Genomic DNA, 119,268 nt, shown 5'->3' on the forward strand with positions numbered 1-119,268 from the left:
ATTAAAAATGTAACTCGCAATGTCAAAGGGTCACAAAATGCGACTAGATGCTCACGTGAGGGTAGCCTCGTGATATCTCTCAATATTGGCCACCATAAATGTTATATTTTTGTCATATATATATATATATAACTATAATAACTACAATTGACAAGTATGAGTGGTTTAGGTTCATTTCCCCATCCTTTGTGGGCCCAGTCAAGCAGCAGAAGGGCGCATTTTCCGATGGACTTTTAGCTGATGTTTACCCTGCAAGCTACTGGCAGAAAATTGTTGTTGTTATGTTGTGTTGTCATGTGTTGCTGCCTTGTCAAGTTGTTGTCTTTAGGTCTCTCTTTATGTAGTGTTGTATGTCCCTCTTGTTGTGATGTGTGTTTTGTCCCTTATATATATTGTTTGTTTGTTTTTAATCCCAGGGCCATTCCCTGCAGGAGGCCTTTTGCCTTTTGGTAGGGCAGTCATTGTAAATAAGAATTTGTTCTTAACTGACTTGCATAGTTAAATAAATACCAAAAATAACATAATAAAAACGTGGAAACAGCATGTGGAGGGCAATATGAAGTTTTAATTGATAACCACCTAATGGCATGAAAAAGTGTTTCCGCCCGGTCTCGAACCGGGGACCTTTCGCGTGTTAGGCGAACGTGATAACCACTACACTACGGAAACTAATTTAAGTAGCGACAAATTGCTGATTGTGACCACAACCCCACTACCCTTAATAGCCAGGTGAGATACTAGACCCTATAGAAATAGAACATATTGTAAGTATGACCAAAACATTTTTTATTAATAAAATGGTTAAACGCTAGTAAGGAAGGGCAAATGTCTGGCCTCTCCGTCGGGGAATTGAACACCAGTGTGACAGGCATGGATACAGACATGGTTGAGTGGACTGGCATTAAATCGGCCAGTTCCGAAGCCTTTCAGGTTACATTGATATTGAGGTGTAACCTACAAACAAAACCACAACTGAATATGATTACAATTTTGGCTACTATTGGAGGTTCGGTGTCGTTCAACAACTTTGATGACGTTCATCTGGGTCATATACGCTGGGAACAAAACAAGTCGAAACTGGGAGGGGCAACCTGAAGATTGCCCAATAAGAAACACATGTAAAACATTTTAAAATGTTTTATGTTATGTGCCCTGAACATGACCATGATATGCCTAATGATTTTTCTGAAAGCCCCCGACAACACTCGCCACTACACTTGGCCACAGCATTGCCTACTTAACTCACTCAATAGGTAAGAACATATTTATACTAACAAGCGATTATACAATGGGGCCGTGACTACGCGGATCATTTAGACAATCCTCACAATTGTTTATAAGCAGTGCTCTTCTGACGAAGGGATTGTGTTATCATATGTGAGCTACACAGCTAGCTAGATGAACTATACTTTTTTCTGGGCAAGATGGCGAACCGTCAGTACAGCTCTGTTTGTTTAGTACCAAAATGTAAAAAATAAAGTTTTAATTTGTTACATTTTACATAACTTTTTCTTATTCACCTGGGAAGTATGAAAAAACATTTTTACACCGCTTACTTTCTGAAAACAGTCAAATCGCGAATGATATCCATGGAAGGGCAACAGTCTGGTTTCAGTCAGGGAATTGAACCCCAGTGTGACAGGCATGGATACACTGACCACGATACTAAGGTTGAGGGGACTGGCAATGCATGGGTTATTCATATTGTGTGTTGGTTGTGGAACTTTGGTGTCCTAGGAATGTATTTATCTGTGTCTTTTCTATATGTCCAGGGCCGAATGTATGCACAGGCTTACCAGGGCTGAAACCCTTGGGCCCAGGCCTGTGGTGAGCCCCAATACTAAGCAAATGTAAAAAATGTTTTAACAAAAAGGAAATGTATACTGTATATATTATATGTAGTATATATTATGTCTTTTTCTTTTTTTTACTGCAACTGCCAACCACAGGAGGACTCAGGAGCCCACTCTCAATGAGTGTAGAGGGACCCTCATAGACGTCATCCTGACCAACTGGCCCTCCAAATACACCTCCGCTGTCTTCAACCAGGATCTCAGCGATCACTGCCTCATTGCCTGTATCCGCTACGGAGCCGCAGTCAAACGACCACCCCTCATCACTGTCAAACGCTCCCTAAAACACTTCTGTGAGCAGGCCTTTCTAATCGACCTGGCCCGGGTATCCTGGAAGGACATTGACCTCATCCCGTCAGTTGAGGATGCCTGGTCATTCTTTAAAAGTAACTTCCTCACCATTTTAGATAAGCATGCTCCGTTCAAAAAATGCAGAACTAAGAACAGATACAGCCCTTGGTTCACCCCAGACCTGACTGCCCTCGACCAGCACAAAAACATCCTGTGGCGGACTGCAATAGCATCGAATAGTCCCCGTGATATGCAACTGTTCAGGGAAGTCCGGAACCAATACACGCAGTCAGTCAGGAAAGCTAAGGCCAGCTTCTTCAGGCAGAAGTTTGCATCCTGTAGCTCCAACTCCAAAAAGTTCTGGGACACTGTGAAGTCCATGGAGAACAAGAGCACCTCCTCCCAGCTGCCCACTGCACTGAGGCTAGGTAACACGGTCACCACTGATAAATCCATGATTATCGAAAACTTCAATAAGCATTTCTCAACGGCTGGCCATGCCTTCCGCCTGGCTACTTCAACCTCGGCCAACAGCTCCACCCCCCCGCAGCTCCTCGCCCAAGCCTCTCCAGGTTCTCCTTTACCCAAATCCAGATAGCAGATGTTCTGAAAGAGCTGCAAAACCTGGACCCGTACAAATCAGCTGGGCTTGACAATCTGGACCCTCTATTTCTGAAACTATCTTCCACCATTGTCGCAACCCCTATTACCAGCCTGTTCAACCTCTCTTTCATCTCGTCTGAGATCCCCAAGGATTGGAAAGCTGCCGCAGTCATCCCCCTCTTCAAAGGGGGAGACACCCTGGACCCAAACTGTTACAGACCTATATCCATCCTGCCCTGCCTATCTAAGGTCTTCGAAAGCCAAGTCAACAAACAGGTCACTGACCATCTCGAATCCCACCGTACCTTCTCCGCTGTGCAATCTGGTTTCCGAGCCGGTCATGGGTGCACCTCAGCCACACTCAAGGTACTAAACGATATCATAACCGCCATCGATAAAAGACAGTACTGTGCAGCCGTCTTCATCGACCTTGCCAAGGCTTTCGACTCTGTCAATCACCATATTCTTATCGGCAGACTCAGTAGCCTCGGTTTTTCGGATGACTGCCTTGCCTGGTTCACCAATTACTTTGCAGACAGAGTTCAGTGTGTCAAATCGGAGGGCATGCTGTCCGGTCCTCTGGCAGTCTCTATGGGGGTGGCACAGGGTTCAATTCTCGGGCCGACTCTTTTTTCTGTGTATATCAATGATGTTGCTCTTGCTGCGGGAGATTCCCTGATCCACCTCTACGCAGACGACACCATTCTATATACTTTCGGCCCGTCTTTGGACACTGTGCTATCTAACCTCCAAACAAGCTTCAATGCCATACAACACTCCTTCCGTGGCCTCCAACTGCTCTTAAACGCTAGTAAAACCAAATGCATGCTTTTCAACCGGTCGCTGCCTGCACCCGCATGCCCGACTAGCATCACCACCCTGGATGGTTCCGACCTAGAATATGTGGACGTCTATAAGTACCTAGGTGTCTGGCTAGACTGCAAACTCTCCTTCCAGACTCATATCAAACATCTCCAATCGAAAATCAAATCAAGAGTCGGCTTTCTATTCCGCAACAAAGCCTCCTTCACTCACGCCGCCAAGCTTACCCTAGTAAAACTGACTATCCTACCGATCCTCGACTTCGGCGATGTCATCTACAAAATGGCTTCCAACACTCTACTCAGCAAACTGGATGCAGTCTATCACAGTGCCATCCGTTTTGTCACTAAAGCACCTTATACCACCCACCACTGCGACTTGTATGCTCTAGTCGGCTGGCCCTCGCTACATATTCGTCGCCAGACCCACTGGCTCCAGGTCATCTACAAGTCCATGCTAGGTAAAGCTCCGCCTTATCTCAGCTCACTGGTCACGATGGCAACACCCATCCGTAGCACGCGCTCCAGCAGGTGTATCTCACTGATCATCCCTAAAGCCAACACCTCATTTGGCCGCCTTTCGTTCCAGTACTCTGCTGCCTGTGACTGGAACGAATTGCAAAAATAGCTGAAGTTGGAGACTTTTATCTCCCTCACCAACTTCAAACATCAGCTATCTGAGCAGCTAACCGATCGCTGCAGCTGTACATAGTCTATTGGTAAATAGCCCACCCATTTTCACCTACCTCATCCCCATACTGTTTTTATTTATTTACTTTTCTGCTCTTTTGCACACCAATATCTCTACCTGTACATGACCATCTGATCATTTATCACTCCAGTGTTAATCTGCAAAATTGTAATTATTTGCCTACCTCCTCATGCCTTTTGCACACATTGTATATAGACCCCCCCTTTGTTTTCTACTGTGTTATTGACTTGTTAATTGTTTACTCCATGTGTAACTCTTTGTTGTATGCTCACACTGCTATGCTTTATCTTGGCCAGGTCGCAGTTGCAAATGAGAACTTGTTCTCAACTAGCCTACCTGGTTAAATAAAGGTGAAATAAAATAAAATAAAAAATAAAAAGTAGACAGCCTGCTGCTGTCTAATGCAGCTCTGCTAATCATCAGATGGGGTAGGAGAGGAGATAGGGGGCCCACATGGGTAACTGTGGGGCTCTGCCTTGATTAATACATGTTTGTAAAATAAACTGCATAATAAATACATGTAAATAAATGCGATGTCAATTGTGTGAGTTAGGGGCTGGGCAAAACTTCAGTCTTGTGAACAAGGTCTTCACATTTTTCATAGAGATAAGCAATTCATAGAGTACCCTTGGAAGGTTTTAAATGAAGTGTGAAGAATGACATCTTTGAGGGGCTCATTATCTGCATATTGTGTGTGTTTGTCACGGTGATGGTGTGGAAGAGGGAGGCGGTGGTTCAGGAACATGGCTACCATAGCATCCTACAGCAGTGAGTCCCACACACACACCTCAACACCTTCAAAGCACAGGGTACACACACCCACACTTGTCAACACCACATCATTGCCAAAGCCTTGCTACACTCTCTTTGGCCACATTAGATATTGATTTGAATCAGTTATCTATGTTTATTGACTTAAAGCATCTCAGACTTAACTCAGCACCCCCTCTCCTCCTCAGTGAGCACCGCTCTGACAGTGCTACCACCCCAAATGTTTTTTTTAACTGTGCAAGTCTGTTAAGGACAAATTCTTATTTACAATGACTGCCTACCCCAGCCAAACCCTAACCCGGACGTTGCTAGGCCAATTGTGCACCGTCCTATGAGTGTTCTCTGGAGGAGGTGACTGTGAAGGATGTGAGGATTCTGCCAAACATCGACTCCTCCTACCTGCCCATGATGCCAGACAGGATATGTGATGCTTGTCGACAACGTGTGGTATGACTGTGTGTGGGAGGGGGCTGTATACGGAAGTTTACATATACCTTAGCCAAATTCATTTAAACTCAGTTTTTCACAATTCCTGACATTTAATCCAAGTAAAAATTCTCTGTTTTAGGTCAATTAGGATCACCACTTTATTTTAAGAATGTGAAATGTCAGAATAATAGTAGAGAGAATTATTTATTTCAGCTTTCATTCCTTTCATCACATTCCCAGTAGGTCAGAAGTTTACATACTCAATTAGTATTTGGTAGCATTGCCTTTAAATTGTTTAACTTGGATCAAATGTTCCGGGTAGCCTTCCACAAGCTTCCCACAATAAGTTGGGTGAATTTTGGCCCATTCCTCCTGACAGAGCTGGTGTAACTGAGTCAGGTTTGTAGGCCTCCTTTTTCGCACACACTTTTTCAGTTCTGCCCACAAATTTTCTATAGGATTGAGGTCAGGGCTTTGTGATGGCCACTCCAATACCTTGACTTTGTTGTCCTTTAGCCAAATTGCCACAACTTTGGAAGTATGCTTGGGGTCATTGCCCATTTGGAAGACCCATTTGCGACCAAGCCTAACTTCCTGACTGATGTCTTGAGATGTTGCTTCAATATATCCACATAATTTTCTTTCCTCATGATGCCATCTATTTTGTGAAGTGCGCCAGTACCTCCTGCAACAAAGCACCCCCACAACATGATGCTGCCACCCCTGTGCTTCACGGTTGGGATGGTGGTCTTCGGCTTGCAAGCCTCCCCCTTTTCCTCCAAACATAACAATGGTCATTATGGCCAAACAGTTCTATTTTTGTTTCATCAGACCAGAGGACATTTAACTATAATTGACAAGTATGAGTGGTTTAGGTTCATTTCCCCATCCTTTGTGGGCCCAGTCAAGCAGCAGAAGGGCGCATTTTCCAATGTACTTTTAGCTGATGTTTACCCTGCAAGCTACTGGCAGAAAATTGTACAGTTGACTAAACATAATAATAAGTAGACCTAATGTACTTTTTTCTCCAACCCAACGTAGGCCTACCTAACAAAGTTAGAAAACATTATCCCTTTTTCACCATTGTTTGTAATAGTGTTTAATCGCAGTGACAGACATGATAGGATACATTGATTGATGAACCATGTCAAATTGTCTCGCTAATAACAGATCACATCACATATATGTACTGATCGATGGTCGGGGGGAGGATGTGCAGACTCCCAAGGAGCTCTTCAAACTACTCAAGAAGAGTGGATCAAGCATTAAGTTATTTTGGATTACAGATGTCACTAATTGCGGTGAAGCTGTGCCAAACAACTTCGCTGGAGTTAAAGGAACCATGAAACGTGTTTTATAAATACGTTTGATTGATTTATTGATTGATTGAGGTCACCTCCACAGTGGCAGGGAAAATAAAACAAAGTGAAGTGTCTTGCTTCTGTAGCAGACCAAGCAACCCCTGTTTCAGTGCTGTAGAAGTGAACTTCAATGAAGAACAACATAAGGAGAAAACCATCACTGAGGAACAGCAAGATGAAGCTGCAGCTGTGGCCAAGTCAATGCTGAAAGTCTAGGCAGTTTTGTCATTGTCAGCTATGAAGACCGCCCCTTTGTAGGCCAGGTGCTGAAGGTGATTGGGAGGAAGTGCAAATCACTTGCATGCAGGAGCATGGAGTGAGGAATGTTTTTGTCTGGCCCCCTGTGCCAGACATTACCTTCTACTATGAAGGAGATGTGAATTCAATGATCAGTGAACCCGAGCCCTTCAGCTCAAGAGCATCTCGGCTGTCTGACACAGACTGGGCTACTTTCATGTCACACTAGTGCAACAACATCAAACACACTGTTTTAAGAATCCAAGTTGTATTATTTTCAGCTTCAATGAGTTTGTGTTACAACTTTTTCTACAAAGTTATAATTTCTTTGTCTTTAATATTTGAATCTCATGAATTGTTTACACAAACTTTTTTAATTCTAATTTTTAATCTTGCACTGTACTGCACAAACTTAATCACATCTGTTTATGTTTTAATATTAGAAATATAAAAACTTTATTGTCCACGCAATGTGGAGATTAATGTTTTTAGAAGATATTGCACAAACATTTTACTTTTTCTTAAAATTGTAATGGAGAATAACACTTTTTTATGCATTTTATATTTTAATGTTTGAATATTAAATTACTGTATTTCAGTATCTTTAATATTCATTTATTACAATGATTCTTAATACTATTTTTAACATTGTTTGAAGAATTCATCATAATGCACAATTTTAATCCTGTTTTTAGAAGTTCATTGTTATGTTCATGATGAAATGTTTCTGTGTGATACTCATTTGAGTCACTTTTGTGGTATTTCACGAAGCATTAAAGGCATCGTTGTTGTTGAATAAGAAACCATGTTTACCTGTAATGTGTGTGTGTTTGATTAAGAGGGAAATAGAGAGAGATTTGTCTAAAACATTACACCTTAACAAAATACTCATGCGGTGTGACCGGCAATGATAATTCGGTACAACCAGTGTTATTTGAATTGTTTTTTTAAACATGAATATGTTATTGTTTTAAAAATGCAGAAAGAAGCTCAGTCTATAAGAGAAAACCATAACATTTTACAGAAATGAATTTTTCTCATTTATTTAACAAAAATTGTAGTTGACAGTCATTCAAAATGAGGGGTGGTCCAGTGAAAAGTGAAAAAACAAAGATACAGTATAATTTACATATATTTTTATTTAATGGTGGCACCGAATGACTTTTTAGGAGGTCAATTTAACAATAGCATAAAAAATGTGTTCTGCGACAAGCTCTGAAAGTGAAACGCTAATAAGGGTAGTGGGGTTGTGGTCACAATCATTATTTGTCGCTACTTAAATCAGTTTCCGTAGTGTAGTGGTTATCACGTTCGCCTCACACGCGAAAGGTCCCCGGTTCGAAACCGGGCGGAAACAATTTTTTTGACCAGTCGAATTATATTTATTACATTTTCAACAAAATCATTAGTGGAGCGAAGAGCTAGAAATGGCAGCTTTCACCGATGCGGCCAATTAAAAATGTAACTCGCAATGTCAAAGGGTCACAAAATGCGACTAGATGCTCACGTGAGGGTAGCCTCGTGATATCTCTCAATATTGGCCACCATAAATGTTATATTTTTGTCATATATATATATATAACTATAATAACTACAATTGACAAGTATGAGTGGTTTAGGTTCATTTCCCCATCCTTTGTGGGCCCAGTCAAGCAGCAGAAGGGCGCATTTTCCGATGGACTTTTAGCTGATGTTTACCCTGCAAGCTACTGGCAGAAAATTGTTGTTGTTATGTTGTGTTGTCATGTGTTGCTGCCTTGTCAAGTTGTTGTCTTTAGGTCTCTCTTTATGTAGTGTTGTATGTCCCTCTTGTTGTGATGTGTGTTTTGTCCCTTATATATATTGTTTGTTTGTTTTTAATCCCAGGGCCATTCCCTGCAGGAGGCCTTTTGCCTTTTGGTAGGGCAGTCATTGTAAATAAGAATTTGTTCTTAACTGACTTGCATAGTTAAATAAATACCAAAAATAACATAATAAAAACGTGGAAACAGCATGTGGAGGGCAATATGAAGTTTTAATTGATAACCACCTAATGGCATGAAAAAGTGTTTCCGCCCGGTCTCGAACCGGGGACCTTTCGCATGTTAGGCGAACAGGATAACCACTACACTACGGAAACTAATGTAAGTAGCGACAAATTGTTGATTGTGACCACAACCCCACTACCCTTAATAGCCAGGTGAGATACTAGACCCTATAGAAATAGAACATATTGTAAGTATGACCAAAACATTTTTTATAAATAAAATGGTTAAACGCTAGTAAGGAAGGGCAAATGTCTGGCCTCTCCGTCGGGGAATTGAACACCAGTGTGACAGGCATGGATACAGACATGGTTGAGTGGACTGGCATTAAATCGGCCAGTTCCGAAGCCTTTCAGGTTACATTGATATTGAGGTGTAACCTACAAACAAAACCACAACTGAATATGATTACAATTTTGGCTACTATTGCAGGTTCGGTGTCCTTCAACAACTTTGATGACGTTCATCTGGGTCATATACGCTGGGAACAAAACAAGTCGAAACTGGGAGGGACAACCTGAAGATTGCCCAATAAGAAACACATGCAAAACATTTTAAAATGTTTTATGTTATGTGCCCTGAACATGACCATGATATGCCTAATGATTTTTCTGAAAGTCCCCGACAACACTCGCCACTACACTTGGCCACAGCATTGCCTACTTAACTCACTCAATAGGTAAGAACATATTTATACTAACAAGCGATTATACAATGGGGCCGTGACTAAGCGGGTCATTTAGACAATCCTCACAATTGTTTATAAGCAGTGCTCTTCTGACGAAGGGATTGTGTTATCATATGTGAGCTACACAGCTAGCTAGATGAACTAGACTTTTTCTGGGCAAGATGGCGAACCGTCAGTACAGCTCTGTTTGTTTAGTACCAAAATGTAAAAAATAAAGTTTTAATTTGTTACATTTTACATAACTTTTCCTTATTCACCTGGGAAGTATGAAAAAACATTTTTGCTGCCTTGTCAAGTTGTTGTCTTTAGGTCTCTCTTTATGTAGTGTTGTATGTCCCTCTTGTTGTGATGTGTGTTTTGTCCCTTATATATATTGTTTGTTTGTTTTTAATCTCAGGGCCATTCCCTGCAGGAGGCCTTTTGCCTTTTGGTAGGGCAGTCATTGTAAATAAGAATTTGTTCTTAACTGACTTGCATAGTTAAATAAATACCAAAAATAACATAATAAAAACGTGGAAACAGCATGTGGAGGGCAATATGAAGTTTTAATTGATAACCACCTAATGGCATGAAAAAGTGTTTCCGCCCGGTCTCGAACCGGGGACCTTTCGCGTGTTAGGCGAACGTGATAACCACTACACTACGGAAACTAATGTAAGTAGCGACAAATTGTTGATTGTGACCACAACCCCACTACCCTTAATAGCCAGGTGAGATACTAGACCCTATAGAAATAGAACATATTGTAAGTATGACCAAAACATTTTTTATAAATAAAATGGTTAAACGCTAGTAAGGAAGGGCAAATGTCTGGCCTCTCCGTCGGGGAATTGAACACCAGTGTGACAGGCATGGATACAGACATGGTTGAGTGGACTGGCATTAAATCGGCCAGTTCCGAAGCCTTTCAGGTTACATTGATATTGAGGTGTAACCTACAAACAAAACCACAACTGAATATGATTACAATTTTGGCTACTATTGCAGGTTCGGTGTCCTTCAACAACTTTGATGACGTTCATCTGGGTCATATACGCTGGGAACAAAACAAGTCGAAACTGGGAGGGACAACCTGAAGATTGCCCAATAAGAAACACATGCAAAACATTTTAAAATGTTTTATGTTATGTGCCCTGAACATGACCATGATATGCCTAATGATTTTTCTGAAAGCCCCCGACAACACTCGCCACTACACTTGGCCACAGCATTGCCTACTTAACTCACTCAATAGGTAAGAACATATTTATACTAACAAGCGATTATACAATGGGGCCGTGACTAAGCGGGTCATTTAGACAATCCTCACAATTGTTTATAAGCAGTGCTCTTCTGACGAAGGGATTGTGTTATCATATGTGAGCTACACAGCTAGCTAGATGAACTAGACTTTTTCTGGGCAAGATGGCGAACCGTCAGTACAGCTCTGTTTGTTTAGTACCAAAATGTAAAAAATAAAGTTTTAATTTGTTACATTTTACATAACTTTTCCTTATTCACCTGGGAAGTATGAAAAAACATTTTTACACCGCTTACTTTCTGAAAACAGTCAAATCGCGAATGATATCCATGGAAGGGCAACAGTCTGGTTTCAGTCAGGGAATTGAACCCCAGTGTGACAGGCATGGATACACTGACCACGATACTAAGGTTGAGGGGACTGGCATTGCATGGGTTATTCGTATTATGTGTTGGTTGTGGAACTTTGGTGTCCTAGGAATGTATTTATCTGTGTCTTTTCTATATGTCCAGGGCCGAATGTATGCACAGGCTTACCAGGGCTGAAACCCTTGGGCCCAGGCCTGTGGTGAGCCCCAATACTAAGCAAATGTAAAAAATGTTTTAACAAAAAGGAAATGTATACTGTATATATTATATGTAGTATATATTATGTCTTTTTTTTTATTTACTGCAACTGCCAACCACAGGAGGACTCAGGAGCCCACTCTCAATGAGTGTAGAGGGCACCCTCATAGACGTCATCCTGACCAACTGGCCCTCCAAATACACCTCCGCTGTCTTCAACCAGGATCTCAGCGATCACCGCCTCATTGCCTGTATCCGCTACGGAGCCGCAGTCAAACGACCACCCCTCATCACTGTCAAACGCTCCCTAAAACACTTCTGTGAGCAGGCCTTTCTAATCGACCTGGCCCGGGTATCCTGGAAGGACATTGACCTCATCCCGTCAGTTGAGGATGCCTGGTCATTCTTGAAAAGTAACTTCCTCACCATTTTAGATAAGCATGCTCCGTTCAAAAAATGCAGAACTAAGAACAGATACAGCCCTTGGTTCACCCCAGACCTGACTGCCCTCGACCAGCACAAAAACATCCTGTGGCGGACTGCAATAGCATCGAATAGTCCCCGTGATATGCAACTGTTCAGGGAAGTCCGGAACCAATACACGCAGTCAGTCAGGAAAGCTAAGGCCAGCTTCTTCAGGCAGAAGTTTGCATCCTGTAGCTCCAACTCCAAAAAGTTCTGGGACACTGTGAAGTCCATGGAGAACAAGAGCACCTCCTCCCAGCTGCCCACTGCACTGAGGCTAGGTAACACGGTCACCACTGATAAATCCATGATTATCGAAAACTTCAATAAGCATTTCTCAACGGCTGGCCATGCCTTCCGCCTGGCTACTTCAACCTCGGCCAACAGCTCCGCCCCCCCCGCAGCTCCTCGCCCAAGCCTCTCCAGGTTCTCCTTTACCCAAATCCAGATAGCAGATGTTCTGAAAGAGCTGCAAAACCTGGACCCGTACAAATCAGCTGGGCTTGACAATCTGGACCCTCTATTTCTGAAACTATCTGCCACCATTGTCGCAACCCCTATTACCAGCCTGTTCAACCTCTCTTTCATCTCGTCTGAGATCCCCAAGGATTGGAAAGCTGCCGCAGTCATCCCCCTCTTCAAAGGGGGAGACACCCTGGACCCAAACTGTTACAGACCTATATCCATCCTGCCCTGCCTATCTAAGGTCTTCGAAAGCCAAGTCAACAAACAGGTCACTGACCATCTCGAATCCCACCGTACCTTCTCCGCTGTGCAATCTGGTTTCCGAGCCGGTCATGGGTGCACCTCAGCCACACTCAAGGTACTAAACGATATCATAACCGCCATCGATAAAAGACAGTACTGTGCAGCCGTCTTCATCGACCTTGCCAAGGCTTTCGACTCTGTCAATCACCATATTCTTATCGGCAGACTCAGTAGCCTCGGTTTTTCGGATGACTGCCTTGCCTGGTTCACCAATTACTTTGCAGACAGAGTTCAGTGTGTCAAATCGGAGGGCATGCTGTCCGGTCCTCTGGCAGTCTCTATGGGGGTGGCACAGGGTTCAATTCTCGGGCCGACTCTTTTCTCTGTGTATATCAATGATGTTGCTCTTGCTGCGGGCGATTCCCTGATCCACCTCTACGCAGACGACACCATTCTATATACTTTCGGCCCGTCTTTGGACACTGTGCTATCTAACCTCCAAACAAGCTTCAATGCCATACAACACTCCTTCCGTGGCCTCCAACTGCTCTTAAACGCTAGTAAAACCAAATGCATGCTTTTCAACCGGTCGCTGCCTGCACCCGCATGCCCGACTAGCATCACCACCCTGGATGGTTCCGACCTAGAATATGTGGACGTCTATAAGTACCTAGGTGTCTGGCTAGACTGCAAACTCTCCTTCCAGACTCATATCAAACATCTCCAATCGAAAATCAAATCAAGAGTCGGCTTTCTATTCCGCAACAAAGCCTCCTTCACTCACGCCGCCAAGCTTACCCTAGTAAAACTGACTATCCTACCGATCCTCGACTTCGGCGATGTCATCTACAAAATGGCTTCCAACACTCTACTCAGCAAACTGGATGCAGTCTATCACAGTGCCATCCGTTTTGTCACTAAAGCACCTTATACCACCCACCACTGCGACTTGTATGCTCTAGTCGGCTGGCCCTCGCTACATATTCGTCGCCAGACCCACTGGCTCCAGGTTATCTTCAAGTCCATGCTAGGTAAAGCTCCGCCTTATCTCAGCTCACTGGTCACGATGGCAACACCCATCCGTAGCACGCGCTCCAGCAGGTGTATCTCACTGATCATCCCTAAAGCCAACACCTCATTTGGCCGCCTTTCGTTCCAGTACTCTGCTGCCTGTGACTGGAACGAATTGCAAAAATCGCTGAAGTTGGAGACTTTTATCTCCCTCACCAACTTCAAACATCAGCTATCTGAGCAGCTAACCGATCGCTGCAGCTGTACATAGTCTTTTGGTAAATAGCCCACCCATTTTCACCTACCTCATCCCCATACTGTTTTTATTTATTTACTTTTCTGCTCTTTTGCACACCAATATCTCTACCTGTACATGACCATCTGATCATTTATCACTCCAGTGTTAATCTGCAAATTTGTAATTATTTGCCTACCTCCTCATGCCTTTTGCACACATTGTATATAGACCCCCCCCCTTTGTTTTCTACTGTGTTATTGACTTGTTAATTGTTTACTCCATGTGTAACTCTGTTGTATGCTCACACTGCTATGCTTTATCTTGGCCAGGTCGCAGTTGCAAATGAGAACTTGTTCTCAACTAGCCTACCTGGTTAAATAAAGGTGAAATAAAATAAAATAAAAAATAAAAAGTAGACAGCCTGCTGCTGTCTAATGCAGCTCTGCTAATCATCAGATGGGGTAGGAGAGGAGATAGGGGGCCCACATGGGTAACTGTGGGGCTCTGCCTTGATTAATACATGTTTGTAAAATAAACTGCATAATAAATACATGTAAATAAATGCGATGTCAATTGTGTGAGTTAGGGGCTGGGCAAAACTTCAGTCTTGTGAACAAGGTCTTCACATTTTTCATAGAGATAAGCAATTCATAGAGTACCCTTGGAAGGTTTTAAATGAAGTGTGAAGAATGACATCTTTGAGGGGCTCATTATCTGCATATTGTGTGTGTTTGTCACGGTGATGGTGTGGAAGAGGGAGGCGGTGGTTCAGGAACATGGCTACCATAGCATCCTACAGCAGTGAGTCCCCCACACACACACCTCAACACCTTCAAAGCACAGGGTACACACACCCACACTTGTCAACACCACATCATTGCCAAAGCCTTGCTACACTCTCTTTGGCCACATTAGATATTGATTTGAATCAGTTATCTATGTTTATTGACTTAAAGCATCTCAGACTTAACTCAGCACCCCCTCTCCTCCTCAGTGAGCACCGCTCTGACAGTGCTACCACCCCAAATGTTTTTTTTAACTGTGCAAGTCTGTTAAGGACAAATTCTTATTTACAATGACTGCCTACCCCAGCCAAACCCTAACCCGGACGTTGCTAGGCCAATTGTGCACCGTCCTATGAGTGTTCTCTGGAGGAGGTGACTGTGAAGGATGTGAGGATTCTGCCAAACATCGACTCCTCCTACCTGCCCATGATGCCAGACAGGATATGTGATGCTTGTCGACAACGTGTGGTATGACTGTGTGTGGGAGGGGGCTGTATACGGAAGTTTACATATACCTTAGCCAAATTCATTTAAACTCAGTTTTTCACAATTCCTGACATTTAATCCAAGTAAAAATTCTCTGTTTTAGGTCAATTAGGATCACCACTTTATTTTAAGAATGTGAAATGTCAGAATAATAGTAGAGAGAATTATTTATTTCAGCTTTCATTCCTTTCATCACATTCCCAGTAGGTCAGAAGTTTACATACTCAATTAGTATTTGGTAGCATTGCCTTTAAATTGTTTAACTTGGATCAAATGTTCCGGGTAGCCTTCCACAAGCTTCCCACAATAAGTTGGGTGAATTTTGGCCCATTCCTCCTGACAGAGCTGGTGTAACTGAGTCAGGTTTGTAGGCCTCCTTTTTCGCACACACTTTTTCAGTTCTGCCCACAAATTTTCTATAGGATTGAGGTCAGGGCTTTGTGATGGCCACTCCAATACCTTGACTTTGTTGTCCTTTAGCCAAATTGCCACAACTTTCGAAGTATGCTTGGGGTTATTGCCCATTTGGAAGACCCATTTGCGACCAAGCTTAACTTCCTGACTGATGTCTTGAGATGTTGCTTCAATATATCCACATAATTTTCTTTCCTCATGATGCCATCTATTTTGTGAAGTGCACCAGTACCTCCTGCAACAAAGCACCCCCACAACATGATGCTGCCACCCCTGTGCTTCACGGTTGGGATGGTGGTCTTCGGCTTGCAAGCCTCCCCCTTTTCCTCCAAACATAACAATGGTCATTATGGCCAAACAGTTCTATTTTTGTTTCATCAGACCAGAGGACATTTAACTATAATTGACAAGTATGAGTGGTTTAGGTTCATTTCCCCATCCTTTGTGGGCCCAGTCAAGCAGCAGAAGGGCGCATTTTCCAATGTACTTTTACATACTTCTACTGGCAGAAAATTGTACAGTTGACTAAACATAATAATAAGTAGAACTAATGTACTTTTTTCTCCAACCCAACGTAGGCCTACCTAACAAAGTTAGAAAACATTATCCCTTTTTCACCATTGTTTGTAATAGTGTTTAATCGCAGTGACAGACATGATAGGATACATTGATTGATGAACCATGTCAAATTGTCTCGCTAATAACAGATCACATCACATATATGTACTGATCGATGGTCCCGTCAGCCAAGACAGAAACAAGGAGAACATGTACCTACTCAGCACTCTGCGGGATATTTCCAGATTCAAACAAATCACCTGGAACCTTTCTGAAAAGTCCAGAAGGGGGCACCAAATGGTGTGATTGGGGCTGTGAAACGTTGTACAGACAAACACATTCAACGGGGGGAGGATGTGCAGACTCCCAAGGAGCTCTTCAAACTACTCAAGAAGAGTGGATCAAGCATTAAGTTCTTTTGGATTACAGATGTCACTAATTGCGGTGAAGCTGTGCCAAACAACTTCGCTGGAGTTAAAGGAACCATGAAACGTGTTTTATAAATACGTTTGATTGATTTATTGATTGATTGAGGTCACCTCCACAGTGGCAGGGAAAATAAAACAAAGTGAAGTGTCTTGCTTCTGTAGCAGACCAAGCAACCCCTGTTTCAGTGCTGTAGAAGTGAACTTCAATGAAGAACAACATAAGGAGAAAACCATCACTGAGGAACAGCAAGATGAAGCTGCAGCTGTGGCCAAGTCAACGCTGAAAGTCTAGGCAGTTTTGTCATTGTCAGCTATGAAGACCGCCCCTTTGTAGGCCAGGTGGTGAAGGTGATTGGGAGGAAGTGCAAATCAGGTGTCTGGCTAGACTGCAAACTCTCCTTCCAGACTCATATCAAACATCTCCAATCGAAAATAATTTTTAATTTTTAATTTATTTATTTATTTTACCTTTATTTAACCAGGTAGGCAAGTTGAGAACAAGTTCTCATTTACAATTGCGACCTGGCCAAGATAAAGCAAAGCAGTTCGACAGATAAAACGACACAGAGTTACACATGGAGTAAAAACAAACATACAGTCAATAATGCAGTATAAACAAGTCTATATACAATGTGAGCAAATGAGGTGAGAAGGGAGGTAAAGGCAAAAAAGGCCATGATGGCAAAGTAAATACAATATAGCAAGTAAAATACTGGAATGGTAGTTTTGCAATGGAAGAATGTGCAAAGTAGAAATAAAAATAATGGGGTGCAAAGGAGCAAAATAAATAAATAAATAAAAATTAAATACAGTTGGGAAAGAGGTAGTTGTTTGGGCTAAATTATAGGTGGTCTATGTACAGGTGCAGTAATCTGTGAGCTGCTCTGACAGTTGGTGCTTAAAGCTAGTGAGGGAGATAAGTGTTTCCAGTTTCAGAGATTTTTGTAGTTCGTTCCAGTCATTGGCAGCAGAGAACTGGAAGGAGAGGCGGCCAAAGAAAGAATTTGTTTTGGGGGTGACTAGAGAGATATACCTGCTGGAGCGTGTGCTACAGGTGGGAGATGCTATGGTGACCAGCGAGCTGAGATAAGGGGGGACTTTACCTAGCAGGGTCTTGTAGATGACATGGAGCCAGTGGGTTTGGCGACGAGTATGAAGCGAGGGCCAGCCAACGAGAGCGTACAGGTCGCAATGGTGGGTAGTATATGGGGCTTTGGTGATAAAACGGATTGCACTGTGATAGACTGCATCCAATTTGTTGAGTAGGGTATTGGAGGCTATTTTGTAAATGACATCGCCAAAGTCGAGGATTGGTAGGATGGTCAGTTTTACAAGGGTATGTTTGGCAGCATGAGTGAAGGATGCTTTGTTGCGAAATAGGAAGCCAATTCTAGATTTAACTTTGGATTGGAGATGTTTGATATGGGTCTGGAAGGAGAGTTTACAGTCTAACCAGACACCTAAGTATTTGTAGTTGTCCACGTATTCTAAGTCAGATCCGTCCAGAGTAGTGATGTTGGACAGGCGGGTAGGTGCAGGTAGCGATCGGTTGAAGAGCATGCATTTAGTTTTACTTGTATTTAAGAGCAATTGGAGGCCACGGAAGGAGAGTTGTATGGCATTGAAGCTTGCCTGGAGGGTTGTAAACACAGTGTCCAAAGAAGGGCCGGAAGTATACAGAATGGTGTCGTCTGCGTAGAGGTGGATCAGGGACTCACCAGCAGCAAGAGCGACCTCATTGATGTATACAGAGAAGAGAGTCGGTCCAAGAATTGAACCCTGTGGCACCCCCATAGAGACTGCCAGAGGTCCGGACAGCAGACCCTCCGATTTGACACACTGAACTCTATCAGAGAAGTAGTTGGTGAACCAGGCGAGGCAATCATTTGAGAAACCAAGGCTGTCGAGTCTGCCGATGAGGATATGGTGATTGACAGAGTCGAAAGCCTTGGCCAGATCAATGAATACGGCTGCACAGTAATGTTTCTTATCGATGGCGGTTAAGATGTCGTTTAGGACCTTGAGCGTGGCTGAGGTGCACCCATGACCAGCTCTGAAACCGGATTGCATAGCAGAGAAGGTATGGTGAGATTCGAAATGGTCGGTAATCTGTTTGTTGACTTGGCTTTCGAAGACCTTAGAAAGGCACGGTAGGATAGATATAGGTCTGTAGCAGTTTGGGTCAAGAGTGTCCCCCCCTTTGAAGAGGGGGATGACCACAGCTGCTTTCCAATCTTTGGCAATCTCAGACGACACGAAAGAGAGGTTGAACAGGCTAGTAATAGGGGTGGCAACAATTTCGGCAGATAATTTTAGAAAGAAAGGGTCCAGATTGTCTAGCCCGGCTGATTTGTAGGGGTCCAGATTTTGCAGCTCTTTCAGAACATCAGCTGAATGGATTTGGGAGAAGGAGAAATGGGGAAGGCTTGGGCGAGTTGCTGTTGGGGGTGCAGTGCTGTTGTCCGGGGTAGGAGTAGCCAGGTGGAAAGCATGGCCAGCCGTAGAAAAATGCTTATTGAAATTCTCAATTATGGTGGATTTATCAGTGGTGACAGTGTTTCCTATCTTCAGTGCAGTGGGCAGCTGGGAGGAGGTGTTCTTATTCTCCATGGACTTTACAGTGTCCCAGAACTTTTTTGAGTTAGTGTTGCAGGAAGCAAATTTCTGCTTGAAAAAGCTAGCCTTGGCTTTTCTAACTGCCTGTGTATAATGATTTCTAGCTTCCCTGAACAGCTGCATATCACGGGGGCTGTTCGATGCTAATGCAGAACGCCATAGGATGTTTTTGTGTTGGTTAAGGGCAGTCAGGTCTGGGGAGAACCAAGGGCTATATCTGTTCCTGGTTCTAAATTTCTTAAATGGGGCATGTTTATTTAAGATGGTTAGGAAGGCATTTAAAAAAAATATCCAGGCATCCTCTACTGACGGGATGAGATCAATATCCTTCCAGGATACCCCGGCCAGGTCGATTAGAAAGGCCTGCTCGCAGAAGTGTTTCAGGGAGCGTTTTACAGTGATGAGTGGAGGTCGTTTGACCGCTGACCCATTACGGATGCAGGCAATGAGGCAGTGATCGCTGAGATCTTGGTTGAAGACAGCAGAGGTGTATTTAGAGGGGAAGTTGGTTAGGATGATATCTATGAGGGTGCCCGTGTTTAAGGTTTTGGGGAGGTACCTGGTAGGTTCATTGATTATTTGTGTGAGATTGAGGGCATCAAGTTTAGATTGTAGGATGGCTGGGGTGTTAAGCATGTTCCAGTTTAGGTCGCCTAGCAGCACGAACTCTGAAGATAGATGGGGGGCAATCAGTTCACATATGGTGTCCAGAGCACAGCTGGGGGCAGAGGGTGGTCTATAGCAGGCGGCAACGGTGAGAGACTTGTTTTTAGAGAGGTGGATTTTTAAAAGTAGAAGTTCAAATTGTTTGGGTACAGACCTGGATAGTAGGACAGAACTCTGCAGGCTATCTTTGCAGTAGATTGCAACACCGCCCCCTTTGGCAGTTCTATCTTGTCTGAAAATGTTGTAGTTTGGAATTAAAATGTCTGAGTTTTTGGTGGTCTTCCTAAGCCAGGATTCAGACACAGCTAGAACATCCGGGTTGGCAGAGTGTGCTAAAGCAGTGAATAGAACAAACTTAGGGAGGAGGCTTCTAATGTTAACATGCATGAAACCAAGGCTATTACGGTTACAGAAGTCGTCAAAAGAGAGCGCCTGGGGAATAGGAGTGGAGCTAGGCACTGCAGGGCCTGGATTCACCTCTACATCGCCAGAGGAACATAGGAGGAGTAGAATAAGGGTACGGCTAAAAGCTATGAGAATTGGTCGTCTAGAACGTCTGGAACATAGAGTAAAAGGAGGTTTCTGGGGGCGATAAAATAGCATCAAGGTATAATGTACAGACAAATGTATGGTAGAATGTGAATACAGTGGAGGTAAACCTAGGTATTGAGTGATGAAGAGAGAGATATTGTCTCTAGAAACATCGTTGAAACCAGGAGATGTCATTGCATGTGTGGGTGGTGGAACTAATAGGTTCGATAAGGTATAGTGAGCAGGACTAGAGGCTCTACAGTGAAATAAGCCAATAAACACTAACCAGAACAGAAATGGACAAGACATATTGACATTAAGGAGAGGCATGCTTAGTCGAGTGATCAAAAGGGTCCGGTGAGTGGAGAGGTTGGTTGGTGATTTAGACAGCTAGCCAGGGCATCGGTAGCAAGCTAGCATAGGATGGAGGTCTATTGTTAGCCACCTCCTGCGCTCCGTCAGTAGATTAGTGGGGTTCCGTGTGGTAGAGGGGATCAATCCAAATCACACAACAACAACAAAAATAAAAAAACAATAGATATAGTTATAGAGGCCCAAGAAGAAAACATAATAATAATAATAAAAAAATAAATAAAAAATGTCCGATTGTCTATTCAGATAGCAGCCGGTAAGACAGCTAACGGTTAGCAGGCCGCAGATGGGCGTTCAGGTAACGTCGCGACGGAGGAGCCAGCCGAATAACTCCTTCGGTAGATAACGTCGGCAGTCCAGTTGTGAAGGCCCGGTGGGGCTCCGCGAAGGCAGCAAAACGGGTCCGGATAGGCGACTGCAGCCCAGGTGCGATTGATGGAACTCAGGAGTGATTGACGGAGCTTGCTAGCTCCGGAACAATTGATGTTTGCTCCGGAATCGACGAAGGCCGATAGTCACACGGATAGCAGCTAGCTAGCTGTGAGATCCGGGCATGAATGTCCAGAGAGCAGTCGAAATCCAGGGACATGGAGAGAAAAATTGGTCCGGTATGCTCCGCTCCGAGCCGCGCTGCGCCGTACAGAACTGGCGATAGACTTTCGAGCCAAAGGATAGCCGATGACCACAAACCGTGGTTAGCTGAACACCAACGACTTGCCAGTAAAGGAGCCAACTAGCTTCTGAACTAGCTTCTGGATTAGCTACTGGCTAGTTTCAGGCCAGCCTCCTGGAGTTTCTGGCTAGCTTCTTGGAGGATTACAGATCTGAGGTAAATAATACTTTTTTATAAATATACATTGGTGAGGCGGGTTGCAGGAGAGTGTTTTGAAGATGAGTTGATGGAAAATAAAAATAAAATGTATGTGAAAAAGTTGTAAATATATATATATATACAGGACACGACAAGACGAGGACAAAAGACGTCTGAACTGCTATGCCACCTTGGAGAAGATTGCCATCTTTGCAGTAGATTCAAGATTCAAAATCAAGAGTCGGCTTTCTATTCCGCAACAAAGCCTCCTTCACTCACGCCGCCAAGCTTACCCTAGTAAAACTGACTATCCTACCGATCCTCGACTTCGGCGATGTCATCTACAAAATGGCTTCCAACACTCTACTCAGCAAACTGGATGCAGTCTATCACAGTGCCATCCGTTTTGTCACTAAAGCACCTTATACCACCCACCACTGCGACTTGTATGCTCTAGTCGGCTGGCCCTCGCTACATATTCGTCGCCAGACCCACTGGCTCCAGGTTATCTACAAGTCCATGCTAGGTAAAGCTCCGCCTTATCTCAGCTCACTGGTCACGATGGCAGCACCCATCCGTAGCACGCGCTCCAGCAGGTGTATCTCACTGATCATCCCTAAAGCCAACACCTCATTTGGTCGTCTTTCGTTCCAGTACTCTGCTGCCTGTGACTGGAACGAATTGCAAAAATCGCTGAAGTTGGAGACTTTTATCTCCCTCACCAACTTCAAACATCAGCTATCTGAGCAGCTAACCGATCGCTGCAGCTGTACATAGTCTATTGGTAAATAGCCCACCCATTTTCACCTACCTCATCCCCATACTGTTTTTATTTATTTACTTTTCTGCTCTTTTGCACACTAATATCTCTACCTGTACATGACCATCTGATCATTCATCACTCCAGTGTTAATCTGCAAAATTGTAATTATTTGCCTACCTCCTCATGCCTTTTGCACACATTGTATATAGACTCCCCCTTTTGGTTTCTACTGTGTTATTGACTTGTTAATTGTTTACTCCATGTGTAACTCTTTGTTGTCTGCTCACACTGCTATGCTTTATCTTGGCCAGGTCGCAGTTGCAAATGAGAACTTGTTCTCAACTAGCCTACCTGGTTAAATAAAGGTGAAATAAAAATAAAATAAATAAATAAAATCACTTGCATGCAGGAGCATGGAGTGAGGAATGTTTTTGTCTGGCCCCCTGAGCCAGACATAACCTTCTACTATGAAGGAGATGTGAATTCAATGATCAGTGAACCCGAGCCCTTCAGCTCAAGAGCATCTCGGCTGTCTGACACAGACTGGGCTACTTTCATGTCACACTAGTGCAACAACATCAAACACACTGTTTTAAGAATCCAAGTTGTATTATTTTCAGCTTCAATGAGTTTGTGTTACAACTTTTTCTACAAAGTTATAATTTCTTTGTCTTTAATATTTGAATCTCATGAATTGTTTACACAAACTTTTTTAATTCTCATTTTTAATCTTGCACTGTACTGCACAAACTTAATCACATCTGTTTATGTTTTAATATTAGAAATATAAAAACTTTATTGTCCACGCAATGTGGAGATTAATGTTTTTAGAAGATATTGCACAAACATTTGACTTTTTCTTAAAATTGTAATGGAGAATAACACTTTTTTATGCATTTTATATTTTAATGTTTGAATATTAAATTACTGTATTTCAGTATCTTTAATATTCATTTATTACAATGATTCTTAATACTATTTTTAACATTGTTTGAAGAATTCATCATAATGCACAATTTTAATCCTGTTTTTAGAAGTTCATTGTTATGTTCATGATGAAATGTTTCTGTGTGATACTCATTTGAGTCACTTTTGTGATATTTCACGAAGCATTAAAGGCATCGTTGTTGTTGAATAAGAAACCATGTTTACCTGTAATGTGTGTGTGTTTGATTAAGAGGGAAATAGAGAGAGATCTGTCTAAAACATTACACCTTAACAAAATACTCATGCGGTGTGACCGGCAATGATAATTCGGTACAACCAGTGTTATTTGAATTGTTTTTTTAAACATGAATATGTTATTGTTTTAAAAATGCAGAAAGAAGCTCAGTCTATAAGAGAAAACCATAACATTTTACAGAAATGAATTTTTCTCATTTATTTAACAAAAATTGTAGTTGACAGTCATTCAAAATGAGGGGTGGTCCAGTGAAAAGTGAAAAAACAAAGATACAGTATAATTTACATATATTTTTATTTAATGGTGGCACCGAATGACTTTTTAGGAGGTCAATTTAACAATAGCATAAAAAATGTGTTCTGCGACAAGCTCTGAAAGTGAAACGCTATTAAGGGTAGTGGGGTTGTGGTCACAATCATTATTTGTCGCTACTTAAATCAGTTTCCGTAGTGTAGTGGTTATCACGTTCGCCTCACACGCGAAAGGTCCCCGGTTCGAAACCGGGCGGAAACAATTTTTTTGACCAGTCGAATTATATTTATTACATTTTCAACAAAATCATTAGTGATGTGAAGAGCTAGAAATGGCAGCTTTCACCGATGCGGCCAATTAAAAATGTAACTCGCAATGTCAAAGGGTCACAAAATGCGACTAGATGCTCACGTGAGGGTAGCCTCGTGATATCTCTCAATATTGGCCACCATAAATGTTATATTTTTGTCATATATATATATATATAACTATAATAACTACAATTGACAAGTATGAGTGGTTTAGGTTCATTTCCCCATCCTTTGTGGGCCCAGTCAAGCAGCAGAAGGGCGCATTTTCCGATGGACTTTTAGCTGATGTTTACCCTGCAAGCTACTGGCAGAAAATTGTTGTTGTTATGTTGTGTTGTCATGTGTTGCTGCCTTGTCAAGTTGTTGTCTTTAGGTCTCTCTTTATGTAGTGTTGTATGTCCCTCTTGTTGTGATGTGTGTTTTGTCCCTTATATATATTGTTTGTTTGTTTTTAATCCCAGGGCCATTCCCTGCAGGAGGCCTTTTGCCTTTTGGTAGGGCAGTCATTGTAAATAAGAATTTGTTCTTAACTGACTTGCATAGTTAAATAAATACAAAAAATAACATAATAAAAACGTGGAAACAGCATGTGGAGGGCAATATGAAGTTTTAATTGATAACCACCTAATGGCATGAAAAAGTGTTTCCGCCCGGTCTCGAACCGGGGACCTTTCGCGTGTTAGGCGAACATGATAACCAATACACTACGGAAACTAATTTAAGTAGCGACAAATTGTTGATTGTGACCACAATTGATTGTGACCACAACCCCACTACCCTTAATAGCCAGGTGAGATACTAGACCCTATAGAAATAGAACATATTGTAAGTATGACCAAAACATTTTTTTTAAATAAAATGGTTAAACGCTAGTAAGGAAGGGCAAATGTCTGGCCTCTCCGTCGGGGAATTGAACACCAACTTTGATGACGTTCATCTGGGTCATATACGCTGGGAACAAAACAAGTCGAAACTGGGAGGGACAACCTGAAGATTGCCCAATAAGAAACACATGCAAAACATTTTAAAATGTTTTATGTTATGTGCCCTGAACATGACCATGATATGCCTAATGATTTTTCTGAAAGCCCCCGACAACACTCGCCACTACACTTGGCCACAGCATTGCCTACTTAACTCACTCAATAGGTAAGAACATATTTATACTAACAAGCGATTATACAATGGGGCCGTGACTAAGCGGGTCATTTAGACAATCCTCACAATTGTTTATAAGCAGTGCTCTTCTGACGAAGGGATTGTGTTATCATATGTGAGCTACACAGCTAGCTAGATGAACTAGACTTTTTCTGGGCAAGATGGCGAACCGTCAGTACAGCTCTGTTTGTTTAGTACCAAAATGTAAAAAATAAAGTTTTAATTTGTTACATTTTACATAACTTTTCCTTATTCACCTGGGAAGTATGAAAAAACATTTTTGCTGCCTTGTCAAGTTGTTGTCTTTAGGTCTCTCTTTATGTAGTGTTGTATGTCCCTCTTGTTGTGATGTGTGTTTTGTCCCTTATATATATTGTTTGTTTGTTTTTAATCCCAGGGCCATTCCCTGCAGGAGGCCTTTTGCCTTTTGGTAGGGCAGTCATTGTAAATAAGAATTTGTTCTTAACTGTGCCAGACATTACCTTCTACTATGAAGGAGATGTGAATTCAATGATCAGTGAACCCGAGCCCTTCAGCTCAAGAGCATCTCGGCTGTCTGACACAGACTGGGCTACTTTCATGTCACACTAGTGCAACAACATCAAACACACTGTTTTAAGAATCCAAGTTGTATTATTTTCAGCTTCAATGAGTTTGTGTTACAACTTTTTCTACAAAGTTATAATTTCTTTGTCTTTAATATTTGAATCTCATGAATTGTTTACACAAACTTTTTTAATTCTCATTTTTAATCTTGCACTGTACTGCACAAACTTAATCACATCTGTTTATGTTTTAATATTAGAAATATAAAAACTTTATTGTCCACGCAATGTGGAGATTAATGTTTTTAGAAGATATTGCACAAACATTTGACTTTTTCTTAAAATTGTAATGGAGAATAACACTTTTTTATGCATTTTATATTTTAATGTTTGAATATTAAATTACTGTATTTCAGTATCTTTAATATTCATTTATTACAATGATTCTTAATACTATTTTTAACATTGTTTGAAGAATTCATCATAATGCACAATTTTAATCCTGTTTTTAGAAGTTCATTGTTATGTTCATGATGAAATGTTTCTGTGTGATACTCATTTGAGTCACTTTTGTGATATTTCACGAAGCATTAAAGGCATCGTTGTTGTTGAATAAGAAACCATGTTTACCTGTAATGTGTGTGTGTTTGATTAAGAGGGAAATAGAGAGAGATCTGTCTAAAACATTACACCTTAACAAAATACTCATGCGGTGTGACCGGCAATGATAATTCGGTACAACCAGTGTTATTTGAATTGTTTTTTTAAACATGAATATGTTATTGTTTTAAAAATGCAGAAAGAAGCTCAGTCTATAAGAGAAAACCATAACATTTTACAGAAATGAATTTTTCTCATTTATTTAACAAAAATTGTAGTTGACAGTCATTCAAAATGAGGGGTGGTCCAGTGAAAAGTGAAAAAACAAAGATACAGTATAATTTACATATATTTTTATTTAATGGTGGCACCGAATGACTTTTTAGGAGGTCAATTTAACAATAGCATAAAAAATGTGTTCTGCGACAAGCTCTGAAAGTGAAACGCTATTAAGGGTAGTGGGGTTGTGGTCACAATCATTATTTGTCGCTACTTAAATCAGTTTCCGTAGTGTAGTGGTTATCACGTTCGCCTCACACGCGAAAGGTCCCCGGTTCGAAACCGGGCGGAAACAATTTTTTTGACCAGTCGAATTATATTTATTACATTTTCAACAAAATCATTAGTGATGTGAAGAGCTAGAAATGGCAGCTTTCACCGATGCGGCCAATTAAAAATGTAACTCGCAATGTCAAAGGGTCACAAAATGCGACTAGATGCTCACGTGAGGGTAGCCTCGTGATATCTCTCAATATTGGCCACCATAAATGTTATATTTTTGTCATATATATATATATATAACTATAATAACTACAATTGACAAGTATGAGTGGTTTAGGTTCATTTCCCCATCCTTTGTGGGCCCAGTCAAGCAGCAGAAGGGCGCATTTTCCGATGGACTTTTAGCTGATGTTTACCCTGCAAGCTACTGGCAGAAAATTGTTGTTGTTATGTTGTGTTGTCATGTGTTGCTGCCTTGTCAAGTTGTTGTCTTTAGGTCTCTCTTTATGTAGTGTTGTATGTCCCTCTTGTTGTGATGTGTGTTTTGTCCCTTATATATATTGTTTGTTTGTTTTTAATCCCAGGGCCATTCCCTGCAGGAGGCCTTTTGCCTTTTGGTAGGGCAGTCATTGTAAATAAGAATTTGTTCTTAACTGACTTGCATAGTTAAATAAATACAAAAAATAACATAATAAAAACGTGGAAACAGCATGTGGAGGGCAATATGAAGTTTTAATTGATAACCACCTAATGGCATGAAAAAGTGTTTCCGCCCGGTCTCGAACCGGGGACCTTTCGCGTGTTAGGCGAACATGATAACCAATACACTACGGAAACTAATTTAAGTAGCGACAAATTGTTGATTGTGACCACAATTGATTGTGACCACAACCCCACTACCCTTAATAGCCAGGTGAGATACTAGACCCTATAGAAATAGAACATATTGTAAGTATGACCAAAACATTTTTTTAAATAAAATGGTTAAACGCTAGTAAGGAAGGGCAAATGTCTGGCCTCTCCGTCGGGGAATTGAACACCAACTTTGATGACGTTCATCTGGGTCATATACGCTGGGAACAAAACAAGTCGAAACTGGGAGGGACAACCTGAAGATTGCCCAATAAGAAACACATGCAAAACATTTTAAAATGTTTTATGTTATGTGCCCTGAACATGACCATGATATGCCTAATGATTTTTCTGAAAGCCCCCGACAACACTCGCCACTACACTTGGCCACAGCATTGCCTACTTAACTCACTCAATAGGTAAGAACATATTTATACTAACAAGCGATTATACAATGGGGCCGTGACTAAGCGGGTCATTTAGACAATCCTCACAATTGTTTATAAGCAGTGCTCTTCTGACGAAGGGATTGTGTTATCATATGTGAGCTACACAGCTAGCTAGATGAACTAGACTTTTTCTGGGCAAGATGGCGAACCGTCAGTACAGCTCTGTTTGTTTAGTACCAAAATGTAAAAAATAAAGTTTTAATTTGTTACATTTTACATAACTTTTCCTTATTCACCTGGGAAGTATGAAAAAACATTTTTGCTGCCTTGTCAAGTTGTTGTCTTTAGGTCTCTCTTTATGTAGTGTTGTATGTCCCTCTTGTTGTGATGTGTGTTTTGTCCCTTATATATATTGTTTGTTTGTTTTTAATCCCAGGGCCATTCCCTGCAGGAGGCCTTTTGCCTTTTGGTAGGGCAGTCATTGTAAATAAGAATTTGTTCTTAACTGTGCCAGACATTACCTTCTACTATGAAGGAGATGTGAATTCAATGATCAGTGAACCCGAGCCCTTCAGCTCAAGAGCATCTCGGCTGTCTGACACAGACTGGGCTACTTTCATGTCACACTAGTGCAACAACATCAAACACACTGTTTTAAGAATCCAAGTTGTATTATTTTCAGCTTCAATGAGTTTGTGTTACAACTTTTTCTACAAAGTTATAATTTCTTTGTCTTTAATATTTGAATCTCATGAATTGTTTACACAAACTTTTTTAATTCTCATTTTTAATCTTGCACTGTACTGCACAAACTTAATCACATCTGTTTATGTTTTAATATTAGAAATATAAAAACTTTATTGTCCACGCAATGTGGAGATTAATGTTTTTAGAAGATATTGCACAAACATTTGACTTTTTCTTAAAATTGTAATGGAGAATAACACTTTTTTATGCATTTTATATTTTAATGTTTGAATATTAAATTACTGTATTTCAGTATCTTTAATATTCATTTATTACAATGATTCTTAATACTATTTTTAACATTGTTTGAAGAATTCATCATAATGCACAATTTTAATCCTGTTTTTAGAAGTTCATTGTTATGTTCATGATGAAATGTTTCTGTGTGATACTCATTTGAGTCACTTTTGTGATATTTCACGAAGCATTAAAGGCATCGTTGTTGTTGAATAAGAAACCATGTTTACCTGTAATGTGTGTGTGTTTGATTAAGAGGGAAATAGAGAGAGATCTGTCTAAAACATTACACCTTAACAAAATACTCATGCGGTGTGACCGGCAATGATAATTCGGTACAACCAGTGTTATTTGAATTGTTTTTTTAAACATGAATATGTTATTGTTTTAAAAATGCAGAAAGAAGCTCAGTCTATAAGAGAAAACCATAACATTTTACAGAAATGAATTTTTCTCATTTATTTAACAAAAATTGTAGTTGACAGTCATTCAAAATGAGGGGTGGTCCAGTGAAAAGTGAAAAAACAAAGATACAGTATAATTTACATATATTTTTATTTAATGGTGGCACCGAATGACTTTTTAGGAGGTCAATTTAACAATAGCATAAAAAATGTGTTCTGCGACAAGCTCTGAAAGTGAAACGCTATTAAGGGTAGTGGGGTTGTGGTCACAATCATTATTTGTCGCTACTTAAATCAGTTTCCGTAGTGTAGTGGTTATCACGTTCGCCTCACACGCGAAAGGTCCCCGGTTCGAAACCGGGCGGAAACAATTTTTTTGACCAGTCGAATTATATTTATTACATTTTCAACAAAATCATTAGTGATGTGAAGAGCTAGAAATGGCAGCTTTCACCGATGCGGCCAATTAAAAATGTAACTCGCAATGTCAAAGGGTCACAAAATGCGACTAGATGCTCACGTGAGGGTAGCCTCGTGATATCTCTCAATATTGGCCACCATAAATGTTATATTTTTGTCATATATATATATATATAACTATAATAACTACAATTGACAAGTATGAGTGGTTTAGGTTCATTTCCCCATCCTTTGTGGGCCCAGTCAAGCAGCAGAAGGGCGCATTTTCCGATGGACTTTTAGCTGATGTTTACCCTGCAAGCTACTGGCAGAAAATTGTTGTTGTTATGTTGTGTTGTCATGTGTTGCTGCCTTGTCAAGTTGTTGTCTTTAGGTCTCTCTTTATGTAGTGTTGTATGTCCCTCTTGTTGTGATGTGTGTTTTGTCCCTTATATATATTGTTTGTTTGTTTTTAATCCCAGGGCCATTCCCTGCAGGAGGCCTTTTGCCTTTTGGTAGGGCAGTCATTGTAAATAAGAATTTGTTCTTAACTGACTTGCATAGTTAAATAAATACAAAAAATAACATAATAAAAACGTGGAAACAGCATGTGGAGGGCAATATGAAGTTTTAATTGATAACCACCTAATGGCATGAAAAAGTGTTTCCGCCCGGTCTCGAACCGGGGACCTTTCGCGTGTTAGGCGAACATGATAACCAATACACTACGGAAACTAATTTAAGTAGCGACAAATTGTTGATTGTGACCACAATTGATTGTGACCACAACCCCACTACCCTTAATAGCCAGGTGAGATACTAGACCCTATAGAAATAGAACATATTGTAAGTATGACCAAAACATTTTTTTTAAATAAAATGGTTAAACGCTAGTAAGGAAGGGCAAATGTCTGGCCTCTCCGTCGGGGAATTGAACACCAACTTTGATGACGTTCATCTGGGTCATATACGCTGGGAACAAAACAAGTCGAAACTGGGAGGGACAACCTGAAGATTGCCCAATAAGAAACACATGCAAAACATTTTAAAATGTTTTATGTTATGTGCCCTGAACATGACCATGATATGCCTAATGATTTTTCTGAAAGCCCCCGACAACACTCGCCACTACACTTGGCCACAGCATTGCCTACTTAACTCACTCAATAGGTAAGAACATATTTATACTAACAAGCGATTATACAATGGGGCCGTGACTAAGCGGGTCATTTAGACAATCCTCACAATTGTTTATAAGCAGTGCTCTTCTGACGAAGGGATTGTGTTATCATATGTGAGCTACACAGCTAGCTAGATGAACTAGACTTTTTCTGGGCAAGATGGCGAACCGTCAGTACAGCTCTGTTTGTTTAGTACCAAAATGTAAAAAATAAAGTTTTAATTTGTTACATTTTACATAACTTTTCCTTATTCACCTGGGAAGTATGAAAAAACATTTTTGCTGCCTTGTCAAGTTGTTGTCTTTAGGTCTCTCTTTATGTAGTGTTGTATGTCCCTCTTGTTGTGATGTGTGTTTTGTCCCTTATATATATTGTTTGTTTGTTTTTAATCCCAGGGCCATTCCCTGCAGGAGGCCTTTTGCCTTTTGGTAGGGCAGTCATTGTAAATAAGAATTTGTTCTTAACTGTGCCAGACATTACCTTCTACTATGAAGGAGATGTGAATTCAATGATCAGTGAACCCGAGCCCTTCAGCTCAAGAGCATCTCGGCTGTCTGACACAGACTGGGCTACTTTCATGTCACACTAGTGCAACAACATCAAACACACTGTTTTAAGAATCCAAGTTGTATTATTTTCAGCTTCAATGAGTTTGTGTTACAACTTTTTCTACAAAGTTATAATTTCTTTGTCTTTAATATTTGAATCTCATGAATTGTTTACACAAACTTTTTTAATTCTCATTTTTAATCTTGCACTGTACTGCACAAACTTAATCACATCTGTTTATGTTTTAATATTAGAAATATAAAAACTTTATTGTCCACGCAATGTGGAGATTAATGTTTTTAGAAGATATTGCACAAACATTTGACTTTTTCTTAAAATTGTAATGGAGAATAACACTTTTTTATGCATTTTATATTTTAATGTTTGAATATTAAATTACTGTATTTCAGTATCTTTAATATTCATTTATTACAATGATTCTTAATACTATTTTTAACATTGTTTGAAGAATTCATCATAATGCACAATTTTAATCCTGTTTTTAGAAGTTCATTGTTATGTTCATGATGAAATGTTTCTGTGTGATACTCATTTGAGTCACTTTTGTGATATTTCACGAAGCATTAAAGGCATCGTTGTTGTTGAATAAGAAACCATGTTTACCTGTAATGTGTGTGTGTTTGATTAAGAGGGAAATAGAGAGAGATCTGTCTAAAACATTACACCTTAACAAAATACTCATGCGGTGTGACCGGCAATGATAATTCGGTACAACCAGTGTTATTTGAATTGTTTTTTTAAACATGAATATGTTATTGTTTTAAAAATGCAGAAAGAAGCTCAGTCTATAAGAGAAAACCATAACATTTTACAGAAATGAATTTTTCTCATTTATTTAACAAAAATTGTAGTTGACAGTCATTCAAAATGAGGGGTGGTCCAGTGAAAAGTGAAAAAACAAAGATACAGTATAATTTACATATATTTTTATTTAATGGTGGCACCGAATGACTTTTTAGGAGGTCAATTTAACAATAGCATAAAAAATGTGTTCTGCGACAAGCTCTGAAAGTGAAACGCTATTAAGGGTAGTGGGGTTGTGGTCACAATCATTATTTGTCGCTACTTAAATCAGTTTCCGTAGTGTAGTGGTTATCACGTTCGCCTCACACGCGAAAGGTCCCCGGTTCGAAACCGGGCGGAAACAATTTTTTTGACCAGTCGAATTATATTTATTACATTTTCAACAAAATCATTAGTGATGTGAAGAGCTAGAAATGGCAGCTTTCACCGATGCGGCCAATTAAAAATGTAACTCGCAATGTCAAAGGGTCACAAAATGCGACTAGATGCTCACGTGAGGGTAGCCTCGTGATATCTCTCAATATTGGCCACCATAAATGTTATATTTTTGTCATATATATATATATATAACTATAATAACTACAATTGACAAGTATGAGTGGTTTAGGTTCATTTCCCCATCCTTTGTGGGCCCAGTCAAGCAGCAGAAGGGCGCATTTTCCGATGGACTTTTAGCTGATGTTTACCCTGCAAGCTACTGGCAGAAAATTGTTGTTGTTATGTTGTGTTGTCATGTGTTGCTGCCTTGTCAAGTTGTTGTCTTTAGGTCTCTCTTTATGTAGTGTTGTATGTCCCTCTTGTTGTGATGTGTGTTTTGTCCCTTATATATATTGTTTGTTTGTTTTTAATCCCAGGGCCATTCCCTGCAGGAGGCCTTTTGCCTTTTGGTAGGGCAGTCATTGTAAATAAGAATTTGTTCTTAACTGACTTGCATAGTTAAATAAATACAAAAAATAACATAATAAAAACGTGGAAACAGCATGTGGAGGGCAATATGAAGTTTTAATTGATAACCACCTAATGGCATGAAAAAGTGTTTCCGCCCGGTCTCGAACCGGGGACCTTTCGCGTGTTAGGCGAACGTGATAACCAATACACTACGGAAACTAATTTAAGTAGCGACAAATTGTTGATTGTGACCACAATTGATTGTGACCACAACCCCACTACCCTTAATAGCCAGGTGAGATACTAGACCCTATAGAAATAGAACATATTGTAAGTATGACCAAAACATTTTTTTAAATAAAATGGTTAAACGCTAGTAAGGAAGGGCAAATGTCTGGCCTCTCCGTCGGGGAATTGAACACCAACTTTGATGACGTTCATCTGGGTCATATACGCTGGGAACAAAACAAGTCGAAACTGGGAGGGACAACCTGAAGATTGCCCAATAAGAAACACATGCAAAACATTTTAAAATGTTTTATGTTATGTGCCCTGAACATGACCATGATATGCCTAATGATTTTTCTGAAAGCCCCCGACAACACTCGCCACTACACTTGGCCACAGCATTGCCTACTTAACTCACTCAATAGGTAAGAACATATTTATACTAACAAGCGATTATACAATGGGGCCGTGACTAAGCGGGTCATTTAGACAATCCTCACAATTGTTTATAAGCAGTGCTCTTCTGACGAAGGGATTGTGTTATCATATGTGAGCTACACAGCTAGCTAGATGAACTAGACTTTTTCTGGGCAAGATGGCGAACCGTCAGTACAGCTCTGTTTGTTTAGTACCAAAATGTAAAAAATAAAGTTTTAATTTGTTACATTTTACATAACTTTTCCTTATTCACCTGGGAAGTATGAAAAAACATTTTTGCTGCCTTGTCAAGTTGTTGTCTTTAGGTCTCTCTTTATGTAGTGTTGTATGTCCCTCTTGTTGTGATGTGTGTTTTGTCCCTTATATATATTGTTTGTTTGTTTTTAATCCCAGGGCCATTCCCTGCAGGAGGCCTTTTGCCTTTTGGTAGGGCAGTCATTGTAAATAAGAATTTGTTCTTAACTGTGCCAGACATTACCTTCTACTATGAAGGAGATGTGAATTCAATGATCAGTGAACCCGAGCCCTTCAGCTCAAGAGCATCTCGGCTGTCTGACACAGACTGGGCTACTTTCATGTCACACTAGTGCAACAACATCAAACACACTGTTTTAAGAATCCAAGTTGTATTATTTTCAGCTTCAATGAGTTTGTGTTACAACTTTTTCTACAAAGTTATAATTTCTTTGTCTTTAATATTTGAATCTCATGAATTGTTTACACAAACTTTTTTAATTCTCATTTTTAATCTTGCACTGTACTGCACAAACTTAATCACATCTGTTTATGTTTTAATATTAGAAATATAAAAACTTTATTGTCCACGCAATGTGGAGATTAATGTTTTTAGAAGATATTGCACAAACATTTGACTTTTTCTTAAAATTGTAATGGAGAATAACACTTTTTTATGCATTTTATATTTTAATGTTTGAATATTAAATTACTGTATTTCAGTATCTTTAATATTCATTTATTACAATGATTCTTAATACTATTTTTAACATTGTTTGAAGAATTCATCATAATGCACAATTTTAATCCTGTTTTTAGAAGTTCATTGTTATGTTCATGATGAAATGTTTCTGTGTGATACTCATTTGAGTCACTTTTGTGATATTTCACGAAGCATTAAAGGCATCGTTGTTGTTGAATAAGAAACCATGTTTACCTGTAATGTGTGTGTGTTTGATTAAGAGGGAAATAGAGAGAGATCTGTCTAAAACATTACACCTTAACAAAATACTCATGCGGTGTGACCGGCAATGATAATTCGGTACAACCAGTGTTATTTGAATTGTTTTTTTAAACATGAATATGTTATTGTTTTAAAAATGCAGAAAGAAGCTCAGTCTATAAGAGAAAACCATAACATTTTACAGAAATGAATTTTTCTCATTTATTTAACAAAAATTGTAGTTGACAGTCATTCAAAATGAGGGGTGGTCCAGTGAAAAGTGAAAAAACAAAGATACAGTATAATTTACATATATTTTTATTTAATGGTGGCACCGAATGACTTTTTAGGAGGTCAATTTAACAATAGCATAAAAAATGTGTTCTGCGACAAGCTCTGAAAGTGAAACGCTATTAAGGGTAGTGGGGTTGTGGTCACAATCATTATTTGTCGCTACTTAAATCAGTTTCCGTAGTGTAGTGGTTATCACGTTCGCCTCACACGCGAAAGGTCCCCGGTTCGAAACCGGGCGGAAACAATTTTTTTGACCAGTCGAATTATATTTATTACATTTTCAACAAAATCATTAGTGATGTGAAGAGCTAGAAATGGCAGCTTTCACCGATGCGGCCAATTAAAAATGTAACTCGCAATGTCAAAGGGTCACAAAATGCGACTAGATGCTCACGTGAGGGTAGCCTCGTGATATCTCTCAATATTGGCCACCATAAATGTTATATTTTTGTCATATATATATATATATAACTATAATAACTACAATTGACAAGTATGAGTGGTTTAGGTTCATTTCCCCATCCTTTGTGGGCCCAGTCAAGCAGCAGAAGGGCGCATTTTCCGATGGACTTTTAGCTGATGTTTACCCTGCAAGCTACTGGCAGAAAATTGTTGTTGTTATGTTGTGTTGTCATGTGTTGCTGCCTTGTCAAGTTGTTGTCTTTAGGTCTCTCTTTATGTAGTGTTGTATGTCCCTCTTGTTGTGATGTGTGTTTTGTCCCTTATATATATTGTTTGTTTGTTTTTAATCCCAGGGCCATTCCCTGCAGGAGGCCTTTTGCCTTTTGGTAGGGCAGTCATTGTAAATAAGAATTTGTTCTTAACTGACTTGCATAGTTAAATAAATACAAAAAATAACATAATAAAAACGTGGAAACAGCATGTGGAGGGCAATATGAAGTTTTAATTGATAACCACCTAATGGCATGAAAAAGTGTTTCCGCCCGGTCTCGAACCGGGGACCTTTCGCGTGTTAGGCGAACGTGATAACCACTACACTACGGAAACTAATTTAAGTAGCGACAAATTGTTGATTGTGACCACAATTGATTGTGACCACAACCCCACTACCCTTAATAGCCAGGTGAGATACTAGACCCTATAGAAATAGAACATATTGTAAGTATGACCAAAACATTTTTTTAAATAAAATGGTTAAACGCTAGTAAGGAAGGGCAAATGTCTGGCCTCTCCGTCGGGGAATTGAACACCAACTTTGATGACGTTCATCTGGGTCATATACGCTGGGAACAAAACAAGTCGAAACTGGGAGGGACAACCTGAAGATTGCCCAATAAGAAACACATGCAAAACATTTTAAAATGTTTTATGTTATGTGCCCTGAACATGACCATGATATGCCTAATGATTTTTCTGAAAGCCCCCGACAACACTCGCCACTACACTTGGCCACAGCATTGCCTACTTAACTCACTCAATAGGTAAGAACATATTTATACTAACAAGCGATTATACAATGGGGCCGTGACTAAGCGGGTCATTTAGACAATCCTCACAATTGTTTATAAGCAGTGCTCTTCTGACGAAGGGATTGTGTTATCATATGTGAGCTACACAGCTAGCTAGATGAACTAGACTTTTTCTGGGCAAGATGGCGAACCGTCAGTACAGCTCTGTTTGTTTAGTACCAAAATGTAAAAAATAAAGTTTTAATTTGTTACATTTTACATAACTTTTCCTTATTCACCTGGGAAGTATGAAAAAACATTTTTGCTGCCTTGTCAAGTTGTTGTCTTTAGGTCTCTCTTTATGTAGTGTTGTATGTCCCTCTTGTTGTGATGTGTGTTTTGTCCCTTATATATATTGTTTGTTTGTTTTTAATCCCAGGGCCATTCCCTGCAGGAGGCCTTTTGCCTTTTGGTAGGGCAGTCATTGTAAATAAGAATTTGTTCTTAACTGTGCCAGACATTACCTTCTACTATGAAGGAGATGTGAATTCAATGATCAGTGAACCCGAGCCCTTCAGCTCAAGAGCATCTCGGCTGTCTGACACAGACTGGGCTACTTTCATGTCACACTAGTGCAACAACATCAAACACACTGTTTTAAGAATCCAAGTTGTATTATTTTCAGCTTCAATGAGTTTGTGTTACAACTTTTTCTACAAAGTTATAATTTCTTTGTCTTTAATATTTGAATCTCATGAATTGTTTACACAAACTTTTTTAATTCTCATTTTTAATCTTGCACTGTACTGCACAAACTTAATCACATCTGTTTATGTTTTAATATTAGAAATATAAAAACTTTATTGTCCACGCAATGTGGAGATTAATGTTTTTAGAAGATATTGCACAAACATTTGACTTTTTCTTAAAATTGTAATGGAGAATAACACTTTTTTATGCATTTTATATTTTAATGTTTGAATATTAAATTACTGTATTTCAGTATCTTTAATATTCATTTATTACAATGATTCTTAATACTATTTTTAACATTGTTTGAAGAATTCATCATAATGCACAATTTTAATCCTGTTTTTAGAAGTTCATTGTTATGTTCATGATGAAATGTTTCTGTGTGATACTCATTTGAGTCACTTTTGTGATATTTCACGAAGCATTAAAGGCATCGTTGTTGTTGAATAAGAAACCATGTTTACCTGTAATGTGTGTGTGTTTGATTAAGAGGGAAATAGAGAGAGATCTGTCTAAAACATTACACCTTAACAAAATACTCATGCGGTGTGACCGGCAATGATAATTCGGTACAACCAGTGTTATTTGAATTGTTTTTTTAAACATGAATATGTTATTGTTTTAAAAATGCAGAAAGAAGCTCAGTCTATAAGAGAAAACCATAACATTTTACAGAAATGAATTTTTCTCATTTATTTAACAAAAATTGTAGTTGACAGTCATTCAAAATGAGGGGTGGTCCAGTGAAAAGTGAAAAAACAAAGATACAGTATAATTTACATATATTTTTATTTAATGGTGGCACCGAATGACTTTTTAGGAGGTCAATTTAACAATAGCATAAAAAATGTGTTCTGCGACAAGCTCTGAAAGTGAAACGCTATTAAGGGTAGTGGGGTTGTGGTCACAATCATTATTTGTCGCTACTTAAATCAGTTTCCGTAGTGTAGTGGTTATCACGTTCGCCTCACACGCGAAAGGTCCCCGGTTCGAAACCGGGCGGAAACAATTTTTTTGACCAGTCGAATTATATTTATTACATTTTCAACAAAATCATTAGTGATGTGAAGAGCTAGAAATGGCAGCTTTCACCGATGCGGCCAATTAAAAATGTAACTCGCAATGTCAAAGGGTCACAAAATGCGACTAGATGCTCACGTGAGGGTAGCCTCGTGATATCTCTCAATATTGGCCACCATAAATGTTATATTTTTGTCATATATATATATATATAACTATAATAACTACAATTGACAAGTATGAGTGGTTTAGGTTCATTTCCCCATCCTTTGTGGGCCCAGTCAAGCAGCAGAAGGGCGCATTTTCCGATGGACTTTTAGCTGATGTTTACCCTGCAAGCTACTGGCAGAAAATTGTTGTTGTTATGTTGTGTTGTCATGTGTTGCTGCCTTGTCAAGTTGTTGTCTTTAGGTCTCTCTTTATGTAGTGTTGTATGTCCCTCTTGTTGTGATGTGTGTTTTGTCCCTTATATATATTGTTTGTTTGTTTTTAATCCCAGGGCCATTCCCTGCAGGAGGCCTTTTGCCTTTTGGTAGGGCAGTCATTGTAAATAAGAATTTGTTCTTAACTGACTTGCATAGTTAAATAAATACAAAAAATAACATAATAAAAACGTGGAAACAGCATGTGGAGGGCAATATGAAGTTTTAATTGATAACCACCTAATGGCATGAAAAAGTGTTTCCGCCCGGTCTCGAACCGGGGACCTTTCGCGTGTTAGGCGAACGTGATAACCACTACACTACGGAAACTAATTTAAGTAGCGACAAATTGTTGATTGTGACCACAATTGATTGTGACCACAACCCCACTACCCTTAATAGCCAGGTGAGATACTAGACCCTATAGAAATAGAACATATTGTAAGTATGACCAAAACATTTTTTATAAATAAAATGGTTAAACGCTAGTAAGGAAGGGCAAATGTCTGGCCTCTCCGTCGGGGAATTGAACACCAACTTTGATGACGTTCATCTGGGTCATATACGCTGGGAACAAAACAAGTCGAAACTGGGAGGGACAACCTGAAGATTGCCCAATAAGAAACACATGCAAAACATTTTAAAATGTTTTATGTTATGTGCCCTGAACATGACCATGATATGCCTAATGATTTTTCTGAAAGCCCCCGACAACACTCGCCACTACACTTGGCCACAGCATTGCCTACTTAACTCACTCAATAGGTAAGAACATATTTATACTAACAAGCGATTATACAATGGGGCCGTGACTAAGCGGGTCATTTAGACAATCCTCACAATTGTTTATAAGCAGTGCTCTTCTGACGAAGGGATTGTGTTATCATATGTGAGCTACACAGCTAGCTAGATGAACTAGACTTTTTCTGGGCAAGATGGCGAACCGTCAGTACAGCTCTGTTTGTTTAGTACCAAAATGTAAAAAATAAAGTTTTAATTTGTTACATTTTACATAACTTTTCCTTATTCACCTGGGAAGTATGAAAAAACATTTTTGCTGCCTTGTCAAGTTGTTGTCTTTAGGTCTCTCTTTATGTAGTGTTGTATGTCCCTCTTGTTGTGATGTGTGTTTTGTCCCTTATATATATTGTTTGTTTGTTTTTAATCCCAGGGCCATTCCCTGCAGGAGGCCTTTTGCCTTTTGGTAGGGCAGTCATTGTAAATAAGAATTTGTTCTTAACTGTGCCAGACATTACCTTCTACTATGAAGGAGATGTGAATTCAATGATCAGTGAACCCGAGCCCTTCAGCTCAAGAGCATCTCGGCTGTCTGACACAGACTGGGCTACTTTCATGTCACACTAGTGCAACAACATCAAACACACTGTTTTAAGAATCCAAGTTGTATTATTTTCAGCTTCAATGAGTTTGTGTTACAACTTTTTCTACAAAGTTATAATTTCTTTGTCTTTAATATTTGAATCTCATGAATTGTTTACACAAACTTTTTTAATTCTCATTTTTAATCTTGCACTGTACTGCACAAACTTAATCACATCTGTTTATGTTTTAATATTAGAAATATAAAAACTTTATTGTCCACGCAATGTGGAGATTAATGTTTTTAGAAGATATTGCACAAACATTTGACTTTTTCTTAAAATTGTAATGGAGAATAACACTTTTTTATGCATTTTATATTTTAATGTTTGAATATTAAATTACTGTATTTCAGTATCTTTAATATTCATTTATTACAATGATTCTTAATACTATTTTTAACATTGTTTGAAGAATTCATCATAATGCACAATTTTAATCCTGTTTTTAGAAGTTCATTGTTATGTTCATGATGAAATGTTTCTGTGTGATACTCATTTGAGTCACTTTTGTGATATTTCACGAAGCATTAAAGGCATCGTTGTTGTTGAATAAGAAACCATGTTTACCTGTAATGTGTGTGTGTTTGATTAAGAGGGAAATAGAGAGAGATCTGTCTAAAACATTACACCTTAACAAAATACTCATGCGGTGTGACCGGCAATGATAATTCGGTACAACCAGTGTTATTTGAATTGTTTTTTTAAACATGAATATGTTATTGTTTTAAAAATGCAGAAAGAAGCTCAGTCTATAAGAGAAAACCATAACATTTTACAGAAATGAATTTTTCTCATTTATTTAACAAAAATTGTAGTTGACAGTCATTCAAAATGAGGGGTGGTCCAGTGAAAAGTGAAAAAACAAAGATACAGTATAATTTACATATATTTTTATTTAATGGTGGCACCGAATGACTTTTTAGGAGGTCAATTTAACAATAGCATAAAAAATGTGTTCTGCGACAAGCTCTGAAAGTGAAACGCTATTAAGGGTAGTGGGGTTGTGGTCACAATCATTATTTGTCGCTACTTAAATCAGTTTCCGTAGTGTAGTGGTTATCACGTTCGCCTCACACGCGAAAGGTCCCCGGTTCGAAACCGGGCGGAAACAATTTTTTTGACCAGTCGAATTATATTTATTACATTTTCAACAAAATCATTAGTGATGTGAAGAGCTAGAAATGGCAGCTTTCACCGATGCGGCCAATTAAAAATGTAACTCGCAATGTCAAAGGGTCACAAAATGCGACTAGATGCTCACGTGAGGGTAGCCTCGTGATATCTCTCAATATTGGCCACCATAAATGTTATATTTTTGTCATATATATATATATAACTATAATAACTACAATTGACAAGTATGAGTGGTTTAGGTTCATTTCCCCATCCTTTGTGGGCCCAGTCAAGCAGCAGAAGGGCGCATTTTCCGATGGACTTTTAGCTGATGTTTACCCTGCAAGCTACTGGCAGAAAATTGTTGTTGTTATGTTGTGTTGTCATGTGTTGCTGCCTTGTCAAGTTGTTGTCTTTAGGTCTCTCTTTATGTAGTGTTGTATGTCCCTCTTGTTGTGATGTGTGTTTTGTCCCTTATATATATTGTTTGTTTGTTTTTAATCCCAGGGCCATTCCCTGCAGGAGGCCTTTTGCCTTTTGGTAGGGCAGTCATTGTAAATAAGAATTTGTTCTTAACTGACTTGCATAGTTAAATAAATACAAAAAATAACATAATAAAAACGTGGAAACAGCATGTGGAGGGCAATATGAAGTTTTAATTGATAACCACCTAATGGCATGAAAAAGTGTTTCCGCCCGGTCTCGAACCGGGGACCTTTCGCGTGTTAGGCGAACGTGATAACCACTACACTACAGAAACTAATTTAAGTAGCGACAAATTGTTGATTGTGACCACAATTGATTGTGACCACAACCCCACTACCCTTAATAGCCAGGTGAGATACTAGACCCTATAGAAATAGAACATATTGTAAGTATGACCAAAACATTTTTTATAAATAAAATGGTTAAACGCTAGTAAGGAAGGGCAAATGTCTGGCCTCTCCATCGGGGAATTGAACACCAGTGTGACAGGCATGGATACAGACATGGTTGAGTGGACTGGCATTAAATCGGCCAGTTCCGAAGCCTTTCAGGTTACATTGATATTGAGGTGTAACCTACAAACAAAACCACAACTGAATATGATTACAATTTTGGCTACTATTGCAGGTTCGGTGTCCTTCAACAACTTTGATGACGTTCATCTGGGTCATATACGCTGGGAACAAAACAAGTCGAAACTGGGAGGGACAACCTGAAGATTGCCCAATAAGAAACACATGCAAAACATTTTAAAATGTTTTATGTTATGTGCCCTGAACATGACCATGATATGCCTAATGATTTTTCTGAAAGCCCCCGACAACACTCGCCACTACACTTGGCCACAGCATTGCCTACTTAACTCACTCAATAGGTAAGAACATATTTATACTAACAAGCGATTATACAATGGGGCCGTGACTAAGCGGGTCATTTAGACAATCCTCACAATTGTTTATAAGCAGTGCTCTTCTGACGAAGGGATTGTGTTATCATATGTGAGCTACACAGCTAGCTAGATGAACTAGACTTTTTCTGGGCAAGATGGCGAACCGTCAGTACAGCTCTGTTTGTTTAGTACCAAAATGTAAAAAATAAAGTTTTAATTTGTTACATTTTACATAACTTTTCCTTATTCACCTGGGAAGTATGAAAAAACATTTTTGCTGCCTTGTCAAGTTGTTGTCTTTAGGTCTCTCTTTATGTAGTGTTGTATGTCCCTCTTGTTGTGATGTGTGTTTTGTCCCTTATATATATTGTTTGTTTGTTTTTAATCCCAGGGCCATTCCCTGCAGGAGGCCTTTTGCCTTTTGGTAGGGCAGTCATTGTAAATAAGAATTTGTTCTTAACTGACTTGCATAGTTAAATAAATACAAAAAATAACATAATAAAAACGTGGAAACAGCATGTGGAGGGCAATATGAAGTTTTAATTGATAACCACCTAATGGCATGAAAAAGTGTTTCCGCCCGGTCTCGAACCGGGGACCTTTCGCGTGTTAGGCGAACGTGATAACCACTACACTACGGAAACTAATTTAAGTAGCGACAAATTGTTGATTGTGACCACAATTGATTGTGACCACAACCCCACTACCCTTAATAGCCAGGTGAGATACTAGACCCTATAGAAATAGAACATATTGTAAGTATGACCAAAACATTTTTTATAAATAAAATGGTTAAACGCTAGTAAGGAAGGGCAAATGTCTGGCCTCTCCGTCGGGGAATTGAACACCAGTGTGACAGGCATGGATACAGACATGGTTGAGTGGACTGGCATTAAATCGGCCAGTTCCGAAGCCTTTCAGGTTACATTGATATTGAGGTGTAACCTACAAACAAAACCACAACTGAATATGATTACAATTTTGGCTACTATTGCAGGTTCGGTGTCCTTCAACAACTTTGATGACGTTCATCTGGGTCATATACGCTGGGAACAAAACAAGTCGAAACTGGGAGGGACAACCTGAAGATTGCCCAATAAGAAACACATGCAAAACATTTTAAAATGTTTTATGTTATGTGCCCTGAACATGACCATGATATGCCTAATGATTTTTCTGAAAGCCCCCGACAACACTCGCCACTACACTTGGCCACAGCATTGCCTACTTAACTCACTCAATAGGTAAGAACATATTTATACTAACAAGCGATTATACAATGGGGCCGTGACTAAGCGGGTCATTTAGACAATCCTCACAATTGTTTATAAGCAGTGCTCTTCTGACGAAGGGATTGTGTTATCATATGTGAGCTACACAGCTAGCTAGATGAACTAGACTTTTTCTGGGCAAGATGGCGAACCGTCAGTACAGCTCTGTTTGTTTAGTACCAAAATGTAAAAAATAAAGTTTTAATTTGTTACATTTTACATAACTTTTCCTTATTCACCTGGGAAGTATGAAAAAACATTTTTGCTGCCTTGTCAAGTTGTTGTCTTTAGGTCTCTCTTTATGTAGTGTTGTATGTCCCTCTTGTTGTGATGTGTGTTTTGTCCCTTATATATATTGTTTGTTTGTTTTTAATCCCAGGGCCATTCCCTGCAGGAGGCCTTTTGCCTTTTGGTAGGGCAGTCATTGTAAATAAGAATTTGTTCTTAACTGTGCCAGACATTACCTTCTACTATGAAGGAGATGTGAATTCAATGATCAGTGAACCCGAGCCCTTCAGCTCAAGAGCATCTCGGCTGTCTGACACAGACTGGGCTACTTTCATGTCACACTAGTGCAACAACATCAAACACACTGTTTTAAGAATCCAAGTTGTATTATTTTCAGCTTCAATGAGTTTGTGTTACAACTTTTTCTACAAAGTTATAATTTCTTTGTCTTTAATATTTGAATCTCATGAATTGTTTACACAAACTTTTTTAATTCTTATTTTTAATCTTGCACTGTACTGCACAAACATAATCACATCTGTTTATGTTTTAATATTAGAAATATAAAAACTTTATTGTCCACGCAATGTGGAGATTAATGTTTTTAGAAGATATTGCACAAACATTTGACTTTTTCTTAAAATTGTAATGGAGAATAACACTTTTTTATGCATTTTATATTTTAATGTTTGAATATTAAATTACTGTATTTCAGTATCTTTAATATTCATTTATTACAATGATTCTTAATACTATTTTTAACATTGTTTGAAGAATTCATCATAATGCACAATTTTAATCCTGTTTTTAGAAGTTCATTGTTATGTTCATGATGAAATGTTTCTGTGTGATACTCATTTGAGTCACTTTTGTGATATTTCACGAAGCATTAAAGGCATCGTTGTTGTTGAATAAGAAACCATGTTTACCTGTAATGTGTGTGTGTTTGATTAAGAGGGAAATAGAGAGAGATCTGTCTAAAACATTACACCTTAACAAAATACTCATGCGGTGTGACCGGCAATGATAATTCGGTACAACCAGTGTTATTTGAATTGTTTTTTTAAACATGAATATGTTATTGTTTTAAAAATGCAGAAAGAAGCTCAGTCTATAAGAGAAAACCATAACATTTTACAGAAATGAATTTTTCTCATTTATTTAACAAAAATTGTAGTTGACAGTCATTCAAAATGAGGGGTGGTCCAGTGAAAAGTGAAAAAACAAAGATACAGTATAATTTACATATATTTTTATTTAATGGTGGCACCGAATGACTTTTTAGGAGGTCAATTTAACAATAGCATAAAAAATGTGTTCTGCGACAAGCTCTGAAAGTGAAACGCTATTAAGGGTAGTGGGGTTGTGGTCACAATCATTATTTGTCGCTACTTAAATCAGTTTCCGTAGTGTAGTGGTTATCACGTTCGCCTCACACGCGAAAGGTCCCCGGTTCGAAACCGGGCGGAAACAATTTTTTTGACCAGTCGAATTCTATTTATTACATTTTCAACAAAATCATTAGTGATGTGAAGAGCTAGAAATGGCAGCTTTCACCGATGCGGCCAATTAAAAATGTAACTCGCAATGTCAAAGGGTCACAAAATGCGACTAGATGCTCACGTGAGGGTAGCCTCGTGATATCTCTCAATATTGGCCACCATAAATGTTATATTTTTGTCATATATATATATATAACTATAATAACTACAATTGACAAGTATGAGTGGTTTAGGTTCATTTCCCCATCCTTTGTGGGCCCAGTCAAGCAGCAGAAGGGCGCATTTTCCGATGGACTTTTAGCTGATGTTTACCCTGCAAGCTACTGGCAGAAAATTGTTGTTGTTATGTTGTGTTGTCATGTGTTGCTGCCTTGTCAAGTTGTTGTCTTTAGGTCTCTCTTTATGTAGTGTTGTATGTCCCTCTTGTTGTGATGTGTGTTTTGTCCCTTATATATATTGTTTGTTTGTTTTTAATCCCAGGGCCATTCCCTGCAGGAGGCCTTTTGCCTTTTGGTAGGGCAGTCATTGTAAATAAGAATTTGTTCTTAACTGACTTGCATAGTTAAATAAATACAAAAAATAACATAATAAAAACGTGGAAACAGCATGTGGAGGGCAATATGAAGTTTTAATTGATAACCACCTAATGGCATGAAAAGTGATTCCGCCCGGTCTCGAACCGGGGACCTTTCGCGTGTTAGGCAAACGTGATAACCACTACACTACGGAAACTAATTTAAGTAGTGACAAATTGTTGATTGTGACCACAATTGATTGTGACCACAACCCCACTACCCTTAATAGCCAGGTGAGATACTAGACCCTATAGAAATAGAACATATTGTAAGTATGACCAAAACATTTTTTATAAATAAAATGGTTAAACGCTAGTAAGGAAGGGCAAATGTCTGGCCTCTCCGTCGGGGAATTGAACACCAGTGTGACAGGCATGGATACAGACATGGTTGAGTGGACTGGCATTAAATCGGCCAGTTCCGAAGCCTTTCAGGTTACATTGATATTGAGGTGTAACCTACAAACAAAACCACAACTGAATATGATTACAATTTTGGCTACTATTGCAGGTTCGGTGTCCTTCAACAACTTTGATGACGTTCATCTGGGTCATATACGCTGGGAACAAAACAAGTCGAAACTGGGAGGGACAACCTGAAGATTGCCCAATAAGAAACACATGCAAAACATTTTAAAATGTTTTATGTTATGTGCCCTGAACATGACCATGATATGCCTAATGATTTTTCTGAAAGCCCCCGACAACACTCGCCACTACACTTGGCCACAGCATTGCCTACTTAACTCACTCAATAGGTAAGAACATATTTATACTAACAAGCGATTATACAATGGGGCCGTGACTAAGCGGGTCATTTAGACAATCCTCACAATTGTTTATAAGCAGTGCTCTTCTGACGAAGGGATTGTGTTATCATATGTGAGCTACACAGCTAGCTAGATGAACTAGACTTTTTCTGGGCAAGATGGCGAACCGTCAGTACAGCTCTGTTTGTTTAGTACCAAAATGTAAAAAATAAAGTTTTAATTTGTTACATTTTACATAACTTTTCCTTATTCACCTGGGAAGTATGAAAAAACATTTTTGCTGCCTTGTCAAGTTGTTGTCTTTAGGTCTCTCTTTATGTAGTGTTGTATGTCCCTCTTGTTGTGATGTGTGTTTTGTCCCTTATATATATTGTTTGTTTGTTTTTAATCCCAGGGCCATTCCCTGCAGGAGGCCTTTTGCCTTTTGGTAGGGCAGTCATTGTAAATAAGAATTTGTTCTTAACTGACTTGCATAGTTAAATAAATACAAAAAATAACATAATAAAAACGTGGAAACAGCATGTGGAGGGCAATATGAAGTTTTAATTGATAACCACCTAATGGCATGAAAAGTGATTCCGCCCGGTCTCGAACCGGGGACCTTTCGCGTGTTAGGCAAACGTGATAACCACTACACTACGGAAACTAATTTAAGTAGTGACAAATTGTTGATTGTGACCACAATTGATTGTGACCACAACCCCACTACCCTTAATAGCCAGGTGAGATACTAGACCCTATAGAAATAGAACATATTGTAAGTATGACCAAAACATTTTTTATAAATAAAATGGTTAAACGCTAGTAAGGAAGGGCAAATGTCTGGCCTCTCCGTCGGGGAATTGAACACCAGTGTGACAGGCATGGATACAGACATGGTTGAGTGGACTGGCATTAAATCGGGCAGTTCCGAAGCCTTTCAGGTTACATTGATATTGAGGTGTAACCTACAAACAAAACCACAACTGAATATGATTACAATTTTGGCTACTATTGCAGGTTCGGTGTCCTTCAACAACTTTGATGACGTTCATCTGGGTCATATACGCTGGGAACAAAACAAGTCGAAACTGGGAGGGACAACCTGAAGATTGCCCAATAAGAAACACATGCAAAACATTTTAAAATGTTTTATGTTATGTGCCCTGAACATGACCATGATATGCCTAATGATTTTTCTGAAAGCCCCCGACAACACTCGCCACTACACTTGGCCACAGCATTGCCTACTTAACTCACTCAATAGGTAAGAACATATTTATACTAACAAGCGATTATACAATGGGGCCGTGACTAAGCGGGTCATTTAGACAATCCTCACAATTGTTTATAAGCAGTGCTCTTCTGACGAAGGGATTGTGTTATCATATGTGAGCTACACAGCTAGCTAGATGAACTAGACTTTTTCTGGGCAAGATGGCGAACCGTCAGTACAGCTCTGTTTGTTTAGTACCAAAATGTAAAAAATAAAGTTTTAATTTGTTACATTTTACATAACTTTTCCTTATTCACCTGGGAAGTATGAAAAAACATTTTTGCTGCCTTGTCAAGTTGTTGTCTTTAGGTCTCTCTTTATGTAGTGTTGTATGTCCCTCTTGTTGTGATGTGTGTTTTGTCCCTTATATATATTGTTTGTTTGTTTTTAATCCCAGGGCCATTCCCTGCAGGAGGCCTTTTGCCTTTTGGTAGGGCAGTCATTGTAAATAAGAATTTGTTCTTAACTGTGCCAGACATTACCTTCTACTATGAAGGAGATGTGAATTCAATGATCAGTGAACCCGAGCCCTTCAGCTCAAGAGCATCTCGGCTGTCTGACACAGACTGGGCTACTTTCATGTCACACTAGTGCAACAACATCAAACACACTGTTTTAAGAATCCAAGTTGTATTATTTTCAGCTTCAATGAGTTTGTGTTACAACTTTTTCTACAAAGTTATAATTTCTTTGTCTTTAATATTTGAATCTCATGAATTGTTTACACAAACTTTTTTAATTCTCATTTTTAATCTTGCACTGTACTGCACAAACTTAATCACATCTGTTTATGTTTTAATATTAGAAATATAAAAACTTTATTGTCCACGCAATGTGGAGATTAATGTTTTTAGAAGATATTGCACAAACATTTGACTTTTTCTTAAAATTGTAATGGAGAATAACACTTTTTTATGCATTTTATATTTTAATGTTTGAATATTAAATTACTGTATTTCAGTATCTTTAATATTCATTTATTACAATGATTCTTAATACTATTTTTAACATTGTTTGAAGAATTCATCATAATGCACAATTTTAATCCTGTTTTTAGAAGTTCATTGTTATGTTCATGATGAAATGTTTCTGTGTGATACTCATTTGAGTCACTTTTGTGATATTTCACGAAGCATTAAAGGCATCGTTGTTGTTGAATAAGAAACCATGTTTACCTGTAATGTGTGTGTGTTTGATTAAGAGGGAAATAGAGAGAGATCTGTCTAAAACATTACACCTTAACAAAATACTCATGCGGTGTGACCGGCAATGATAATTGGGTACAACCAGTGTTATTTGAATTGTTTTTTTAAACATGAATATGTTATTGTTTTAAAAATGCAGAAAGAAGCTCAGTCTATAAGAGAAAACCATAACATTTTACAGAAATGAATTTTTCTCATTTATTTAACAAAAATTGTAGTTGACAGTCATTCAAAATGAGGGGTGGTCCAGTGAAAAGTGAAAAAACAAAGATACAGTATAATTTACATATATTTTTATTTAATGGTGGCACCGAATGACTTTTTAGGAGGTCAATTTAACAATAGCATAAAAAATGTGTTCTGCGACAAGCTCTGAAAGTGAAACGCTATTAAGGGTAGTGGGGTTGTGGTCACAATCATTATTTGTCGCTACTTAAATCAGTTTCCGTAGTGTAGTGGTTATCACGTTCGCCTCACACGCGAAAGGTCCCCGGTTCGAAACCGGGCGAAACAATTTTTTTGACCAGTCGAATTATATTTATTACATTTTCAACAAAATCATTAGTGATGTGAAGAGCTAGAAATGGCAGCTTTCACCGATGCGGCCAATTAAAAATGTAACTCGCAATGTCAAAGGGTCACAAAATGCGACTAGATGCTCACGTGAGGGTAGCCTCGTGATATCTCTCAATATTGGCCACCATAAATGTTATATTTTTGTCATATATATATATATAACTATAATAACTACAATTGACAAGTATGAGTGGTTTAGGTTCATTTCCACATCCTTTGTGGGCCCAGTCAAGCAGCAGAAGGGCGCATTTTCCGATGGACTTTTAGCTGATGTTTACCCTGCAAGCTACTGGCAGAAAATTGTTGTTGTTATGTTGTGTTGTCATGTGTTGCTGCCTTGTCAAGTTGTTGTCTTTAGGTCTCTCTTTATGTAGTGTTGTATGTCCCTCTTGTTGTGATGTGTGTTTTGTCCCTTATATATATTGTTTGTTTGTTTTTAATCCCAGGGCCATTCCCTGCAGGAGGCCTTTTGCCTTTTGGTAGGGCAGTCATTGTAAATAAGAATTTGTTCTTAACTGTGCCAGACATTACCTTCTACTATGAAGGAGATGTGAATTCAATGATCAGTGAACCCGAGCCCTTCAGCTCAAGAGCATCTCGGCTGTCTGACACAGACTGGGCTACTTTCATGTCACACTAGTGCAACAACATCAAACACACTGTTTTAAGAATCCAAGTTGTATTATTTTCAGCTTCAATGAGTTTGTGTTACAACTTTTTCTACAAAGTTATAATTTCTTTGTCTTTAATATTTGAATCTCATGAATTGTTTACACAAACTTTTTTAATTCTTATTTTTAATCTTGCACTGTACTGCACAAACATAATCACATCTGTTTATGTTTTAATATTAGAAATATAAAAACTTTATTGTCCACGCAATGTGGAGATTAATGTTTTTAGAAGATATTGCACAAACATTTGACTTTTTCTTAAAATTGTAATGGAGAATAACACTTTTTTATGCATTTTATATTTTAATGTTTGAATATTAAATTACTGTATTTCAGTATCTTTAATATTCATTTATTACAATGATTCTTAATACTATTTTTAACATTGTTTGAAGAATTCATCATAATGCACAATTTTAATCCTGTTTTTAGAAGTTCATTGTTATGTTCATGATGAAATGTTTCTGTGTGATACTCATTTGAGTCACTTTTGTGATATTTCACGAAGCATTAAAGGCATCGTTGTTGTTGAATAAGAAACCATGTTTACCTGTAATGTGTGTGTGTTTGATTAAGAGGGAAATAGAGAGAGATCTGTCTAAAACATTACACCTTAACAAAATACTCATGCGGTGTGACCGGCAATGATAATTCGGTACAACCAGTGTTATTTGAATTGTTTTTTTAAACATGAATATGTTATTGTTTTAAAAATGCAGAAAGAAGCTCAGTCTATAAGAGAAAACCATAACATTTATCATTTATTTAACAAAAATTGTAGTTGACAGTCATTCAAAATGAGGGGTGGTCCAGTGAAAAGTGAAAAAACAAAGATACAGTATAATTTACATATATTTTTATTTAATGGTGGCACCGAATGACTTTTTAGGAGGTCAATTTAACAATAGCATAAAAAATGTGTTCTGCGACAAGCTCTGAAAGTGAAACGCTATTAAGGGTAGTGGGGTTGTGGTCACAATCATTATTTGTCGCTACTTAAATCAGTTTCCGTAGTGTAGTGGTTATCACGTTCGCCTCACACGCGAAAGGTCCCCGGTTCGAAACCGGGCGGAAACAATTTTTTTGACCAGTCGAATTATATTTATTACATTTTCAACAAAATCATTAGTGATGTGAAGAGCTAGAAATGGCAGCTTTCACCGATGCGGCCAATTAAAAATGTAACTCGCAATGTCAAAGGGTCACAAAATGCGACTAGATGCTCACGTGAGGGTAGCCTCGTGATATCTCTCAATATTGGCCACCATAAATGTTATATTTTTGTCATATATATATATATAACTATAATAACTACAATTGACAAGTATGAGTGGTTTAGGTTCATTTCCCCATCCTTTGTGGGCCCAGTCAAGCAGCAGAAGGGCGCATTTTCCGATGGACTTTTAGCTGATGTTTACCCTGCAAGCTACTGGCAGAAAATTGTTGTTGTTATGTTGTGTTGTCATGTGTTGCTGCCTTGTCAAGTTGTTGTCTTTAGGTCTCTCTTTATGTAGTGTTGTATGTCCCTCTTGTTGTGATGTGTGTTTTGTCCCTTATATATATTGTTTGTTTGTTTTTAATCCCAGGGCCATTCCCTGCAGGAGGCCTTTTGCCTTTTGGTAGGGCAGTCATTGTAAATAAGAATTTGTTCTTAACTGACTTGCATAGTTAAATAAATACAAAAAATAACATAATAAAAACGTGGAAACAGCATGTGGAGGGCAATATGAAGTTTTAATTGATAACCACCTAATGGCATGAAAAGTGTTTCCGCCCGGTCTCGAACCGGGGACCTTTCGCGTGTTAGGCAAACGTGATAACCACTACACTACGGAAACTAATTTAAGTAGTGACAAATTGTTGATTGTGACCACAATTGATTGTGACCACAACCCCACTACCCTTAATAGCCAGGTGAGATACTAGACCCTATAGAAATAGAACATATTGTAAGTATGACCAAAACATTTTTTATAAATAAAATGGTTAAACGCTAGTAAGGAAGGGCAAATGTCTGGCCTCTCCGTCGGGGAATTGAACACCAGTGTGACAGGCATGGATACAGACATGGTTGAGTGGACTGGCATTAAATCGGCCAGTTCCGAAGCCTTTCAGGTTACATTGATATTGAGGTGTAACCTACAAACAAAACCACAACTGAATATGATTACAATTTTGGCTACTATTGCAGGTTCGGTGTCCTTCAACAACTTTGATGACGTTCATCTGGGTCATATACGCTGGGAACAAAACAAGTCGAAACTGGGAGGGACAACCTGAAGATTGCCCAATAAGAAACACATGCAAAACATTTTAAAATGTTTTATGTTATGTGCCCTGAACATGACCATGATATGCCTAATGATTTTTCTGAAAGCCCCCGACAACACTCGCCACTACACTTGGCCACAGCATTGCCTACTTAACTCACTCAATAGGTAAGAACATATTTATACTAACAAGCGATTATACAATGGGGCCGTGACTAAGCGGGTCATTTAGACAATCCTCACAATTGTTTATAAGCAGTGCTCTTCTGACGAAGGGATTGTGTTATCATATGTGAGCTACACAGCTAGCTAGATGAACTAGACTTTTTCTGGGCAAGATGGCGAACCGTCAGTACAGCTCTGTTTGTTTAGTACCAAAATGTAAAAAATAAAGTTTTAATTTGTTACATTTTACATAACTTTTCCTTATTCACCTGGGAAGTATGAAAAAACATTTTTGCTGCCTTGTCAAGTTGTTGTCTTTAGGTCTCTCTTTATGTAGTGTTGTATGTCCCTCTTGTTGTGATGTGTGTTTTGTCCCTTATATATATTGTTTGTTTGTTTTTAATCCCAGGGCCATTCCCTGCAGGAGGCCTTTTGCCTTTTGGTAGGGCAGTCATTGTAAATAAGAATTTGTTCTTAACTGTGCCAGACATTACCTTCTACTATGAAGGAGATGTGAATTCAATGATCAGTGAACCCGAGCCCTTCAGCTCAAGAGCATCTCGGCTGTCTGACACAGACTGGGCTACTTTCATGTCACACTAGTGCAACAACATCAAACACACTGTTTTAAGAATCCAAGTTGTATTATTTTCAGCTTCAATGAGTTTGTGTTACAACTTTTTCTACAAAGTTATAATTTCTTTGTCTTTAATATTTGAATCTCATGAATTGTTTACACAAACTTTTTTAATTCTCATTTTTAATCTTGCACTGTACTGCACAAACTTAATCACATCTGTTTATGTTTTAATATTAGAAATATAAAAACTTTATTGTCCACGCAATGTGGAGATTAATGTTTTTAGAAGATATTGCACAAACATTTGACTTTTTCTTAAAATTGTAATGGAGAATAACACTTTTTTATGCATTTTATATTTTAATGTTTGAATATTAAATTACTGTATTTCAGTATCTTTAATATTCATTTATTACAATGATTCTTAATACTATTTTTAACATTGTTTGAAGAATTCATCATAATGCACAATTTTAATCCTGTTTTTAGAAGTTCATTGTTATGTTCATGATGAAATGTTTCTGTGTGATACTCATTTGAGTCACTTTTGTGATATTTCACGAAGCATTAAAGGCATCGTTGTTGTTGAATAAGAAACCATGTTTACCTGTAATGTGTGTGTGTTTGATTAAGAGGGAAATAGAGAGAGATCTGTCTAAAACATTACACCTTAACAAAATACTCATGCGGTGTGACCGGCAATGATAATTCGGTACAACCAGTGTTATTTGAATTGTTTTTTTAAACATGAATATGTTATTGTTTTAAAAATGCAGAAAGAAGCTCAGTCTATAAGAGAAAACCATAACATTTTACAGAAATGAATTTTTCTCATTTATTTAACAAAAATTGTAGTTGACAGTCATTCAAAATGAGGGGTGGTCCAGTGAAAAGTGAAAAAACAAAGATACAGTATAATTTACATATATTTTTATTTAATGGTGGCACCGAATGACTTTTTAGGAGGTCAATTTAACAATAGCATAAAAAATGTGTTCTGCGACAAGCTCTGAAAGTGAAACGCTATTAAGGGTAGTGGGGTTGTGGTCACAATCATTATTTGTCGCTACTTAAATCAGTTTCCGTAGTGTAGTGGTTATCACGTTCGCTTCACACGCGAAAGGTCCCCGGTTCGAAACCGGGCGGAAACAATTTTTTTGACCAGTCGAATTATATTTATTACATTTTCAACAAAATCATTAGTGATGTGAAGAGCTAGAAATGGCAGCTTTCACCGATGCGGCCAATTAAAAATGTAACTCGCAATGTCAAAGGGTCACAAAATGCGACTAGATGCTCACGTGAGGGTAGCCTCGTGATATCTCTCAATATTGGCCACCATAAATGTTATATTTTTGTCATATATATATATATATAACTATAATAACTACAATTGACAAGTATGAGTGGTTTAGGTTCATTTCCACATCCTTTGTGGGCCCAGTCAAGCAGCAGAAGGGCGCATTTTCCGATGGACTTTTAGCTGATGTTTACCCTGCAAGCTACTGGCAGAAAATTGTTGTTGTTATGTTGTGTTGTCATGTGTTGCTGCCTTGTCAAGTTGTTGTCTTTAGGTCTCTCTTTATGTAGTGTTGTATGTCCCTCTTGTTGTGATGTGTGTTTTGTCCCTTATATATATTGTTTGTTTGTTTTTAATCCCAGGGCCATTCCCTGCAGGAGGCCTTTTGCCTTTTGGTAGGGCAGTCATTGTAAATAAGAATTTGTTCTTAACTGTGCCAGACATTACCTTCTACTATGAAGGAGATGTGAATTCAATGATCAGTGAACCCGAGCCCTTCAGCTCAAGAGCATCTCGGCTGTCTGACACAGACTGGGCTACTTTCATGTCACACTAGTGCAACAACATCAAACACACTGTTTTAAGAATCCAAGTTGTATTATTTTCAGCTTCAATGAGTTTGTGTTACAACTTTTTCTACAAAGTTATAATTTCTTTGTCTTTAATATTTGAATCTCATGAATTGTTTACACAAACTTTTTTAATTCTTATTTTTAATCTTGCACTGTACTGCACAAACATAATCACATCTGTTTATGTTTTAATATTAGAAATATAAAAACTTTATTGTCCACGCAATGTGGAGATTAATGTTTTTAGAAGATATTGCACAAACATTTGACTTTTTCTTAAAATTGTAATGGAGAATAACACTTTTTTATGCATTTTATATTTTAATGTTTGAATATTAAATTACTGTATTTCAGTATCTTTAATATTCATTTATTACAATGATTCTTAATACTATTTTTAACATTGTTTGAAGAATTCATCATAATGCACAATTTTAATCCTGTTTTTAGAAGTTCATTGTTATGTTCATGATGAAATGTTTCTGTGTGATACTCATTTGAGTCACTTTTGTGATATTTCACGAAGCATTAAAGGCATCGTTGTTGTTGAATAAGAAACCATGTTTACCTGTAATGTGTGTGTGTTTGATTAAGAGGGAAATAGAGAGAGATCTGTCTAAAACATTACACCTTAACAAAATACTCATGCGGTGTGACCGGCAATGATAATTCGGTACAACCAGTGTTATTTGAATTGTTTTTTTAAACATGAATATGTTATTGTTTTAAAAATGCAGAAAGAAGCTCAGTCTATAAGAGAAAACCATAACATTTTACAGAAATGAATTTTTCTCATTTATTTAACAAAAATTGTAGTTGACAGTCATTCAAAATGAGGGGTGGTCCAGTGAAAAGTGAAAAAACAAAGATACAGTATAATTTACATATATTTTTATTTAATGGTGGCACCGAATGACTTTTTAGGAGGTCAATTTAACAATAGCATAAAAAATGTGTTCTGCGACAAGCTCTGAAAGTGAAACGCTATTAAGGGTAGTGGGGTTGTGGTCACAATCATTATTTGTCGCTACTTAAATCAGTTTCCGTAGTGTAGTGGTTATCACGTTCGCCTCACACGCGAAAGGTCCCCGGTTCGAAACCGGGCGGAAACAATTTTTTTGACCAGTCGAATTATATTTATTACATTTTCAACAAAATCATTAGTGATGTGAAGAGCTAGAAATGGCAGCTTTCACCGATGCGGCCAATTAAAAATGTAACTCGCAATGTCAAAGGGTCACAAAATGCGACTAGATGCTCACGTGAGGGTAGCCTCGTGATATCTCTCAATATTGGCCACCATAAATGTTATATTTTTGTCATATATATATATATATATAACTATAATAACTACAATTGACAAGTATGAGTGGTTTAGGTTCATTTCCCCATCCTTTGTGGGCCCAGTCAAGCAGCAGAAGGGCGCATTTTCCGATGGACTTTTAGCTGATGTTTACCCTGCAAGCTACTGGCAGAAAATTGTTGTTGTTATGTTGTGTTGTCATGTGTTGCTGCCTTGTCAAGTTGTTGTCTTTAGGTCTCTCTTTATGTAGTGTTGTATGTCCCTCTTGTTGTGATGTGTGTTTTGTCCCTTATATATATTGTTTGTTTGTTTTTAATCCCAGGGCCATTCCCTGCAGGAGGCCTTTTGCCTTTTGGTAGGGCAGTCATTGTAAATAAGAATTTGTTCTTAACTGACTTGCATAGTTAAATAAATACAAAAAATAACATAATAAAAACGTGGAAACAGCATGTGGAGGGCAATATGAAGTTTTAATTGATAACCACCTAATGGCATGAAAAGTGTTTCCGCCCGGTCTCGAACCGGGGACCTTTCGCGTGTTAGGCAAACGTGATAACCACTACACTACGGAAACTAATTTAAGTAGTGACAAATTGTTGATTGTGACCACAATTGATTGTGACCACAACCCCACTACCCTTAATAGCCAGGTGAGATACTAGACCCTATAGAAATAGAACATATTGTAAGTATGACCAAAACATTTTTTATAAATAAAATGGTTAAACGCTAGTAAGGAAGGGCAAATGTCTGGCCTCTCCGTCGGGGAATTGAACACCAGTGTGACAGGCATGGATACAGACATGGTTGAGTGGACTGGCATTAAATCGGCCAGTTCCGAAGCCTTTCAGGTTACATTGATATTGAGGTGTAACCTACAAACAAAACCACAACTGAATATGATTACAATTTTGGCTACTATTGCAGGTTCGGTGTCCTTCAACAACTTTGATGACGTTCATCTGGGTCATATACGCTGGGAACAAAACAAGTCGAAACTGGGAGGGACAACCTGAAGATTGCCCAATAAGAAACACATGCAAAACATTTTAAAATGTTTTATGTTATGTGCCCTGAACATGACCATGATATGCCTAATGATTTTTCTGAAAGCCCCCGACAACACTCGCCACTACACTTGGCCACAGCATTGCCTACTTAACTCACTCAATAGGTAAGAACATATTTATACTAACAAGCGATTATACAATGGGGCCGTGACTAAGCGGGTCATTTAGACAATCCTCACAATTGTTTATAAGCAGTGCTCTTCTGACGAAGGGATTGTGTTATCATATGTGAGCTACACAGCTAGCTAGATGAACTAGACTTTTTCTGGGCAAGATGGCGAACCGTCAGTACAGCTCTGTTTGTTTAGTACCAAAATGTAAAAAATAAAGTTTTAATTTGTTACATTTTACATAACTTTTCCTTATTCACCTGGGAAGTATGAAAAAACATTTTTGCTGCCTTGTCAAGTTGTTGTCTTTAGGTCTCTCTTTATGTAGTGTTGTATGTCCCTCTTGTTGTGATGTGTGTTTTGTCCCTTATATATATTGTTTGTTTGTTTTTAATCCCAGGGCCATTCCCTGCAGGAGGCCTTTTGCCTTTTGGTAGGGCAGTCATTGTAAATAAGAATTTGTTCTTAACTGTGCCAGACATTACCTTCTACTATGAAGGAGATGTGAATTCAATGATCAGTGAACCCGAGTCCTTCAGCTCAAGAGCATCTCGGCTGTCTGACACAGACTGGGCTACTTTCATGTCACACTAGTGCAACAACATCAAACACACTGTTTTAAGAATCCAAGTTGTATTATTTTCAGCTTCAATGAGTTTGTGTTACAACTTTTTCTACAAAGTTATAATTTCTTTGTCTTTAATATTTGAATCTCATGAATTGTTTACACAAACTTTTTTAATTCTCATTTTTAATCTTGCACTGTACTGCACAAACTTAATCACATCTGTTTATGTTTTAATATTAGAAATATAAAAACTTTATTGTCCACGCAATGTGGAGATTAATGTTTTTAGAAGATATTGCACAAACATTTGACTTTTTCTTAAAATTGTAATGGAGAATAACACTTTTTTATGCATTTTATATTTTAATGTTTGAATATTAAATTACTGTATTTCAGTATCTTTAATATTCATTTATTACAATGATTCTTAATACTATTTTTAACATTGTTTGAAGAATTCATCATAATGCACAATTTTAATCCTGTTTTTAGAAGTTCATTGTTATGTTCATGATGAAATGTTTCTGTGTGATACTCATTTGAGTCACTTTTGTGATATTTCACGAAGCATTAAAGGCATCGTTGTTGTTGAATAAGAAACCATGTTTACCTGTAATGTGTGTGTGTTTGATTAAGAGGGAAATAGAGAGAGATCTGTCTAAAACATTACACCTTAACAAAATACTCATGCGGTGTGACCGGCAATGATAATTCGGTACAACCAGTGTTATTTGAATTGTTTTTTTAAACATGAATATGTTATTGTTTTAAAAATGCAGAAAGAAGCTCAGTCTATAAGAGAAAACCATAACATTTTACAGAAATGAATTTTTCTCATTTATTTAACAAAAATTGTAGTTGACAGTCATTCAAAATGAGGGGTGGTCCAGTGAAAAGTGAAAAAAACAAAGATACAGTATAATTTACATATATTTTTATTTAATGGTGGCACCGAATGACTTTTTAGGAGGTCAATTTAACAATAGCATAAAAAATGTGTTCTGCGACAAGCTCTGAAAGTGAAACGCTATTAAGGGTAGTGGGGTTGTGGTCACAATCATTATTTGTCGCTACTTAAATCAGTTTCCGTAGTGTAGTGGTTATCACGTTCGCCTCACACGCGAAAGGTCCCCGGTTCGAAACCGGGCGGAAACAATTTTTTTGACCAGTCGAATTATATTTATTACATTTTCAACAAAATCATTAGTGATGTGAAGAGCTAGAAATGGCAGCTTTCACCGATGCGGCCAATTAAAAATGTAACTCGCAATGTCAAAGGGTCACAAAATGCGACTAGATGCTCACGTGAGGGTAGCCTCGTGATATCTCTCAATATTGGCCACCATAAATGTTATATTTTTGTCATATATATATATATATAACTATAATAACTACAATTGACAAGTATGAGTGGTTTAGGTTCATTTCCACATCCTTTGTGGGCCCAGTCAAGCAGCAGAAGGGCGCATTTTCCGATGGACTTTTAGCTGATGTTTACCCTGCAAGCTACTGGCAGAAAATTGTTGTTGTTATGTTGTGTTGTCATGTGTTGCTGCCTTGTCAAGTTGTTGTCTTTAGGTCTCTCTTTATGTAGTGTTGTATGTCCCTCTTGTTGTGATGTGTGTTTTGTCCCTTATATATATTGTTTGTTTGTTTTTAATCCCAGGGCCATTCCCTGCAGGAGGCCTTTTGCCTTTTGGTAGGGCAGTCATTGTAAATAAGAATTTGTTCTTAACTGACTTGCATAGTTAAATAAATACAAAAAATAACATAATAAAAACGTGGAAACAGCATGTGGAGGGCAATATGAAGTTTTAATTGATAACCACCTAATGGCATGAAAAAGTATTTCCGCCCGGTCTCGAACCGGGGACCTTTCGCGTGTTAGGCGAACGTGATAACCACTACACTACGGAAACTAATTTAAGTAGCGACAAATTGTTGATTGTGACCACAATTGATTGTGACCACAACCCCACTACCCTTAATAGCCAGGTGAGATACTAGACCCTATAGAAATAGAACATATTGTAAGTATGACCAAAACATTTTTTATAAATAAAATGGTTAAACGCTAGTAAGGAAGGGCAAATGTCTGGCCTCTCCGTCGGAGAATTGAACACCAGTGTGACAGGCATGGATACAGACATGGTTGAGTGGACTGGCATTAAATCGGCCAGTTCCGAAGCCTTTCAGGTTACATTGATATTGAGGTGTAACCTACAAACAAAACCACAACTGAATATGATTACAATTTTGGCTACTATTGCAGGTTCGGTGTCCTTCAACAACTTTGATGACGTTCATCTGGGTCATATACGCTGGGAACAAAACAAGTCGAAACTGGGAGGGACAACCTGAAGATTGCCCAATAAGAAACACATGCAAAACATTTTAAAATGTTTTATGTTATGTGCCCTGAACATGACCATGATATGCCTAATGATTTTTCTGAAAGCCCCCGACAACACTCGCCACTACACTTGGCCACAGCATTGCCTACTTAACTCACTCAATAGGTAAGAACATATTTATACTAACAAGCGATTATACAATGGGGCCGTGACTAAGCGGGTCATTTAGACAATCCTCACAATTGTTTATAAGCAGTGCTCTTCTGACGAAGGGATTGTGTTATCATATGTGAGCTACACAGCTAGCTAGATGAACTAGACTTTTTCTGGGCAAGATGGCGAACCGTCAGTACAGCTCTGTTTGTTTAGTACCAAAATGTAAAAAATAAAGTTTTAATTTGTTACATTTTACATAACTTTTCCTTATTCACCTGGGAAGTATGAAAAAACATTTTTGCTGCCTTGTCAAGTTGTTGTCTTTAGGTCTCTCTTTATGTAGTGTTGTATGTCCCTCTTGTTGTGATGTGTGTTTTGTCCCTTATATATATTGTTTGTTTGTTTTTAATCCCAGGGCCATTCCCTGCAGGAGGCCTTTTGCCTTTTGGTAGGGCAGTCATTGTAAATAAGAATTTGTTCTTAACTGTGCCAGACATTACCTTCTACTATGAAGGAGATGTGAATTCAATGATCAGTGAACCCGAGCCCTTCAGCTCAAGAGCATCTCGGCTGTCTGACACAGACTGGGCTACTTTCATGTCACACTAGTGCAACAACATCAAACACACTGTTTTAAGAATCCAAGTTGTATTATTTTCAGCTTCAATGAGTTTGTGTTACAACTTTTTCTACAAAGTTATAATTTCTTTGTCTTTAATATTTGAATCTCATGAATTGTTTACACAAACTTTTTTAATTCTCATTTTTAATCTTGCACTGTACTGCACAAACTTAATCACATCTGTTTATGTTTTAATATTAGAAATATAAAAACTTTATTGTCCACGCAATGTGGAGATTAATGTTTTTAGAAGATATTGCACAAACATTTGACTTTTTCTTAAAATTGTAATGGAGAATAACACTTTTTTATGCATTTTATATTTTAATGTTTGAATATTAAATTACTGTATTTCAGTATCTTTAATATTCATTTATTACAATGATTCTTAATACTATTTTTAACATTGTTTGAAGAATTCATCATAATGCACAATTTTAATCCTGTTTTTAGAAGTTCATTGTTATGTTCATGATGAAATGTTTCTGTGTGATACTCATTTGAGTCACTTTTGTGATATTTCACGAAGCATTAAAGGCATCGTTGTTGTTGAATAAGAAACCATGTTTACCTGTAATGTGTGTGTGTTTGATTAAGAGGGAAATAGAGAGAGATCTGTCTAAAACATTACACCTTAACAAAATACTCATGCGGTGTGACCGGCAATGATAATTGGGTACAACCAGTGTTATTTGAATTGTTTTTTTAAACATGAATATGTTATTGTTTTAAAAATGCAGAAAGAAGCTCAGTCTATAAGAGAAAACCATAACATTTTACAGAAATGAATTTTTCTCATTTATTTAACAAAAATTGTAGTTGACAGTCATTCAAAATGAGGGGTGGTCCAGTGAAAAGTGAAAAAAACAAAGATACAGTATAATTTACATATATTTTTATTTAATGGTGGCACCGAATGACTTTTTAGGAGGTCAATTTAACAATAGCATAAAAAATGTGTTCTGCGACAAGCTCTGAAAGTGAAACGCTATTAAGGGTAGTGGGGTTGTGGTCCGTAGTGTAGTGGTTATCACGTTCGCCTCACACGCGAAAGGTCCCCGGTTCGAAACCGGGCGGAAACAATTTTTTTGACCAGTCGAATTATATTTATTACATTTTCAACAAAATCATTAGTGATGTGAAGAGCTAGAAATGGCAGCTTTCACCGATGCGGCCAATTAAAAATGTAACTCGCAATGTCAAAGGGTCACAAAATGCGACTAGATGCTCACGTGAGGGTAGCCTCGTGATATCTCTCAATATTGGCCACCATAAATGTTATATTTTTGTCATATATATATATATATAACTATAATAACTACAATTGACAAGTATGAGTGGTTTAGGTTCATTTCCCCATCCTTTGTGGGCCCAGTCAAGCAGCAGAAGGGCGCATTTTCCGATGGACTTTTAGCTGATGTTTACCCTGCAAGCTACTGGCAGAAAATTGTTGTTGTTATGTTGTGTTGTCATGTGTTGCTGCCTTGTCAAGTTGTTGTCTTTAGGTCTCTCTTTATGTAGTGTTGTATGTCCCTCTTGTTGTGATGTGTGTTTTGTCCCTTATACATATTGTTTGTTTGTTTTTAATCCCAGGGCCATTCCCTGCAGGAGGCCTTTTGCCTTTTGGTAGGGCAGTCATTGTAAATAAGAATTTGTTCTTAACTGACTTGCATAGTTAAATAAATACAAAAAATAACATAATAAAAACGTGGAAACAGCATGTGGAGGGCAATATGAAGTTTTAATTGATAACCACCTAATGGCATGAAAAAATGTTTCCGCCCGGTCTCGAACCGGGGACCTTTCACGTGTTAGGCGAACGTGATAACCACTACACTACGGAAACTAATTTAAGTAGCGACAAATTGTTGATTGTGACCACAATTGATTGTGACCACAACCCCACTACCCTTAATAGCCAGGTGAGATACTAGACCCTATAGAAATAGAACATATTGTAGGTATGACCAAAACATTTTTTATAAATAAAATGGTTAAACGCTAGTAAGGAAGGGCAAATGTCTGGCCTCTCCGTCGGGGAATTGAACACCAACTTTGATGACGTTCATCTGGGTCATATACGCTGGGAACAAAACAAGTCGAAACTGGGAGGGACAACCTGAAGATTGCCCAATAAGAAACACATGCAAAACATTTTAAAATGTTTTATGTTATGTGCCCTGAACATGACCATGATATGCCTAATGATTTTTCTGAAAGCCCCCGACAACACTCGCCACTACACTTGGCCACAGCATTGCCTACTTAACTCACTCAATAGGTAAGAACATATTTATACTAACAAGCGATTATACAATGGGGCCGTGACTAAGCGGGTCATTTAGACAATCCTCACAATTGTTTATAAGCAGTGCTCTTCTGACGAAGGGATTGTGTTATCATATGTGAGCTACACAGCTAGCTAGATGAACTAGACTTTTTCTGGGCAAGATGGCGAACCGTCAGTACAGCTCTGTTTGTTTAGTACCAAAATGTAAAAAATAAAGTTTTAATTTGTTACATTTTACATAACTTTTCCTTATTCACCTGGGAAGTATGAAAAAACATTTTTGCTGCCTTGTCAAGTTGTTGTCTTTAGGTCTCTCTTTATGTAGTGTTGTATGTCCCTCTTGTTGTGATGTGTGTTTTGTCCCTTATATATATTGTTTGTTTGTTTTTAATCCCAGGGCCATTCCCTGCAGGAGGCCTTTTGCCTTTTGGTAGGGCAGTCATTGTAAATAAGAATTTGTTCTTAACTGACTTGCATAGTTAAATAAATACAAAAAATAACATAATAAAAACGTGGAAACAGCATGTGGAGGGCAATATGAAGTTTTAATTGATAACCACCTAATGGCATGAAAAAGTGTTTCCGCCCGGTCTCGAACCGGGGACCTTTCGCGTGTTAGGCGAACGTGATAACCACTACACTACGTAAACTAATTTAAGTAGTGACAAATTGTTGATTGTGACCACAATTGATTGTGACCACAACCCCACTACCCTTAATAGCCAGGTGAGATACTAGACCCTATAGAAATAGAACATATTGTAAGTATGACCAAAACATTTTTTATAAATAAAATGGTTAAACGCTAGTAAGGAAGGGCAAATGTCTGGCCTCTCCGTCGGGGAATTGAACACCAGTGTGACAGGCATGGATACAGACATGGTTGAGTGGACTGGCATTAAATCGGCCAGTTCCGAAGCCTTTCAGGTTACATTGATATTGAGGTGTAACCTACAAACAAAACCACAACTGAATATGATTACAATTTTGGCTACTATTGCAGGTTCGGTGTCCTTCAACAACTTTGATGACGTTCATCTGGGTCATATACGCTGGGAACAAAACAAGTCGAAACTGGGAGGGACAACCTGAAGATTGCCCAATAAGAAACACATGCAAAACATTTTAAAATGTTTTATGTTATGTGCCCTGAACATGACCATGATATGCCTAATGATTTTTCTGAAAGCCCCCGACAACACTCGCCACTACACTTGGCCACAGCATTGCCTACTTAACTCACTCAATAGGTAAGAACATATTTATACTAACAAGCGATTATACAATGGGGCCGTGACTAAGCGGGTCATTTAGACAATCCTCACAATTGTTTATAAGCAGTGCTCTTCTGACGAAGGGATTGTGTTATCATATGTGAGCTACACAGCTAGCTAGATGAACTAGACTTTTTCTGGGCAAGATGGCGAACCGTCAGTACAGCTCTGTTTGTTTAGTACCAAAATGTAAAAAATAAAGTTTTAATTTGTTACATTTTACATAACTTTTCCTTATTCACCTGGGAAGTATGAAAAAACATTTTTGCTGCCTTGTCAAGTTGTTGTCTTTAGGTCTCTCTTTATGTAGTGTTGTATGTCCCTCTTGTTGTGATGTGTGTTTTGTCCCTTATATATATTGTTTGTTTGTTTTTAATCCCAGGGCCATTCCCTGCAGGAGGCCTTTTGCCTTTTGGTAGGGCAGTCATTGTAAATAAGAATTTGTTCTTAACTGACTTGCATAGTTAAATAAATACAAAAAATAACATAATAAAAACGTGGAAACAGCATGTGGAGGGCAATATGAAGTTTTAATTGATAACCACCTAATGGCATGAAAAAGTGTTTCCGCCCGGTCTCGAACCGGGGACCTTTCGCGTGTTAGGCGAACGTGATAACCACTACACTACGGAAACTAATTTAAGTAGCGACAAATTGTTGATTGTGACCACAATTGATTGTGACCACAACCCCACTACCCTTAATAGCCAGGTGAGATACTAGACCCTATAGAAATAGAACATATTGTAAGTATGACCAAAACATTTTTTATAAATAAAATGGTTAAACGCTAGTAAGGAAGGGCAAATGTCTGGCCTCTCCGTCGGGGAATTGAACACCAACTTTGATGACGTTCATCTGGGTCATATACGCTGGGAACAAAACAAGTCGAAACTGGGAGGGACAACCTGAAGATTGCCCAATAAGAAACACATGCAAAACATTTTAAAATGTTTTATGTTATGTGCCCTGAACATGACCATGATATGCCTAATGATTTTTCTGAAAGCCCCCGACAACACTCGCCACTACACTTGGCCACAGCATTGCCTACTTAACTCACTCAATAGGTAAGAACATATTTATACTAACAAGCGATTATACAATGGGGCCGTGACTAAGCGGGTCATTTAGACAATCCTCACAATTGTTTATAAGCAGTGCTCTTCTGACGAAGGGATTGTGTTATCATATGTGAGCTACACAGCTAGCTAGATGAACTAGACTTTTTCTGGGCAAGATGGCGAACCGTCAGTACAGCTCTGTTTGTTTAGTACCAAAATGTAAAAAATAAAGTTTTAATTTGTTACATTTTACATAACTTTTCCTTATTCACCTGGGAAGTATGAAAAAACATTTTTGCTGCCTTGTCAAGTTGTTGTCTTTAGGTCTCTCTTTATGTAGTGTTGTATGTCCCTCTTGTTGTGATGTGTGTTTTGTCCCTTATATATATTGTTTGTTTGTTTTTAATCCCAGGGCCATTCCCTGCAGGAGGCCTTTTGCCTTTTGGTAGGGCAGTCATTGTAAATAAGAATTTGTTCTTAACTGACTTGCATAGTTAAATAAATACAAAAAATAACATAATAAAAACGTGGAAACAGCATGTGGAGGGCAATATGAAGTTTTAATTGATAACCACCTAATGGCATGAAAAAGTGTTTCCGCCCGGTCTCGAAACGGGGACCTTTCGCGTGTTAGGCGAACGTGATAACCACTACACTACGGAAACTAATTTAAGTAGCGACAAATTGTTGATTGTGACCACAATTGATTGTGACCACAACCCCACTACCCTTAATAGCCAGGTGAGATACTAGACCCTATAGAAATAGAACATATTGTAAGTATGACCAAAACATTTTTTATAAATAAAATGGTTAAACGCTAGTAAGGAAGGGCAAATGTCTGGCCTCTCCGTCGGGGAATTGAACACCAACTTTGATGACGTTCATCTGGGTCATATACGCTGGGAACAAAACAAGTCGAAACTGGGAGGGACAACCTGAAGATTGCCCAATAAGAAACACATGCAAAACATTTTAAAATGTTTTATGTTATGTGCCCTGAACATGACCATGATATGCCTAATGATTTTTCTGAAAGCCCCCGACAACACTCGCCACTACACTTGGCCACAGCATTGCCTACTTAACTCACTCAATAGGTAAGAACATATTTATACTAACAAGCGATTATACAATGGGGCCGTGACTAAGCGGGTCATTTAGACAATCCTCACAATTGTTTATAAGCAGTGCTCTTCTGACGAAGGGATTGTGTTATCATATGTGAGCTACACAGCTAGCTAGATGAACTAGACTTTTTCTGGGCAAGATGGCGAACCGTCAGTACAGCTCTGTTTGTTTAGTACCAAAATGTAAAAAATAAAGTTTTAATTTGTTACATTTTACATAACTTTTCCTTATTCACCTGGGAAGTATGAAAAAACATTTTTGCTGCCTTGTCAAGTTGTTGTCTTTAGGTCTCTCTTTATGTAGTGTTGTATGTCCCTCTTGTTGTGATGTGTGTTTTGTCCCTTATATATATTGTTTGTTTGTTTTTAATCCCAGGGCCATTCCCTGCAGGAGGCCTTTTGCCTTTTGGTAGGGCAGTCATTGTAAATAAGAATTTGTTCTTAACTGACTTGCATAGTTAAATAAATACAAAAAATAACATAATAAAAACGTGGAAACAGCATGTGGAGGGCAATATGAAGTTTTAATTGATAACCACCTAATGGCATGAAAAAGTGTTTCCGCCCGGTCTCGAACCGGGGACCTTTCGCGTGTTAGGCGAACGTGATAACCACTACACTACGTAAACTAATTTAAGTAGTGACAAATTGTTGATTGTGACCACAATTGATTGTGACCACAACCCCACTACCCTTAATAGCCAGGTGAGATACTAGACCCTATAGAAATAGAACATATTGTAAGTATGACCAAAACATTTTTTATAAATAAAATGGTTAAACGCTAGTAAGGAAGGGCAAATGTCTGGCCTCTCCGTCGGGGAATTGAACACCAACTTTGATGACGTTCATCTGGGTCATATACGCTGGGAACAAAACAAGTCGAAACTGGGAGGGACAACCTGAAGATTGCCCAATAAGAAACACATGCAAAACATTTTAAAATGTTTTATGTTATGTGCCCTGAACATGACCATGATATGCCTAATGATTTTTCTGAAAGCCCCCGACAACACTCGCCACTACACTTGGCCACAGCATTGCCTACTTAACTCACTCAATAGGTAAGAACATATTTATACTAACAAGCGATTATACAATGGGGCCGTGACTAAGCGGGTCATTTAGACAATCCTCACAATTGTTTATAAGCAGTGCTCTTCTGACGAAGGGATTGTGTTATCATATGTGAGCTACACAGCTAGCTAGATGAACTAGACTTTTTCTGGGCAAGATGGCGAACCGTCAGTACAGCTCTGTTTGTTTAGTACCAAAATGTAAAAAATAAAGTTTTAATTTGTTACATTTTACATAACTTTTCCTTATTCACCTGGGAAGTATGAAAAAACATTTTTGCTGCCTTGTCAAGTTGTTGTCTTTAGGTCTCTCTTTATGTAGTGTTGTATGTCCCTCTTGTTGTGATGTGTGTTTTGTCCCTTATATATATTGTTTGTTTGTTTTTAATCCCAGGGCCATTCCCTGCAGGAGGCCTTTTGCCTTTTGGTAGGGCAGTCATTGTAAATAAGAATTTGTTCTTAACTGACTTGCATAGTTAAATAAATACAAAAAATAACATAATAAAAACGTGGAAACAGCATGTGGAGGGCAATATGAAGTTTTAATTGATAACCACCTAATGGCATGAAAAAGTGTTTCCGCCCGGTCTCGAACCGGGGACCTTTCGCGTGTTAGGCGAACGTGATAACCACTACACTACGGAAACTAATTTAAGTAGCGACAAATTGTTGATTGTGACCACAATTGATTGTGACCACAACCCCACTACCCTTAATAGCCAGGTGAGATACTAGACCCTATAGAAATAGAACATATTGTAAGTATGACCAAAACATTTTTTATAAATAAAATGGTTAAACGCTAGTAAGGAAGGGCAAATGTCTGGCCTCTCCGTCGGGGAATTGAACACCAACTTTGATGACGTTCATCTGGGTCATATACGCTGGGAACAAAACAAGTCGAAACTGGGAGGGACAACCTGAAGATTGCCCAATAAGAAACACATGCAAAACATTTTAAAATGTTTTATGTTATGTGCCCTGAACATGACCATGATATGCCTAATGATTTTTCTGAAAGCCCCCGACAACACTCGCCACTACACTTGGCCACAGCATTGCCTACTTAACTCACTCAATAGGTAAGAACATATTTATACTAACAAGCGATTATACAATGGGGCCGTGACTAAGCGGGTCATTTAGACAATCCTCACAATTGTTTATAAGCAGTGCTCTTCTGACGAAGGGATTGTGTTATCATATGTGAGCTACACAGCTAGCTAGATGAACTAGACTTTTTCTGGGCAAGATGGCGAACCGTCAGTACAGCTCTGTTTGTTTAGTACCAAAATGTAAAAAATAAAGTTTTAATTTGTTACATTTTACATAACTTTTCCTTATTCACCTGGGAAGTATGAAAAAACATTTTTGCTGCCTTGTCAAGTTGTTGTCTTTAGGTCTCTCTTTATGTAGTGTTGTATGTCCCTCTTGTTGTGATGTGTGTTTTGTCCCTTATATATATTGTTTGTTTGTTTTTAATCCCAGGGCCATTCCCTGCAGGAGGCCTTTTGCCTTTTGGTAGGGCAGTCATTGTAAATAAGAATTTGTTCTTAACTGTGCCAGACATTACCTTCTACTATGAAGGAGATGTGAATTCAATGATCAGTGAACCCGAGCCCTTCAGCTCAAGAGCATCTCGGCTGTCTGACACAGACTGGGCTACTTTCATGTCACACTAGTGCAACAACATCAAACACACTGTTTTAAGAATCCAAGTTGTATTATTTTCAGCTTCAATGAGTTTGTGTTACAACTTTTTCTACAAAGTTATAATTTCTTTGTCTTTAATATTTGAATCTCATGAATTGTTTACACAAACTTTTTTAATTCTCATTTTTAATCTTGCACTGTACTGCACAAACTTAATCACATCTGTTTATGTTTTAATATTAGAAATATAAAAACTTTATTGTCCACGCAATGTGGAGATTAATGTTTTTAGAAGATATTGCACAAACATTTGACTTTTTCTTAAAATTGTAATGGAGAATAACACTTTTTTATGCATTTTATATTTTAATGTTTGAATATTAAATTACTGTATTTCAGTATCTTTAATATTCATTTATTACAATGATTCTTAATACTATTTTTAACATTGTTTGAAGAATTCATCATAATGCACAATTTTAATCCTGTTTTTAGAAGTTCATTGTTATGTTCATGATGAAATGTTTCTGTGTGATACTCATTTGAGTCACTTTTGTGGTATTTCACGAAGCATTAAAGGCATCGTTGTTGTTGAATAAGAAACCATGTTTACCTGTAATGTGTGTGTGTTTGATTAAGAGGGAAATAGAGAGAGATTTGTCTAAAACATTACACCTTAACAAAATACTCATGCGGTGTGACCGGCAATGATAATTCGGTACAACCAGTGTTATTTGAATTGTTTTTTTAAACATTAATATGTTATTGTTTTAAAAATGCAGAAAGAAGCTCAGTCTATAAGAGAAAACCATAACATTTTACAGAAATGAATTTTTCTCATTTATTTAACAAAAATTGTAGTTGACAGTCATTCAAAATGAGGGGTGGTCCAGTGAAAAGTGAAAAAACAAAGATACAGTATAATTTACATATATTTTTATTTAATGGTGGCACCGAATGACTTTTTAGGAGGTCAATTTAACAATAGCATAAAAAATGTGTTCTGCGACAAGCTCTGAAAGTGAAACGCTATTAAGGGTAGTGGGGTTGTGGTCACAATCATTATTTGTCGCTACTTAAATCAGTTTCCGTAGTGTAGTGGTTATCACGTTCGCCTCACACGCGAAAGGTCCCCGGTTCGAAACCGGGCGGAAACAATTTTGTTGACCAGTCGAATTATATTTATTACATTTTCAACAAAATCATTAGTGAAGTGAAGAGCTAGAAATGGCAGCTTTCACCGATGCGACCAATTAAAAATGTAACTCGCAATGTCAAAGGGTCACAAAATGCGACTAGATGCTCACGTGAGGGTAGCCTCGTGATATCTCTCAATATTGGCCACCATAAATGTTATATTTTTGTCATATATATATATATATATATAACTATAATAACTACAATTGACAAGTATGAGTGGTTTAGGTTCATTTCCCCATCCTTTGTGGGCCCAGTCAAGCAGCAGAAGGGCGCATTTTCCGATGGACTTTTAGCTGATGTTTACCCTGCAAGCTACTGGCAGAAAATTGTTGTTGTTATGTTGTGTTGTCATGTGTTGCTGCCTTGTCAAGTTGTTGTCTTTAGGTCTCTCTTTATGTAGTGTTGTATGTCCCTCTTGTTGTGATGTGTGTTTTGTCCCTTATATATATTGTTTGTTTGTTTTTAATCCCAGGGCCATTCCCTGCAGGAGGCCTTTTGCCTTTTGGTAGGGCAGTCATTGTAAATAAGAATTTGTTCTTAACTGACTTGCATAGTTAAATAAATACAAAAAATAACATAATAAAAACGTGGAAACAGCATGTGGAGGGCAATATGAAGTTTTAATTGATAACCACCTAATGGCATGAAAAGTGTTTCCGCCCGGTCTCGAACCGGGGACCTTTCGCGTGTTAGGCGAACGTGATAACCACTACACTACGGAAACTAATTTAAGTAGTGACAAATTGTTGATTGTGACCACAATTGATTGTGACCACAACCCCACTACCCTTAATAGCCAGGTGAGATACTAGACCCTATAGAAATAGAACATATTGTAAGTATGACCAAAACATTTTTTATAAATAAAATGGTTAAACGCTAGTAAGGAAGGGCAAATGTCTGGCCTCTCCGTCGGGGAATTGAACACCAGTGTGACAGGCATGGATACAGACATGGTTGAGTGGACTGGCATTAAATCGGCCAGTTCCGAAGCCTTTCAGGTTACATTGATATTGAGGTGTAACCTACAAACAAAACCACAACTGAATATGATTACAATTTTGGCTACTATTGCAGGTTCGGTGTCCTTCAACAACTTTGATGACGTTCATCTGGGTCATATACGCTGGGAACAAAACAAGTCGAAACTGGGAGGGACAACCTGAAGATTGCCCAATAAGAAACACATGCAAAACATTTTAAAATGTTTTATGTTATGTGCCCTGAACATGACCATGATATGCCTAATGATTTTTCTGAAAGCCCCCGACAACACTCGCCACTACACTTGGCCACAGCATTGCCTACTTAACTCACTCAATAGGTAAGAACATATTTATACTAACAAGCGATTATACAATGGGGCCGTGACTAAGCGGGTCATTTAGACAATCCTCACAATTGTTTATAAGCAGTGCTCTTCTGACGAAGGGATTGTGTTATCATATGTGAGCTACACAGCTAGCTAGATGAACTAGACTTTTTCTGGGCAAGATGGCGAACCGTCAGTACAGCTCTGTTTGTTTAGTACCAAAATGTAAAAAATAAAGTTTTAATTTGTTACATTTTACATAACTTTTCCTTATTCACCTGGGAAGTATGAAAAAACATTTTTGCTGCCTTGTCAAGTTGTTGTCTTTAGGTCTCTCTTTATGTAGTGTTGTATGTCCCTCTTGTTGTGATGTGTGTTTTGTCCCTTATATATATTGTTTGTTTGTTTTTAATCCCAGGGCCATTCCCTGCAGGAGGCCTTTTGCCTTTTGGTAGGGCAGTCATTGTAAATAAGAATTTGTTCTTAACTGACTTGCATAGTTAAATAAATACAAAAAATAACATAATAAAAACGTGGAAACAGCATGTGGAGGGCAATATGAAGTTTTAATTGATAACCACCTAATGGCATGAAAAAGTGTTTCCGCCCGGTCTCGAACCGGGGACCTTTCGCGTGTTAGGCGAACGTGATAACCACTACACTACGGAAACTAATTTAAGTAGCGACAAATTGTTGATTGTGACCACAATTGATTGTGACCACAACCCCACTACCCTTAATAGCCAGGTGAGATACTAGACCCTATAGAAATAGAACATATTGTAAGTATGACCAAAACATTTTTTATAAATAAAATGGTTAAACGCTAGTAAGGAAGGGCAAATGTCTGGCCTCTCCGTCGGGGAATTGAACACCAGTGTGACAGGCATGGATACAGACATGGTTGAGTGGACTGGCATTAAATCGGCCAGTTCCGAAGCCTTTCAGGTTACATTGATATTGAGGTGTAACCTACAAACAAAACCACAACTGAATATGATTACAATTTTGGCTACTATTGCAGGTTCGGTGTCCTTCAACAACTTTGATGACGTTCATCTGGGTCATATACGCTGGGAACAAAACAAGTCGAAACTGGGAGGGACAACCTGAAGATTGCCCAATAAGAAACACATGCAAAACATTTTAAAATGTTTTATGTTATGTGCCCTGAACATGACCATGATATGCCTAATGATTTTTCTGAAAGCCCCCGACAACACTCGCCACTACACTTGGCCACAGCATTGCCTACTTAACTCACTCAATAGGTAAGAACATATTTATACTAACAAGCGATTATACAATGGGGCCGTGACTAAGCGGGTCATTTAGACAATCCTCACAATTGTTTATAAGCAGTGCTCTTCTGACGAAGGGATTGTGTTATCATATGTGAGCTACACAGCTAGCTAGATGAACTAGACTTTTTCTGGGCAAGATGGCGAACCGTCAGTACAGCTCTGTTTGTTTAGTACCAAAATGTAAAAAATAAAGTTTTAATTTGTTACATTTTACATAACTTTTCCTTATTCACCTGGGAAGTATGAAAAAACATTTTTGCTGCCTTGTCAAGTTGTTGTCTTTAGGTCTCTCTTTATGTAGTGTTGTATGTCCCTCTTGTTGTGATGTGTGTTTTGTCCCTTATATATATTGTTTGTTTGTTTTTAATCCCAGGGCCATTCCCTGCAGGAGGCCTTTTGCCTTTTGGTAGGGCAGTCATTGTAAATAAGAATTTGTTCTTAACTGTGCCAGACATTACCTTCTACTATGAAGGAGATGTGAATTCAATGATCAGTGAACCCGAGCCCTTCAGCTCAAGAGCATCTCGGCTGTCTGACACAGACTGGGCTACTTTCATGTCACACTAGTGCAACAACATCAAACACACTGTTTTAAGAATCCAAGTTGTATTATTTTCAGCTTCAATGAGTTTGTGTTACAACTTTTTCTACAAAGTTATAATTTCTTTGTCTTTAATATTTGAATCTCATGAATTGTTTACACAAACTTTTTTAATTCTCATTTTTAATCTTGCACTGTACTGCACAAACTTAATCACATCTGTTTATGTTTTAATATTAGAAATATAAAAACTTTATTGTCCACGCAATGTGGAGATTAATGTTTTTAGAAGATATTGCACAAACATTTGACTTTTTCTTAAAATTGTAATGGAGAATAACACTTTTTTATGCATTTTATATTTTAATGTTTGAATATTAAATTACTGTATTTCAGTATCTTTAATATTCATTTATTACAATGATTCTTAATACTATTTTTAACATTGTTTGAAGAATTCATCATAATGCACAATTTTAATCCTGTTTTTAGAAGTTCATTGTTATGTTCATGATGAAATGTTTCTGTGTGATACTCATTTGAGTCACTTTTGTGGTATTTCACGAAGCATTAAAGGCATCGTTGTTGTTGAATAAGAAACCATGTTTACCTGTAATGTGTGTGTGTTTGATTAAGAGGGAAATAGAGAGAGATTTGTCTAAAACATTACACCTTAACAAAATACTCATGCGGTGTGACCGGCAATGATAATTCGGTACAACCAGTGTTATTTGAATTGTTTTTTTAAACATGAATATGTTATTGTTTTAAAAATGCAGAAAGAAGCTCAGTCTATAAGAGAAAACCATAACATTTTACAGAAATGAATTTTTCTCATTTATTTAACAAAAATTGTAGTTGACAGTCATTCAAAATGAGGGGTGGTCCAGTGAAAAGTGAAAAAACAAAGATACAGTATAATTTACATATATTTTTATTTAATGGTGGCACCGAATGACTTTTTAGGAGGTCAATTTAACAATAGCATAAAAAATGTGTTCTGCGACAAGCTCTGAAAGTGAAACGCTATTAAGGGTAGTGGGGTTGTGGTCACAATCATTATTTGTTGCTACTTAAATCAGTTTCCGTAGTGTAGTGGTTATCACGTTCGCCTCACACGCGAAAGGTCCCCGGTTCGAAACCGGGCGGAAACAATTTTGTTGACCAGTCGAATTATATTTATTACATTTTCAACAAAATCATTAGTGAAGTGAAGAGCTAGAAATGGCAGCTTTCACCGATGCGACCAATTAAAAATGTAACTCGCAATGTCAAAGGGTCACAAAATGCGACTAGATGCTCACGTGAGGGTAGCCTCGTGATATCTCTCAATATTGGCCACCATAAATGTTATATTTTTGTCATATATATATATATATAACTATAATAACTATAATTGACAAGTATGAGTGGTTTAGGTTCATTTCCCCATCCTTTGTGGGCCCAGTCAAGCAGCAGAAGGGCGCATTTTCCGATAGACTTTTAGCTGATGTTTACCCTGCAAGCTACTGGCAGAAAATTGTTGTTGTTATGTTGTGTTGTCATGTGTTGCTGCCTTGTCAAGTTGTTGTCTTTAGGTCTCTCTTTATGTAGTGTTGTATGTCCCTCTTGTTGTGATGTGTGTTTTGTCCCTTATATATATTGTATTAATTTTTTTAATCCCAGGGCCATTCCCTGCAGGAGTCCTTTTGCCTTTTGGTAGCAGTCATTGTAAATAAGAATTTGTTCTTAACTGACTTGCATAGTTAAATAAATACAAAAAATAACATAATAAAAACGTGGAAACAGCATGTGGAGGGCAATATGAAGTTTTAATTGATAACCACCTAATGGCATGAAAAAGTGTTTCCGCCCGGTCTCGAACCGGGGACCTTTCGCGTGTTAGGCGAACGTGATAACCACTACACTACGGAAACTGATTTAAGTAGCGACAAATTGTTGATTTTGACCACAACCCCACTACCCTTAATAGCCAGGTGAGATACTAGACCCTATAGAAATAGAACTTATTGTAAGTATGACCAAAACATTTTTTATAAATAAAATGGTTAAACGCTAGTAAGGAAGGGCAAATGTCTGGCCCCATTTGCGACCAAGCTTAACTTCCTGACTGATGTCTTGAGATGTTGCTTCAATATATCCACATCATTTTCTTTCCTCATGATGCCATCTATTTTGTGAAGTGCGCCAGTACCTCCTGCAACAAAGCACCCCCACAACATGATGCTGCCACCCCTGTGCTTCACGGTTGGGATGGTGTTCTTCGGCTTGCAAGCCTCCCCCTTTTCCTCCAAACATAACAATGGTCATTATGGCCAAACAGTTCTATTTTTGTTTCATCAGACCAGAGGACATTTCTCCAAATAGTATGATCTTTGTCCCCATGTGCAGTTGCAAACGATAGTCTGGCTTTTTTATAGCGGTTTTGGAGCAGTGGCTTCTTCCTTGCTGAGCAGCCTTTCAGGTTATGTCGATATCGGTCTGTTTTTTACTGTGGATATAGATACTTTTGTACCTGGTTCCTCCAGCATCTTCACAAGGTCCTTTGCTGTTGTTCTGTGATTGATTTGCACTTTTCGCACCAAAGTACGTTCATCTCTAGGAGACAGAACGCATCTCCTTCCTGAGCGATATGATGGCTGCGTGGTCCCATGGTGTTTATACTTGCGTGCTATTGTTTGTACAGATGAACGTGGTACCTTCAGGCGTTTGGAAATTGCTGCCAAGGATGAACCAGACTTGTTGAGGTCTACATTTTTTTTTTTTTAGGTCTTTGCTTATTTCTTTTGATTTTCCCATGATGTCAAGCAAAGAGGCACTGAGTTTGAAGGTAGGCCTTGAAATACATTTACAGGTACACCTACAATTGACTCAAATGATGTCAATTAGCCTATCAGAAGCTTCTAAAGTCATGACATAGTTTTCTGGAATTTTAAAGGCACAGTCAACTTAGTGTATGTAAACTTCTGACCCACTGGAATTGTGATACTGTGAATAAGTGAAATAATCTGTCTGTAAAATATTATTGGAAAGATTACTTGCGTCATGCACAAAGTAGATGTTCTAACCGACTTGCCAAAACTATAGTTTGTTATAAAGAAATTTGTGGAGTGGTTGAAAAACTAGTTTTAATGACTCCAACCTAAAACTGTATGTTAACTTCCAACTTCAACTGTATGTGTGTAACTGTTTTATTCGTGCATTGTGTTGACTGGACAATGTTAGTACCCTACATTAGAAGTTGGTGTCCAGTCATAAGGCACGAGTACCTCACAATCCTTTTGACTGTGATCCTGCTCAGTTGACATGCCGGTAAGTGAAATCAAACAGCTGATCGAAATGTCATGTGAACAAATGTTGCAGACAATACATTCAAGGGTCACTATGGAGGAGTTGTTTCCTGACTCAAAAGGAATACCCTGCTGTCTCCCTCTGAGCATTAATGGTGACAGGCAGCCCTATCTTATTTCTGGGAAGAACAGTTTTCAAACCCCTTTCCATTTTCTCTACCCTCCTGCCCATCCCTTTCCCCTTCTTCACCTCCCCCCTCCTCCAGGTCATCGACAGAGTGAGGATGCAGTGTTGGGGGCTGTAGTGTGTCACTCCCCCTCTGTAACATGGGCATCTGTCGAAAAGGTTGAACTCTCTCCTTCAATGTCACCTTCCAGATATTCAAGGCAGGAGGACTCTATGAGATACGGTACACACAGGATGGGGAAACACTGTGTGTGTGTGCGGGTGTATTTCTAAACTTTTGACTGGTACTGTGTGTGTGTATGTATGTAATGTATGTATGTAAATGTATACACTGCTCAAAAAAATAAAGGGAATTTTTGTGTGATTTTGTTGTCAGCACATTCAACTATGTAAAGAAAAAAGTATTTAATAAGAATATTTCATTCATTCAGATCTAGGATGTTATTTTAGTGTTCCCTTTATTATTTTGAGCAGTGTATTTACCGTGTAAAAGTTTGGGGTCACTCAGAAATGTCCTTGCTTTTGAAAGAAAAGCATCACGGAGTCTCCTCTTCCCTGTTGATATTGAGATGGGTGTTCTGCAGGTACTATTTAATGAAGCTGCCAGTTGAGGACTTGTGAGGCGTCTGTTTCTCAAACTAGACACTATACATATATAAACACAAACACGTGTGTGTGTGTGTGTGTGTGTTTTGTACTGTGTACAAAACATTAGGTACACCGGCTCTTTCCATGACAGACTGACCAGGTTAATCCAGGTGAAAACTATCATCTTTTATTGATGTCACTTGTTAACTTCACTTCAATCAGTGTAGATGAAGGGGAGGAGACATGTTAAAGAAATCATTTTAAAACATGACAGGTGGAAGCTAAATCCTAGTCACTCTCGCTCAGCAAGGATGGAGGAGAAAAGGACAGGATAATAGGAGAGGAGGCCACTATATACTATTGAGATGCAGCCGGTATTATTTTCTGCTGTTGTTGATTCCTGGTTTATATTAGGAGAGGAGCGTGAACTACCCGAATGCTGTGTTTAGCTGCTTTTCATCAAAACCATTAAACCCCTGCAGCACTAACACCGTCAAAGCGTGATTCATAGAAACTGAAGAAACATTGTGGTTAATAGAGTTAAATCATTATAGAGCAGGTTTTAACCTTAAGCTGTTGTTTATGTTTGTGCATGTGGCTGGAAGTGTGTGTGTGTGTGTGTGCACGCGCACCTTGGGGTCTTTGTGTCTACTTGTCCGTGTGTGCATGCTTGTGTGGATTGGTTGGTACTTCTATCCTTGTGGGGACCTAAAATCACAAGGATAAAAGGCTATTTTAAGTTGAGGGTTAGGGAAAATAGGACTTTGAATGGAAATTAATTTTAGGTCCCTATGAGTATAGAACATAATGTGTATGCATGCGTGTCTGTGTGGGTGTATTCACAGCAGCTCAGATGGCCACACTGTTCTCGATGCGGTCGGGGGACATGTAGTCGTAGGGCAGCTCCAACTTCTTGTTCCTGTCTGTGATCTCATCAGAAATGGCCCTGAGCTCGGCCTGCACCTTCTCCACCAGCCTGCGGGGAGCGCCACTGCTGAAAACAGGCTCACGATACTGACACAGAGGCACCTAGGAGAGGAAAGAAGAGATGGATGTAAAAGACAAGATTTTAGCGGATAAGACACACAAGATTATGCAATCGCAATAAATAATCTGCTCTCAAATGAGTTGTCAGTACTTCAAATGCACTTCAAAATACTTTGAGCCATCTACGACTCTATTTTGTCCAATGTGTCCGGGCCTACGCATTGCCACAGTCATACCCTGTATCTAGTTTTGTCCCATGGAATATATATTGTGGATCTAAAATGTTTTTCCTCATTATCCTGCACTATCGGACCACCATTTTATTACTTTTGCAATCGCAACAAATAATCTGCTCAGACCCCAACCAAGTATTATCAAAAGCCATGCTATAAATTCTTTGACAACCCAAAGATTCCTAGATGCCCTTCCAGACTCCCTCCACCTACCCAAGGACGTTGGAGTGCATAAATCAGTAAACCATTTAACTGAGGATCAAAATTTTACCTTGTGTAATACCCTAGATGTAATCACACTTATAAAAACAAAAAACATTTGTCAAAGAAATGAGCTCCTTGGCAAATACCAGAGCCTGGAAGCAAGCTTCCAGAATATTGGAACTGAAATGGTGCTCCACCAAACTGGAAGTCTTCCAACTAGCTTGGAAAGACATTACCGTGCAGTATCTAAGAGCCCTCACTGCTGCTCGATCAGCCTAGTTTTCCAACCGAATTGAGGAGAATAAAAATACAAAATGTGTTTCGATTCTGTCGTAAAGCTAACTAAAAAGGAGCATTCCCAAGGGAGTATGGCCTTCATTTCAGCAATGTTGAATTCATGAACTTTGACGAAAAGATCATGATCATTAGAAAGCAAATTAGGGACTCCTTGAATCTGCATAATTGAGTTGGCCTGAGTCTTCACAGAACTGCCAGAACCTAGGATCAATGGAGACACTCAAGTTTTTTGACACATTCACACAAGTAGTCATGGCCTCTAAACCGTCCAGCTGCCTACTGAACCCTAATTCCAATGAAACTACTGAAAGAGCTACTTCCTGTGCTTGGCCCTCCTATGTTTGTCACACCCTGACTTAGAGATCCTTTAAATGTTCTATTTGGTAGGTCAGGGTGTGACTAGGGTGGGAAATCTTTGTTTGCCGAGTATGGTTCCCAATCAGAGGTAGCTGTCTATCGTTGTCTCTGATTGGGGACCATACTTAGGCAGCCCTTTTCCCCACCTTCTGTTGTGGGATCTTGTCTTTGGTTGTTGCATGTGTTTGCACTCCTAGCTTTACGTTTGTTGAGTTGTTTATTGTTTTTGGTGGAACATTTTATAATTAAAGGAAATCTAAGCCTACCACGCTGCACCTTGGTCTTCATTTAACGACGGACGTTACAGAAGATCCCACCACCAACGGACCAAGCAGCGTGGTCAGGAGGACTGGACCTGGGAGGAAATCCTGGAGGGAGCAGGACCCTGGACAAGGGCCGGGGAGTATCGCCGTCCGAAGGAGATAGAGGCAGCGAAAGCGGAACGGCGACGATACGAGGAGTTAGCTCAACGAAGCAAGCCCGAGAGGAAGCCCCTCAAACATTTTTTGGGGGGACACACGGGGAGATTGGCGGAGTCGGGTTCAGACCTGAGCCAACTCCCTGTGCTTACCGTGGGGAGCGAGTGACCGGTCAAGCACCATGTTATCCGGTTCTGGAACCATGCCTTCAGTGCACATCCACAGTCCGGTGCGCTCTGTGCAAGCTCCCCGCAGTTGCCGTGCTAGAGTGGGCATTCAGCCAGGACGGATTGTGCCGGCTCAGCGCTCCTGGCCTCCGGTGCGTCTCTTTGGCCCAGGATATCCTGTGCCAGCTCTACGCACTGTATCTCCAGTTCGCCAGCATAACCCAGTGCGACCTGTGCCTTCTCCCCGCACTTGCCGTGCTACAAGGGGATTCAACCAGGACGCATTGTGCCAGCTCTACGCTCCAGACCTCCAGTGCGCCTCCACGGCCCAGCATATCCTGCGCCGGCTCTACTCACTATGCCTCCAGTGCACCTTCATAGCCCAGTGCGTCCCGTGCCAGCTCTCCACACTCACCGAGCTAAAGTGGGTATCCAGCCAGGAAGCGTTGTGGCAGCTCCCCGCACCAGACTTCCAGTATGTCTCCTCAGTCCGGTGAGACCTGTGCCGGCTCCACGTACGAATCCTCCAGTGATGATCCATGGCACGAATCCTCCAGTGATGATCCATGGCACGGAGCCTCCAGTGATGATCCATGGCACGGAGCCTCCAGTGATGATCCATGGCACGGAGCCTCCAGTGATGATCCATGGCACGGAGCCTCCAGTGATGATCCATGGCCCGGAGCCTCCAGTGATGATCCATGGCCCGGAGCCTCCAGTGACGATCCATGGCCCGGAGCCTCCAGTGATGATCCATGGCACGGAGCCTCCAGTGATGATCCATGGCATGGAGCCTCCAGTGATGATCCATGGCCCGGAGCCTCCAGTGATGATCCATGGCCCGGAGCCTCCAGTGACGATCCCCGGTCCGGAGCCTCCGGCGACGGTCCCCGGTCCGTTTCCTCTGTCGACGATTCACGGTCCGGCGATGATCCACGGTCCAGTTCCACAGAAGCGGAGGGATCAGCGTAGGGAGTGGGGGCTACATCCCAAACCGGAGCCGCCACCGAGGGGGGTAGATGCTCACCCGGACCCTCCCCTATAGGTTCAGGTTTGCGGCCGGGAGTCCGCACCTCGGGGGGGGGGGGGGGGTTACTGTCACGCCCTGACCTTAGAGATCCTTTCAATTCTTTATTTGGTAGGTCAGGGTGTGACTAGGGTGGGAAATCTGTTTTATATTTCTTTGCTGGCCGAGTATGGTTCCCAATCAGAGGCAGCTGTTTATCGCTGTCTCTAATTGGGGATCATACTTAGGCAGCCCTTTTTCCCACCTTCTGTTGTGGGATCTTGTCTTTGGTTGTTGCATGTGTTTGCACTCCTAGCTTTACGTTCGTTGAGTTGTTTATTGTTTTTGGTGGAACATTTTTAATTAAAGAAAATGTACGCCTACCACGCTGCACCTCGGTCTTCATTTAACGACGGACGTTACAATGTTGAACATATTAAAAAGCTCCCTATCCTCCGGATGTGTACCAAATTCTTTAAAAGTGGCAGTAATAAAGCCTCTCCAGAAAAAGCCAAACCTTGACCTGGAAAATGTAAACTCTTTTCCTACACAGTGGCAAGAAAAAATATGTGAACCCTTTGGAAATATCTGGATTTCTGCATAAATTGGTCATAAAATGTTATCTGATCTTCATGTAGGTCACAACAATAGACAAACACAGTCTGCTTAAACTAAAACACACAATTACACGTTTTATTTTGGAACATTCCTCTTTACAAAACTGTTTCAGTTCAGCAATATTCTTGGGATGTCTGGTGTGAACTGCTCTCGAGGTCATGCCACAGCATCTCAATCAGGTTGAGGTCAGGACTCTGACTGGGCCATTTTCTTCTGTTGAAGCCATTATGTTGTTGATTTACTTCTGTGTTTTGGGTCGTTGTCCTGTTGCATCACCCAACTTCTGAGCTTCAATTGTAAGACAGATAGCCTAACATTCCCCTGCAAAATGTCTTGATAAACTTGGGAATTCATTTTTCTATTGATGATAGCAACCTGAGGTAGCAAAGCAACCCCGAACCACGATGCTAACTCCACCATACTTTACAGTTGGGGTGGGCTTTTTTTCCTCCACACATATTGTTATGTGTTCCTTTCAAAACAACCCAACTGTAGTTTCATCTGTCCACAGAATATTTTGCCCATAGCGCTGTGGAACATCCAGGTGCACTTTTGCAAATTTCAGACGTGCAGCAATGTTTTTTTTGGACAGCAGTGGCTTCTTCCGTGGTGTCCTCCCATGAACATCATTCTTGTTTAGTGTTTTACGTATCGTAGACTCGTCAACAGAGATATTAGCATGTTCCAGAGATTTCTGTAAGTCTTCAGCTTACACTCTAGGATTCTTCTTAACCTCATTGAGCATTCTGTGTTGTGCTCTTGCAGTCATTTTTGCAGGACGGCCACTCCCTAGGGAGTGTAGCAACAGTTCTGAACTTTCTCCATTTATAGACAAGAAGACAAATGTATTACCGTGGACTGATGAACATCAAGGCTTTTAGAGATATTTTTGTAACCCTTTCCAGCTTTATGCAAGTCAACAATTCTTAATCTTAGGTCTTCTGAGATCTCTTTTGTTCGAGGCATGGGTCACATCAGGCAATGCTTCTTGTGAATAGCAAACTCAATTTTTTTGAGTTTTTTTATAGGGCAAGGCAGCTATAACCAACATCTCCAATATTTTCTCATTGATTGGACTCCAATTAGCTTTTGGAGAAGTCATTAGCCTAGGGGTTCACATACGTTTTTCCAACCTACACTGTGAATGTTTTAAATTCTGTATTCAATATAGACAAGAAAAATACAATAATTTGTGTGTTATTAGTTTAAGCAGACTGTTTGTCTACTGTTGTGACTTAGATGAAGATCAGAAAAATTTGATGACCAATTTATGCAGAAATCCAGGTAATTCCAAAGGGTTCACATACTTTTTCTTGCCACTGTATCCCATTCCCCTCAAAATGTTTTCAAAAAGCTGTTGTGCAGCACCATATGCTTTCCTGAAGACAAATAATGTATACGAAACACTCCAGTCTGGTTTTAGACCCCATCATAGTACTGAGACTGCACTCGTGAAAGTGGTAAATTACCTTTTAATGGCGTCAGACCAAGGCTCTGCATCTGTCCTCGTGCTCCGAGACCTTATTCCCGCTTTTGACACCAACGATCACAACATTCTTTTGAAGATATTGGAAACCCTAATTAGTCTACACGGACAAGTTCTTGCCTGGTTTTGTTCTTATCTGTCAAAGATATCAGTTCGTCTCTGTGGATGGTTTGTCCTCTGACAAATCAATTGTATATTTTGGTGTTCCCCAAGGTTCCGTTTTAAGACAACTATTGTTTTCATTATATATTCTACCTCTTGGTGATGTCATTCGGAAATACAATGTCAACTTTCACTGCTATGCGGATGACACACAAATGTATATTTCGATAAAACATGGTGAAGCCCCAAAATTGCCTACCCTGGAAGCCTGTGTTTCAGACATAAGGAAGTGGATGGCAGCAAATGTTTTAGATTTAAACTCGGACAAAACGGAGATGCTAGTTCTAGGTCCCAAGAAACAAAGAGATCTGCTGCTTTGATCTGTGAAGGACCTCAGTGTTACTATGGACCCTGATCTCTCTTGACAAACATATCAAGACTTTCAAGGGCAGCTTTTTTCCATCTTCGTAACATTGTAAAAACTTTTTTCTAAGCAAACAGCTGGAGGCAGGGCTTTCTCCTACAGAGCTCCATTTTTATGGAATGGTGTGCCTATCTATTCAGTAGGTCCTAGGATTGAGTGTAGTCTGGCCATGGGGTTCGAAGGTGAACGGAATGACACTGGAATGACGAACCGCCCTTGTTGTCTCTGCCTGGCCGGGTCCCCTCACCACTAGGATTCTCTGCTTCTGACTCGATTACGGAGGCAGAGTCACTGGCTTACTAGTACTCTTCCATGCCGTCCCTTTGAGGGGTGTGTCATGTCGTGCCAGGCTTTTTCCCACTATACTCAACTTGGGTGGGTTGAGTCACTGATGCAATCTTCCTGTCCCGTCTTGCCTACCCTCAGGCACATGTGGTGGAGAAGATCGTCGTGGGCTATACTCAGCCTTGTCTCATGGTAGTAAGTTCGTGGTCTGTTTATCTCTAGGAGTGTGTGGGGGCAGGGGTTATATACCACCCAAAGTGCACCTTCTACCCTCTGGGATTATTATTTCACCCTGCTGGCATTCTATGAACATTTGAACATCTTGAATAACCATCTGGCCTTAATGGCCACCCCTCAGAGCCTGGTTCCTCTCTAGGTTTTTTTCTAGGTTCCTGCCTTTCTAGGGAGTTTTACTTAGCCACCGTGCTTCTACATCTGCATTACTAGCAGCTTGGGGTTTTAGGCTGGGTTTCTGTATAAGCACTTTGTGACATCTGCTGATGTAAAAAGGGCGTTATAAATAAATGAAATTGATGAAGATGTGTGTGTATTGTACATACAGCGCCTTCGGAAACTATTCAGACCCTTTGACCTTTCCCACATTTTATTACGTTACAGCCTTATTCTAAAATGTACTAAATAATTATTTTTCTTTATCGTAATGGGTCTGAATACTTATGTAAATGTGATGTTTTTTAAATTTTTATACATTTGCAAAAATGTCAAAAAAAACTTTTTGTTTTGTCATTATGTGGTATTGTGTGTCTTACGTAGTCGGCAGCGGGCTGGGACAGTAGGAACAGAGTGATGAGGAGGTTGCAGGTGGAGTTGACGTCCGGGAGGATGGAGAGAATCTCGTCTTCCGTCAACATGCCTTTGGTCTGGGGAGGTGGGTGCATCATGGAGGCTGGGCAGTTGGGCATCCACAAGTCAAAATCCACCTGGAGGGAACAAGAACGGGAATCGGCAACACTTTGTGTCACAAATGATACCATATTTCCTTTAGAGCACACTACTTTTGACCAGAGCCCATATGTGTCTTAAGTGAAGATTTGGACCTATGTAATGATTGATGGGTACGGTTTATTGGTTAATCATGTTGATGGGTTAATTACCTGAGAGAAGTTGACAGCAGCGTGCAGCGCAGAGCAGCAGTATATAACCATGGTAACAAACTGAGAGAGTTCTGGTTTGGTTTGGAATGACTGTGGGCAACCTGAGGGAACCAGGAGGGGGAACAATGTAGTCAGTTAGTTATATAGTGAGATCATTTCAGTTGACAATCAAAAAATACACAGCCATAGACTTTGAGAAACCACTTCTCATGTACGCAGTCGGCGTTTCAATGAATCCCAAAGGTGTTTGATGGGGTTGAGGTCAGGGCTCTGTGCCAGTCAAGTTATTCCACATCGATCTTGACAAACCATTTCTGTATGGACCTCGTTTTGTGCACAGGGGAATTGTCATGCTGAAACCGGAAAAGGTCTTCCCCAAACTGTTGCCACAAAGTTGGTAGCACAGCATCGTCTTGAATGTCATTGTGTGCTGTAGCGTTAAGATTTACCTTCACTGGAACTAAAGGGCCTAGGCCGAACCATGAAAAACAGCCCCAGACCATTTTTCCTCCTCCACCAAACTTTACAGTTGGCACTATGGTAGCGTTCTCCTGGCATCCTCCAAACCCAGACTCGTCAATCAAATTGCCAGATGGTGAAGCGTGATTCATCATTCCACAGAACGTGTTTCCACTGCTCCAGAGTCCAATGGCGGTGAGCGTTTACACCACTCCAGCCGACGCTTGGCATTTCGCATTGTGGTCTTAGGTTTGACGAACAGTTATTGTGCTGATGTTGCTTACAGAGGCCATTTGGAACTCGGTAGTGAGTGTTGCAACCAAGGACAGACTTTTACGCGCTATACACTTCAGCACTCGGCTGTCCTGTTCTGTGAGCTTATGTGGCTTACCACTTTGTGGCTGAGCCGTTGTTGCTCCTGGATGTTTCCACTTCACAACAACAGCACTTACAGTTGACTGGGGCAGCTCTAACAGGGCAGAAATGTGACTAACTGGCTTGTTGGAAAGGTTGCATCCTATGACGGTGCAATGTTGAAAGTCACTGAGCTTTTCAGTAAGGCCAGTCTACTGCCAATGTTTGCATATGGAGATTGCACGGTCGTGTGCTCAATTTTATACACTTGTCAGCAAGGGGTATAGCTGAAATAGCTGAATCCCCTAATTTTAAGGGGTGTCCACATACTTGTGTGTGTGTGTGTGTGTGTGTGTGTGTGTGTGTGTGTGTGTGTGTGTGTGTGTGTGTGTGTGTGTGTGTGTGTGTGTGTATATATATATATATATATATATAAATATGTGTGTAAATTATTGAACAGTAAGTTTCACATAGGATGTTATTGGTAGAACACACACACCGACCTGAGTGAGGGAGCTGTAGGAAGCCATGTGTGTAGATCTCAGTGATCCAGCTCTGCAGCTCAGAGTCCTGCTCCACATCCTGGTCTCCAAGGTAATACACATCCACCCAGCCACTCACAAATCTGCCACATGGTCACACAAAACACAACAGTAATGATGGTGCTTGTAAAAAGGAAGTGTGTTGTATGTGTGTGTACCTGTGCAGTGTGTGCCAGTTTCTGAGAATTGATATCACAGCTGTAAATTAATTGTGTGCATGACTGTGTTTCTGTGTGGGTCTGCGTGTGAGTGCCGGTGTGTGTACCTGTGCAGTGCGTTCAACACTCGCAGTGCATCGTGTGCATAATAGCTGTGTGTGCGTACGTACGTACATGCGTGCGTGCCTGCTTGAATATGTGTACCTGTGCAGTGCGGTCCACACTCGCAGTGCGTCATGTGCATAGTAGCAGTGTTTGAGTGTGTGTATCCCTCTGTCTGCCAGGTCGTCAGGGACACACAGGGAGCGGTAACGCAGACGCTCTGTGGCTCGAGACAACAGTACAGGCAATGCCTCCAGACCACAGGCTACGGCCTGACACACAACAGGAACATGCAATTTTGTGGTTATAAACTAGCAAACATTTATAGGCATATGCACAAATAACATATGTGTACTAAAACATTGCAACTCACACAAACATTTCAAGACACACGATCATACCTTGTCAAACACTCCGTTGGCAGCCAGTAGAGAGGCCCTGGCTTGGATGTTGATCTGTAGTGTGGTTTTTATGTGAGGCATCAACAACTGCAACAATAATATTAATAATAACAAGTCAGATTCTTGCTCATGGCAGCTCTATAAAATTCAATTCCAACTGCAAGAGAAACAGATGTGAGTTCCGGAGACTTCCAGATGGTTCAGGAGGTTAACTAAACGTTCACCTATGCAGCCTGGTCTATACGTAACAAGTAAATGTAAATCCGGGACACTCAAATTAGTATGATATTTTACATTTGGTTTATGTAGGATTGAAGGTTATTTAAGGCAAAACAAAAGGAGGTTGTTTGTTCGGGGTGGGCGTATAACACAAAAGTTGCATGTTTAAGTCTCATCATCATTTTTAGTTGTTTTGTAACTACTTAGCATGTCAGCTAACCCTTCCCCTAACCTTAACCCAGGTAATGTTAGCCACCTAGCTAATGTTAGACACCCTGCTACCTAGCTAACTTTAGCCACAACAAATTGGAATTCATAATCAGTAGAGGCTGGTGGGAGGAGCTATAGGAGGACCTACTCATTGTAATGGCTGAAATGGTACGGAGTCAAACGTGGTTTCCATATGTTTGGCGTGTTTTTCGTTCCATTAATTCCATTCCAGCCATTACAATGAGCCTGTCCTCCTATAACTCCACCCACCAGCCTCCACTGTTTGTAACATATCATACCTATTGCAAATTTGTAACATATTGTCGGAATTGCGATTCGTAACATATCATACTACATGGAGGGAGACATATTTACGTTTACTATGTTACATCTAAACATCCAGGTTGCAGAACGATTCACAGATCTAATGAGTGGTGGTGTATTTATTAGAACTTTACCTACTATATTTACTATTGACCTGTTTATTACATACTATTTACCTGGTGTAGAGGGTGTACTTCTGGCAGCTGCCTGAGGGTGGCAGTGCAACACACCTCTCCCAGCAGGTGGGTTCTGAGGAAGTGAGAGGAAAGCTGGTGGCACTGGAAGTCTGAGCAGCGCACCCAGGTCTTAGCCAACAGCCAATCAGGGCCAGGGTCAGAGGGCAGGAACACTGGGTTCTGAGGACCAGGGGCCTGCTGCAGCTGTGGGTATAATTAGTGGTACAATAGTTTCAGAATTATACATTTTTGTAGTAGCAATAACAGTAGTAGTAGCAGTACTAGTAGAATCAAACTAGTATTCCCCTCTGGGTTAATAAAGTGGCTGTCTGCCTGTCAGTATGTACATTACCAGACAAAAGTTTAGACAGTCAAACTACTCATTCCAGAGTTCTTTATTTTTACTATTTTCTACGTTGCATAATAATAGTGAAGACATCAAAAAACTATGAAATAACACATGGAATCATGTAGTAACCAAAAAAGTGTTAAACAAATCAAAATATATTTTACATTTTAGATTCTTCAAAGTAGCCACCCTTTTCCTTGATGACACCTTTGCACACTCTTGGCATTCTCTCAACCAGTTTCATGAAGCAGTCACCTGGAATGCGATATCTTAACCGCCATCGATAACAATACTGTACAGCCGTATTCATTGACCTGGCCAAGGCTTTCGACTCTGTCAATCACCACATCCTCATCGGCAGACTCGACAGCCTTGGTTTCTCAAACGATTGCCTCTCCTGGTTCACCAACAACTTCTCTGATAGAGTTCAGTGTGTCAAATTGGAGGGCCTGTTGTCCGGGCCTCTGGCAGTCTCTATGGGGGTGCCACAGGGTTCAATTCTTGGACCGACTCTTCTCTGTATACATAAATGATGTCACTCTTGCTGCTGGTGAGTCTCTGATCCACCTCTACGCAGACGACACCATTCTGTATACTTCTGGCCCTTCTTTGGACACTGTGTTAACAACCCTCCAGACGAGCTTCAATGCCATACAACTCTCCTTCCGTAGCCTCCAATTGCTCTTAAATACAAGTAAAACTAAATGCATGCTCTTCAACCGATCGCAGCCTGCACCTGCCCGCCCGTCCAACATCACTACTCTGGACGGTTCTGACTTAGAATGTGTGGACAACTACAAATACCTAGGTGTCTGGTTAGACTGTAAACTCTCCTTCCAGACTCACATCAAACATCTCCATTCCAAAGTTAAATCCAGGATTGGCTTCCTAGTTCGCAACAAAGCATCCTTCACTCATGCTGCCGAACATACCCTTGTAAAACTGACCATCCTACCGATCCTCGACTTCTGCGATGTCATTTACAAAATAGCCTCCAATACCCTACTCAATAAATTGGATGCAGTCTATCACAGTGCCATCCGTTTTGTCACCAAAGCCCCATATACTACCCACCACTGCGACCTGTACACTCTCGTTGGCTGGCCCTCGCTTCATACTTGTCGCCATACCCACGGGCTCCAGGTCATCTACAAGACCCTGCTAGGTAAAGTCCCCCCTTATCTCAGCTCGCTGGTCACCATAGCAGCACCCACCTGTAGCACGCGCTCCAGCAGGTATATCTCACTGGTCATCCCCCAAAACCAATTCTTCCTTTGGCCGCCTCTCCTTACAGTTCTCTGCTGCCAATGACTGGAACGAACTACAAAAAAACTATGAAACTGGAAACACATCTCCCTCACTAGCTTTAAGGACCAGCTGTCAGAGCAGCTCACAGATTACTGCACCTGTACATAGCCCATCTATAACAACTACCTCTCCCCCTACTGTATTTATTTATTTAGCTAATTTGCACCCCATTATTTCTCTCTACTTTGAACATTCGTCCACTGCAAATCTACCATTCCAGTGTTTTACTTGCTATATTGTATTTACTTCGACACCATGGCCTTTTTTTGCCTTTTACGTCCCTTATCTCACCTCATTTGCTCACATTGTATATAGACTTATTTTTCTACTGTATGTTTTACTCCATGTGTCACTCTTGTTGTATGTGTCGTACTGCTTTGCTTTATCTTGGCACGGTCTCAATTGTAAATGAGAACATGTTCTCAACTTGCCTACCTGGTTAAATAAAGGTGAAATAAATTAATTTCAGTTGACAGGTGTGCCTTGTTAGAAGTTAATTTGTGGAATTTATTTCCTTCTTAATGCGTTTGAGCCAATCAGTTGTGTTGTGACAAGGTAGGGGTGGTATACAGAAGACAGCCCTATTTGGTAAAAGACCAAGTCCATATTATGGCAAGAACAGTTCCAATAAGCAAAGAGAAACGACAGTCCATCCTTACATTAAGACATGAAGGTCAGTCAATCCAGAAAATTTCAAGAACTTTGAAAGTTTCTTCAAGTGCTGTCGCAAAAGCCATCAAGTGCTATGATGAACGGATGATCTCCGCATGTTCCCACCATGAAGCTTGGGGGTGCTTTGCTGGTGACACTCAGTGATTTATTTAGAATTCAAGGCACACTTAACCAGCATGGCTACCACAGCATTCTGCAGCGATAAGCCATCCCATCTGATTTGCGCTTCGTGAGACCTTCATTTGTTTTACAACAGGACAATCACCCAACACCTCCAGGCTGTGTAAGGGCTATTTGACCAAGAAGGAGAGAGTGATGGAGTGCTGCATCAGATGACCTGGTGTCCACAATCACCCTACCTCAACCCAATTGAGATGGTTTGGGAAGAGTTGGACCACAGAGTGAAGGAAAAGCATCCAACAAGTGCTCAGCATATGTAGGAACTCCTTCAAGGCTGTTGGAAAAGCATTCCAGGTGAAGCTGGTTGAGAGAATGCCAAGAGTGTGGAAAGGTGTCATCAGGCAAAGGGTAGCTACTTTGAAGAATCTAAAATACAAAAAATATTTTGATTTGTTTAACACTTTTTTGATTACTACATGATTCCATATGTGTTATATCATAGTTTTGATGTCTTCACTATTATTCTACCATGTAGAAAATAGTAAAAATAAAGAAAAACTCTGGAATTAGTAGGTCTGTCCAAACCTTTGACTGGTATGCATGCATGCATGCATGCCAGCCAGCCAAAGATGATCGGACTCACTTGGATAGCGATGGGTTTGAGCTCCCCCTCCTGGTTGAGGTGCAGAAGGACTAGCGGGGCGGCGAGAAACTGCTGCTTCCCATTGATCACGTTGGCCGGGACACCTTCCAACATCTCGTAGTCCAGCAGGAAAATAGACCCTCTCTGCCGTGAACGCACAAAGGTGAAGTTTGAAGTTTCACACAGTGCTAATCCAACACACACCTGTGTGGTCCAGTGGTTGCTGCCGCTGACCCCGATACACGTATGCCAGAGTCAGCATGTGTTCAAATACAGCCCACTGCCCTTTGACTGTCGAGTTCCATCTTTCCAGAGCTTTGCAATCTCTTCAATAAAAGCTAAAAAAAAAAACACTCACCAGCAGACAGGCACACACACACACACCTCTAGCTCCTGTTCCAGTGAGGATCCGTCAGGCAGGAAGGGGCAGAGAATGTCAGAGTTGATTGACAGGTTGGGAGGGAGGAGGCGTGTCTGTCGCACCATGAGAGGGTTACAGCCGTTCAAACACTGGTAGCCAAAGAACCAGTCCTCAGCCCAATGGGCCTGCACATACTCTTCAAGGGAGGGAGAGAAAAGAGAAGGATATCAAGGGTTGAGGGGTTAAAGAGAGAGAAAGGACAGGCAGTGAGAATTGGTGTGCGTGTGTGCGTGTGTGTGTATGACATACTAGCGACAGTATTCTGGCTCCCATTGTGGCTGAACATGGTCTCCAGCTCAGTAAAGCTACTCCAGGATTCAGCTCTCTCAGCAAAACCCCTTAGATACTGCAGATTGATGCCTGGGCTGAGAGGACAAATACAATGTGAAGGGGGAGACCAAATGTTTAGGTGAGGACAAACAGAATGTGGAGGGCAAATAGAATGTGGAGGGCAGACAGAATGTGGAGGGCAAATAGAATGTGGAGGGCAAACAGAATGTGGAGGGCAAATAGAATGTGGAGGGCAAATAGAATGTGGAGGGCAAACGGAATGTGGAGGGCAAACAGAATGTGGAGGGCAGACAGAATGTGGAGGGCAGACAGAATGTGGAGGGCAAACAGAATGTGGAGGGCAAATAGAATGTGGAGGGCAAACAGAATGTGGAGGGCAGACAGAATGTGGAGGGCAGACAGAATGTGGAGGGCAGACAGAATTTGGAGGGCAAACAAAACATTGAGAGCAAAGGGCTGACCTTTGGCGTGTGTAGCTGAGGTTGGGTCCCAGTTCCTTCAGACTGGTCATGTCCACACAGTGAGGGACACCCTCAGCAAACGTACGCCACCTACAGGGCAGACCACCACATGACATCAAACTATTGGTACTAAAGGCAAACTCACTTGATTTGTGTAAGAGCAGCTTTGTGTGAATGAGCCTTAATGTTCTACCTTCACACCTCCTCCTCCTCCATAATGCTAACACCGATTTTAGAACTTTATTAACACTAAACCAAGTGAGCACCGACTGACGCAGGACTTCCATGGGTTTTGAGAAGTGGGGCGGCAGGTAGCCTAGTGGTTAGAGTGTTGGGCCAGTAACCGGAAGGTTGCTGGATCGAATCCCTGAGCTGATAAGGTAAAAATCCATCGTCCTGCCCCTGAACAAGGCAGTTAACCTACTGTTCCCCAATAGGCCATCATTGTAAATAAGAATTTACTTAATTGACTTGCCTAGTTAAATTAAAATGTGGTTGATTTCAATGTTCACAGAAGCTGATTTCTTGTCCAGTCCCCCCCAGCTTTGATTTGCCCCAAAAATAAACATCTATGATTGTTCAGATGTGGTCTGGTCCAGACCAGCCTTGATTTGGCCCAAGCATAGACTTATCCCACCGAGCACATCACATGTAATTTCAACATGGAAATGTGGGTAATATTTGATTCACCCACTCAAAAAGGACTACCAGAAGTTTGTTATCACTATGCTTTCAACCATCTAAAGCACAACCAAATTCCAATGGAAAACTATGTCTGATCTTTAGTTGAGTTGTCATCTGAATGTGTTATCATTGCGCTATCAACCATTTAAAAGCACAACATACAATGTCAGATATTTTGTATTTATACAACAACTTCATTTGTTATCACTTGCAGTTGAAATGATGATCAATGCTGTTCGAGATTCTGTGTAGATTATTATAGCACTTGTGAATATTGCGACCTTTGCACGCTATGGTGAACATGCACACTTACTATGATTACATAAGATATTTATAGTTAAACTCCTCAATGTACAGTGCATTCAGAATGTATTCAGACCTCCTAACTTTTTACATTACAGCCTTATTCTAAAATTGATTAAATCATTCCCCCCTGATCATTATTTATTTAAATCAAAAATAAAATTGTACCCCTTTTTCATGGTATCCAATTGTTTTTAGTAGCTACTATCTTGTCTCATTGCTACAACTCCCGTACGACTCAGGAGAGACGAAGGTTGAAAGTCATGCGTCCTCCGATACACAACCCAACCAAACTGCTTCTTAACACAGTGTGCACTGTACCCGGCCTGCCACAGGAGTCGTGGTGCGTGATGAGACAAGGATATCCCTACCGGCCAAAGCCCTCCCTAACCCGGACGACGCTAGGCCAATTGTGCGTCGCCCCACGGACCTCCCGGTCGCGGCCGGTTGCGAAAGAGCCTGGGCGGGAACCCAGGGTCTCTGGTGGCACAGCTGGCGCTGCAGTACAGCGCCCTTAACCACTGCGCCACCCGGGAGTCCTCCCCCTGATCATTCTACACATAATGACCAAGCGTAAACAGGTTTAGATTTGAGCAAATTTATAAAAAATACAAAACAGAAATACCTTATTTACATAAGTATTCAGACCCTTTGCTATGACACTTGAAATTGAGCTCAGGTGCATCCTGTTTCCATTGATCATACTTGAGATGTTTCTATAATTTGATTGGAGTCCACCTTAGCTAAATTCAATTGATTGGACATCATTTGAAAAGGCACACACCTGTTTAGATAAGGTCCCACAGTTGACAGTGCAAAAACCAAGCCATAAGGTCGAAGGAATTGTCCGTAGTGCGCGAGACAGGATTGTGTCAGGGAGGTGACCAAGAACCAGATGGTCAATCTGGCAGAGCTCCAGAGGTCCTCTGTGGAGATGGGAGAACCTTCCAGAAGGACAACCATCTCTGCAGCACTCCACCAATCATGCCTTTATGAGTGGCAAGATGGAAGCCACTCCTCAGTAAAAGGCATATGACAGCCCACTTGTAGTTTGCCAAAAGGCACTCTCAGACCATGAGAAACAAGATTCTCTGGTCTGATGAAACCAAGATTGAACTCTTTGGCCTGCCAAGCTTGTAGCGTCATACGCAAGAAGACTCGAGGCTGTAATATCTGTCAAAGGTGTTAACAAAGGTCAAAGGTGTCAACAAAGTACTGAGTAAAGGGTCGGAATACTTTTCATTTTTAACAAATTTGGCAAAGACCTGCATGATTATTAAAATCTGATGCAATCTGAGCCTGAAGAGCCATAAATTGAATACATTTTAGGAGCCCTACATTAATGACATTTAAAGAGCCCAAGCCCAAAAAGGCCCAAATGAATGTGCCGTTATCCAATACATATACTGTATGATATAGGCTACTGTACATTACACGAGACAGAAAAAAAGAAAAGTCCATAGATGTAGCTAGCTATATGCTCTATTAGGTAAATACATGAAACTAGCTCCAGTAGGCAAATCTAGCTCAGTGCTTTCTGTGGTGGGGCAGCCAGTGGAAAATATGTGTGTGTAGGGGTTGGTAATGTTCTCTAGTTGCGTCGTGATTGGCTCAGTTTTTTGTCACTCACGAGTCACTACGTCACCGCAAAATCTATGGGGAGAGCTCGAAAATTCAAGCCGCTTGGGTGCTGCCATAGATTTACATTAGAAATGCACATCCAAGAACGCTCAAGGTCATTGGCCACAGATAAAATGATGGCATATCACATTATATCTACCATAGCTTTGATTGGACTGTTCATGCCAACATCATACTTTTAAAATCTTAGCTAGCAAGCCTGCAGTCATCATCATGAATCAAGTCGATAATCTACTGGCAAATCCTTTTCAATCATGTCATATGAAGAGAAATTATAGATAAAGGGTATTTGTGCTCATCGACCATTTGACAGAAACATTACTGCTATTCAATTGAGTGGGTGTGTGGTCCAAGTCTGGGTTTAAGGGTCTCTTTTCCAAGATTAAAAGGATGAACATTCAAAATTGCCCATGCTGTCAATCCAACATGACTTCTGCCGCTCTCAAAACAACTGGAAGCTCGGAACTGGGAAATCTCAGACTTCAGTGAGTTCAAGACAACTGAGAACTCAGAAAAAAACTAGCCCTGACTGGGAAAATACGTTTTGAACAGGCATCCAACTAGGAATTGCAAGTCGGGAACTCTGGCCTCTTTATAGAGCTCCGACCTGAAGATCACTGAAGTCATGATTCAACCTTGTTTTTTTCGGAGGTCCCAGTTGTCTTGAAATCATCCTAAATGCAGATAATGCCAGACTGTGATGACAAAGTTTGATGACAAAATTTGCCTACAAGAAGGACTGCCGCGCCACCTTCCTGTTACAGTGAGCACAGCACAACAAGGTGAGTCCAAACATTTCTTGTATGCTGCTGCATAAATTATGTAATATGCCAGAGAGATATGCATATTGTCTATAGCTAGGAAAGTAATACTAAGTGTATGTTGTGTAGCAAGCTGTTAGTAGCCTATGTGCCTCACCCTAATCATTTGGTCCCTTTCCCCCTCATAACTTCTGACTTGGTGGTGCACATCAAGCCTATAGCCTGTTTTAGAGAAATGTCAACATTGAATATTGTAAGAGCTTTCATTGTCTGCTTCTATGCCCCCTTTATTTATCCTACGGTTCTGACTTAATGTACTGGAAGAATACTGTAAGAACGATCCATGTTCTGAATTCTGTCGCTATACATTTCAAAAGTGCTGAACAAATAGTTATATTGACTACGTCCGTCCTTGCTCGGTCATTAATGTCTTCATTGAAATTACGGGTCGCCTCTTATCCGCTCGTCGTCTCCTTATGCTATAGTTTGTACATCTCAATTGTCGGTAGAAACCACATTTGTTTAAGCAAGTCAGCCATAATGAACTGTTTCGCTGCCAGACAAGGCTCTGCTGATAGCCAGGTGTAGCGGTGTTAAGGATTCACTCCATGATGCTGGAAAGAAAGCTCTGATGTTGAGGCAGCTTTATGTAGGCTCTAAACATTTGTGGGCACCATTTGTCACCCCTATAGTGCAATTAATGCATTGTTTAGTGGTGTGTTGGGTAGTGGTTTTGCTGGCATGCATCTAAAACAAATGTGGGGACTTTGCCCCACCAAGATTTACATGCTAAAATTGCCATTGATTACGGACATCGTTCAAACCACGAACCATGAAAACGCAGAAGAGAACATGTGATTCTGGTGAAGCGCATGTGGCTAGAAAATATGATTAGAACATTGAAATATAATAGGGCCTATTGTATAATTAGTTGCTGACAGTGCATTCGGAAAGTATTCAGACCCCTTGACTCTTTCCACATTTTGCTATGTTACAGCCTTGTTCTAAAATTTATTAAATTGTTTTTCCCTCATCAATCTACACACAATACCTCATACTGACAAAGCAAAAACTGTTTTTTAGGATTTTTTTGCAAAAACAGAAATATCACATTTACATAAGTATTCAGAGCCTTTACTCAGTATTTTGTTGAAGCACCTTTGGCAGCGATTACAGCCTCGAGTCTTCTTGGGTATGACACTGAAAGCTTGGCACACCTGTATTTGGGAAGTTTCTCTAATTCTTCTCTGGAGATCCTCTCAAGCTCTGTCAGGTTGGATGGGGAATGTCGCTGCACAGCTATTTTCAGGTCTCTCCAGAGAAAAAGTTACCATAATGAGATGATAGGTCTACATGCATTGGGAACTGTGCTCCATACTGAGATGGGCTGTCTGTCCCCATCTTGAGTCCCGATTCATCATGCAGAAACCATAAAGAAGCCAGATCTGGACATTGCATATCATTTTACAGTTCCATTTCACGCCATGCTGTTAATAGAAATCATTTATTATAATTTACCATTTTAACCAAGAATGTTTTAAAAATTGAATGCACAAATATTGTACAATCCAGGTGTGCTGTAACGGATCTCGTCCTCCTCTTCTGAGGAGGAGTAGCGAGAAGGATCGGAGGACCAAAACGCAGCGTGGTAAGTGTCCATAATGTTTAATAAAAACAACAGAACACTGGAACAAAACAAAATAACGTGCATCAACGAAACACTGACTCGGAACACAAACACTGACACGGAACACCCACAACCCAACAGTGAAACCCAGGCTACCTAAGTATGATTCTCAATCAGGGACAACAATTGACAGCTGCCTCTGTTTGTGACCCATACTTGGCCGAACTCAAAAACCAACATAGAAAAACAAACAGACTGCCCTCCCAACTCACTCCCTGACCATACTAAAACAAAGAATAAAATAACAGAACTATGGTCAGAACGTGACATGTGCAAAGCTCTTAGAGATTTACCCTGAAAGACTGTAGTCGCTGCCCATGATTCTAACGTGTTGACTCAGGGGTGTGAACACTTATGTAAATGAGATATTTCTGTATTTAATTTTCAATAAATTTGCCAACATTTCTAAAAACATGTTTTCACTTTGTCCTTATGCATTGTGTGTAGATGGATAAGAACAAATATCTATTTAATCCATTTTGAATTCAGGCTGTAACACAACAAAATGTTGAATAAGTCAAGGGGTATGAATACTTTCTAAAGGCACTGTAAGTGACAGATGGGATCGATCTCCATTTTACTGTTTTAATTGGAAATATAACTTTTGAATGTGTCAATTTTCTTTATTGACGTAGGTGTAAGATACATGATGTACGGTTTAAATTTGTCCATAGAAACAACTACCCAAAGAATAATTTTCAATGTGGTGACTTCAACGTCTGTAAAATACGTATTTTCAACATCCGTAAAATAAGTTTTATCAACGTCCATATGATAAGTATTTTCAACGTCTTTTCAAATCCTTTTGCTCCCTGGGAAGTGCCTGGTGGTAGAGTTAGGAGATGTGTTGACAGTGAGAGAAGGAGATGTGTGGGAGAGAAAAGATGATACGAGGAGTGTTGTGTATAGTAAGAGGACATTTGTTGTGGTTTAGTTGCGATACCTGATGTGCTGCTGTTTAGTGTGCAGATCTTTGAGTCTGTGGTCCTTCAGTGTTTGCACAGTCTCTGAGTTCAACAGACACACTGAGAGAGAGAGAGGATATATGATATGTTTAAAACATGAAGTCTACACCACTTCCTCTTTCCATGGTAACGTTATGGTATGTAGTTCTCACAAATTGCCTGGTTCATCAGTGTGACGGAAAGAACTCTTACTCACACTTCCTGTAATATGGGGTATGACCATGTGATATATTTTTTTAAATGTTAAAAATGTTAATTAATAAAACACTCTCACTGTCTCCATTCCGTAGCTCCACGTCACCATCTACAGACCGGAGCCACCTGCTACAAGGGAAGTGCTCTGCCCCTTGGTGCTGTAGCCCCGCCCCTTCCTCCTGTCTGTCACACAGCCTCCGGACCTCCACCCCCCTGCAGTGCCAGTCCAGGTCCGGGAAACCCGTCCGAGCCTCCAACCGTAGCCGGACCAGAACTACTCGACCCAGTGCCACCTCTGACCACACTCTGACCACACAGGCCTGGAACAGGGAGGATGGGGGGAAAAACTTTAGGTAAAGCGCTTTGAAATTGGGTGAAAAGCTATCTAAAAATGAAATAATGTTTTATTAGACAACACAAACTGCAGGTTAATATACTGACAGAGAGAGGGGGGGGGAGAGAAAGAGGAGGAAGAGCGAAAGGGCAAGGGGGAGTAAGAGAAAGATGGGGGAGCGAGAGAAAGATAGAGAGGGGAGCAAGGGAGACAGAGAGAACTCACTGATCCAGGTAGGAGGTGGTGCTGGTTGGCCCCAGCGTTCACTGAGATGGGTGGGGTTTCGCCACCCTCTGAGCCAATCAGAGTGAGCCGTAGGATGCTGTATGTTCCAGAGGTGGGGGCTGGTAAGGTATGGACGATCACCTGAAATTCCTCCATGGCACTGGCCATGACACACACACAAAACCACGTATTTGCATGCACTGAGGAGAGTGGCATTCTTCTGTGTTCGATATTTGAATTGGAAATCATCAGGTCATTGCTGCATCTTGTTCATGACTTGTCAACCATGCTGACTTGACAATGTGCAGTACAAAAAATGGCTAAATGCACATTCAATTCTATGATAGGCTTTGATCATGTTGATACCATAATAACAGTCCTTGTTATGAATAGGCCTATTTTACAGTTTTACAATTCATCATGTGTGGTTATGGTAAATAAATATGTAAAGGTGCACTATGCAGAAATTTCCCAATTTCAGTTTGTGACAAAATAAGAAATGTATAGTGTAGAAAGTCATTGTACCATCTAAATAGCTGTAACATCTTTTCAATGACCTCAAATATTGTATTTTCAACTTTTGAAGCTGAAAGTAAAATATGCAAAAATGAAACCTAAGAACGGGAACCAATTTAAGGCTTCTTAGACTTGCTTTCAATGAGAATGACATTTATAACTCTTTTTCTATGTGAATTTGTTCTGGTCACCCAAAAAGTTACATATTGCATTTTTAATTTAACCTATGTATACTTATCATGACTCAATCAACAGTGCAAAGTTGTCTAATAACCCAGTGTTAAGTTTTATTCTCTAAGGAAAACTGAATAATAAGAGAGACACTTACCTTCTGTTTTCCTATGAAGAACACAAACACAGCATACTGCAACTGCCAGTGTGTTCCTTTTCGAAAGACACTTGTTGGTCTCAGACTAGACGTAACATAGTAAACGAAAAGCGGTGACATTCAAATTAGTATGATACTGAATGTTACATTTGGTGTTGGTATGGTTACATAAGACAGACGGTTAGTGGAGGCAAAAAGAAAAGGACGGTAGTTGGTCGGGGTGGATGGGTGGTCATATAACGCGAATGTCTAGCGACACAAAGGTTGCGTGTTCGAATCTCATCGCGGACAACGTTTAGCTAATTAGCTACTTTTAAACTACTTACTACTTCATAGCTACTTTGCAACTACTTAGCATATTAGCTATCCATTCACTTAACCCTTTTAGCTAACCCTAACTCCTAATCTTAACCCTAACCCCTAGCTAATGTTATCCAAATTGGAATTTGTAACACATCATACATTTTGCAAATTCATAACATATTGTACGTTTTGCAAATTCGTAACATATTGTAATTTTTCCAAATTTGTAACATGTTATACGTTTGAAACATTTTTTATAAATCATATCAATTGTAATTCTTAACATATCATACGAATTGGATAATGGACATCCACAAATTAATACATACCATACGAAACACAACATGCTAAATGGAGGATCTCTGGGTTAAGTACAAAATAATACAAAATGCTCTGAGACCAGGTTGCTTGCATTCATCCAACCCAATGTGTGGGTGGATCTTGTGCTTGCTTCCTTCCTGGTCTGTCACTATTAGCCAAGGCTACTACTCATGATCAGTCCTCAGATATAGGCCTGCTATCTGTTTACACAATCTTATACATTCATTTGCATACCTCCTTTTGCGTAGGGCATGAATTAATGTTTCTTGATAAGCAGACTGGTCTGGTAGCCTATTTGTTTATTATGAGCTCAGGGTAGGAAGGTAGGCCTAGCATTCAATGTAAGACTTTGTCAATTAATAGCTGACCAATTTCTCATTTACTGTTGTCTTATAAAAGAAGCCATAACATGTCATAGGTCTTCATATTTCCGTTATCTGCCTACATATTTTTGTCGTGACTAATACATTCCCGCACTAGAATATGTACAGAGCATTCGGAATGTATTCAGACCCCTAGACTTTTTCCACATTTTGTTAAGTTACAGCCTTACTCTAAAATCTATTAAAATAGTTTTTTCCCCCCCTTCAATCTACACACAATTCCCCATAATGGACAAAGCAAAAACTGTTTTTTAGAAATGTTTTCAAATGTATATAAAAAATAAAAAAATAAAAATCACATTTACATAAGTATTCAGACCCTTTACTTTGGCAGCGATTACAGCCTCGGGTCTTCTTGGGTATGCCGTTACAAGCTTGGCACACCTGTTTGGGGAGTTTCTCCCATTCTTCTCTGCAGATCCTCTCAAGCGCTGTCAGGTTGGATGGGGAGTGTCGCTGCACAGCTATTTTCAGGTTTCTCCAGAGAGGTTAGTTCGGGTTCAAATCTGGGGTCTGACTGGGCCACTCAAGGACATTCAGAGACTTGTCCTGAAGCCAATGGCAGAAAAAGTATTCAATTGTCAGAGTAAAAGTAAAGATACCTTAATAGAAAAGGACTAAAGTAAAAGTGAAAGTCACCAAGTAAAATACTACTTGCGAAAAAGTATTTGGTCTTAAATGTGCTTAAGTGTCAAAAGTAAAAGAATAAACCATTTCAAATTCCTTATATTAATCAAACCAGACTGCACAATTTTATTGGTGGATAGCCAGGGGCACACTCCAACATAATTTACAAATCAAGCATTTGTTTAATTAGTCCACCAGATCAGAGGCAGTAGGGATGAACAGGGATGTATGTTCTGGTAAGTGTGTGAATTGGATCATTTTCCTGTGAAAATGTAATGAGTACCTTTGGGTGTCAGTGAAAATGTATGGAGTAAAAAAAACATTTTCTTTAGGAACGTAGTGAAGTAAAAGTTGGCAAAAATATACATAGTAAAGTGCAGATACCCCAAAAAACTACATTAGTGGTGTTATGGAAATTCTTATATAGGACACTCAGTCAATATTAAATGAGTCACTCTATTGTCAGCAAGCTGGAGAGGTCACAGTCAAACTTAGATGCATAAGTACCGGTCTGAAGTGAGCTCCTTACATAGCAGTATATTAGGGTCTATCTAAACATGCTTCATTGGATGGGTTCACACGTGACTGGCTCCGTCTATCTTAAAGAACGTTCTGGGCCTTCTTATATCACTTATATTATATCATGGAGTGGGAGCAGACGTGACACAATCAAAAAGTTATAACCAGTGGTGAATGAGTATATAAAAAAAATACCACACACACACAAACACACACACACAGGATCTGTAGATTCAGGTGAATAACTCTCAATGTTATCCATTGTTTCCATACTTCTTTCCACCATCGTGTTGAATTGACCCATGTTTTTCCACCTAGTCAAAATATAAAACCCTGTTGTATAACAATTTTGCAAAGACCTTCAAAAGGTTGGTGCTTGCTCATCAGCTCAGTGTTCCACATAATGTAAACCAGATCGAGGGTTTAGATGACCTCACCCTCAACTTGAAAACAACCTGTTGTCTTAAGTCTCTCTTTATGTAGTGTTGTCGCATTTGTCGTGATGTGTGTTTTGTCCTAGATTTGTATTTCTTTTTAATCCCAATCCCTGCAGGAGGCCTTTTGGTAGGCCGTCATTGTAAATAAGAATTTGTTCTTAACGGACTTGCCTAGTTAAAGGTTAAATAAAAAAACATTACTCATCGTCTGCATCTACAGGGGGAAGTGGGAGCTCATCCAGAGTTGGCAGCTCATTAGTTTCACAATTCTCTGTAGGAGAAGAAAACATAATAACGTCTGAAATCTTAACAGCCAGAGAGGCACATATTGCCTTACAGCATGTTAATAACACAATTAAGGTGCCCATCATCAGAGATAATAATGGCAGGGGATTTTAACTTGGTACTGGACCCTTCCAGTGATAGATCTTCCTCTAATAGTATCAGCCTCACACAGGCCGCTAAAATGTTAAAAGCAGAAATGAAACACTTTGGACTTGTAGACTTATGGAGATTTCACAACCAAAAGGTTAAAGATAACTCATTTTACACCCCTGTCCATGACAGTTACTCTAGAATTGACATATTTCTTATTCCTGCAGCCAAGGGAAGCTTAACTACTGGGTGTAAGTACTTACCAAGATGTATAACTGTCACGGTCGTCATATGGAGGAGACCAAGGCGCAGCGTGGTAAACGAACATACTTATTTAATGAAAGAATGAACACTGAACAAACTATACAAAACGAACCGTGAAGCTAATATGGCTAGTGCAGAAACAGGCAACTTAACATAGAATAACAACCCACAAAATAACCAAGGAATATGGCTACCTAAATATGGTCCCCAATCAGAGACAACAATATAGTGAAAATAGTGAAAACAATAGTGGTTCTAAAACGGAACACTGAAATTTACAGTTGATTTGTCAGAGGACAAACCATTCACAGAGACAAAACTGATATCTTTCCGACAGATAAGATCTAAACCAGGCCAGAACTTGTCCGTGTGGACCAATTTCGGTTTCCAATCTCTCCAAAAGAATCTGGTGATCGATGGTATCAAAAGCAGCACTAAGGTCAAGGAGCACAAGGACAGATGCAGAGCCTCGGTCTGATGCCATTAAAAGGTAATTTACTACCTTCACAAGTGCAGTCTCAGTGCTATGATGGGGTCTAAAATCAGACTGAAGCATTTTGTATACATTGTTTCTCTTCAGGAAGGCAATGAGTTGCTGCGCAACAGCCTTTTCTAAACAAGATTCAATATAGGCCGATAGTTTATATTTTCTAGGACAAGGTTTGGCTTTTTCAAGAGAGGCTTTATTACTGCCACTTTTAGTGAGTTTGGTACACATCCGGTGGATAGAGAGCCGTTTATTATGTTCAACATAGGAGGGCCAAGCACAGGAGGCAGCTCTTTCAGTAGTTTAGTTGGAATAGGGTCCATTATCCAGCTTGAATGTTTAGAGGCCATGATTATTTTCATAATTGCGTCAAGAGATATAGTACTAAAACACTTGAGTGTCTCTTGATCCTAGGTCCTGGCAGAGTTGTGCAGAGTCCTTAATTTGCTTTCAAATAATCATGATCTTTTCCTCAAAGAAGTTCATGAATTTATTACTGCTGAAGTGAAAGCCATCCTCACTTGGGGAATGCTGCTTTTTAGTTAGCTTTGCGACAGTATCAAAAATAAATTTCGGATTGTTCTTATTTTCCTCAATTAAGTTGGAAAAATAGGATGATCGAGCAGCAGTTAGGGCTCTTCGATACTGCACGGTACTGTCTTTCCAAGCTTGTCGGAAGACTTCCAGTTTGGTGTGGCGCCATTTCCGTTCCAATTTTCTGGAAGCTTGCTTCAGAGCTCGGGTATTTTCTGTATACCAGGAGCTAATTTCTTATGAGAAATGTTTTTAGTTTTTAGGGGTGCAGCTGCATCTAGGGTATTGCGCAAGGTTAAATTGAGTCCCTCAGTTAGGTGGTTAACTGATTTTTGTCCTCTGACGTCCTTGGGTAGGCAGAGGGAGTCTGGAAGGGCATCAAGGAATCCCCGTGCCGTCTGTGAATTTATAGCATGACTTTTGATGCTCCTTGGTTGGGGTCTGAACAGATTATTTGTTGCAATTGCAAACGTAAGAAAATGGTGGTCCGATAGTCCAGGATTATGAGGAAAAACATTAAGATCCACAACATTTATTCCATGGGACAAACCTAGGTCCAGAGTATGACTGTGACAGTGAGTAGGTCCAGAGACATGTTGGACAAAACCCACTGAGTCGATGATGGCTCCGAAAGCCTTTTGGAGTGGGTCTGTGGACTTTTCCATGTGAATATTAAAGTCACCAAAAATTAGAATATTATCTGCTATGACTACAAGGTCCGATAGGAATTCAGGGAACTCAATGAGGAACACTGTATATGGCCCAGGAGGCCTGTAAACAGTAGCTGTAAAAAGTGATTGAGTAGGCTGCATAGATTTCATGACTAGAAGCTCAAAAGACGAAAATGTCATTTTTTTTGTAAATTGAAATTTGCTATCGTAAATGTTAGCAACACCTCCGCCTTTGCGGGATACACAGGGGATATGGTCACTAGTGTAACCAGGAGGTGAGGCCTCATTTAACACAGTAAATTCATCAGGCTTAAGCCATGTTTCAGTCAGGCCAATCACATCAAGATTATTATTAGTGATTAGTATAATAATTATATATTTGCCTTTGAAGTAAGGGATCTAACATTAAGTAGCCCTATTTTGAGATGTGAGGTATCATGATCTCTTTCAATAATGACAGGAATGGAGGAGGTTTTTATCCTAGTGAGATTGCTACCGCCATGTTTAGTTTTGCCCAACCCAGGTCGAGGCACAAACATGGTCTCAATGGGGATAGCTGAGCTGACTACACTGACTGTGCTAGTGGCAGACTCCACTAAGCTGGCAGGCTGGCCTGCACCCTATTTCATTGTGGAGCTAGAGGAGTTAGAGCCCTGTCTGTTGATAGATAAGATGAGAGCACCCCTCCAGCTAGGATGGAGTCCATCACTCCTCAGCAGGCCAGGCTTCGTCCTGTTTGTGGTTGAGTCTCAGAAAGAGGGCCAATTATCTACAAATTCTATCTTTTGGGAGGGGCAGAAAACAGTTTTCAACCAGCGATTGTGTTGTGAGACTCTGCTGTAGAGCTCATCACTCCCCCTAACTGGGAGGGGGCCAGAGACAATTACTCGATGCCGACACATCTTTCTAGCTGATTTACACGCTGAAGCTATGTTGCACTTGGTCACTATATATTTTACCTCGTGGGGATGTCATTCGAAAACACAATGTTAACTTTCACTGCTATGCGGATAACACAGATGTACATTTCAATGAAACATGGTGAAGCCCCAAAATTGCCCTCGCTAGAAGCATGTGTTTCAGACATAAGGAAGTGGATGGCTGCAAACTTTCTACTTTTAAACTCGGACAAAACAGAGATGCTTGTTCTAGGTCCCAAGAAACAAAGAGCTCTTCTGTTGAATCTGACAATTCATCTTAATGGTTGTACAGTCATCTCAAATAAAACTGTAAAGGACCTCGGCGTTACTCTGGACCCTGATCTCTCCTTTGAAGAACATATCAAGACCATTTCAAGGACAGCTTTTTTCCATCTACGTAACATTGCAAAAATCAGAAACTTTCTGTCCAAAAATAATGCTGAAAAATTAATCCATGCTTTTGTCACTTCTAGGTTAGACTACTGCAATGCTCTACTTTCCAGCTACCCGGATAAAGCGCAAAATAAACGTAATTTAGTGTTAAGAATCCTAACTAGAATCAAAAAATTTGATCATATTACTCCAGTGCTAGCCTCCCTACACTGGTTTCCTGTCAAGGCCAGGGCTGATTTCAAGGTTTTACTGCTAACCTACAAAGCATTACATGGGCTTGCTCCTACCTATCTCTCTGATTTGGTCCTGCCGTACATACCTACACATACGCTACGGTCACAAGACGCAGGCCTCCTAATTGTCCCTAGAATTTCTAAGCAAACAGCTGGAGGCAGGGCTTTCTCCTATAGAGCTCCATTTATATGGAATGGTCTGCCTACCCATGTGAGAGACGCAAACTCTGTCTCAACCTTTAAGTCTTTACTGAATACTCATCTCTTCAGTGGGTCATATGATTGAGTGTAGTCTGGCCCAGGAGTGTGAAGGTAAACGGAAAGGCTCTGGAGCAACGAACTGCCCTTGCTGTCTCTGCCTGCCGGGTTTCCCTCTTTCCACTGGGATTCTCTACCTCTAATCCTATTACAGGGGCTGAGTCACTGGCTTACTGGTGCTCTTTCATGCCGTCCCTAGGAGGGGTGTGTCACTTGAGTGGGTTGAGTTACTGATGTGATCTTCCTCTCTGGGTTGGTGCCCCCCCCCCCCCCTGGGTTGTGCCGTGGCGGCGATCTTTGTGGGCTATACTCGGCCTTGTCTCAGGATGGTAAGTTGGTGTTTGAAGATATCCCTCTAGAGGTGTGGTGGCTGTGCTTTGGCAAAGTGTGTGGGGTTATATCCTTCCTGATTGGCCCTGTCCGGTGGTATCATCGGATGGGGCCACAGTGTCTCCTGACCCCTCCTGTCTCAGCCCCCAGTATTTATGCTGCAGTAGTTTATGTGTCGGGGGGCTAGGGTCAGTTTGTTATATCTGGAGTACTTCTCCTGTCTTATCCGGTGTCCTGTGTGAATTTAAGTATGCTCTCTCTAATTCTCTCTCTCGGAGGACCTGAGCCCTAGGACCATGCCTCAGGACTACCTGGCATGATGACTCATTGCTGTCCCCAGTCCACCTGGCCGTGCTGCTTCTCCAGTTTCAACTGTTCTGCCTGCGGCTATGGAATCCTGACCTGTTCACCGGACGTGCGACCTGTCCCAGACCTATTATTTGACCATGCTGGTCATTTATGAACATTTGAACATCTTGGCCATGTTCTGTTATAATCTCCACCCGGCACAGCCAGAAGAGGACTGGCCACCCCTCATAGCCTGGTTTCCTAGCCAACGTGCTTCAACACCTGCATTGCTTAGGCTGGGTTTCTGTACAGCACTTTGAGATATCAGCTGATGTTCGAAGGGATATATAAATAAATGTGATTTGAATGATAAACAGCTGCCTCTGATTGAGAACCAATCTAGGCAACCAATGACATATAAACACCTAGACTAGAAAAACCCCTAGACAATACAAAAACTAAACATACCACCCTTGTCACACCCTGACCTAACCAAAATAATAAAGAAAACAAAGATAACTAAGGTCAGGGTGTGACAATATCAGATAATTCAGCCATGCTGGGCTTCAGTACCAGTCAGTAGAGCACAGCCACCCTCAAGAAGATAGAGGTTTGGCACATACTTACTAAATAATCCCATATTTGTAACATTTCTGAACACTCATACGGACATATTTCTTAGCACCAAAAGCAACTCTGCCTCCCCACTAATTTTATGGGAAGCTCTCCTTGCATATCTGAGGGGGCAAATCATATCCTTTAGTTCAGGTGCTCGTAAGATGTATAAGGCTAGAGTAAATTTGTTGGAGAATGAAATCAGAGATCTGGAAAATTAACATAATGTAACATTTGACGACTCAACTCTACAAAAATTGGACTCAAAGCGATTGGAATATAACACCCTAATGACTCATAAAGCGGAAAATGCTCTTAGGAGAACAAAAACAGAACTACTACGAACATGGAGATGAAGCAGGGAAGTTGCTTGCTTGGCAGATAAGACGAGAAGATTCTAGTAGAGTTATTAGCTCTATTAAGCTACCCAATAACACAGTTGTTCACAGTCCTGAGGAAATTAGTCTAGTCTTCAGGGAGTTTTATGAAACATTGGTCAAGTCTGATGGGGATGACCCTGCCACAATGCATGAGTTTTTGAACAAACTCAATGTACAAACTTTAACTGACGAAGACAGAGAGCACTTGGAGAAAGAGATTACATCAGAGAAAATTAGGGAATACATTTTCAACACTGCTGGGGGAAAATCACCAGGGTTAGACGGATTCCCTATTGAATTCTATCGATCCTTTTTACCCAAACTAATTGAGCCTCTTTGCAGTATGTTTAATTATGCCATAAAGACAGAAAAGCTCCCAGACACACTTGAACAGGCGCTGATCACAGTTTTGTTAAAACCTGGGAAAGATCCTCTGCTTTGTGGGTCGTATAGACCAATATCTCTATTGAACACTTCATATATGATTATTGCGAAACTCATAGCTCTTAGACTGGATAATGTTCTTCCGGACTTGGGTCGATATAGACCCAAATAGGCTTTGTAAGAAACTGTTCATCTCCTGATAATATCAGAAGATTATTTAATATTATGCATTATGTAGAAAGTGACCAAGTATCTGTAGTGACGGCTTCATTGGATGCGGAAAAAGCTTTTGACCACATAGAATGGAACTACCTGTTTGAGGTTTTACAGAGGATGAATATTGAACCGAAGTATGTTGGTCTGACTAGATTACTGTACAAATGACTGGTAGCTCAGATCCTGACTAATGGAAATATTTCCTCACAGTTCTCTTTATCACGTGGCACAAGACGGGGTTGTCCTGCTAGTCCTCTCCTTTTTTCTTTGGCTATAGAGCCACCATCCAAACCCCCCAGAGTGAAACGAACAACTTTATGCAAACCATACTCAGAAGGAGGACATACTCTACCTGACTTCCAGTTGTATTACTGGGCATCTCAGTTCAAGGCTGTGTGGGTATGGCAAGATACAACAACAAGTTCACCCTCTTGGAGACAGATAGAGGAGGAGTGTCTGACCCCTGCTACATTGGCATCTATATCTTATATTAGCCAACCTTAAAACTTTGCTAGGTCTCATAAACAACCCTTTCATTAAACACACTTTAAATATATGGATTGAAGTCTGTAAACAAACAGAAGGGCTTAGATCTATATATGAACAAACACCTTTTTATAATAACCCCATCTTACCCAAAGCCCTGAGAGATGGTATTACATTTTCTTGGTTCAACAAAGGAATGAAAACATTTGGTAATCTCTATAGAGAAGGTGAACTACTCTCCTTTCAACAACTGGCATCTCATTTTCAGTTACCTCAAACTCATTTCTTCAAGTACCTACAGGTTAGGCCTTACATTGCCACTCAGAGGGAGGTAGGATTCAGCCCATGAGGAAACCTAAAACTGATAAACTGTGGCTGGAAAGGAAAGTGGTAAAAGGTTGCATTTCCTACATGTACTCAGGTCTTCAAGCTCTGTTGAGGAACGATGAACCTCTGAAAGCTTGCATGAAGTGGCATGATGACCTTGGTCTCATTTTTGAGGATGAGAAATGGGGAAAGCTCTTTTTAGATGCTCAGCGTCATTCATTTAACAGTTTGTTGCAATTTAACAAGTTGATGCAATTCAATATTTTACGTTGGGTCTACTTTACACTAGAGAGACTGTATAAGATCAATTCTAAATATTCAACATTTTGCCCAAGGTGTAAAACGGAAGTGGGCACACTTGTGTTTTTGTCCTGCCCTGAACTAAGCAATTATTGGAAAGACATTATTCAGATCTTATCACAGGTCACTAATATAACGGTACCACTAGATTCTTCCCTTATACTTCTTGGAGATGATTCTGTTCTACCAGTTAATATTTGTAGCAAAATCAGATTCATTAAAATTGGCAGTCAATGCAGCCAATAAATGCACAGCTATTATATGGAAGTGTGACACTCAGCCTAGCAAGCAGATGTGGCTAAAATAACTATCTTCCTATATTCCATCTGAAAAAATAACGTACAATTTATGTAATAAACCCTTTGAATTTACTGATGTCTGGGGGGACTTTCAGCAGTTTCTAGAGACGTCACCGTAGCTGCCTCATTACTACTTTCTTCAATAATATATTATTATTAGTTTTTGTGTTGAATCATTTATTTTCTAGCATGGAATGTGAAGGTCATTCTGTTTATTTTTTGGTTGATAATAAGTGAAGCTAATACCGGTAGAGGGGAGGGAGGGGGGTGTTCCTGTGTTGGGGAGGGAAGGGTTTTGCACGATGTGCCCCCATGTAGCATGGTGTTTTGTGTAGGTGAAAGGTATAATGGGGAATTATTGGTGTCATATTTTAATGATTGTTAAATTGTAAAAAAAAAAAAAAAAAGAAGAAAGAAATGCCAATAAATACATTGCACACACACAAAAAACCCACAATTAAGCATTTAAAAAAAATGTTAATATACATATATATACAGTGGGGCAAAAAAGTATTTAGTCAGCCACCAATTGTGAAAGTTCTCCCACTTAAAAAGATGAGAGAGGCCTGTAATTTTCATCAGAGGTACACTTCAACTATGACAGACAAAATGAGAAAAAAAAAAATCCAGAATCACATTAGTAGGATTTGAATGAATTTATTTGCAAATTATGGTGGAAAATAAGTATTTGGTCACCTACAAACAAGCAAGATTTCTGGCTCTCACAGACCTGTAACTTCTTCTTTAAGAGGCTCCTCTGTCCTCCACTCGTTACCTGTATTAATGGCATCTGTTTGAACTTGTTATCAGTATAAAAGACACCTGTCCACAACCTCAAACAGTCACACTCCAAACTCCACTATGGCCAAGACCAAAGAGCTGTCAAAGGACACCAGAAACAAAATTGTAGACCTGCACCAGGCTGGGAAGACTGAATCTGCAATAGGTAAGCAGCTTGGTTTGAAGAAATCAACTGTGGAAGCAATTATTAGGAAATGGAAGACATACAAGACCACTGATAATCTCCCTCGATCTGGGGCTCCACGCAAGATCTCACCCCGCTGGGTCAAAATGATCACAAGAACGGTGAGCAAAAATCCCAGAACCACACGGGGTACCTAGTGAATGACCTGCAGAGAGCTGGGACCAAAGTAACAAAGCCTACCATCAGTAACACACTACACCGCCAGGGACTCAAATCCTGCAGTGCCAGACGTGTCCCCCTGCTTAAGCCAGTACATGTCCAGGCCCGTCTGTAGTTTGCTAGAGAGTATTTTGATGATCCAGAAGAAGATTGGGAGAATGTCATATGGTCAGATGAAACCAAAATACAACTTTTTGGTAAAAACTCAACTCGTCGTGTTTGGAGGACAAAGAAGGCTGAGTTGCATCCAGAGAACACCATAGCTACTGTGAAGCATGGGGGTGGAAAGATCATGCTTTGGGGCTGTTTTTCTGCAAAGAGACCAAGACGACTGATCCGTGTAAAGGAAAGAATGAATGGGGCCATGTATCGTGAGATTGATTGAAGATGAAACGTGGCTTCTTCAGTACATGCAACAGAAATTCATTTGACACATCAAATCGCTTCCTCATAAATTTACTGGGCAGGCCCATGAATATAGGAATCTGTGTTTCCATTTCCCCTCTCCCCACATCACTTCTAGGGGAAATGGTCAAACTTTCTTCAGAGGGAATTCCATACGCTCCAACCGTGCGCATTGTTTTCTTTGATGAGAGAACATATAGGGCAGACGTTTTCAACACTGAGACCGTGGCCCCAATGTCGACCGTCGCTTATGACCGAAAATAGGACTGCGATTACTCAACACGGACTAGCAGAATCCTCCCCCCCCCCCCCCCTTTCGTCTCTGACGAACCCGACGCGAAGGATATACTGCTCTCCTGGGAACAGACCCAGATCCCCGCGATTTACGTGAAGAGCAGGCAGAGAAGGGGCCAAAGGGTGGGCTGCCTTCGGAGAATTCGTAGGCGATCGAATAAACCCCCACTTCCCTCCATTCTGCTAGCAAAAGTGCAATCTAGAGAATAAAAGCGACGAGCTACATGTAAGATTGAACTACCAATGGAACATTAAAAACTAACATCTTATGCTTCACCGAGTTGTGGCTGAACTGACGACACTATCAACATACAGCTGGCTGGTTACCCGCTATACAGGCGGGATAGAACAGTGGCGTCTGGTTAGACAAGGGGCAGATGACTATGTGTTTTTGTAAATAACAGCTGGTGCACTATGTCTAATGAAGTCTTGAGCTATCGCTCGCCTGGAGGTACAGCATCTAATGATAAGCTGTAGACCACACTATCTACCTCGTGTTTCATCTGTATACTTTGTAGCTGTTTACATACCACAGTCAAAGGCTGGCACTAAGATATATTTGAATGAGCTTTATTCCGCCATAAGAAAACAGGAGGCGGCACTCCTAATAGTCGGGGACTTTAATGCAGGGCCACTTAAATCCATTTTACCAAATGTAAATTAGCATGTTAAATCTGCAACCAGAGGGGAAAAAACACACACACACACACACACAAAAAAACTGGACCACCTATACTCCACACACAGAGACGCATACAAAGCTCTCCCTCCATTTGGCAAGTCTGACCATAATTCTATCCTCCTGATTCTTGCTTACAAGCAGAAATCGAAGCAGGAAGCACCAGTGACTAGAGCAACAACAAAAAAAAGTGGTCAGATGAAGCAAATGCTGAGCTACAGGACTGTTTTGCTAGCACAGACTGGAATACGTTCTGGGATTCCTCCGATGGCATTGAGAAGTACACCACATCAGTCATTGGCATCATCAATAAGTGCAGCGATGATGTCGTCCCACTGTGACCGTACATACATACCCCAACCAAAAGCCATGGATTGCAGGCAGAATCCGCACTGAGCTAAAGCTGCCGCTTTCAAGGAGCGGGACGCTAACCCAGAAGCTTATAAGAAATCCCTCTATGCCCTCCGATGAACCATCAAACAGGCAAAGCGTCAATACAGGACTAAGATCGAATCATACTACACTGGCTCTGATGCTCATCGGATGTGGCAGGGCTTGTAAACCATTACAGACTACAAAGGGAAGCACAGCCTTGAGCTGCCCAGTGACACGAGCCTACCAGATGAGCTAAACTACTTCTATGCTCGCTGCGAGGCAAATAACACTGAAACATGCATGAGAGCACCAGCTGTTCCAGAAGTGAGTAAGACCTTTAAAAAGGTCAACATTCACAAGATTGCAGGGCCAAACGGATTACCAGGATGTGTACTGTGAGCATGCGCTGACCAACTGGCAAGTGTCTTCACTGACATTTTCAACCTCTTCCTGTCCGAGTCTGTAATACCAACATGTTTTAAGCAGACCACCATAGTGCCTGTGTCCAAGAATATTAAGGTAACCTGCCTAAATGAATACCGACCATAGCACTCACATCTGTAGCCATGAAGTTCTTTGAAAGGCTGGTCATACCTCATATCAACACCATTATCCCAGAAACACTAGAACGGCTCCAATTTGCATACCGCCCCAACAGATGATGCAATCTGATTATTGCACACTGCCCTTTCCCACCTGGACAAAAGGAACACCTATGTGAGAATACTATTCGTTGACTACAGCTCAGCATTCAACACCATAGTGCCCTCAAAGCTCATCAATAAGCTAAGGACCCTGGGACTAAGCACCTCCCTCTGCAACTGGATCCTGGACTTCCTGAAGGGCCGCCCCCCCCCCAAGTTTCTTCTGGTTCTTCATCGTTATTTTCTTCATTAGTTCCTTCTGTTTCCACCACATCTTATGTTTGGTAGCCCTCTCGACCTCTTCCAAATAGGTTGTCCACCTGTACGCCAACACGTGGGCAAGGCCAATCGTTTTGTTGTCCTCCTTCAGTACAATCTTCCCACAGTTGTAGTAGCTCCAGTCTCTCTCCATCAGCTCCTGCAGGGGCCCCTCTGCCTCTACTTCTTTCTCTGCCCCAAGGTTTCCACAGTTACCACCATTTTGTTGACGTTCTCTCCCTCTTTCAGAGTAGTACATCAGCTGTGCCTTCAGTGTCTTTCCGTCCTTAGTTGAATGAAAATGAAACCGTCTTTCCGCATGGGTGATGTATGGCTTTACGGCAGTGTTTTTATTTCCCATGCTATACAAGTTGTTGTTATAACTGTCTTTAAACCTTGTCTCAGTCCTGTCACCACAGCATGGCACAATAGGCTGCTGTATGAGTCTTGGTCAGGCATCTGGCCTGAGTGTTGGAGGAAGACGGTCTCTTTCCATGTAGTCACTACATTTTTCATCAGTTCCCTGTTTGGTAGAAATCATTTTCTGCCCGTGTGTGTTTAGGGAAAGCAGCCTTTATAGCTGTAAACGCTGCATCCTGTTGGTCACCACAATCAGCCACTAATACATTTCAATCCCACATATGTTTATAGTCCTTCCATTTAGATTTTAAACAGAGGCGGAGTACATTTCCCTGGTGGTGGGGTTGTACATGGAGATTATTGCTTTGACCGCTTCTTCAAACTTTACGGCATCTTTTCCTGTCAGTAACATCACCCACTATCGCTTTACTTTCATCAACATCCCATGGTCTCTCCATTTCCAACATGCCACCACCATTTTGGTTGGGGTAGCGTATTATTGGATACATTCCCAGGGGAGACTTTTTCTGCTTTCTCGTATCTTCAGTACTTTTCCTCAGTGTTACTGGTTTCATCTCCTTCGTCTTGGCTACTTCCTTTACTGACATCATTCCTGCTGCTTAAATTCTCTCTTCTCTTTTTGTCTCTTACATTCCTCCAGTTGTCTTTGGAGGTCCTCCAGTGCTTCTTCTTTACTCTCTCTCCCGTTCCGCTCGATTGCTCTGGTTCTTGTTTTTGCTGGTACTTGTCCATCTTCCGTTCCAGCACCCTCTGCAGCTCTTCTGACAGCTCCTAAATCTCCCGCTCCTCCATCTGGCCACCCCAAATGGGTTGTGAAGGGGTGGGAGGCCGCCAACTCCGTCCTCTGATGGAGGAGTTGGCAGTAGCGGATATCAGGCGGGGCCGTGAAAAGGTTCCCCTCGGAGAAGGGCCAGCCAGGCTTCTCCCCCCCCTTCTGTTCATCCTTTCTTCTCTGATAGTTCCACTTGCTTCCCTCTCCCATTTTCTGAAGTCGTCCCACTTTACCCTATTGTTGTCTCTTTTTTCTGAAGTTGGCTTCTCACAGACTCCAGTTTAGCAATGCTCAGTGTCCGTCAGCTGGGAAATCTCCATCTGTCCAAGCCTCTGTCTGGTTCAGTACCCCCCTACCAAATTTCTTAGCCATTATTTTACATGGCCCCCCCCCCTTGGTTCCCAGTTCCCCTCCTGCTTTACTATTTTTATTACCCATATTTAAAGCGTTTGGGAGGGGGGGGAAATAACACTTCTGAAAGCTTCTAAGAAATAAAAAATACATTCTCAAATTAACACTTTCTCTCACAGCCGCACAGCTTTCATGTTGGAGCTAATCTCCTGTTCAGTAAATTAGTCAAGCATACAAAACTCTCATACCTTGCTTTAACTGTCACAAGCCACAGCTTTCATGTTGGAGCTAATCTCCTGTTTAGTAAGTTAGTCAAGCAGACTTTGCTTCAACAAATTTATCTCATACGCTAGTGTTCTATTTAGATATCTACACTAGACATGCTAGTGTTCCATTTAAGTGGTATTTAGATATCTACACTAGACATGCTGGCCTTCTGATTACTGAGACATGCTATCCTGTACTGTAGACCCAATGGCGGTGTTGGAAAGACCCTAGATAACATTACAGATCGAAAAACTCAGCTCACAGAACTGGTTGGGGCAACCATTCACCTCTTTCACACATGAGCTGGTCACCTGACAGCTCTCTCATACAACATAGCTCAATCCCACAATTCACAGCCACTTAGTACAATTCCCAAATACACTCAGCAATCTCCTCATTACCACATGCATGTTAACGATTCTCTCTGTCATTACTTGCTATGCACATAAATAACACCACGTACTCAAAAATACCATGTGTTATTTTTTAGTGGCTGCTGACCACAGACATTTCTTCTAAATGCCTACAGACAGCTGCCAGCATGGTACCGATACATCCTCGCTTTCTCATAAAACTAGTGAACAGTCTTCTCTCTATAAGACTATGGGTACCTTTTTATGTGTTACTTGCTTGAATTTTTTTTTTTATCATGCATTTAAAAAAAAAACATTAAATAGAGATTCATTTAAAATTGACTTGCTGATATTCAGAAGACTTATCCGCAGAGGTTCACGGATCAGGTATCTTCCCCCGGGCAGCTCTCAGTAAAGGTCTGGTCTGGGCGGATCCATGTCGTCTTTGGACAGACGAGAATTTCAGAGAGCGGCTCCGGTGTCTCCCTCACTGGGATGCTCCACAGGTGGAATCACTGATCCTGTTGGTTGACGCCAAATTGTTATGGAAATTCTTAATATTGACTTTGAGTGTTCAATATAAGAATTTCCATGACAGTGGTACTTTAAAGTATTTTTACTTAAGTACTTTACACCACTGCCCGAAGCCACTCCTGCATGGTCTTGGTTGTTTGCTTAGGGTCGTTGTCCTGTTGGAAGGTGAACCTTCTCCCCAGTCTGAGGTCCTGAGCGCTATGGAGCAGGTTTTCATCATGGATCTCTCTGTACTTTTCTCCATTTATCTTTCTCTCGATCCTGACTAGTCTCCCAGTCCCTGCCCACAGCATGATGCTGCCACCACGCTTCACTGTAGGGATTGTGCCAGGTTTCCACCAGACGTGACACATGGCATTCAGGTTTGGCATTCAGATTGGTGGAGTGCTGCAGAGATGGCTGTCCTTGTGGAAGGTTCTCCCATCTCCACAGAGGAACTCTGGAGCTCTTTCAGAGTGACCATCGAGTTCTTGGTTACCTCCTTGATCAAGGCCCTTCTCCCTCGATTGCTCAGTTTGGCCAGGCGGCCAGCTCTAGGAAGAGTCTTGGTGGTTCCAAACTTCTTCCATTTAAGAATGGAGGCCACTGTGTTCTTGGGGTCCTTCAATACTGCAGATTTTCTTTTGGTACCCTCATGGCTTCGTTTTTGCTCTGACATGCACTGTCAACTGTGGGACCTTATATGGACAGGTGTGTGCTATTCCAAATGATGTCCAATCAATTGAATTACCACAGGTGGAGTCCAATCAAGTTGTAGAAACATCTTAAGGATGGCCAATGGAAACAGGATGTACCTGA

General features: G+C 40.0%; 1 protein-coding gene and 40 non-coding genes across 42 annotated transcripts; 15 read left to right on the forward strand and 26 right to left on the reverse strand.

Moving 5' to 3' along the window:
• Window positions 1–596: 596 nt before the first annotated feature.
• Window positions 597–669, reverse strand: trnav-aac (transfer RNA valine (anticodon AAC)). The gene has a single exon. It is a non-coding gene; the product is annotated as a tRNA-Val (tRNA).
• A 7,693-nt stretch (window positions 670–8,362) lies between these two features.
• trnav-cac (transfer RNA valine (anticodon CAC)) lies at window positions 8,363–8,435 on the forward strand. The gene has a single exon. It is a non-coding gene; the product is annotated as a tRNA-Val (tRNA).
• Window positions 8,436–9,124: 689 nt separating this feature from the next.
• Window positions 9,125–9,197, reverse strand: trnav-aac (transfer RNA valine (anticodon AAC)). The gene has a single exon. It is a non-coding gene; the product is annotated as a tRNA-Val (tRNA).
• Window positions 9,198–10,367: 1,170 nt separating this feature from the next.
• Window positions 10,368–10,440, reverse strand: trnav-aac (transfer RNA valine (anticodon AAC)). Its single transcript has one exon. It is a non-coding gene; the product is annotated as a tRNA-Val (tRNA).
• A 13,631-nt stretch (window positions 10,441–24,071) lies between these two features.
• trnav-cac (transfer RNA valine (anticodon CAC)) lies at window positions 24,072–24,144 on the forward strand. The gene has a single exon. It is a non-coding gene; the product is annotated as a tRNA-Val (tRNA).
• Window positions 24,145–24,835: 691 nt separating this feature from the next.
• Window positions 24,836–24,908, reverse strand: trnav-aac (transfer RNA valine (anticodon AAC)). The gene has a single exon. It is a non-coding gene; the product is annotated as a tRNA-Val (tRNA).
• A 2,090-nt stretch (window positions 24,909–26,998) lies between these two features.
• trnav-cac (transfer RNA valine (anticodon CAC)) lies at window positions 26,999–27,071 on the forward strand. Its single transcript has one exon. It is a non-coding gene; the product is annotated as a tRNA-Val (tRNA).
• Window positions 27,072–27,762: 691 nt separating this feature from the next.
• On the reverse strand, window positions 27,763–27,835 carry trnav-aac (transfer RNA valine (anticodon AAC)). The gene has a single exon. It is a non-coding gene; the product is annotated as a tRNA-Val (tRNA).
• Window positions 27,836–29,924: 2,089 nt separating this feature from the next.
• trnav-cac (transfer RNA valine (anticodon CAC)) lies at window positions 29,925–29,997 on the forward strand. Its single transcript has one exon. It is a non-coding gene; the product is annotated as a tRNA-Val (tRNA).
• A 691-nt stretch (window positions 29,998–30,688) lies between these two features.
• trnav-aac (transfer RNA valine (anticodon AAC)) lies at window positions 30,689–30,761 on the reverse strand. The gene has a single exon. It is a non-coding gene; the product is annotated as a tRNA-Val (tRNA).
• Window positions 30,762–32,851: 2,090 nt separating this feature from the next.
• trnav-cac (transfer RNA valine (anticodon CAC)) lies at window positions 32,852–32,924 on the forward strand. The gene has a single exon. It is a non-coding gene; the product is annotated as a tRNA-Val (tRNA).
• Window positions 32,925–33,615: 691 nt separating this feature from the next.
• Window positions 33,616–33,688, reverse strand: trnav-aac (transfer RNA valine (anticodon AAC)). Its single transcript has one exon. It is a non-coding gene; the product is annotated as a tRNA-Val (tRNA).
• A 2,089-nt stretch (window positions 33,689–35,777) lies between these two features.
• On the forward strand, window positions 35,778–35,850 carry trnav-cac (transfer RNA valine (anticodon CAC)). The gene has a single exon. It is a non-coding gene; the product is annotated as a tRNA-Val (tRNA).
• A 691-nt stretch (window positions 35,851–36,541) lies between these two features.
• trnav-aac (transfer RNA valine (anticodon AAC)) lies at window positions 36,542–36,614 on the reverse strand. The gene has a single exon. It is a non-coding gene; the product is annotated as a tRNA-Val (tRNA).
• A 2,089-nt stretch (window positions 36,615–38,703) lies between these two features.
• On the forward strand, window positions 38,704–38,776 carry trnav-cac (transfer RNA valine (anticodon CAC)). Its single transcript has one exon. It is a non-coding gene; the product is annotated as a tRNA-Val (tRNA).
• A 691-nt stretch (window positions 38,777–39,467) lies between these two features.
• Window positions 39,468–39,540, reverse strand: trnav-aac (transfer RNA valine (anticodon AAC)). Its single transcript has one exon. It is a non-coding gene; the product is annotated as a tRNA-Val (tRNA).
• Window positions 39,541–41,630: 2,090 nt separating this feature from the next.
• trnav-cac (transfer RNA valine (anticodon CAC)) lies at window positions 41,631–41,703 on the forward strand. Its single transcript has one exon. It is a non-coding gene; the product is annotated as a tRNA-Val (tRNA).
• A 689-nt stretch (window positions 41,704–42,392) lies between these two features.
• Window positions 42,393–42,465, reverse strand: trnav-aac (transfer RNA valine (anticodon AAC)). The gene has a single exon. It is a non-coding gene; the product is annotated as a tRNA-Val (tRNA).
• Window positions 42,466–43,651: 1,186 nt separating this feature from the next.
• trnav-aac (transfer RNA valine (anticodon AAC)) lies at window positions 43,652–43,724 on the reverse strand. The gene has a single exon. It is a non-coding gene; the product is annotated as a tRNA-Val (tRNA).
• A 2,255-nt stretch (window positions 43,725–45,979) lies between these two features.
• On the forward strand, window positions 45,980–46,052 carry trnav-cac (transfer RNA valine (anticodon CAC)). The gene has a single exon. It is a non-coding gene; the product is annotated as a tRNA-Val (tRNA).
• A 688-nt stretch (window positions 46,053–46,740) lies between these two features.
• trnav-aac (transfer RNA valine (anticodon AAC)) lies at window positions 46,741–46,813 on the reverse strand. Its single transcript has one exon. It is a non-coding gene; the product is annotated as a tRNA-Val (tRNA).
• Window positions 46,814–47,998: 1,185 nt separating this feature from the next.
• trnav-aac (transfer RNA valine (anticodon AAC)) lies at window positions 47,999–48,071 on the reverse strand. The gene has a single exon. It is a non-coding gene; the product is annotated as a tRNA-Val (tRNA).
• A 4,068-nt stretch (window positions 48,072–52,139) lies between these two features.
• trnav-cac (transfer RNA valine (anticodon CAC)) lies at window positions 52,140–52,212 on the forward strand. The gene has a single exon. It is a non-coding gene; the product is annotated as a tRNA-Val (tRNA).
• Window positions 52,213–52,900: 688 nt separating this feature from the next.
• trnav-aac (transfer RNA valine (anticodon AAC)) lies at window positions 52,901–52,973 on the reverse strand. The gene has a single exon. It is a non-coding gene; the product is annotated as a tRNA-Val (tRNA).
• A 2,255-nt stretch (window positions 52,974–55,228) lies between these two features.
• trnav-cac (transfer RNA valine (anticodon CAC)) lies at window positions 55,229–55,301 on the forward strand. The gene has a single exon. It is a non-coding gene; the product is annotated as a tRNA-Val (tRNA).
• A 1,760-nt stretch (window positions 55,302–57,061) lies between these two features.
• trnav-cac (transfer RNA valine (anticodon CAC)) lies at window positions 57,062–57,134 on the forward strand. The gene has a single exon. It is a non-coding gene; the product is annotated as a tRNA-Val (tRNA).
• Window positions 57,135–57,826: 692 nt separating this feature from the next.
• On the reverse strand, window positions 57,827–57,899 carry trnav-aac (transfer RNA valine (anticodon AAC)). Its single transcript has one exon. It is a non-coding gene; the product is annotated as a tRNA-Val (tRNA).
• A 2,256-nt stretch (window positions 57,900–60,155) lies between these two features.
• On the forward strand, window positions 60,156–60,228 carry trnav-cac (transfer RNA valine (anticodon CAC)). The gene has a single exon. It is a non-coding gene; the product is annotated as a tRNA-Val (tRNA).
• A 691-nt stretch (window positions 60,229–60,919) lies between these two features.
• On the reverse strand, window positions 60,920–60,992 carry trnav-aac (transfer RNA valine (anticodon AAC)). Its single transcript has one exon. It is a non-coding gene; the product is annotated as a tRNA-Val (tRNA).
• A 2,986-nt stretch (window positions 60,993–63,978) lies between these two features.
• On the reverse strand, window positions 63,979–64,051 carry trnav-aac (transfer RNA valine (anticodon AAC)). The gene has a single exon. It is a non-coding gene; the product is annotated as a tRNA-Val (tRNA).
• Window positions 64,052–65,072: 1,021 nt separating this feature from the next.
• On the reverse strand, window positions 65,073–65,145 carry trnav-aac (transfer RNA valine (anticodon AAC)). The gene has a single exon. It is a non-coding gene; the product is annotated as a tRNA-Val (tRNA).
• Window positions 65,146–66,331: 1,186 nt separating this feature from the next.
• Window positions 66,332–66,404, reverse strand: trnav-aac (transfer RNA valine (anticodon AAC)). The gene has a single exon. It is a non-coding gene; the product is annotated as a tRNA-Val (tRNA).
• Window positions 66,405–67,425: 1,021 nt separating this feature from the next.
• On the reverse strand, window positions 67,426–67,498 carry trnav-aac (transfer RNA valine (anticodon AAC)). The gene has a single exon. It is a non-coding gene; the product is annotated as a tRNA-Val (tRNA).
• A 1,021-nt stretch (window positions 67,499–68,519) lies between these two features.
• Window positions 68,520–68,592, reverse strand: trnav-aac (transfer RNA valine (anticodon AAC)). The gene has a single exon. It is a non-coding gene; the product is annotated as a tRNA-Val (tRNA).
• Window positions 68,593–69,613: 1,021 nt separating this feature from the next.
• On the reverse strand, window positions 69,614–69,686 carry trnav-aac (transfer RNA valine (anticodon AAC)). The gene has a single exon. It is a non-coding gene; the product is annotated as a tRNA-Val (tRNA).
• Window positions 69,687–71,776: 2,090 nt separating this feature from the next.
• trnav-cac (transfer RNA valine (anticodon CAC)) lies at window positions 71,777–71,849 on the forward strand. Its single transcript has one exon. It is a non-coding gene; the product is annotated as a tRNA-Val (tRNA).
• A 694-nt stretch (window positions 71,850–72,543) lies between these two features.
• Window positions 72,544–72,616, reverse strand: trnav-aac (transfer RNA valine (anticodon AAC)). Its single transcript has one exon. It is a non-coding gene; the product is annotated as a tRNA-Val (tRNA).
• Window positions 72,617–73,802: 1,186 nt separating this feature from the next.
• On the reverse strand, window positions 73,803–73,875 carry trnav-aac (transfer RNA valine (anticodon AAC)). Its single transcript has one exon. It is a non-coding gene; the product is annotated as a tRNA-Val (tRNA).
• A 2,255-nt stretch (window positions 73,876–76,130) lies between these two features.
• Window positions 76,131–76,203, forward strand: trnav-cac (transfer RNA valine (anticodon CAC)). The gene has a single exon. It is a non-coding gene; the product is annotated as a tRNA-Val (tRNA).
• Window positions 76,204–76,892: 689 nt separating this feature from the next.
• On the reverse strand, window positions 76,893–76,965 carry trnav-aac (transfer RNA valine (anticodon AAC)). The gene has a single exon. It is a non-coding gene; the product is annotated as a tRNA-Val (tRNA).
• A 2,314-nt stretch (window positions 76,966–79,279) lies between these two features.
• Window positions 79,280–101,784, reverse strand: zgc:152891 (arachidonate 15-lipoxygenase B). 2 transcript variants are annotated; one of them, XM_020456542.2, is made up of 15 exons: window positions 101,664–101,784; window positions 100,820–100,979; window positions 100,340–100,580; window positions 100,044–100,125; window positions 94,025–94,114; window positions 93,522–93,637; window positions 93,236–93,408; window positions 92,852–92,995; window positions 89,760–89,963; window positions 88,831–88,917; window positions 88,532–88,701; window positions 88,131–88,252; window positions 86,815–86,915; window positions 86,470–86,640; window positions 79,280–80,143 (listed from the first exon to the last, which is right to left on the reverse strand). In XM_020456542.2, exons 2-15 carry the CDS (start codon window positions 100,973–100,975, stop codon window positions 79,964–79,966), a joined length of 2,037 nt encoding a protein of 678 aa, XP_020312131.1. In that variant the 5' UTR covers window positions 100,976–100,979; window positions 101,664–101,784; the 3' UTR covers window positions 79,280–79,963. The 2 variants fall into 2 exon arrangements, with proteins under 2 accessions (XP_020312131.1, XP_031657734.1); XM_031801874.1 differs by having other exon boundaries at window positions 100,820–101,668.
• Window positions 101,785–119,268: the final 17,484 nt, after the last annotated feature.

This window comes from Oncorhynchus kisutch, linkage group LG22 (genome assembly GCF_002021735.2).
Source record: "Oncorhynchus kisutch isolate 150728-3 linkage group LG22, Okis_V2, whole genome shotgun sequence".
Lineage (NCBI taxonomy): Eukaryota > Metazoa > Chordata > Actinopteri > Salmoniformes > Salmonidae > Oncorhynchus > Oncorhynchus kisutch.

What these genes read in the sequence shown, in the direction of transcription:
- zgc:152891 (XM_031801874.1), bottom strand. Translation starts at nt 101,068, where the DNA reads ATGATTTCCAATTCAAATATCGAACACAGAAGAATGCCACTCTCCTCA. An exon ending in CTCAGCTACACACGCCAAAG is followed by an intron (nt 93,638 to 94,024) that starts GTCAGCCCTTTG and finishes TTGTCCTCTCAG; the next exon opens with CCCAGGCATCAATCTGCAGT. An exon ending in CACTGGAACAGGAGCTAGAG is followed by an intron (nt 92,996 to 93,235) that starts GTGTGTGTGTGT and finishes CGTTCACGGCAG; the next exon opens with AGAGGGTCTATTTTCCTGCT.